The sequence below is a fragment of the Anomaloglossus baeobatrachus genome, chromosome 1 (genome assembly GCF_048569485.1).
Source record: "Anomaloglossus baeobatrachus isolate aAnoBae1 chromosome 1, aAnoBae1.hap1, whole genome shotgun sequence".
NCBI classification, from domain to species: Eukaryota; Metazoa; Chordata; class Amphibia; order Anura; family Aromobatidae; genus Anomaloglossus; species Anomaloglossus baeobatrachus.
Genome location: NC_134353.1, coordinates 98,255,246 through 98,399,424, shown reverse-complemented (window position 1 = coordinate 98,399,424; position 144,179 = coordinate 98,255,246). Strand labels below are relative to the sequence as shown.

The following is a 144,179-nucleotide window of genomic DNA, read 5'->3' as shown; positions in this document are numbered from 1 at the left end:
GAGAATCTCCTGGCTCCCTGTTATGTCATGTTCGGGCTCTGGAAACTAATGACTAGGCCAGGCTGTCACAGGGGTACCGGGTGGTCTTCTATATTTCAGATGTCACAAGATCGCAGCGCATGACTACATGCACACTTGCACAGGTTAATTCTACTAGTTGTGCATATTCTCCTTGGTCCAGTGCTGCATGGGTTAAACTGTTCATTTGGCCTCCTAACTCAGAATGAAAAGTCTTACCTCAGCTGTTCTGATTTTCCCACTCATCTCTGCTATAAATACTTTTTTTCTCAGCTCAGGGTGTTGCCAGTGATAGCTTATTTATACCTAGCATTTGGAGTGGACTTTTGAGCTGTGAATTAAGTCTTTTTTGGAGCTGTAGCCGGAGATTGCTGGTTGGAAGTTTGTGTGGTGCTTTTCCTTCCCTTAATCCCTTTTCAGCTTGCCTCACTTATCCATTCCCTTTAGGGGTGCTTCACACACAGCGAGCTCACTGCCGAGATCGCTGCTGAGTCACGCTTTTTGTGACGCAGCAGTGACCTCATTAGCGATCTCGCTGTGTGTGACACTGAGCAGCGATCTGGCCCCTGCTGCGAGATCGCTGCTCGTTACACACAGCCCTGGTTCGTTTTCTTCAAAGCCGCTCTCCTGCTGTGACACACAGATCGCTGTGTGTGACAGCAAGAGAGCGACAAATGAAGCGAGCAGGGAGCAGGAGCCGGCGTCTGACAGCTGAGGTAAGCTGTATCCAAGATAAACATCGGGTAACCAAGGTGGTTACCCGATATTTACCTTAGTTACCAGCCTCTGCAGCTCTCACGCTGCCTGTGCTGCCGGCTCCGGCTCTCTGCACATGTAGCTGCTGTACACATCGGGTTAATTAACCCGATGTGTACAGCAGCTAGGAGAGCAAGGAGCCAGCGCTAAGCAGTGTGCGCGGCTCCCTGCTCTCTGCACATGTAGCTGCATTACACATCGGGTTAATTAACCCGATGTGTACTGTAGCTAGGAGAGCAAGGAGCCAGCGCTCAGTGTGCGCGGCTCCCTGCTCCCTGCTCACACTGGTAACTAATGTAAACATCGGGTAACCATACCCGATGTTTACCTTAGTTACCAGTCTCCGCAGCTTCCAGACGGCGGCTCCGTGCAAGCGCAGCGTCGCTTGCACGTCGCTGCTGGCTGGGGGCTGTTCACTGGTCGCTGGTGAGATCTGCCTGTTTGACAGCTCACCAGCGACCATGTAGCGATGCAGCAGCGATCCTGACCAGGTCAGATCGCTGGTCGGATCGCTGCTGCATCGCTAAGTGTGAAGGTACCCTTACTCTTTCCTGTAATTTTGTGTGCTTTGTAAGATTGCTATTTCGTTTACCCCTGTTTGTCTTATTTACTCTGTGTCTTTAACCTAGAGCAAGACTAGTGTACCTGCTGGCCTGCACACTAGACAGGGTTATGTTCAGGGAAAGAGGGATAGGAACGTGATTAGCACACAGGGTGAAAAAACACATCTAGGGACGTTAGGGAGCTCAGGGTTGCTTAGGATAAGTGTCAGGTGTTGTCTATCCCTATCCTTCCCTTGTGGCACTATATCCCTTCTAGAGTTGAGCGCGGTTCTAGGTTCGAGGTTCTCCAGTTCCCGGCTCGAGTGATTTTGGGGCCTGTTCTAGATCGAACTAGAACTCGAGCTTTTTGCAAAAGCTCGATAGTTCTAGAAACGTTCGATAATGGTTCTAGCAGCAAAAAAACAGCTAATTCCTAGCTGGCTTTCCGCTGTAATAGTGTAAGTCACTCTGTGACTCACACTATTATGAAATTTCAGTGTATAGTGTGCGTGAACAGCGCCTTCAGATCACTGCTGTTTGTATAATGGCGATCGCCATTTTTTTTTTGTTTTCCTTGTCTCCTTCCCTAAGCGCGCGCGTGTAGTGGCGCGGGCCAGCATGTCAGCCAATCCCAGACACACACACAGCTAAGTGGAATTTTAGCCAGAGAAGCAACGGCATGTGTGATAGGATGTCCATGTCACATGTCCCTGCATTATAAAACCGGACATTTTCCTCCAGCACGCCATTATCTGCCTTCTGCGTCCTTGGTGTCAGACATCACTGGCGCAGCTCCGTCCTAAATCCTATCGCCGATACAGCTGTATGCGCTCCATCCACAGCGCTGGACAGCATAGGGATAGCACTTTCTATAAGTCCTTTTAAGGGCTCGTACCGGCAGGGTCAGAGCCATAGGTGACAGGTCCTGAAAACAGAGACAGCGTCTGTGTAGCTAAGGTCAGGGATTTCGTCGCTGCATTTCCCCATTAGGAGGGAATAGAAAGGCAAGCTTCCTTTCCTCTACCCAGAGCCCCACAATCCTGGCACTGTACCCTCCTGTCCTCTGCACACTCCAACTCATTATAACTAAGCCATTATACTAGCAAACACTCAGTGTACCTAGTGGCATCCTAAACGTGGCTATTGGACTTTTGTCTAGTCCCACTAGTGCAAAGACATTTGCAGCACCTCTACCTGCATTGCACACTCCAACTCATTATAACTAAGCCATTATACTAGCAAACACTCAGTGTACCTAGTGGCATCCTAAACGTGGCTATTGGACTTTTGTCTAGTCCCACTAGTGCAAAGACATTTGCAGCACGTCTGCCTGCATTGCACACTCCAACTCATTATAACTAAGCCATTATACTAGCAAACACTCAGTGTACCTAGTGGCATCCTAAACGTGGCTATTGGACTTTTGTCTAGTCCCACTAGTGCAAAGACATTTGCAGCACGTCTGCCTGCATTGCACACTCCAACTCATTATAACTAAGCCATTATACTAGCAAACACTCAGTGTACCTAGTGGCATCCTAAACGTGGCTATTGGACTTTTGTCTAGTCCCACTAGTGCAAAGATATTTGCAGCACGTCTGCCTGCATTGCACACTCCAACTCATTATAACTAAGCCATTATACTAGCAAACACTCAGTGTACCTAGTGGCATCCTAAACGTGGCTATTGGACTTTTGTCTAGTCCCACTAGTGCAAAGACATTTGCAGCACGTCTGCCTGCATTGCACACTCCAACTCATTATAACTAAGCCATTATACTAGCAAACACTCAGTGTACCTAGTGGCATCCTAAACGTGGCTATTGGACTTTTGTCTAGTCCCACTAGTGCAAAGACATTTGCAGCACGTCTGCCTGCATTGCACACTCCAACTCATTATAACTAAGCCATTATACTAGCAAACACTCAGTGTACCTAGTGGCATCCTAAACGTGGCTATTGGACTTTTGTCTAGTCCCACTAGTGCAAAGATATTTGCAGCACGTCTGCCTGCATTGCACACTCCAACTCATTATAACTAAGCCATTATACTAGCAAACACTCAGTGTACCTAGTGGCATCCTAAACGTGGCTATTGGACTTTTGTCTAGTCCCACTAGTGCAAAGATATTTGCAGCACGTCTGCCTGCATTGCACACTCCAACTTATTATAACTAAGCCATTATACTAGCAAACACTCAGTGTACCTAGTGGCATCCTAAACGTGGCTATTGGACTTTTGTCTAGTCCCACTAGTGCAAAGATATTTGCAGCACGTCTGCCTGCATTGCACACTCCAACTCATAGTTACTAATCCATTATACTAGCAATTTATGCTGCCAGTTTAAGGGCCGTAGTTGCATTGTCAGGGATATTTATTCTTTATTATTCTGCTGTTAATAAAGCTAGACCACCACTGCAATCTACACCACCTCTCAATTTTTACTACCACATTTTCAGTGCACAATCTTGTCGCAATCAACATGAGTGGCAAAATGACAGATGCTGGTGGAAAGGGGAAGAGGCGTGGTGGAAAAGGAAAAAAAGGTTTTGTCCATGGGGAAGGTGGCAAAGCTCCATTATCATCTGCTGAAGATAGACCATCTACCAGCAAAAGTAAGATGTCTACTACTTACCGTGGACAATCCAATGTGCTCCCTTTTTTACGGACACGAACAACAGGAACAAAGGTAGATGATGGCCAAAAAAGGAAAATGCTTGAATGGATCTCAAGTGGTCCAACAAGTGCCCTCTCAGCCACTTCAAGTACCGCATCCAAAAAACAGCAGTCCTCTGAGTTGTCATCCCAATCAAACTTGCTTTCTCCCAGCTCTGAAGTCTCCTTCAGCCCTCCACAGTATGGTGGAACTGAGATGGCTGCGTCTGCAGAGCTGTTCAGTCACACTATAGCCTGGGAATCAGAGGTCTGCTCCCAAGCTACAGTGAGTACAGAACATGAAATGGTCTGCAGTGATGCCCAGAACCTTTGTGACTCTGATTCAGGCCGTGAGGACCAAGTTTCTGAGCATAATGTTGACCCTTTGTCACAAACTGTAACACCTGTGGTTATAGACAATGAGGAACATACTGATGAAGATGAGACGCAGATACCCGATTGGGATGACAACTTAAATATTCGGTCAGGGCAAGAAGAGGCTCGGTCTGAGGGGGAGGGGAGTGCAAACACAACAATTGATGATGAAGTTCTAGATCCCAACTACTGTCAACCCACAGTCAGGCACTCGAGGAGGTCAACAGAGGTGGTGGAGGAGGATGTAACTGATGACGAAGTTACCTTGCGCTTTCCTGGACAGAGTCGGAGTACTGGTAGCACGTCTACAACTGCATCCTCAGCCACCACTCTGCCTCTGAGCACTAGTCGGGGTGGATCAACAGGTCGCATGCCCTCTAAGCCTTGCCTAGCCTGGTCCTTTTTTGACATAGCAAAAGATCGCCCAAATTATGTGATCTGTAAAATTTGTCATGGTTCTATTAGTAGAGGTCAAAACCTCAGCAGTTTGACAACTTCTTCCATGAATCGTCACATGAATAAATATCATATGTCCCGGTTGGAAGCTCACCTTGCTGCAATGCGGCCTAGCGGAGCGAACCATCCACCGCCTGCCCCTTCCAGTGCATCCGCGCGCTCTTCATCTTCTAGGACTGTGGGGACAGCTGTCACACCTGTTTTTCCACGCACAACTTCCACCACTGTAACTGCAACAGGCAGTTTGCTTGGTAGGTCGTCAGGTGGTTTGGAAGGGGAAACAAGTGAGTGTGTACAGCTCTCTCAGACATCGATAGCACCAACGTTGGATGAAGGCAACATCATGTCTCCGCCTGCACTTTCCTCACAAACCTGCATTTTTCCAGGGACACCCTACTCAACACCGTCTACACACAGCAGCCAGATCTCTGTCCCTCAGATGTGGTCAAATAAAAGGCCACTTCCTGCGACCCATGACAAAGCTAAGAGGTTGACTCTATCCCTCTGTAAGCTCTTGGCTACCGAAATGCTGCCTTTCCGCCTAGTGGACACGCAGGATTTTAGAGACCTTATGTCTGTCGCTGTGTCCCAGTACCAGATGCCTAGTCGCCACTACTTCTCTAAGAAAGGTGTGCCCGCGCTACACCAGCATGTCGCACACAACATCACCGCTTCCTTGAGAAACTCTGTGTGTGAACGGGTGCATTTCACCACCGATACTTGGACCAGTAAGCATGGACAGGGACGTTACATGTCGCTGACTGGGCACTGGGTAACTATGGTGATAGATGTTGAAGGGTCTGCTGCACAAGTCTTGCCGTCCCCACGACTTGTGTGTCAATCCTCTGTCTGTCCAGGTTCCGCCACTGCTTCTGCCTCCTCCACCTCATCTGTGTCCTCCACCTCCGCCCCAAGCCTGCCTGGTCAGGCCACCAGTGTTCTCACTGCGCAGAAGGAATCACGCACGCCTCATTACTATGCTGCCAGCAGAGCGCAACAGCATCAGGCGGTCTTTAGCTTGACATGTCTTGGGAATAAGAGTCACACAGCTGAGGAGTTGTGGTCAGCTCTGCGGTCCAAGTTTAATAAATGGTTGTCTCCGCTCAACCTGCAGCCTGGTAAGGCCGTGTGCGACAATGCTGCAAACCTGGGTGCGGCCCTTCACCTGGGCAAGGTGACACACGTGCCTTGTATGGCTCACGTGTTGAACCTTGTTGTCCAGCAATTTTTAACACACTATCCCGGCCTAGATGGCCTTCTGAACAGGGCACGAAAACTGTCTGCTCACTTCCGCCGTTCAAGCGCCGCAGCTGAGCGACTTGCATCACTCCAGAAGTCTTTCGGCCTGCCGGTTCATCGCCTGAAATGCGATGTGGCGACACGCTGGAATTCAACTCTCCACATGTTACAGCGACTGTGGCAGCACCGCCGAGCCCTGGTGCAATACGTCATGACGTATAGCCTGGGCCAACGAGATGCAGAGGTGGGGCAGATCACCCTGATGGAGTGGTCTCAGATCAAGGACCTATGCACCCTTCTGCACAGTTTCGACATGGCGACGAATATGTTTAGCGCTGACAATGCCATTATCAGCATGACAATTCCAGTCATTTACATGCTGGAGCACACGCTAAACACTATTCGGAGTCAGGGGGTGGGACAACAGGAAGGGGAGGAACTACAGGAGGATTCATATGCGCAAAGGACAACAACATCACCAAGGTCCAGACGTTCATCATCACCAATGCGGCAGGCATGGGACCATGGGGGACAGGGATCAACAAGGGCGCATGGTAGCAGGCTAAATGTTGAGGAAGGTGCAGGAGAACATGAAGAAATGGAGGACGAACTGTCCATGGACATGGAAGACTCAGCGGATGAGGGAGACCTTGGTCAAATTTCTGTTGAAAGAGGTTGGGGGGAGATGTCAGAGGAAGAAAGAACGGTTAGCACCTCTATGCCACAAACACAGCGTGGACTTGGTCCGCATGGCTGCGCAAGACACATGACTGCCTTCTTGTTGCACTACCTCCAACATGACCCTCGTATTGTCAAAATTAGAAGTGATGATGACTACTGGATTGCCACACTATTAGATCCCCGGTACAAGTCCAAATTTTGTGACATAATTCCAGCCAAAGAAAGGGACGCACGTATGCAGGAGTATCAGCAGAAGCTGTTACTCGATCTTAGCTCGGCTTTTCCACCAAACAACCGTGCAGGTGCAGGGAGTGATTCTCCCAGTTGTAACTTGCCAAACATGGGACGGTCTCGTCATCTTCAACAGTCTACCCGTACCAGTAGGACCGTATCTGGTGCTGGTAACAGCAATTTTATGGAATCTTTTCATAATTTTTTTAGACCCTCCTTTGCAAGGCCACCAGAGACAACAAATCTGACACATAGTCAACGGCTGGAGAGGATGATGCAGGAGTATCTCCAAATGAACATCGATGCCATGACTTTGCAAATGGAGCCTTGCTCATTTTGGGCTTCAAATCTAGAAAAATGGCCAGAGCTATCCAGTTACGCCTTGGAGATTTTGTCGTGTCCAGCTGCCAGCGTTGTCTCTGAACGTGTCTTCAGTGCTGCTGGGTGTGTGCTGACAGATAAGCGCACGCGTCTGTCCAGTGACAATGTGGACAGACTGACGTTCATCAAAATGAACAAGTCATGGATCCAGAAGGAATTTACTACCCCTGTGTCATCCTGGGGAGAGTAAATGCTTGTGGATTTGGAATGTGCTTGATGCAAATCAAAACATCCTGTTTGCAACTAGGGCACAAGTGCTGCCACTGAAAGGGGTGGGTGTGTGTGGGGCCCAATTTTTTGAAAAAAGGGAGACTCCGCTTGGAGTAACCCTTGCTTACATTGTTTTTTAAAAGGAGCCAAGATGAACAGAGCTGGGATCAGGAAAGACTTTGCTACCTACCCCGGTGTCATCCTGGGGACGGTTAATTATGGCGTATTTTTGAATGTGCTTGATGCAAATCTAGCTGTGAAGTGTACAACTGGGGCACAACTGCTGCCACTGAAGGGGTGGGTGTGTGTGGGGCCCAATTTTTGGAAAAAAGGGAGACTCCGCTTGGAGTAACCCTTGCTTGCTGTGTTTTTTAAAAGGAGCCAAGATGAACAGAGCTGGGATCAGGAAAGACTTTGCTACCTACCCCGGTGTCATCCTGGGGACGGTTAATTATGGCGTATTTTTGAATGTGCTCGATGCAAATCTAGCTGTGAAGTGTAAAACTGGGGCACAACTGCTGCCACTGAAGGGGTGGGTGTGTGTGGGGCCCAATTTTTTTAAAAAAGGGAGACTCCGCTTGGAGTAACCCTTGCTTGCTGTGTTTTTTAAAAGGAGCCAAGATGAACAGAGCTGGGATCAGGAAAGACTTTGCTACCTACCCCGGTGTCATCCTGGGGACGGTTAATTATGGCGTATTTTTGAATGTGCTTGATGCAAATCTAGCTGTGAAGTGTACAACTGGGGCACAACTGCTGCCACTGAAGGGGTGGGTGTGTGTGGGGCCCAATTTTTGGAAAAAAGGGAGACTCCGCTTGGAGTAACCCTTGCTTACATTGTTTTTAAAAATGATCCTAGATGAACAGATCTGGGATCAGGAAAGACTTTGCTACCTAACCCGGGGTCATCCTGGGGACGGTTAATTATGGCGTATTTTTGAATGTGCTTGATGCAAATCTAGCTGTGAAGTGTACAACTGGGGCACAACTGCTGCCACTGAAGGGGTGGGTGTGTGTGGGGCCCAATTTTTTGAAAAAAGGGAGACTCCGCTTGGAGTAACCCTTGCTTGCTGTGTTTTTTAAAAGGAGCCAAGATGAACAGAGCTGGGATCAGGAAAGACTTTGCTACCTACCCCGGTGTCATCCTGGGGACGGTAAATTATGGAGTATTTTTGAATGTGCTTGATGCAAATCTAGCTGTGAAGTGTACAACTGGGGCACAACTGCTGCCACTGAAGGGGTGGGTGTGTGTGGGGCCCAATTTTTGGATAAAAGGGAGACTCCGCTTGGAGTCACCTTGCGGTGTTTTACATGATTTTAGAAGGGCGTGCCATGCCTATATCTGTGTGTCCTCCTCTTTTTCCTTGTCCTGCTCTTTTATTTTCGCATGAGTATATGTCCTTGTCATTTTCCCATGTGTTTGTGTTGTGTTGTGAGTTGTTTGTCACCTTTTAGACACCTTTGAGGGTGTTTTCTAGGTGTTTTTATGTGTTTGTGAATGCCTGCCATTGTTTCCTATGCGGTTCGAGTTCGGTTCGTCGAACGTTCGACGAACTGAACTCGAACGGGACCTCCGTTCGGTGAACCGACCTCGAGCCGAACCGGGACCGGTTCGCTCATCTCTAATCCCTTCTCCTGTTGTCTTGCCTTGTGCCGACCAGCCACCATGGCGGAGCACAACAACTAGGAGCTGCCTTGGAGTGGTAACTGGTACCTATCATCGGACTAGTCCATCCTCACCATCAGAAGTTCTTGTGAAGACAAGGGTAGGCACTTAGTCACGCCTCTCTCAGGTTAAGCCTGGTTATGGGAACAGTGGGTCAACATCCCTTTCAACTTGTATGGTGACACAGGTATACTGTATGGGTGGCTCCATTCAGCAGAGCTCACACTCTCCTGTGCGTTCTGCTGCAGACACAGTTCACCCTGCAGACACAACTCACCCTGGAAACACAACCCCACTTGAATCTGTATGTATGCAGCTGGATGTATATATAAGTAGACACACTGCTCTATATCCTGTGTAATTAATATATACACCATGCTGTATTCCCTCTATAGTATGAATACATTCATATCTCGCTCCCCATCCATCAGTCAGTTAGGGGGAGTATTGGATAATCTTTATTGCTGCGGCTGGTGTTCTGGTGCTTTGTACATTACTTTTATTTCCTCTAACAGTCTTCTGTACAGGAGATGGTTCTTATACCATGTGTAATGCTGAGTAAAAAGTGGCAAGAGTGTAGGAAGAGTGCTCGCTTCCGGCCTAGAACAAAAAATGATGGGAAATGTAGTCAGAAGAGAGCAGAGGATTCTGAGGAGAAAGTGCTGACTGTAATATCAGAGCTGGTGCTAGTGTGACGCCCTGTCAAAATCAGGGTGTCACTGATGACTACGCCCCTTTTCCAGGTGCAGCGCAGGATTCCCTCCTCCTTGACCCTTCAACACAAACCCCACATCCAGGTACACAACATCAGCCAGCAAAGCCAGCCAGCAAAGCCTAGTCACCCACCATCACAATAGGGACATACCAGTGGGCAGGGCCAAGCAGATGGTGACGCCCATCTAGGGGTTCTGAGGTGTGACGGGAGGGGCCAGAGACAGTTGAGTGGAGACAGAGAAGTGAGAGGAGTGTGAAGTGACAGGGTAGTCAGGGGTTGAAGCTCCCGGACTACCAGACTACTGACAAACTGACTAGGTGGCAGTCGGCAGACAGGGCCACAGGCGACGGACATCTGGTCACGGGAGACCTTAAGTGGACCGGGGCAGGGTTGTAGCCCGCCGGTACCGAGAGCAGGAATCCGATCCGGAGGCCGTGCACGACGGGGTACCTGGACCCTAGAGCAAGGACAGCTACACGCACCTTACTAATTGAGCAGCCGGGGACTAGATTTCAGGTCTTGTCCCACAGGAGGCCCAGATAGAGCGAGACGGTAGCCCAACGAGGGGAATAGGGCTTTGCAAGCCAGGCCAGGTAATCACAGATAGGCACAACACCTTTCCCTCACAGCTGGCATCAGCCAACCTTAAAACCCTAGTCTCCCCGCTCAGGGCTAGATGGACACACCAGGGGGCGGAACCAGGCGGTTGGAAGACGCCCACCAAGGAGTCTAGACAGCCTGAGGCGGGAAAACAAGCAGTTCAGTTGAATCTACAGAGAGACGAGTTTGAGAGCGCAAGGAAAGTGGAGGTCAGGCCTGTGTGTCAGGCGTGAAGCAAACTGACAGGTGCCAGGGTAGGAGCCCTGGTGCCTTTGGCTTGGATTCAGACGGCGGTCTCCGTCTGCAGGAGCTGGGAAGATGGCTCGGTTGAACCGAGGTGGACTGGGACAGGGTAGTGGCCCGCCGGTACCGACCCGAGCAACCGACCTGGAAACCGGAGCACACAGGGGGGTACTCAGACCCTGAAGCTAGGTCCAGTAGCGACTGGAACTGGTTAATTAACTGATTGAGGCCAGGACTAGAGGTCCTGTCCCACCCAAAGTCCCGATTGAAGGCAAGAGCCCACCGAGGGGGATAACAGGCCACCGCCAGGGCTCAGAGATCCCACGGGCCAGCGTCTGCGGGCAAGGGCTCCTTAGGCCACACCCAGCCGGGAGCAGACTCCTGAAGTTGCAAGCACAGGCAGTCCACCATCACACAAAAGTGCAGGAGAAAGACAGAGACCACCAGCCGGGTGGGGGACCAGAACACAGCCGGCTGCGGGCACCGACCACCATCACCTTGGTTTACCAGAGACTCGTGTGTTTCCTTCATAGTGAGTACACCAGCACCCTGCGGTCGCCCATCTCCCTACACCAGCGAATCCCAACGGGTCCCGGGGCCACCATCCCTGCCCACGGAGGGGTTAACAACTTGCTGCACAACATCTCCCCCCCGGGTGTCCTGTAACTGTAGTGGTGGTGTCCAAACCCACCACATACCGTGGGTGGCATCACGAACCTAGTACGGCCCAGCCCGTACATATACGTCCTACATCCACCACCCCCAAACCTTTTTCATTCGGAGTGTCCGCGAGATCCCCCGGGTCCGGAGACCCTCGAGCCACCCACCGGAAGGCCCGGACCCGAGCGACGGCAGACTGCCGGCACAGGGCGGCACAGCTGTACCAGGATGTGGGACCCGAATGTACCGCCCCGCGGTCTCAGCTGCGACCGCCGAGCCGCTCGGATCCGTGCTCGTACTGCGGGTGGTGGCTCAAACCTCTCATGGACCCAGGGGTCACGTCGCTCTGCAAGGGAGTTGGCGCAACACGCGGGGATTTGGGTGTTTGATTTGGATTGACAGTTCGTGATGCCACCCACGGGTTGTGGTGATTATGGACACCACCTCTGAGGTGAAGGTACGGGGATCCCGGGAGCGGTGTAATGGAGCAGCTAGGTGTTGACCCCTCCGTGGGTAGGGGGTGTTGGTCCCGGGGCCCGGTAGGCGAGGGCCGGGGTGCAGGGTGAAGTGTTGCGGTGCGGTGCGGTGCCTGATGGCACTGGTGTACTCACTCTGACACAAGACACTGGAATCTCTGGTTAACCAAACAGAGTGATGTACGGGGCCCGCAGCCAGCTGCAGCTTCTTCCAGACTAGGTTGGTGATCTCCACCTTTCTCCTGCACCTCTGTGTAAATGTTTTGACTCCTGTGCCTAGACACCGGTAGTCCGCTCCCTGACTGGTATTTGCCGGAGGAGCCCGTTTGCCTGCAGACGCTGGCCTTTTGGGTCTCTATGCTTTGATGGTGGCGTTACCCTATATGGTTGGGCTGTTGTCTTGTGTGGGATAGGTCCTTGAGTCCAGCCTGTAATCAGTTGATTCGACTCGGCCCTGTCGGTTCAGGGCTTTGTACGGGGTCTGAGTACGCTGCCTGGTGCTCCGGTATCCAGTTGGCTCCCCGGTTTGGCTCCCCGGTTCGGTTCCGGCGGACCACTACCCTGTCCCGGTCCCTTACGGTTCCACCGGTCGTATTCTCGGTCTCCTGCAGGCGGCCACCACCGTCTGCCTCCTTGCCAATGGTGACTGGGCTCTGACCCAGCCACCGGAGTAGTCTATGGCAGGCCTGAGCGCAGGTCTGCCTATGAACTTGTCTGCTCTGCACTTGTACTTGAACTTGACTCTTCCGGAGCCTGAGCTAGACTTCTCTCTGTGTTTTCCCGCCTCCAGGCCTGTGAACTCCTCGGTGGGTGGAGCCAACCACCTGGCTCCGCCCCCCTGGTGTGGACATCAAACCTGGAGGGTGGTGACAAGGGTTTTAGGTTGGCTGGTGTTACCTAACCGGGAGGAGGGTGTGGTGTTGTGTGTGACTACCTGGGACGACCTGGATAGTCCAGGGCGTCACACGAACACACCCGCCGGAGGTCACCGGTCACTGGCGATTTGGTTTACCATCTGGACTCTGTGTGAATTTATTCAGGAACTGGAGTACACCAATACCATCCGGTCCAACCCTGCAGATTGCGCTCCGCAGCACCATCTCACCTGTATTGGGGCCCCGGGACTACACCTCCCCTACCCATGGAGGGGATAACATCCAGCTGCCCCCACTCCATCGGTCCTGGGCATCACCTCCAGCTTGTGTGGCGGTGTCACCAACAATCACCACACACCACGGGTGGCGTCACTGACAAAACATCCCCTATGTATACAACCTCTTTAAGTGATGCTTAAAGTGCACCAATCACCAGGATTTTCCTATATAACCTAAAGCCAGTGCTATACTGACACTATCAGGCCGATTCTATACATACCTTTAGTTGTCAGCTCGGATGTATAGGTTTTTAAACACAAGCAAGTAAAGTTTGTAAAATCAGCAGCTTTTTGAATGACAGCAGCTGATAGCTGGGGTGGGTATTTATAGTTATTCCCTCCACTTATTATTTATGGTAATTCTATTATAGAATCCATTTACTTTGTTACTAAAAGGACCTGAGCTGATGTCAGATCCATGTGACCAGAAGGGGCGGCACCTCAGCCAATATAACTGATACCAGGAAGCAGCATTTTTCTGTTCCCACCCCTTCTGGCTATCCCCACTGCACCTCCAATCTGGTCTGGTCATCTACAATAGTGGTTGTAACCTAGTGGCGGCTTTGATGTCGGCAAGCTGGTACACGTGCCATGCATGACTCAAGTGCGGAACCTAGAATGTTTCTCAAAACATACCAAGGCTTGCTGTACCTACTTGAGAAGGTGCCCATTTCCGCCATTGTACCACTTTTGCTGATCTTACAGCACTGCAAAAGTGCATGAATTTACCAAGTCACCGACTCATGTACGTGTGACGCCCCTGCAGTAACCAGGTGTCACAAAATAAGGTAACAAGGTAACAGTTCGGGTCCTACATGACTGTGCCAGTCATCACACACACACTAGCACACCAGGACATTTACACTCACAACCAGGGTGGGAGACCCCCCCCTAGAGCCAGGTGACAGGGCTGGGCACTGTGAGCTAACAGGCAGCCAACTGGGAAGGGAGGGACCAGACCTGGGGGAGGAGAGAGGGACCTGGGAAGTGTACGTAGACAGTGGGACGAGTTAGTCGGAGAAAGGAAGTGAAAGAGGAAGGAGTTGAGGAGAGAAGTGAGCGGTAGTAAAAGGTAAGGTGTCAAGACAGACAACAGACTCTTGAGACACAAGGAAAATGGCAAAGAATCCACAAAGACCTGAGTAGAAAGATCAGCCACTCAGAGGAGAAAAGTAGCTGGAGAGTGAGAGAGCAAGCTCCAAGGACAGGGGCAACTCCTGTGGGGTGGACATCCAGGGCTCACAGTACTTTGCACGCACGAGGTGCAGATCCCAGAACAGACCAGGAGTTCAAGCCATCTGTTAACTCTGCCAGGCGGGTGGGTTTCCAGGACTCATCTGCCACCACTAATGTCCAAGGAATCAGCAGCAAAGAGGGGACCGGGAAAAATTCCCTTAAATAATCCAAGCTGCCTGCAGTAGGACCCAGACACCAGAAAGACCTAGAAGTGCTGCACGCCAGGGAGGACTGACAAATACACCAGAGTGCATCAGTGGGAGAGTGTCACCAGGTTGGTTGGCACAGCTATAAAGGACATGGGGGCTTCTGGGATCCAGCATGTCCCCAGGGCGCAAATCCAGTAAGTAAAGACAATCAAACTGCACTCCCTCTCTGGACTGACTTATTGCTGCGTGCCTCCACATTAACCCTTTACCTACCCCTGGGGAAAAGTCCAGCTCACGGAGGGCTCCACCCTCCACGCTGCACCCATCCATCATCCCCAAAGGGAACCCGCAGCAGCGGCCTTACCATCCCTGACCGCAAACCGCGAGTGGCGTAGTCGGACTTTTTATTATTTTATTTTTCTTTTCATTTAAAACTGGTCGACTGTGCCCCTGGATCTGGAACCCCTCGAGCCACGGACCATCCGTATCCGAGCAGCTCGGCTACCTCGGGGCGCGACATATGACTTGCCCACGCGGTGGAACTCTACACATCATATGTTGGCAAGGATTAGTGAGCACCAGAGGGCAATAGATGAATACCAGTTTCAACATGCCTGTCAGACTGAGAGTCAGACATCACACATAACAACTGTGGAGTGGGTGTGGATCGCTGAGATTTGTGAAGTGCTTGAGAACTTTGAGTACTGCACCAAGCTCATGAGCGGTGATCAGGCTATTATCAGATTAACCATACTACTGCTGTGTCTGTTGAAATAATCACTACATAATTTCAAAGAGGAAGATTTGAGTGCCCAGCATGTGGCTATGGAGCCAGATTTCCCGATGGGTGATATTACCCAGCGCTAGCCAATATTCTGAGGCAACATTGGCTGATGATGAGGAAGAAGACAAGGAAGAAGACTTGTTTTTCTTTGCTACCGAGAGGACTCCCAATGCTACACAGGGGAATCTCCACCCCAGCTTCATGTCTGTCGAGCATGGATGGGCTAGAGAGGAGGAGGTGGAGGAGGCGAGTCAGCGTGAGAAGAGGATGGGTATTGTTCCTCTTGGTGGGGACACAGAACCTTTGCCTGCTTGTAACTTGGCTCACATGGTACAGTTCATGTGTAAGTGTCTGTGGCAAGACCCTCACGTGATACATATTTTATCCTGGTTGGCCACTTTTCTGGACCCGTGGTACCAGTAGAAATTTCCTTCTCTCCTTTTGGAGTCACCAAAGGGTTGCACAATGGAATCTTTAAAGATGGTCATTGTAGATCAGTTGGTGAAAACATCAGTCTCAGACAACGCTAGCGGCAGTGTTACCGCATCTTTTCAACACCAAGTATTAATGGGGAGAGACACGAACACCAGGTCCAACAGAGGTAGGGGAAAATGTGCGCAAAGTGGGAGATTTTCAATAAACCAGGACATCAGCAAGGGCTATCTGTGCCTGTAACACTGCCAAGAAGTGAGAAGTTGCACAACATGGTCAAGAGGTACTTAAGTGATCATACCTATATCCTTTCCGACTCTTCAGTTCCCTTTAATTATTGGGTGTCAAAGCTGAACACTTGGCCCCACCTCTCATTATATGACTTGGAGGTGCTGGCCTGAACGGCTGCTAGTGTGATGTCAGAGCGTGTTTTCAGTTCTGCTGGGGCAATCATCACTGATAGGCGCTCACGCCTCTCCACAGAAAATGCACGGAGATACTCTGATTAAATTCAACAAGGACGGGGTTTCTTCACAGTTTGTAATCCCTTCAGATGAGAGCAAGCCAAACTAAATTCCCAAAATGTTGATTTTGACTACTGCTGTTAACGTCCACCCCTTGCCATATAAAGCTGTTTCCTTCCTGCATCAACCATGACTCAGCCCATAGGGCTAATTTTTGTAAACAATGCACATTGTGCACTGGACAAACCAGGAGAGTAGTCCTACGAAACTAATATTTGCCATTGGAGACCCTTGCCACGGGTTGTTCCACCCACATGTGACTGAGATAGGGGATAGATATTCGATAGAAATCTGTCAGTCACCATAGCTGGCAAAAAAACATCCCTGGGTTGTCCCACATTGTGACTGAGATAGGGGATACATATTCGATAGCAATTTACAATGACTCTTGATGAACAACTAATGACCCTCTGAAAACTTGAATTGAAGGCCACAACTACTACACTAGTCCTACATAGATAAGGTTTATCATGAGAGGCCCTTGTCATGGTGTCTTCCAGCATCTATGACCTTTTTGGCCTGTAAAATGCAATTTAGGTAAGGTTTGGTAGGTGTTCTTGTGCATCTGTAAAAGTGGCGTAATACTGTGACATTCTTATTCCCAGAAGCCATATGTTAGTCAGAAATGCATGCAGGCATATTCTCCATGCTCTCCTCATTTTCATCACGTTCCCATCCATTTCAGCCTTTTCCTCAGGCCCCCAGACCTCTTTGTTGGGTCCATTAGAAAATTAGTTGCATTTCCCATTGACTTGCATTGTACTCGCTATTCGGAACGAATACACGAATATTACCAAGTACTCATTACAGGTATTGCGATTACGAATATTTTGGTACTTGCTCATCTCTAGCCATGTTATATGTGTCCAGCACATTGAACGAAACAGGCTAGAAGGTATGGCATGTACGGACTGAAGAGCTCAGTTCAGTGGGCCCTAGTGGCATGTTGGAGGAGTATCTTACAGATGTAGTATTAGAAAGCCTTTGCGGGGGGTTTAGGAACTGGTATATGAAGAATTGGGTAGCTCTCCATGAGAGGAAGGCAAAATAACTCATGTTGCAAGCTAATTCAACTTTACTCTAAAAATGGTAGCTGAGCAGTACCCAGCCCATCTTGACCCAGTAATGAGGAAACATCTATTGTCTCCAGGAGCATAGAATAGGTATATTCATCCATGTTCTATATCTGCTGTACTAATAAATTCTTAAGGATCGCATCATTTTGTGGGAGGGCAGTGAAATTTAATTCCAGGAGGTACAACCTATTAACACCCCCTACTACTTATGGATTAAGGGCATTCCATTTTGAAGAATTTATACTTTTTAAAATGAATTTTTTAAATACTTCTATGATTTTCTTTTAGGCTACTGGTACTTAGCAGGTCATCGTGATTGAAATTATCATCATTTTACAGCAGAAGTAAATGTTGTTAATGTGTGCATATCTGTATATTGTGCTATAGGCAAGCAGTACGTATAATCTTTACTGTTCGCGATGGACTTCCTATTTTTTCGTAAAAAAATGGTGGCTGTTAGAATATTTTAGATAAGTTGTCTAGAAAAAAAGAAAATTGTAGTTGTAAACTCTTAAGCACATTTTAGTCTCTAAGGGACTTGCAGTCTCCCCTCAATCGCTAAGTGATGTGCTCATTTCAGCCAACAACCATTTGTCAATCATACATAGAATCAACCGTCAGGTAACACTTGACAGCTTGCACCCTGTTCGGCTTATTCTGTGGTTTCCTTCCCAGTTGGGTATTAATCAGCCCTGCACAAACTCCTCACACACTCTCACCCCACAGATGCCCATGCCGTATGATACCACTGGAACCTTACAGATACCTTGGAGAAAGTCAACTAAGAAAGTCAACTGTTGTCGAAACCTTGGGATACAGTCTGTCATCCTCTTATGTCGGAACAATAAAAGTACCTGATTTCACACTCCAAGTGTTGCATGTTCAGTGCTGAAGGTTGTTTCAGTTGTTTGGTAGTCTCCATTCCTTTTGAGCATTGCAAATCCTGTCCTGAGTGCTAAACCCTTATAACCAGATACACGAACAGCCAGCTCACATTCCTGCCCTCGGCTCTCAAGTTGACGGCCCTGCATTAGGCTGCTTTCACACCTCCGGTTTTTGCTATGCGGTACAATCCGGCACTTTGCAGGAAAAACACAACCGTTTTTTTTTTGCTGCTGATTGCGTTTTTCCTGCATAGACTTTAAATTGTGCCGCATGGCCTTGCGTTCCGTCCGTTTTTTGCCGCATGCGGCAGATTTAGCCGATGCGGTGGCCGGATGGAACGTTGCCTGGCACGTTTTTTTGTGCGGCAAAAAAAAAAACGCATCGCGCCGATGCGGCGCTTTTCCCAATGCATCCCTATGGATGCCGGATGCGGCGCGATGTGGCAAACACCGCATCCGGCCGCCGCATGCGGTTTTTGCCATTGCACATGCTCAGTAGCATGCCGCAAGCAGCAAAAAACGGACGAGCCACATGTAAAAAACCTATGCAAAGGATGCGGTGTTTTCACCGCATCCGTTGCATAGGTTTCACAGCCAGATTGAGCCGCACGGCTCAAACCGGATGTGTGAAAGCAGCCTTAGACTTTCAAGAAGATTTTATCTTATTTAATTATTGGTCAGCCTATCCAAAATTATGAATTCTTGTAAAATACTTGATTACCTTAATTTGTCTCACTCTCACTAAAACATTATACTGCAGAGCTGTTTCAGCTGCCTAGTTAAATCACTATAAAGGCCCCGTTACAAGCTACGATTTATCTGACGATATGACGTCGGGGTCACGGTTTTCGTGACGCACTTCCGTCGTCGTTAGCGACATCGTTGTGTGTGACACCTACGAGCGACTCGGAACGATCGTAAAACTAGCGAAAATCGTTGATCGTTGACACATCGTTCATTTAAAAATATTGTTCGACGTTGCGAACGCAGCAGATATATTGCTACGTTTGACACCCTGCCAACAATGAACAACATCGTTAGTGCGTCCATCATCAGCGACGTGGGCGTGTCGTTACGAGCAATGCTCCACGCCTCCTCCGCTCTGATTGGTGTCACGCCAGGGTGTATGCTATGGACAATTATACGCCTCTGACGATGGCAGGATCGTTGGGAGGAATGCTGTGTGACGGTGTCCACACGACCGCCTTGGTCAAACAATATATCACTGAACGATGTAGCGTTGTTTGTGAGATGGGTACGTGTGACCGCTACAAAATGACCTATGAGCGATCTCGGCAAAACAACGATCTGGGCGTGTCACATCACTAACAAGATCGCTAGCGATATCGTTGCGTGTAAAGCGGCCTTAAGGCCCCATGCGCACACTGCAGTTTTTGATGCGTTTTTGGTGCAGTTTGTGGTGACCTTTTAGTCACCACAAACTGCATGGTTTTCCTTCCCCTGCAGAGTGTATGAGATATCAGATTTGCTGGGTGTACATTGTTGACTTGGACTCCTTGTAGTTGTATTGAGATGACTTTATCACTGACTGTATTGTACTTCAGGACAGTGATGGACAATATTCGGTTGAGAATAAAAACAGCATCTTCTTCGCTTATCATTGCCAGCATAGTAGACCCAATGCTCGTTTGTGTCAAGCCCAGGAGCGTGGAGATGTTTCTATGGATTGACTGGACCACCGAGTGAATGGTGGCGCAGATTACCCGATGCAGCAAGAGCCCGGAGAGAATTTAGACGAGAACAGAAGAAATTTTATTTACAAGGATGGTGAATAAAGCTGAAGATGAGAGGGTCCAAAGTGTCAAGACGCTGAGCACTGCCGGAGGAGCAAACGGAAGGAAACTCCCATGAAGGAATTATCCTAGCACAGCCCCCAGAAGGTCAGGAAGCCGCATGCCAAGGAGACGACTCAATAGTCTGTAATAGTTTGTACTGGACAATGGAATACCGTCTCAGGCCCATTTCACACGTCAGTGAAAAACACAGACGTTTTTCACTGGCGTGTAAAACACGCACATGTCCCTGCGTGTGCCGAAAATCACAGCACACGTGGGTTGTCTAAGTGCAATCCGGGCTCCGTTCTCCGTGGCCCGTGATTGCACTTAGAGATTCACTCACCTGCGCCCGCTCCCGCTGTCCATGGTGCTGATTGCTCCCGCGACGCAGCATCCAGCCGGCGGTGACCCCTGCAGGAGCTGCTTCCAGGTCGGCTGTGTCGCGCATAATGAATATGCACGACAGTAATCAGCCGGCACAGAAGGAGCAGGGAGAATGGGCTGCAGAGGACATCGCTGGACGCCGGGTGAGTTAAAATGTTTTTTATTTTAAAAGCACGTTTTTTTCTGGCACGTGTTTCACGGACCACACCACCGCGTGGTCCGTGGAACATCAGTGATGCCAGAAAAAAATGGACATGTCTCCGTGCAGCAATCACGCACACGCGGGTACGCTGCACGGAGACATGTGCAGTGACAAATCACTGACGTGTGAGCAGACCCATTCATTATAATGGGTCTGTGATTCTGGTACGTTTAAAAAAAAGCACAAACGTACCAGAATCACTGACGTGTGAAAGGGGCCTCAGTCAGAGGAGATAATCCTGAATGCCTTGCACCATCCTGGAGAAACAAATCCAGCAGTAAAAGGAATTCGTGATGCTCTGCACAATCCTGGCGAAGCGGATCCAGTTGTAGAAATCCGGAATGTTCCAGGATGACCTTGTAGCACCCCAGTGGTCATTGGAGCCACAATGGCATTGTTCTCACCAGGGGGGCAATGCTATGCCTGGAAGCAGCGGGGAACTCTCTGTGTCAGGTAACATCACATGCAACACTTCCCAATCCAGGCCAGAAGGGGGAGCTCAAGTCCTATTTGGGGCGAGCTTCCCTGTGTATTCTGGGCTGGGGAGGGGTTAGACACAGGAAGAGGAAGGAAAAACTGTTTGAGAGCTTGCTCTGAGCTTTTCAGGACTGAGCACAGAGATCAGGACACCGGGGTCCTCGACTCTTGGGTACAAACGGCCTAGCAGTAAAACCCGGAGGACAGGAGATTTTACATCCCTTGACCAAACAGAGACTCCCATGGAGAAGCAGTAAATAGAGCCCGGGGCCACGGTAATACAACAAGCAGGCCCCACTTCCGGCTCGCGCTGCCCGCCATAGGGGACCAGGCAGATTGCCAAGAAGACGAGGATGCTGTGAGACGTCAAGCCATAGTGACTCACCCATCAAGCGTATTGAGGAAGGCATACATCACACCCGGCAAAGGGAGATTCCCCAGTGCTTTCCAGCTGACCGGACCACTGTAATTCGGGACATTAACCAGCAACCAGTAAGGGTAAAGGAAACAACCAGTCTGTGTCGTCCAATTACTGTCGGCACCCTCAGTCCTGCACCTCAACGTATACTACCACTCTCATCATCCTCTCCCCGGGGCCCGCTCCATATGTGGGGAGCAGAAACACCTTAGCTGCTACTACCATCAGCCCTGGAGGACAGCGACAGCAGAGGCGGCTAAATCCCTGGCCATGTACCGCAGGTGGGGTCACGATAACTTTCACCTCCAGCTACTACCCCCATCCTCCACCATCCTTCCCTTTTGCTGTACACCTTGGGGCCACGAAACTGGGCAGAGCCACCCATGACATCCCCAGACCAGACATCATCAAGCCTGGCAATAAGTAAAGTTAACCCCTTGCCCCGTGGGTGCTACAACTACAAGGGTTAAGACGGCAATAGTGGAATCCGGAGCAGAAAGTGAAGCCAGGAATGATGGACCAGCTGCTGGAGATTCTGTGGAGACAAAAAAGTAAGTATCTTGCACAGCAGAACAAAGCAAAGTCAGTGAGCACAGAGCACTGCAATAAAGGGCCTGAACCCTAGTAACGTTCTGAAGGAATCACCACGTTGCCCCGACACCACCCATAGGGAAAAGGTTCCTTATAAGCAAGGAGCAATCCTGTAATCAGAATCAACAGAACAAGGAACAGGTGTACTGCTCCTTTAAATCATAGCAGAGTGCAGCATGCACCACCTAAGCGCACTCCCATAGGACCTGCTCAGGGAACGCAGGTTCTGGGAGGAGAAGGAGGTGGAGAAACGCTCAGCACAGCACACAGGGTGAGTGACATGATCATGCCGTGATCTAGCCAGCAGTAGAGGCAGAAATGAGGGTGCGGGGAGATCGTCAATCTCCCTGCCCAGGGGAGACCGACCCCACGACCAAGGGCATGAGAGTTTGACTAGAGATGTCTAGATTGAGTCTATTTTAGCTCGCTAATTCTGTGTAAGTCGAGTCCTGTTCTGTCCATTTCGGCTTTGATGATGTTGAGTTTGCCTTGGTTCATGGTTTGTACATTTCAAGTTCTGAACTTTATGATATCTCTGCAGATTTTGATCTTCCCTTGCGACCAAGCGATATCAGCACTAATGTGGCGCCCTGGACTAGCCAGGTCGTCACAGGTACTACAACATACACCCCCACCCCGAGACAGGCACATCAGCCAGACACAAAATCCTTGTTGCCTCCCTCCAGGGGCTGATGTCCACACCAGGTGGGGTGGAGCAAGGCGGTTGGCCCCACCCACTGAGGAGTTCACAGTCCTGGAGGCGGGAAAAGGAAGTCAGATCAGTCAGTGCAGTGGAGAGAACAGTTAGGAAAGTGAGAGGAGTGAAGTGAGGAGTAAACTGACCGTGTCCGGGTGTGTGGCCCGGGCACTAAGAGCAATGTTGGCAGACGGTGATGGCCGTCTGCAGGAGAGGCAGATCAATGCAGAACCGTAGGACCGGGGATGGGCGGTGGCCCGCCGGTACCGAACCGGGTAGCGAAGTGAAGCCAGCACACACAGGCAGGGCCTGCGGACCGCAACCAGGCTTGGAGCCGCCATTAGAGGTCAAATCCATCAGTGACCGGAACCCCAGGGGTTTCCTAATAGCCAAGACCCGATTGAAGGCAACCGTCCAACCAACAGAAGGAAATACAGCTACCGCCACAGCTAGAGTTCCAAGGGCCAGAGCCTGCGGGCAAAAGGGCTCCTCCGGCACATATATACGCTGGGGAGCGGGTTACCGGTGGGAATCCATCGGGACCGAACATACACAAAGGTGCAAGGAAAGGCAGCCACCACTAACCGTCCGGGAGAGACTACAGCAGCTGGCTGCGGGACCCGTCCATCCAGCTATTTGGTTTACCAGAGACTTTGCGTACCTTTGTGGCTGAGTGAGTACAACCGTGCCATCTGGCACCGCGCTGCGCAGTCCAGGCGACCCTGCACTCATCCAACCCTGCCTCCCCGTCATCTCACCGGGCCCCGGGACCACCAACCCCTACCCACGGAGGGGGAAAACAACATCCCAGCTGCTCCCTGCCATCGCTCCCGGGATCCCCATCACCAGCAGCGGTGGTGCCCAACCTCACCACAACCCGTGGGTGGCATCACGGACCAAATCCCCAAACCAAACTACCCCCTTTCACTCACAGGCCAGGAGCGCCACTCGAGTCCCCGGATCCGGCCCATTGCTCGAGCCACCGAGCCGCCACCGCAGCAGCGCCGGACCCGAGCTTTAGCGAGTGCAGCGCAGCGGCGTCCTTCCCCGCCCGCGACACCAACATATCAAGAGCCCCACACTCACAGCCTAGTTATGGAGTCAGAATAATTTCCCTTTCTGTACTAAGACCAAGTTGTCACCTGTATTGAAATAATGCATGTTTAATGCTCGTGGGTACGAGCAGGAGTGGATCCACTGGGTCACAGCACACAAAATACCTGAGGGGCATGACTATGGCTCACACCAAGTTTTTACCAGTCTTTGATGGTGAAGATCGGCTTTGATGCTCGTAGCCACCAGGTGCCACTTAGGGAGACTCGGTACTGCGACCGCTAACCCCAGGAGTATAGATACTGACAGTATCTAATAAAGCAAATGCAGCCGTGATGACTGATGCAGCAGGCACGGCCAATATGGATAGATGTGGGTTTAGCAGGTACAGCTGGTGTAGATAGGTGCAGCAGAGGGTTGCTGGTACAGCAGGCTCGGCCAATATGGAACAATGCAGCAGGATTAGCCGCTACAGCAGGCTCGGCCGATATGGAATGATGTGTGACGCCCTGGCCTAGCCAGGTGGTCACAGACACAACACCATACACCCCTTTCCCTGGACAGGTCACACCAGTCACACATTAAACCCTTGTTGCCACCCTCCAGGGTTGATGTTCACACCAGGTGGGGCGGAGCCAGGCGGTTGACCTAGCCCACCAAGGAGCTCACAGACCTGGAGGCGGGAAAGACACATGCAGTTAGTCGGTTAGAGAGTCCCATTGTGGACGGTAGAGTGAGAGGAGTGAAACTGTTGGTGTCTAGGTTGGAGTCCAGGCACGTCCAGCAAGGTCGGCAGACAGTGGTGGCAGTCTGCAGGAGTTGGCGAAGGTCAGCAGAACCGTAGGACCGGGGTTGGGCGGTGGCCCGCCGGTACCGAACCGGGGAGCCGATTGGAGCTAAGCACCAGGCAGGGTACTCAGACCCCGACTAGGCTCGAAGCCAACCTTTAGTCAAATTTACTGATTGCGGTCTGAACCTCAGGGGTTCATTCCCAACCAAGTCCCGAGTGAAGGCAAAAGCCCAACCGTTCCGGATAAGTGCCACTGCTAAGGGCCAGAGATCCACAGGGCCAGCGTCTTTGGGCAAAAGGGCTCCTCCGGCACGTACACATCGGGGAGCGGACTACCGGTGCCCAGGCATTGGAGTCAAGATACACAACATGGGTGCAGGGAAACGACAGTCACCATCAACCCATCCAGGGAGAACACCGCAGCCGGCTGCGGATCCGTCCATCCAGCCGTTTGGTTTACCAAAGACTCTGTCCATCTGTGTCTGAGTGAGTACACCTGTGTTGCGCTGCACCGCAACCCTGCACCCTGCCAAAACCCATCCTGCGGAATCCTCCACCCCTCTTATCGGGCCCCGGGACCACCAGCCGCTACCCACAGAGGGGTTAACAGCTAGCTGCTACCCGCCATCGCTCCCAGGAACCCCGTCATCAGCAGCAGTGGTGCCCACCATCACCACAACTCGTGGGTGGCGTCATGAACTCTCCACATCCCGAAGGAAACCCAATTCCCCCTTTCACTCAAGGGCGAGGAGCGCTGCTCGAGCCCCGGGTCCGGCCCGCTCGAGCCACCGAGGAAAAGGCACCAGATCCGAGCGCGATCACCCCGAGCAGCCCCCGCGACGGGGAAGCTGGCCCCCACCCCCGACAGATGCAGTACGAGTGCTGGTACTTTTGAAAAAGAAAGGTGTAACACAGCAGTAGCAAAAAGGTAAGGGACCCAAACAACTTGAAATGCATCTCGAAGATTAGAGCACATTACCCAGGCCCCTCCCATAAGGGGAGGATGCCCTAAATACAAAGCACTCTCTATAGTGCACTGGCCTTTTAAGAATAGGTAAGCAGTAGCGCGCCTTAAATGTGCTCCCAGGAGTCCTGTGCATCGTGCACAGGACCAGGGAGCTAGCTACTGTATTGGATTTTTAATTTTTTATTATTTTTGTTCTTAAAAAAGGGTATAATGTTTTTTCAGTTAGGGAAGAAGACAATTATTCATAAATTGACCTTTGGCATAGTACCCTTAGGATAGACTATTAATGTTTGATTAGTGGGATGTATAGTTTCTAGAATACTCACCAAGCAAAATAATGAAGTGCTACTTCTTTGTGGGTTGTTGTGCCTGGTATTGCAGCTTTTCCCTATATATGCACCTTCGGTGTGCTAAGATAGCGCCCCTGAGAACCTCAGGGCACTACTGGGAACTGCATCTGTGATGCCCTGGCAAAACCAGGTAGTCACAGATAAGCCCCCGCATAACACCATCCCTCACCTAGGTGACATACAGCCGACCTGAAACCCTAGTCACCCCCCCCTTAGGGAAAGATAGGCATACCAGTGGGCGGGACCAGGCGGTTGGACACGCCCACCCAGGGGTCTAGACAGCCCGGGGCAGGAAAACAGTGGAGTTGAGTTTCTGTAGTTCAAGTTGAGAGGAGTGTGGGCTGAAGCTAGGTGTAGCTCCAGCAGAGGAAGCTCAAGTTGAACGGTGCCAGGGACGAAGCCCTGGTGCCTTTGGCTAGGTGGCAGATGGTGGTCTCCATCAGCAGGAGACGGGAAGACGGCACGGCAGATCTGAGGTGGACCGGGACAGGGTTGTAGCCCACTGGTACCAACACGGAGAACTGACCCGGAAACCGTAGCACAGAGGGGGTACTCGGACCCTGAAGCCAGGACCGAAACCAGCGGCCTAGCTAATTAACCAATTGAGGGCAGGATTATAGGTCCTGTCCCACCCAAAGTCCCTAAAAGAAAACAACAGCCCACCGATAGGGATAAGGCCACCGCCAGGGCCCATAGATCCCACGGGCCAGCGTCTGCGGGCACGGCTCCTTAGGCCACAGCCAGCCGGGAGCGGACTCCTGAGTTCCAGACCAGGCAGTCCACCATACACAAAACAAGTGCAGAGGAAAAGGACAGTGACCACCAACCCGGGTGGGGGACCTGAATGCAACTGCCGCGGCAGCCGGCCACCAGCACCTTGGTTTACCAAAAGACTTGTGTGATTCATTTACTGTGAGTAACCAACCGTCCCCCTGCTTGCTCGAGCGCACCGGCCCTTACCGTCGCTATACCCTGCACAAAGACACTGGGCCCCGGGGCAACCATCCCTACCCACGGAGGGGTTAACATCCAGCTGCCACTACATCTCCCCCGGGTGCCCCCCACAACAGCGCGGTGGTGTCCCACCTCACCACACACCGTGGGTGGCGTCACGAACTTAATACGGCCTAGCCCGTACAAAAACGTCCCCCCTTTTTTATTCGGCGTGCCCGCGAGACCCCCGTGTCCGGAGTATCCCTCGAGCCACAGACACACACAGTGGGTCCGGACCAGAGCAGCGGCGGCTGCTTTCACGGGGGCAGCACACATCCTCTTGAGGATGCAGGACCTACTCCATGGGACCTGTAACACCAGTGCCAGCAACAGCAACACACACCTAAAAATCCCAGTTGCCACCCACACCAGGGCTAGTGGGAGGGCCACCCAGTGGGCAGAGTGAACCCAGAGATTAGACAACCTGATGGGAGTGGGGCAGAGCAGTCTGTGAGAGAACAGGAAGGAGTCTGTCAGAATGTAGAGAGGAGAGCAGACGTGCCTCTAGGTGGGTCTGTGTAAAAGTGACTCAGGGGCACGGGAGTCAGATTGTCAGCCAGGGCAAGCGAGTACCTCTGGGCAGGAATCAAGACCCCAGGGGCGGTACGAGGGAGCCCCACTGGAATCTGGGCACGTACGGGGCACAGGGCCCTAGGTCAAGCGCAAGTTTTAGACTGTTTGGCAAATACCTGCATGATGAGGCCTCTCCAGGGGCCTCACTGACCTTTCAGATCTGGGGGACATCAGCAGTAAACTAGGATCAGGGTTCAGACACTTACCTCCCCGCAGGGTCCGCACTGCCAGCCGAACCGCTGTCTCACAGTGGAGGGACACCCAAAGTTCCAAGCTTCGGGGTCTCAACCACACTGAGAGTGCCGGGGACAGAGCAACCGGAGTCACTATCTGGCACTGGCAATACAGGGACCGGAACCAGCAAGCCGAGGGTCCATGTGAGTAGAGACTCTTAAAGTTAACCTGGTGTGGTCTCCATCATTATACACCATACATCTCCCAGGCACATCTCTATCTGCGGAGGGCCTACCACGTTGAGCAGCGGTGGTTCTCCACTCTTAACCGCAACCCGGAGGTGGCGTCACGAACATTAACTCTATTATCCCCTGTACATACCCCCTTTTATTAAGCATCCCCAGGGCACAGGACCGGGCAACGGCCACCTGAAGTGACATTCCCGTTGGCAACCGCCCGGGACCGAGTACCCCCATCCCTGGGCGACACACTAATATTTCGATCTCAGGAAACCATGGTTAAATATTTTGGCAATACAGAGAGAAGCTAAGGGAGCAGTGGCTACCTTTGCTGCATGAGTGCTTAGTCTTACTACTTCTTTGGGCGTTAGATCTACGGCTTAACCCTTGGCTCAAGTATGGTGGCTGTTAGTCACTGCATTGGAGTCTTCAGTAATAATGAGTCATCCTTCATTCCTCTGAGTCATCACTGATCTATTGGCATAAATCTACTCACGAGGAAGTGAAGGCTTCGCCATGCAGAATAGCTGTGGCTTGGCTCCAGTTTAGCATTGCTGCTCTAGGATAAGGATATGATTTGTCCTGCTCAGTCACAGACTACTATCTAGTGCCCTGTTACTGTTTAATTGCTTATTTCTATCTAAAGATATAGAAAGAAAACACAAGAAAATGGTGCTTTCACAGGAAGGAACACTGTATGTTGAATGGGCGTTGGTTGTTTTATACTGTGCGCTCACTTCAAGTACTGTTCTTCAAAGCATGTTTGGTGGTAAAAGATAATTACTGTCAATACTACTTAGATGGTCGCTATACAAATGACTGGGTGGTTAGGATAATAACATATAGACAAAAGTATAGGAGTAAGAAAGTACTGTCACCTACATATAGAAGAAAGGAAGCTGATGATCTTGTACAGGCTCCGGGACTTCTTTTATAGCAGAACATTTACACAAGTGATCATGTAGTAGCGGGCTGCACCCCACTGAGTACATGTACCATGTTTTATAGACTGTTGAATACTATGATATGTATATATTTATACCAATGGCTGCCATCTAGTGGCAAGTCAACTTTAGATTAGATGTTAGATAAAATAGTGTTAAGGTAGTAGAAGGGAGGAGTGACAGATGGCAGGAAAGAGAACAGGAGGGAAGGCTCGAGAGGGGACCAGCAGAGGATAGGGTTCAAGTGTGAGAAGACATGGTCTCAGTGCTAGGGCCAGTCAGGGAACTCTGAGGTAACCTCGAGAGGTCTGGAGCCTACGGCTCATCCCAACGGTCTTAGAGAGTCGCCCAGCTAGAAAGCCGTCAGGGCCCAGAATTGGACAAAGTTGAACAGAGTTAACGGGAAGGAGGCACAGATCCTGGAGCTTGAGGTCAAGATTCAAAACAGTGGGGGACTGGTTGAGGAATAGTACTCTACACTGAGAGGAAGGAAAGTAAGGAAAGCCATGTCTGTCATAACGGTGTGAAGAATAAAAGTGAACGATTTTGGTTGGCTAAGCGAACTCTAGTGTTGCATGTGTTACTAACGGTCTATGACAATGACTGCCAGTGGGGTGGTGGACACCGGCCTGAAGAAACCAGTAAGTGTCATGTACCTCACCCGAAATCACATCCACATACAGAGTCTCCTTGGCCCAGCGCCCCTTCCTTCATTCACACCTCAAACAGGAGCCTTCATGTGGTAATAAACATATATTCTCTCTCTACAGAATAGGTGATAAATTGCTGATCGATGGCGGTCCAGCTGCTAAGACCCTCATCATTCAGCAGACTGAGAAAGTTTTAGCCCTGACTGGAATCTTTTATCCCTGTTACTAAGTGGAGTGGTAGGTCAAAAGCCAACCACAGTGTATTCATTCATCAAGGGGCTGTCAGAAAAAGCCACACACAGTGTAAGCCAGCCCTATAGTGAATGGAGCGATGGTGGAGAAAGAAGTTATCTCGGTCACATCATGTCCTTCTTCAGAAAATTAATAAGATAGATGTTAAATTGACAACTTCCAGAGTTTTTTTTTTATAATTTACTCATTACCTTATTCAAGCCAAATCACCTCTATATCATCCCAATTAGCAGAAAAGATAGTGCTGCATGCTCTGATCACTGATCTGCCTTAGTCATTTTATTTTGTACTAAAACTAGTAATGACTCGGCAACCTTTCAAGAGCTTTCCACTTTGTCTTGGACTTCAGACACTGAATGGACATCAAAGTTGGTCTCCGATTATGTAACTTCTTAGATTCACTACATTCAGAGGGAACATAAATACCACACAAGTTATCATAAGATTGTGCTAATCGGTGACTTTGGGCAGAGAGCACCTTAGACTAAAGGCTACTTTACACACTGCGATATTGGTCCCGATATCGCTAGTGTGGGTACCCACCCCCATCTGTTGCGCGACACGGGCAAATCGCTGCCCGTGCCGCACAACATCGCCCAGAGCCGTCACACATACATACCTGTCCGGCGACGTCGCTGTGACGGGCGAACCGCCTCCTTTCTAAGGGGGCGGTCCGTGCGGCGTCACAGCGACGTCACTGAACCACCGCCCAATAGCAGCGGAGGGGAGGAGCTGAGCGGGACGTAACATCCCGCCCACCTCCTTCCTTCCTCATAGCGGCCGGGAGGCAGGTAAGGGGAGCTTCCTCGTTCCTGCGGCGTCACACGCAGCGATGTGTGCTGCCGCAGGAATGAGGAACTACCTCGTTACTGCTGCAGTAACGAGATTTGAGAATGGACCCCCATGTCGCCGATTAGCGATTTTGCACGTTTTTGCAACGATGCAAAATCGCTTATCGGTGTCACACGCAACGGCATCGCTAATGCGGCCGGATGTGCGTCACGAATTCCGTGACCCCAACGACTCCGCATTAGCGATGTCGCAGCGTGTAAAGCCCGCTTTAAACAAAAGAAATTGGTTGTGCAAAAAGCAACCATACAAGAGTATTATGCCCATTAAAATATTTATTTATTATTCAAAAAGTAAAATCAGATAAAATTCATACATTCAAAGAAAATAAATTGTACATAGTCGCTGCTACAAAGAAACCTAGTGGGATAGCACAGTGCCCACAGTCAGTATATCAGGTAAGTAATAAGTAAACCAGTAGCTGCCTATCATATAAACTGCTAGTGCATTGTGCCTAGCTAATGAATACACACAAAGACAGGCAGAAATTAGAAGTAAAGTCCCTGCTTACCGAACAAGACTGTGCTCTATGTGTCCCCCTCGCCCCAGCGTACGTTTCGGTCTTCTTTGCCAGGGAGCGAGTCAGTTGAACATTGAAAGAAATACAATTAAAAGCTATGGTTCTTTTTGGAGATGTAACAAAAAGTTTCATTAAGGGGACCTAAGCTGAACATTTGGTCCAAGGAAAAGTAGCATATGGATGTCCATGGCCCATTCTCTGAAGTGCCAGACATATCAATATTAGAACATATGTCAGTGTGTCATAAACTGATGTGAATTGGTTGTACTGATCCAGCAAGTACCCAACATAACGTTGTAAGCATGTGGATGTGTGCCACCCCCACGTCAGTAGCCGGGCTGCTCGGATCCAGATCCGCAGTGGCTCGAGGGGTCTCCAGACCCGGGGGGTTGTGTGGACACTCAAATAAAAAGGGGTTGTAATATGTACAGTTGATTGTTGTAGATAGTTTGTGACGCCACCCACGGTGAGTGGTAAAGTGGAGTACCACCGCTGCTGTTGGGGAGCACCCGGGGGCGATGGAATGGCAGCTGGATGTTAACGCCTCCGTGGGTAGGGGTTGGATGCCCAGGGGCTCAGTGTCCAAAATACGGGAGGTGATGGCTGTTGGTGGTGATGCACCGGGCCGGACCAGAGGGTGTTGGTGTACTCATGATTGAATAAATGCACACAAGTCTGCTGGTAAACCAAGGTGTCAGTGGCCGGCTGCCACTTCAGGGTGTATATGGTTCCCACACCCAGCTGATGTCCCTTCCTCCGGCACTTTGTATTTTCCTTCTATTTTAGACGACCTCGTATGGAACGGGGGAAGTCCACTCCTGGTTTGGTATTGGTTAGGAGATGTGCTCACGAAAACTGACCCTTGGGATCTTAGTGGGTTGTTGCGGATACCCTATCCCCCGCGGTGGGCTGCCGTTTCGCTCTATCTGGGCTAACACACTGGAACAACGTCTGGAACCTTGCTCCCGGCCTGGTTAATTAGAGAAGGGGCTTGCAACCGTCTTCTAACTAGGGTCCAGGTACCCCGACTGTGCACGGTTTCCAGACCGGATCTCCGCTGTCGGTACCGGCGGGCTCCAACCCTGTCCCGGTCCACTCTGGGTTTCCCTCCCGTCGCCTTTGGACACCGTCCACTGCTTGCCACCTAGCCAGTAGACCAGGGCCACTACCCTGGCTACACTTCACTAGGCGTAGACTTCAATTCAACTCCGACTGGAACCTCCACTTGAACTGAACTCTCCCTCTGACACCTCAACTTGAACTGCAACTTGAACTTAAACTAGAACTCGACTCAACTGGCTGGTTCCCTCCCCAGATCCTCAAGACCCCTAGGTGGGCACTCCCAATCCGCCTGGTCCCGTCACTGGTGTGTCCTTTCTACCTTGAGGGTAGTGGCTAGGATTTTGTGGCTGATGGAACCTGGTGTTGGATGGTGTTGTGTGGGGTGTGTGTTTTTCTGTGACCACCTGGCGGCTCCAGGGCGTCACAGATGTGATACCTTGTGCTAATGTGGCGCTCTGTGGCTCCAGGCGTCACAGGGTACTGCACCTCACCCGAGGTGCAGTATTCATCTTAGATACAGAGGAGGTCGTCACCGGTAAATAACCAACAACACACTCAAGCAACACATAACACGGGAGCTCTTCCACTGAGACTGGGCTAGGGTAGGTGCTGAGGTGGCCATTATGAGGTATGGGACCTCTTGCCCACTAGTTCAGGAACCCGGGAGGCACCAACAGGGGTAGTTAGGAGCCATCACACTCAGTAGTCAGTCTGTTCCGGTCGCAGCAAGCACCAGGTCGACCTCAGGAGAAGATTAGCAGAGACACGGACAGTTCATAGCCCGTGGTCTAGAGCTGGAAGCTCGACCTGGGTTCTTCGGAAAAAAGGGGGATCCCAGGGTTAGCGGGGAGTGCAGAGGGCACTCGTGACCCGTTCCACGGCCAAGGAGCTGGGGGTGGAGGGAAACCGACGAAAGGAGACACACGAAAGGAAACAACGGCCTCGACCTCCGAAGTATCCAGGATCGGCTGAAGCCCATCACAGCGTAGCTCGGTGCTCCAACGGCGGTGTGCATCCAGTGAGTAAAGAACTTGAACTGCACCCTCTGTGTCGTCCCGTTACTGCTGGTGCTTCCAACATTGAGCCCCTTCGCCATAGGCGACTGCTAGTCCTATCATCCTCCCTGGGGCCAAGCTCTGCCTGTGGAGAGCTGCAACACCCGAGCTTCGTTACAATCTGCCCCAGAAGAGAGAGACCCTCCACAACGGCGGCTCCCATTATAGCCACACAACACAGGTGGCATCACGAACAATTACTCCCATCATACCCATCTTTATTGACACCGCAAGGGTCACGGAACCGGGCAAGGCCACTGCGGCAACCTAGGAGAAGAACCGCGGACCAGTGACGGTTAACCTCAGACCCCGTGGGTGCGCCACTAATAACAAGCAATCAATTTAAATTCCTAGAAAACCCATTTAAAAAGGGTTTAAAGAAGTAACTTTTCTCTCCCCATTGACTCCCCAGGTCCAGCTTTGCCTCTTCTCTGGTATTTGTTGGCAACCTGACGTCACGACTAGTAATAATGATAAGAAGCTTTATTTCTATAGTGCCAACATATTCCGCAGCGCTTTACAATTCAGAAGTTCATATAGAAACAAACATAAGTTACAGTTATAGAAGATACAATAATTAAAGCAAAAATATAGATAACTGCTCGTAAGAGCTTACAATCTACAATGGGGTGATGGGGGTTACACAAGGTTCAAGTGTTTATTTACAATGACGGTCCAGCCATCACCAAAAAATGGGGGGATAGAAAAAAGGCTTCATGAACCAGTCATCAGCCAATCTTTGAAATGTTTTGGGGACAGTGGAGTTTGAAGGAGAATTAATGTTCTGAGATTAGGGAGGGTGATAGGCTACCCTAAAAAGATGTGTTTTAAGGAGCGTCTGAAGCTGTGCAAGTTGTGGATCGTCCTAGTTTCTTGCGGTAGAGCATTAAAGAGGACTGGTGCAGCTCGGGAGAAGTCTTGGAGCTGGGAGTGGGAAGTTCGGATTAGTGTGGATGTTAGTTGAAAGTCGTTTGCAGAGCGTAGAGAACAGGTAGGGTGATAGAGATGAAGGTGGAGAGGTAGGGGGCTGCTACACTGTGAAGGGCTTTATGGGAGAGAATAAGCAAATTAAATTGGATCCTATACTGTATGGGCAGCTAGTGCAATGACTAGCACAGACCGTAAGCGTCCGAATAATGACTAGCCAATTAGGCGACCATGGTTGCAGCATTAAGAATTGACTGGAGAGGAGAATGTCTAGTGAGGGGAGGCAAATTAATAGAGAATTACAGTAATCAAGGCGGGAGTGGATCAGGGCCCTGGTGAGGGTATTTGTTGCTTCCATGGTAAGAAAGGGGTGGATTCCAGATATATTCTTCAGGTGCAGGTGACGAGAGTGGGCGAGAGATTGTATATAGAAGGTGAAGGAAATATTGTTGTCAAGAATAACACCCAGACAGCGATCCTGCGGCCTAGGCGTTATCGTGGTGCTGCATACAGAGAGGGAGATGTCAGGTTAAGAAGGGAGTGTAACTATAGCACATGTGACCGCTGCAAACAATCACTGGGCTCAGTGACTCCTCCAATATAGATGGCATGGGCCGCTAAGCCCAGCGGTTGGTTGTAAATGGTACATCACATAACATTAGACTTTCAATAGCATAAAAATCACATGGAACAAAACCCGTAAAGTAGCATCAAGATTAAGGCCTCATCCATATCCAATGAAAACAGGACCATTTTTCTTTGTTAATTATCAGAATTACCCGCTAGTACAATCCAGCATGGGCCTGTACTGTTAACTCTTCCTTTGCTGCATGACCTAAATTCGATCTGATCTCCCAAAACTAAAATAACATTTGCAACGTGATATTCTTGCCACGGTTTCCCTCCAGCAGTCCCCAGGCAGCTCCGGGTCACTCTGAGTGACAGATCCGTCACGACAACTCTGCACTTGTCCATATAGTCACAACTCTTCAGAGCCTTTGCAAGGTCATCCCTTGATTTGTTCTCATGTTCAACGAAGATCAAGTCTGCTGAAACAGAGCAGGAACCTTTGCTACTTGGGGATTATTTTTAAACTCACCCGAATGAAGTGTTTAATAAATTATTCATTGGAGGGAAGGGAAAAAAACCCAGGCTGCAGCAGAAGTGCTGATGTCAGGAGGCAAGTGCAGTGTAGTATGGTGCAGTCAGAATAAGGAATGCCTGCCAGCCAGCTTCTTCCCAAGCCGCTGTCCTCACTATTTCACAGTGCACACACATACACTCAGCCTGGGGGGTCGGGATGATGGCGCTTAGAATTAAGGAACCCCTGCTCATTTTTATTTTGCTTGGATGTATACAGGACACTGTTCAACTCAAGAAACCGGTGAGATGTCCGTCCACATGCAGCTGCACCAAGGAATCAGTCATTTGTGTCGGTTCTTCCTGGATCCCAAAGACCATCCCCAGCGACATCAGCTCCTTGTAAGTGCAATGTCGGATGCAGAAGTTGTATGAATGAAGAAGGATGTATCCATTCCTAACCAATTTGTAAGAGCTTCTTCTTTTTAAAGGAGAGCTCTACAGTCAGCCTTCAGGTCTTACATCTGTGCCGTCGTATGGTTATTGTGATATTCAGAATGATAGTCGTACATGATGTGCATGCAGAAAAGAAAATGCTTTAGAATTAGGGCAAGTCAGAGAGCCCCAAAGAGCAAGGTCTTCCATACCAGTGTGGCATGTATATAGTGTTTACTCCATGCTTTCCCACCCCATAATTAGTGGTAGGGGGGTTTTGAATGTTAAATTACCTTGGTAGCCTCATTATGCAATCTGGGCGATCCGAAATATCCTTCTTATTAGACATTTATGATAATTCTTCAGACAGTAAAGTGTGAAGCTGATTTTTTCTTTGACTCTCCAACTTCTCATAAAAGTTTTATTCTTAATGTTGCCGGCAGTGCAGTTTATGATGCAGCTTGATTGCAGACCTTTTTTTAGCCTAAAAGATAGAAAAAAAACCCTTCACTTAGCAAATTCGGCCTACGACACTCAGATATGCATTGGAGAATACTTACCTTCCCAAGGCTCTGTTCACACTGATGTTCCACCATTTTTGATTGCAAGAATAATGTAGCATGAATCCGTACTTTTGGCCTCAAGACAATGAAAAAACTCAAAAAAGCCTTTATGGACCTCATTATAAAGTATTAGGATAAACTGGAAACCATTTGATTCAGTTGTTGGATCCGGGACACTGTCATGGCTCCTATTATGACACAAATGTGAACATCGTCCTAAGGCTCCCATACATTTAAGACTAACGTTGGACAATTTCTCCGAAATGTGTATGGGAGCCCTTGGACTATTATTGTCACAGAACACTCTGGCATGTCTGATTTCGGACTGCCGATTTTTGTTTTCTGTAGAGATAAGCCATCACCATAAATGTCTGGCAGGAGCTCTTTCATAGAAAATACATACTGTTAGGCGGTAATAGAAGGGGTTAATGCTGCGCTGCTGTGGTGAAAAGAAAGTCCAAGGATAACTTGATGGTGATTTTATTGTACAACGCGTTTCAGAGATTTCATCTTCTTCATCAGGACTAAATCACAATTTTGTCCAGATGAAAGAGATGGAATCTCCGAAATGCATTGTATAATAAAATCACCATCAAGGTGTCCTTGGATTGTCTTTTCTCAATGGCAGCGGGGCAAGAATAATGCAGCAGGCATTAGTATTTTTGGCCTCAAGACAATGAAAAAACACAAAAGAGTCTTATAGACCCCATTATAAATTATTAGTGTAAACTGGGAACCATTTGATTCAGTTGTTGGATCCGGGACAGTGTCATGACTTTTGTTATGACTGTAAGTGATGACACAAATGTAAACATAGCCTTAAGGCTCCAATTCATGTAAGACTAACATTGGACAACTTCTCCAAAATATGTATGGGAGTCTTTGGATTATTATTGTCACAGAACACTCTGGCATGTTGGATTTCGGACTCCCGATCCTTTTTGTTCTGTAGAGATGTCGCCACCATAAATGTCTGGCAGCAGCTCTTTCATAGAAAATATAGATTGTAAAGTGATAATAGAAGGGGTTAATGCTGCGCTGCTGTGGTGAAAAGAAAGTCCAAGGATACCTCAATGTCGATTTTACTATACCGCGTTTCAGAGATACCATCTCCTTCATCAGGACACAATTGTAACGTGTCCTGAAGAAGGAGAAGGAATCTCCTAAACGCATTGTATAATAAAATCACCATAGAGGTATCCTTGGACTGTCCATGGCAGCGCAGCAGTAACCCCTTCTATTTTCGCTTCACAGTTTGCAGCCACTTGGACCTTTCAAACAAATACAAGTGGTTGTGACTCTCACAATCCCACAAGGGGAGCTTTTTTAAATGTTTCACACCTGTTTTTTTTTTAACCCAGATAAGACCCTATTTGCTATCCTCTGTCTTCCAGTTCGTTTCAGATAGAAAATAAAGGAGCGGAACGAGCTCTTCTGTGTTTGGGCGAGATAGCTTGTTTCGTCTGATAGCCATCTAAAGTATACAGGGACTATAACAGTTTTGTAGGGAATTTTAAATACAGATATAATCAATAGTATATAAGTCTTTATCTCAAAAATATATTACATTTCCACAAAAATTTGTTATTCATTTTTTTGCACACTTAGGCTGTGTTCACACCTGCATTTAGAAACTCCATTTGTCTCTTTGTCCAGGACCAGACACATGAAATGCATTTGAGGTGTGTTTTTCTGTTAAAAAAATAACAATACTTCTGTTTGTGCAACTAATCCATTTTCAACATGAATTCCACTTGGATCTAGAATGGAACCAACAAAACAAAATTCCCGATCTCAGGTGTGAACTCAGCATTTTACATTGATCCATTCTCCTTCATTGCAGCATAATTAAACAGATTTGAACTAGGAAACATACATCCAATAAGGATTGAGTAATGTCAGCCAACCTAGTTGTCAAAAAGATTTTCAAAACCAATAAGAACATGGAAAGACGTTACGTCACACAAAAGATTCCATATTGATGGTCCATGCACATTGCACAGAATGGACCCTATATGGAAACACTCAGTACCATACTCACATCTGAAATCTTAGGCCTCATGCACACTTTGAGTATTAGGTGAGTTTTTTATCTCAGTATTTATAAGTCAAAACGAGGAGTGGAACAATAAGAGGAAAAGTATAATAGAAGCACGGGCACCACTTCTTCCCTTTTAGACCACTCCTGGTTTTGGCTCACAAATACCGAGGTAAAAAACTTACTAAACACTCAACATGTGACCGTGGCCTAACTCTGACATAGATTCTGTTAAAATGAACCTTCAATCATTTGCATTTTTTTTCTTCCTGTTTCTGCAAGATTGATGCATGCCACTCCCAAGGCCCCCTTCACATGTCAGTGAAAAACACACATTTTTTTCACTGATGTGATAAAAGTGCGTATATCCCTCCGTGTGTCGTGATTTTGGCACACGTGTGATCTCCGTGTACTATTCGTGATAATACACGGAGATTAGGACTTATACTCACCTGTCCATGACGCTGCTGTCTGTGGTGCTGATATCTCCCGCTGTCTCCGGCCGCTGCTGTCTCACCGCTGCAGCTCCTTCCAGGTCGGCAGTGCAGTGCATATTCATGAGCATAATTAGCCGGCCTGGAAGCAGAGACTGCAGCGGCTGAAGACAGCATCACTGGAGACTGGTGAGATTTTTATTTTAAATGTACGTGTTTTTTCTGTACGTGTTTCACAGATCACAGCACTGCGTGGTCCGTATGACATCAGAAAAAAATGGGCTTGTCTCTGTGCGGAACACACCGACTCACATATGCGCTGCATGGAAACACGGTCAGTGAGAAATCACTCGTGTGCGCAGATGCATTGATTTTAATGGGTCTGCGTATGTCCGTGATTTTGGTACGTATAAAAACTGTCACATACGTACCAGAATCACTGACGTGTGAAGGGGGCCTAAGACGCCACATTGGAAAATCAGATCTGTAGGCTGCACATATGAACAAAGCCTGACTTTCAGCTCCTGGCTCGTAAAATCCCTGCATCAGAGTGAGATTTTAAGATGTGATGGGCTTGATTTTGGAATTTATAACAATTCACAAAAGCAGTGAAATACCAATGCTGAGCTATAAATCAAGGCCTGTGTAGCATTTCCAAAAAGCAATTCCTGCCAATATGCCAATGCTGCTAGCAAGAGAACATAGCGTGCAATGTGTGAAGATCCTGACTCAGCTCGCAAGTTTATAACCAAACTTTCTCCTGGGGATAGATACAATAAAGAATCGCAAACACAGCCAAACACAATGAGGCGAAATTAAAAATGGCTTTATTATCGCATGGGTACTCGGCATCATGCCTTTTCTTAAGAAAACCTACTTTTATCCTATAAGCAAGTTGCAGTGCCTCTATAATAATGCAGCAAGCTATAATTCATTTTATAAGAGCTGGCCAGTGTCTTATGTCTTATACGTCTCCAGTAAAATCCTTGTCAATCACTATCTCCATAAATGCCACCTTCATTGACTAATAAATGTTAATTAAGGTTTTCCTATAAGATTTTATTGCTGTCCCTTCAGTGTTGGCCCATTATTACTGTCCTTTCAAGTGTTGGCCCATTACTGCTGTCTCTTCAACTGTTGGTCTATAAAGGCCTACCACATGGTGTCCAGATGAGTGTCAACACCAGAGTAACCTAAACAGGAACCTTTCTTTTTTACGTTTTCTATGGTTCGATTTGCTGATTTTTGAAGTTCAGAGATAATTTACTGAATAATAGAGAACAGAGTACGGTATGTGTCCTTCACCACCCTGCACTCACAATGTGGAACCCATCATAAGTTTCCTAATAACTTTGACTGTACATATGTGACGCCCTGGCACCGCCAGGTGGTCACACAAAATAGGCCCCCGCATAACACCTTCCCACACAGGGTTACAAAACCCTAGTTACCGCCCCAGGGTAGGAAAGGCACACCAGTGGGCGGGACCAGGCAGATGGAGAACGCCCACCTAGGGGGTCTGGAGAACCCGAGGCAGGGAAAGCAGTAGTTGAAGAGCAGAGTTGAAAGTTGGAGTTCAATAAGAAAGGAGCGAGACTGGTGGAGTGGAGGAGTTGAAAGGAGAAAGTGAAGTGCGGAGTCAGAAAGGAAAGGCGTCGGGGTTGGAGCCCCGGCGTACTGGCTAGGTGGCAGACGGTGGTCCGTGTCTGTCAGGAGACGGGAAGACTGCTGCTGGAGATCCGAGGTGGACTGGGATGGGGTTGGAGCCCGCCGGTACTGACACCGGAGAACCGATCCGGAAACCGTGCACAGAGGGGGTACTTGGACCCTGAAGCCAGGACCGGAACCAACGGCCTAGCTAATTAACCAATTGAGGGCAGGATTTTAGGTCCTGTCCCAACCGAAGTCCCAAAAGCAGACAACAGCCCACCGTGGGGGATAGGGCATCCGCCAGGGCCCGGTAGTTCCCAAGGGCCAGCGGCAGTGGGCACGGCTCCCAACCAAAGTACCGGGAGCGGACTCCCGTGTTTCACACCGGGAAGTCCACCACACCAAAAACACAGTGCAGAGGAAAGTGACACAGACCATCAGCCCGGGTGTGGGACCAGAATACACCCAACCACGGTGGCCGGCCACCAGCACCTTGGTTTACCATTGGACTTGTGTGATTCATTCAATCGTGAGTAAACTAACATCCCAACATCCCCCGGTCTGACCGGGCGCGCCAGCCCCTGCAATCACCACCCTCAGCACAGAGACACTGGGCCCCGGGGCATCCATCCCTACCCACGGAGGGGTTAACATCCAGCTGCCACCCCATCGCCCCCGGGAGACGCACAACAGCAGCGGTGGTGCCACACTTCACCACACACCGTGGGTGGCGTCACAGACTGTTTACGGCAAATCCCATACAAATACGTCCCCTGTTATTTGAAGTGTCCGCGCGACCCCCGGGTCCGGTAGAATCCCATGAGCCACACTACGGATCCGGATCCGAGCAGCCCGGCTGCTGGCACGGGGGCGGCACACCTCCTGTATACAGCATGCGTCTGTTACTTTTTTTTTTTTTCAGGCATTGTATAATGGTATTATTATTATTCTCCACCTAAGCTGTGCCGCCCCTGCATCACCAGCCGGTCTGCTCGGATCCGGATCCGCGGTGGCTCGAAGGATCTCCGGACCCGGGGTCGGGGTCGTGCGACCACTTGGATAAAAAGGGCGAGTATTTACAGGGGATGATGTGGAAAGTTCGTGACGCCACCCATGGTGTGTGGTAAGGTGGAGTACCACCATTCCAGTTGGGAGTACCCGGTGGCGATGGTGTGGGCATCCAGGTGTTTAACCCCTCCACGGGTAGGGGAAATGCCCCGGGACTCGATGAGGGTGATGGGGAGGTGCCGTTGGGACGGTAAGAGTCACTTGTGTACTGTACTCACTCAGTCCAATAACGCTGACACCGACAACTGTGGTAAACCAAAGTTCTTGACACCGCTGCCGCTGGGAGGGAGCACGCCTGGATCCCGTGCCCATTGGTGTTGCCTGTTAGTCTGTGACCTTTGCCTTGGCACCTTGTCTTCTAGTTGGTCCCTTTAGTGTGAAACTAATCGGGTCCCGCTCCCCAGTAAGGCTAACTGGGGGAGCTTGCTCTCAGGGTTCACGCATTTTCTGAACCGTGTATTGGGAAAGTCCTATCCCCCTCGTTGCGCTAGTACCCCGATTTTGGAGCGGTGGAGAACGGATCTTGAAGGCTCCGTCCTCGTCGGGTAAATTGCCAGGATGCCTGAAGCTACTTCCTGACCTACGGTCCACGTACCTCGCCGTGCCCTGGTCCCTGTTTGGTGATGGCACAAGGCCATCGGCTGTCCTCCTCGACAGTCCGTGCCCCTTGTCACGATCCCCTGCGACCGGGGTTCAGCTCCTACCAGGCCCAGACCAACGTCTGCCACCTAGTAGTTCCAAGTAGCCCAGCTCCGGACCTCCTCTCACTTTGAGAGCTACTTCTGTTCTACTCCTGACACTACTGACCCCCCCCCCCCTTAACCAACCCCCCAAGTGGGTGACCCTATTCCACTCAGGCAGTCCACTGGTGTGTCTGGTGGGGGTGGTGCAGAGTGTTCCTAGGATTTTGATTAGCTTTTTCTTGGCAACACCAAAAATCAGGGACCCGTAACCAAGGAGGAGGTGGATATTGTACAGAAGGGCAGATTGGACAATACCCTGTGACGACCTGATAGGCCAGGACGTCACAAAGCAAACGTGAAAACGTAACTAATGTCAAGAGAGAGTGTAAGGGCTAGGACACACTGCGAGCAAACCATCATATAAAATATCACATTCCACTTGGACCCATGTTACTCTATGGAGCCGTTCCCATCTGTGATTATTTTCTCAGCCCTAATCGGACTGAGAAAACAGTCGCATCATGCTGCATATGGAATCCGATCTGTTTTCATTCGCACCAATACAAGTGAATGGGAATGGGTGCGAGTGAAACATTGCACTGCACTCGGATGACACCGGATTGCAGTGCGATAATTGCATCAGCTGGCAATGGAGGAGATAGGGAGATTAATCCCTCCCTCTCCTCCGCAGAGCCTTCTCCTCTGCAGCTGTGATCTGATCGCAGGATCGGATCACAGGCATGACACTCAGCCTACACTTGCAGCACAGTGGGAGCTGAGGGTTGCATCCGATGCATTCACATCAGATGCCATATGCTCGTGTGGCCCCAGCCTAACAAAGGTAGCAGGCCTGTAATTACTGTCTACATTCTTAGGCCATGTGCCCACGAGAGAAAGTTACTGCGCAATTTGCTGTGGAAAACGTGCGTATTTTCTAGATTTTCCAGATAAATCCGCGGGTTTACACAAGTACAGACACTCCCCATGTTATCCTATGGGATTTGGGGAGTGCTGTATCAATGCTGCGGTATTTGCGGCTGCAAATTTCCCGCAGCCGCACGTACTGCATGTCCATTATTCATGTGGAATTATCTGCTGAATTCCCGCTCCTCCACTATGGAGATATGTAGCGCCCCTGAGATTGGTCGCTACAGGGTATATCATTATATCCTTCCCTGGCAGGTCAAGATGTTAATCTAGTAAGTTCTACACACACCTCACACCACCATACAGCAGGGAGAAGCAGTCACTAGGAAAGGGTTAACAATGTTTTACAGACACAGGAAGTGACTCAGCCAGTTCTTAGCAGACCCAGGTTGCCATAGCAACTTGCAAAAGTGGGGGCTTGAGCAGTTAGGAGTAGAAAACAGTTTCACTTTACCTCAGAATAAGTTGGACAGAGCAGACGCACAGTGGTGCAGCTTCCTGAAGGGGAGGCTGTCAGGCCTTCAGGGAGGCAGAACAGAGCTGTCTGGATGTAACACCGAATAGACAGCTCCACCAAGCTGGGGGCCAGTAACATCTAGAGAGACGAGACCCGACACCTGTAATTGTGGACTAATAGGGAGCAGTCGCCAGAGAGACGGGACTGGGCACAAGAGAGGTTCAGGGCCCTAGTTAGCGTGGCCGAGGTGCGGCAGCAGAGAAGGAGCCTGAGAGAGGGGGACAGAGGTCCGAACCACGAGAGGCCCAGGCTGCCGACCGTGCAGACCGAGACCGGGGAAGAGTACAGAGTTGTGCATGGAGGAGAAAGGCCACAGATTATCAAACCGGATCCAGCCTCTGACCTGCCCGGGAAGCGACCGGAGTCTCTGATGGCGAGGATCAGCACCCGAGGTGTGATACCACCTGAGCCAGTAAATAAAGTGACTGAAACCCGCACCTGGTGATTCTGAGTAACTGCCGCCGCCCTGCGTTCCGGCGTTCCTGTGGACTGCCGCCCCTGTTCTCACCAACCTCCCGGGGTACCCCGCTCCGCCCATGGGGAGCGATACCATCCCGGCTGCCCCGGAGAGAGACTGTGCAGCGGTGGCTAGTTCCTGGCCGCATACCGCGGCTGGCGCTGCGAAGTATCCCCATTCCCCATCCAGTACTGCCCCTGGGAGAGGAATAGTCGCAGAAAGGTTCGGCGGCGGAGGAGGCCGAGACCCCAGCAACACTTCCCAGGGGCCCGTCACCCTCCTTCCATCCCCATCTGTATTGGACACTTGTCCGTTTGCTGTTCTTATTTAACATGTAGCCGACGGGGTCACGAATCCGGGTCAGGCCAGTCACAGCTACCCCAAGGAACCACTGGCCCGGTGATGAGTACCCTAAGGCCCCGTGGACGCTACAGATACAGGGCAGGAATTCTGCACAAAATCCACACTGTTTCCGCAGGTTTACCGCAACAATTCCACAGAAATACCGCAGCAATGGATAGCTATGGATTCCGGGGAGTTGCTGTGTGAACCTGCGGAAATACCTGCAGAAAAGTCCGCAGGTACAATCTTCCGTGGGCACATGGCCTTAGATGTCATACACAAGAATGTGTTACGGCTCGGTCTCGTATGGAGCTATAATAATCTATAATAAGTCATTTGTAGAGGTGCATTAGATCCTAACGTAGCTCCTTATGCCCCTGATTACATTGTTTTTTTTATGTTGAATCTGTACAAAACTGACAAAAAAAAACCAAAACAAAATAAGTTGTGGCGTCCATGCTGTATGGGGTGCAGTCTGATGGAGCTTTCTCCTATACATGAATTGCTTGTATGGTAGCATACCTCTCAAATATGGCATCTGATGAAGCACAGTGTTGTAGGGGTTGCCAACGTAGTTTGAAAAATGATAAAGGTGATGGCAGCTGCTGAGAGCGCGAAGTAACTGAAGAGTAGGAAATGCTAAGGAAACTGATGTGGAAGTAAAAGACTTAATAGACAATTGTTACAGTCGTAGGGAGTGTTCGGCATACTGTGGCTATGGATCTCGTCATTCTAAAAACAAGAAGGGCAATATAAAACTACTCCCACTAAAACGCTTGCACCCCTGCAGGGTGTATGGGAAAAATTACCTGTGACAGCAGGACAAAAGCAAAGAGTACTGATAGCATTGCAGTAGGCTGTAGAAATGGCCAACCTGGAGGAAGAAGTAGCTGAAATCTGTGGAGATGTCCAGCGTAAGGCCAGAGTCACACTTGCAAGAGACTCACGCGAGTCTTGCATCGCATCACCTGGCACAGGCGCACGCTCTGCTGACAGGAGCATGTATTTCTATGCAGCTGAGATGCTCCTTTCCCGAGAGTGAGAGTCCGTGCTGTGTGATGCGATGCAAGACTCGCGTGAGTCTCTTGCAAGTGTAACTCTGGCCTAAGAGAGAGAGCGGTCTTGAATAGGGAACTAAGCCATTAGAGAATAAAAAGACAATCTAAAAATCCTGTGAGACACATCGGAGGCCAGTAATTTTGAGTAGCTGCAGTGTACCCTAACGAGCAATGTCAATATCAAGAGCCTTCCATTGTGAATGTGCCTAAGTGACTTTTATGCCTGCCAATACAGTGCCACTATGTTCTTTTAATGTTGTGTGTAAGTAGTTAACAGGACTTTGTCACTTAAGTTGCTGTGGTCCCATTAGATCGAGTTGTGCTGAAACTGTATAAAGTGATCCCCCATTACTATACGAAGGATGGTTGGAGTCCTGTAGAAGGGTTACTTTGTACATACTGCCTTGTCAGTGATGTAAGTTGACGTTTTTGGGTCCCAATGAGGAATCTCCAACTATCATGGGTCTTTAATATTATTGTTTTTCTTCTATGGGCCAAAAAGACCTTCTGACCCTGTCTAAGCTCCCGGGTCTGGGTGCGACTGCAAACCTTGCAGAGCTCAAAGTGTGTCTTGACCAGGTTTGGTTGAATGTGGCATTCTCTGTGGTAGTAGTCTGGAGTAGGGGTGGTCAGGAGTCCACCTGAAAGTTGCTGACCATGGGGAGCGGGGCGGTAGTCGCGGGAGAGGGATTCCCCCTGGTATGCGCTCCAGGTCCACTTCACAGAAAAAGTGGTGTGGTCCTGGCTGGGTGTGTGGATAGGTGCAGTGCTATTCATACCTTTCAGGAGGTCACATGATAACACTGTTATGGGCAGGCTAGGGCCAGGTTGTGGAGGCAACGAAGACGGAGATTGATAATTCTCTTTGATCAATAGTTCTTTACTATATAGTCTCTGGTTGACAATTATACACAAGACATAGCGAGTACACTTCTTATAGGACATTTCTCTTAGGGTGTGTGCCCACGATCAGTGTTGGCAGCCTTTTGGATACAGTGTGTTTTTGCTGCGTACAAAACGCTGCGTTGTATAATACGAGAATAGTAGATGTGATTTCTAGAAATCTCCTGCCCACTGTGCGTGTACGACCCACCTCAAAAACTGACCTGTGGTGCGGCTTTCTGAGCCTCAAACATGTCAATTCTTTGCTGCAGAGTCGCAAGCGCTCTCCGTGGGGAGAACACAAGTGAGACACCGCAGTGCCCTGAACCCTGATCATGGGTACAAGCAGCTGCGGTCTCCTGCGGAGGAGACTCGAGGCCCCGCAGTTCGTGTCCCGCCACATCTAGGACTCAGCAGGTCCTTATCATGGGTACGTACCCTTACACAGAGCACTGACAGACACATATCCTCCAAGTTCACGTCAGCTGTTATTATCATGGATGTTCCCAGACCTTCTGCCACCCCCCAACTTAGCATAACAGAACGGCACGAGAAGGTCATGCTTTACCACCTGCAGTTCTAGGTCCTCCCAGCCACAGGACGTAACAACGCTCTCAGATCAGCTGCACAAGACTGCAGGACTCATGTCCCAAGCCGTTCCAGCCTGTTACATTTCAGCTGTTATCAATCCAGGGCCTGATACTTTCTAGACTCTACCTACAAGGGCCACATTCGACTTCTTTACCTGTCTCAGGTTTAGTTTACCATTTTGGGTTACAACTATCCTCCGTGTGTCTGTTCATTCTCCCACACTATTCTTGTTCAGTCTCAACGTTGCAGTCTACACATGTCACCCACAGAGTGCGACCAAAACATGACTAGACAGTCTGTTCGTCCATCCTACTCACTAGCCGTAGCCTATCTGAGATCACTCATCTCCTCAGCTTTAGCTCCGCCCCCACAGGCTCTTCCCAACTGTCCACTCACTGGCTGTTGCCAGACAGATTTCACCTTTCACCTACATTACCTCGCACTGCTCTGTACTGCACTTATATATATATATATATATATATATATATATATATATATATTTTACTATTATTTTATTTATTTTGCTTTAAAGGGAACCTGTCACCAGATTTGTCCCTTATGGGCTGCGGCCACCACCAGTGAGCACTTATATGCAGCATTCTAGAATATAGTATATAAGAGCCCAGGCCGCTGTGTATAACGTAAAAAACACCTTTATAATACTCACCTAGGGGTGGTCTGGTCCGATGGGTGTCGGTCCCTCGAAAACCCATCCCAGCAAAGTCTATGAGAATCCTGAAGTGTGCTGTGCCCTCGTTGCAGATTTTTTCCTTGCAGATTTTGGTGCAAAAAAAAAAACTGCACCAAACAATTGACATGTCAATTGTTTCTGTGTTTTTCTCAGCATTTTCCAAAAACTCAATGTATAAAAAAACCACACAAAAATTGCAAAAAAAGTGCTTTTTTTCTGCAGCGTTTTACCTGCAAAGAGATGCAGTTTTAGGTGCAGAAAATCTGCACCTAAATCTGCAATGTGGGAACATGCCCTTAGGGCTCGGTTCCACTTGTGTTTTGCACGGACAAGTGCAATCTGATAAAACATCGGATTGCTCTCACTCTACTGCAAAATTATGGGGAAGTGTCCATCTGCGTTTGATTTCTTATGCTATATCGGCATATTGGCAGCGAGTCTCGGCTCACACACCCCCATACAAGTCTATGGGTGCGTGTGAAACATCGGACTGCACTCACATGTCATCAGAGACAGGCCACGGAGGAGATGGGGAGAAAGTGCTCCCTCCCTCTTCTCTATGGCTGTGATACAATTGCAAGGTCGCATCACAGTCGCATGACCCTCGGCTGACGATCGCTGCAGAGGTTCATTAGCATATCGCTGCTGATGCGCTCACATCGGAAGCTATGCGCAAATGGAACCGTACCGTTACACAGATTTCTGGATTCATAACTTCATTATTTGCTTTTTTCTTTACATTTTAGTGAATAGCAGCCAATATTCTGATACGTTAGTGGTACAGAGGTTTATAATCTCTTTATTCTCTATTACATGCTATAGTCAATCATTTTTTGACTCTTGTTTCCCTTCATTCTTGCAGGAGTTTGGTCAATGGGACGTTTTCTGAGATCAAGGACAGAATGTTTTCTCATCTGCCCTCCCTACAGCTGCTGTGAGTACGGCCCTCCATAACAAAACCTCGACTGTAGCCCCTTTCATTGCTGTTGGTACAGGGTATCATTGCCATGCTGAACACATCACCGCTAACAGTGCTACTCACTGCTCCAATGTGTTTTCCCTTTTACCAAACATCTAGAAAATGTAGTAGGATCTCTGCGAGAATTGTGCTTCTTTGTACATGCACACAGAAGATATCCACTGCTCTCTATATTATTGATTGGAAGGGATCAAAAAAACTGCACTCCTCTCTATAAAACCACAGTGATGTCTCTAAGGGAGCACAGCATGAAACCTTTGCGGTTACTACAATTAACTGCTTTATTAAAAATATATACGATTATATAAAAAGTCTTAAAAAATTAATATTGAATTTTATTACAGTGCGCAAAACATTAAATTATGCAGATATTTAAACATAAATATATATTTTATATATATATATATATATTTATATACACATATATATATACATATATATACAGTATATATAGGTATATATATATATACATATATATATATATATGTATATATATATATATATATATATATATATATATATATATATATATATATATATATATACACACACACCCAGTATATATACATATATATATATATATATATATATACACACACGCACAGACACACACACACACACACACACACACATATATATATATATATATATATGAGTGTGTGTGTCTGTGTGTGTGTGTATATATATATATATATATATATATATATATATATATTTATATATATGTATACGGTGTGTGTGTATATATATATATATATATATATATATATATATATATATATATCTACTTATATAGAGAGATATTATGTATGTATATATATATATATATATATATACTGTATATATCTCAGAATTTACATCAGCAGCCAACACGTGAGAACTATGTTTCTTTTTCTTGTTGAGATTTTGTAGCCAAGCCTGAATATTGGTAGGGGCTGATTTGCTATACATGTAGGTGCAACCTTCGTTGTCAGACCACTCCTTTAGGCTATGTGCGCACTAGAGCAAAATACCCGCGGATTTACCCGCGGATTTGCCGCGGAAATTTCTTGAGAAATGTCTGCAATCTTTGTGCAGACATTTCCCATGAAATTCTATGAGAAAAAAAAAAAGCTGTGCGCACTGGTGCGGATTTTTCTCAAGAAAGTTTCTTGAGAAAAGTTTCTCGAGAAAGTTTCTTGAGAAAATGAACATGTCCATTAAATCCGCAGGTATCCCGCGGATTTCTGCAGTACAGACTGCAAAAATCCGCAGGGAACCACCCGTGGGAAAATCGCGGCAAATCCGCGGTAAATCCGCGGCTAATCCGCGGCTAATCCGCGGCAAATCCGCATGCGGTTTTGCCGCGGATTTTTTCCGGAGGTCAGCAAATCTTCACTCCCAGAAGTTTCTCGAGAAGATTTTCTCGAGAAACTTCACATCTCTAGTGCGCACATAGCCTTAATCACTGTTGTAAATCTGATTTCTGGGATGTTAATTATAATTTCAATTAAAGGGAATCTGTCAAGTTTTTGCTACCACATCTGAGAGCAGTATGATGTAGCGGCAGAGACCCTGATTCCAGCAACGTGGCACTTACTTTGCTGCTTTCTATAGTTTTGATAAAATCGATGTTTTAGCGGCTGTAGTTCTATCAGTTCTCTGAAAGCTGAGCTCTGTATAACTCCGCCCTCATCACTAATTGTCAGCTTTCTGCCTATGCACAGCGCACACAGAAACCAGCCAATCAGTGGTGGCGGCATGGATGGACTACATAGCAGTAGGTTTACTAGTCCTCTAAACTGAGTGCATAATTATTAGGAAATTTGTATTTTTTATTTTATTATCAACTATAGTGCTATTGATCAGTCCAAAAGGTTTTGAAACCTGAATATTTAAGAAAGTAAAAGTTAGTTTTTTTCTTTTTTAGGAGAATATCTACATCTGAAGAATTATTTGAGCAACTATTAGTGTAGAATTAATATAGAAATAAATGAAAAATGTTAATTTTCCCATCTCAATTGTTTATTTTGATCTGTTAAAGTGAGAATAATATCCAAATAACTCAAAATATACGAAAATAAATTTACATTTTCAAAAGAATAAAATATCAGTGACCAATATAGCTGCCCTTCTTTTCAATACCAGTCATGATCCTCCATTCATGGAGTAAATGGAATCTGTCACCAGGTTTTTCCCCTATAAGCTGCGGCCACCACCAGTGTGCTCTTATATACAGCATACTAGAATACTGTATATAAGAGCCCAGGCCGTTCTGTAGAACATAAAAACAGCTTTTATTATACTCACCAAGTCAGTCTTATGGGCATCGCTGGTCTTGGTCCAGCACCTCCTATCATCTTGTGATCGCCATCCTCCTTCTTGGTTGATGTGGATGGCACATCCTACGTCATCCACACAGAGTCCGCCATTGTCCTCCGGCACATGCGCACTTCTCTCTGCCCTATTTTGGACAGACCAAAGTACTGTAATGCGCAGGAGTGGGGAAAGGTCAAAGAACGCATGCACACTACAATACTGTAATCTGACCTTAGCAGGGCAGAGAAAAGTGCATATGTGCAGGAGCGCAATTGCGGCAAGCGATCGCAAGAAGAGAGGAGGTGCCGGACCGAGACGAGCGATGCCCATCAGAGCCGACTGTCCCACAGGTGAGTATAATAAAAGATGTTTTTTTACTTTACATAGATGTTTTTCGTCTGTCTCTCTGCATTATGAGACTAGTGACACATTCAGGACGAGAGTCATTTCCATGCTAGACTCTCAATATTATTTGGATTTCCTTTCCTTCGGCAGTCATAGGATTAATGTCAGTTTTCTTTCCAGCAGCTTCTGAATCCTGGTCAGGTGTTTCTGGTTTGGGACTAATCCTGGTCCCCTCATATACCCTCTGCTGCTAGCAGAGGGTGCCAGTTATTCTTTGCCATTTGGATCCTGGCCCTGGAGGTGGAAGGAGCTGCTCTAACCCTCTGTTGAAGTTCCTGTGGTGAATGCAGTCTTGGTGCTGACTGCAGCAGTTTATCGTTGTGTTTCCCCCTGTCTGTCTTCCTTCCCTGGCGTGTTGTTTTAGTGCAGTGGTGGGGCTAGTGTCCCTTACCTGCCCACTCACTAGCCAGGACTATTGTAGGGTCACTCAAAGCTTCAACTTCCTGTTCAGCAACAAGTGAGGAACCTGTAGGGACTGGCTAGGAGTGCAGGGTACAGCGGCAGGTAAATGGAGGAGGTGTCCATCTTCTCTCTAAGTAGTATCAGGGCCCACCATTGTTAAGGTGTCCCTGGTGAACCTCTTGTTTGTCGTGGTGTTACCCTTGTTAAGTTCTGTGTTTGGCCTCATGCCGGACTTTCCCTCAGTCTGCGTCGTGACAACAGAACGGCCCGGGCAGTTATATACAGTACTCTAGTACTCACTGGTGGTGTTCGCAGCTTATAAGGGAAAAGCCTGGTGACAGGTTACCTTTAATCTGTTGATCAACTTTTTGAGCAGCACCAACCAAAACCTTGCAGACGGTGTTCAGAGAGGTAACTTTTCTCCTTCACCCTAGATTTCCCATTTAAGAAGGGTCAAAAGTTCTCAATAAGGGTTTACGTCAGGGGAGGATGGATCTATGTCATTATTTTTTATCTTTAAGGCCTTTACTGGCAGCCAAGCAGTGGTGAGTAGACTTCTATGCCAGTGGTGGAGAATTGGCCTCCATAAAAATCATGTTTTTTGTGAAAGACTTTTTCCTCTACCACTGCCTGAAGAAAGTGTCTTATAAAAACTGGCAGTAGGTTTGGGAGTTGATTTTAAGTCAATCGTCAACCCAAAAGGTCCAACTAACTAACTTTTAATAATAGCAGCCCATAGCAGTAGACACTTCTACCTTGTTTGTGTCTGAGGTCCCTGCCCGTTACTGATCCAGCCTAGGGCCTATCCATTTGGTCCGTCAAGTGTCATCCTCAAGATGCAGACGTTTTCCTATACCATTGCTTTGACCAAGTGAAAATGAAGTCTATAACTTGGCTGTAAATGTCCAATATATTGTGACGCCCTGGGCAAGCCAGGGGTCACAGGTCACAACATCACATGCACCCCACATTCCCGGCAGGTACACCTAGGCTAACCTAAAATCCTTGTTGCTTTCCTCCAGGGGCTGATGTCCACACCAGGGGGTGGGCCAGGCGGTTGGCTCCGCCCACCGAGGAGTTCACAGCCCTGGAGGCGGGAAAACCAGGCAGATCAGAGAGAGTTGAGCTCAGGCAGATCTTGAGTGAGAAGCAAGTTAAGCTAGGGAAGTAGAAGGAAGTGGTAAAGGAGGACAGTAAGAGTGGCGACAGAAAAGGAACAGTTAAGAAAGCCTGAAGTTGGTCCGGGTGTGTGCCCCGGACTGAGACAGCAAGGTCAGCAGACGGCGGTGATAGTCTGCAGGGGGACTGCTTGGAGGTTGCTGGAAGGACCGCGGACGGGTGGTGACCCGGCGGTACTGGAGCGGTATACGAAGAACAGTCAGCACCAGGGCAGGGGCCTTTCGGATCCCGGTAAGGCTAGGAGTCGCCATAATTTGCCAAATCCGTCAGTGAAGGGGACCTCTGTCTCCTAACAACCAAGTCCCAATTGAAGGCAACAGTCCGACCGTGAAGGGGAGACACCGCCACCGCCAAGGCACCAGTTTCCCAGGGCCAGCGCCTGCGGGCAAAGTAGGGCTCCTTCGGCCCAGATTGAAGCCGAGGAGTGGGTAACCGGTGGGAACCCATCGCTACCAAAAAGACGTTACATAGGTGCAGGGAAGAGACCGTCACCGCTAACTGCAGGGAACATCAGCACCGTAACCGTCCGAGGGACCCGTCCAACCAGCCGTTTGTTTACCGAGAACTGTGTCGTGTTTACTGGCTGAGTGAGTACCTCCGTGCCGTGTGGCACAGCGCTGTCCCTGCGCCCCTGCACCTCCGCAGGCCCCATACCTGCCTGTCCACCATACCAACCCCATCACTGGGTCCCGGGACCACCAAAACCCCTACCCACGGAGGGGCAAACCAACAACTGGCTGCTCCATACCATCACTCCCGGGCTCCCCAGAAAGAGCAGCGGTGGTGTCCACTTAATCACCACAACCGTGGGTGGCATCACGGACAATAAACTATCCCAAAACCCAATCCCCTTTCACTCACGGGCGAGGAGCGCCGCTCGAGTCCCCGGGATCCGGCCCATCGCTCGAGCTACCGAGCAGCAGCAGCAGGCCGCAGCAGCCGCAGCGGCAGCCGGACCCGAGCAGTGGGAGAGCGCGGCGTCCCCTCCTCCGCCCGCGACAACTTGGCGTCACGAACAGGATCTTACCGCTCTGCCGTTGGGTAGAGGTGCGCCTTGTGACCGCCGGAGGTATCTGGCCGGAAAATTTCAGAAGTCGCCATCTTTGGCGCGAAAAGTTCCCGCTCGAGCGTCTTCTCGAGTAGTGGAGGCACGAAGGCCAAAACCCTGCCCCGATAGAGGAGGGGCCGGAAAAAGGCTAAGGGGGACGAAATGGCGACTGGTCGCATGTAGCCGCGGCTATAAAAGCAGGGACGCCAGGACTCTGCAGACATCTTGTTCCTGGGAGAGGCCGCCAGCAACATGTTCATGCCGTCCCGCAGCACCGTAGCCCCCGCGCCTGGAACCGCGGCGTGGGTGGAGATCCGGACCGCGCAGCTCTACCAGAGGCTGCAGGTCAAGATGCAGCTCCTCATAGAGGAGTGGGAGACCGACATGGCGGATGTCATAGCGACTGTGCGGAGACGCGAGGAGGAAGCGGAGGAAGGGAGGGTGAGTGACCCACGCCCCGATGCCCTTGAAGGGCCGGTCATCGCGGCTGCGGGACCCGGTCCAAACCCTCTCCCCCTGCTGCCTCCCTCGCCACCCGTCTCGGAAGCCGTGACCCCGCCATTAGGCCCACTACCACCGTCACCGGTAGCGATACCCAGCATGCCCGCCCAGGCGGGCCGACCTGCAGCCGGAGCCCGTAGTCGACCGGAGGTGCTGCCCTGGAAAGCCCCAAAAATCGAACCGGAGGCGTCTTCCGAGAAGTCCCCCGAGCCGGAGCTGATAACCCGTTCCGTGCCGAAGGCCCAACCGCGGAAAGCCCCTGTGCCCATCCCCCACACCTTGGCTAAGGTTGCGCCGGGTTGCCGCTGCAAGGCGGCGCCGAAGGCCAAGACACCGCGGGACCAGCCGCTCAGATCCCTGACAGTGGGCAGCGTTCAGAATGTCCCGCGGGGCCCGACCCGTGCGCCGGAGCTCGCAGCAGCGCCGTACTGGGACAGGGAGCCGGTACCGTTGGGCCCGGAGATCGGTGAGAGGGAGAGGAAGAAAGCGGAGCTGGTGGCCCGTGCAATCAGAGAAAAGGAGAGTCTGAGACAAGCGACTTTCCGTGTCCGGGGCCCGCTGTATGAGGGACAGGTGAGGCGGTTTGATGTCCGCCGGGTCTTTGGGTTTATTTATGAACCGGGCCTGGAGGCTGAAGTGTTTATAGCCCGGCGGGATGTGAATGCCCACCTGCCCGAGGAGCACCCCGGTCGTAACTTGATGCCGGACGACATAGTGCAGTACACCCGGCACTGTGGAGAGAGGGGGTGGTTTGCCCTAGATGCGAAGTTGAGGGGCAGCCAAGAGTCCCGTGTAAGTGCTGGGCCTCCTCCCCCAGAAGAAGTCGAGGACTCTGAGTAGGGCAGCGGAACCCCGTTGTCCAGTCCCCGTTGGGACCACCAGTCTGGTTGTTTAAAAAGTTGAAAATGAAGAATTGATTACCGAACAGTCACCTGATTGCACCGTGATTTGCAACCGGCCGTTGCCGGCACCGTTGTCCCCGTGGGGACCCCTTAGTTGCATAGAGAACTTTCTATGGACAAGCCCGTGAACTTGCAGGGCAACCACAGACGCTAGTGGCTTGTAAATAAGTTGTTTTACCGTTACCGTTTCCGCATTTACCGCCTCCGGAGAGGCAGGTTGGAGGGAGGGCCCACAGCAGAGCAGGCTGGGGCCCAGCCACCACAGGAACCGGTGGCTACCCTCTGGAGGGGAAGGACAGATCCCGCTCGGGTAACTGGTTCAGGACTGGGGTCAAGGGGTGGTGCCTGGGTTTTAGGGGCAGCATCAGGGCCAGGTTACTTGGGTGGGAGAGAGCGGAGACCGTAACCGTTAACCGTTTAAAACCGTAACGTTTAAGAAATGAACCTCCCGATGGGGGATGATGTTTTCCTACTTGTATATATGTTACCATTTTTCTTATCTTTTCAGAAAAACAAAAGGAAAATAAAACCGGTGTTGGACGGGCAGCCCGAGGACGGTCTGCGTTTTGCTAAGGGGGAATGTGACGCCCTGGGCAAGCCAGGGGTCACAGGTCACAACATCACATGCACCCCACATTCCCGGCAGGTACACCTAGGCTAACCTAAAATCCTTGTTGCCTTCCTCCAGGGGCTGATGTCCACACCAGGGGGTGGGCCAGGCAATTGGCTCCGCCCACCGAGGAGTTCACAGCCCTGGAGGCGGGAAAACCAGGCAGATCAGAGAGAGTTGAGCTCAGGCAGTGCTTGAGTGAGAAGCAAGTTAAGCTAGGGAAGTAGAAGGAAGTGGTAAAGGAGGACAGTAAGAGTGGCGACAGAAAAGGAACAGTTAAGAAAGCCTGAAGTTGGTCCGGGTGTGTGCCCCGGACTGAGACAGCAAGGTCAGCAGATGGCGGTGATAGTCTGCAGGGGGACTGCTTGGAGGTTGCTGGAAGGACCGCGGACGGGTGGTGACCCGGCGGTACCGGAGCGGTATACGAAGAACAGTCAGCACCAGGGCAGGGGCCTTTCGGATCCCGGTAAGGCTAGGAGTCGCCATAATTTGCCAAATCCGTCAGTGAAGGGGACCTCTGTCTCCTAACAACCAAGTCCCGATTGAAGGCAACAGTCCGACCGTGAAGGGGAGACACCGCCACCGCCAAGGCACCAGTTTCCCAGGGCCAGCGCCTGCGGGCAAAGTAGGGCTCCTTCGGCCCAGATTGAAGCCGAGGAGTGGGTAACCGGTGGGAACCCATCGCTACCAAAAAGACGTTACATAGGTGCAGGGAAGAGACCGTCACCGCTAACTGCAGGGAACATCAGCACCGTAACCGTCCGAGGGACCCGTCCAACCAGCCGTTTGTTTACCGAGAACTGTGTCGTGTTTACTGGCTGAGTGAGTACCTCCGTGCCGTGCGGCACAGCGCTGTCCCTGCGCCCCTGCACCTCCGCAGGCCCCATACCCGCCTGTCCACCATACCAACCCCATCACTGGGTCCCGGGACCACCAAAACCCCTACCCACGGAGGGGCAAACCAACAACTGGCTGCTCCGTACCATCACTCCCGGGCTCCCCAGAAAGAGCAGCGGTGGTGTCCACTTAATCACCACAACCATGGGTGGCGTTACGGACAATAAACTATCCCAAAACCCAATCCCCTTTCACTCACGGGCGAGGAGCGCCGCTCGAGTCCCCGGGATCCGGCCCATCGCTCGAGCCACCGAGCAGCAGCAGCAGCAGGCCACAGCAGCCGCAGCAGCAGCCGGACCCGAGCAGTGGGAGAGCGCGGCGTCCCCTCCTCCGCCCGCGACAATATGAGCTACACATAGTCATTCCCCAATAACATACACTACTTATCTATTAATAATCCTAAACGGTAGATGTAAAAAAATCTCTCCTATAAAGAGCAGTATTTTTGCTCTAATTATTTCTTTATAACCCTAATTCCTCCCTGTTAATGGTGTTTTTACATTGTTATACATTAGACGCTTTTCAGACGTGGCATTTGCAGGAATCAGCAGTTATTATTTAATATACCTCCTTGCAGAATAGGAGAAAAGCTCCGTATTATACCCAGAGTGGACCTCATTAATCAAAGCTAAATCAACACTTGGAAACTGTACGTGTGCGCTAAATGCTTTCTTCATGCAAAGTACATAGCTGGGATTTATAATGAATTAGGGGCGAGGGGATTACCATTTTTTATATTCTCAGCTATTTCTTATACATATTGTACTCTTGAAGGAGTTAAGCTTAAGACAGAATCTTATTAACGTGAATTGTATAAAACGAGCTGCTAATATTCTCTTATAAGTATGTACATTTTCAAAGAGGTTCTTAAAACTGTGAAATAAAGTAATCGCAGAGGAAGAGGTTTTCTGAACATACCGTCAGTAATCCCGCTGAAGAACATGCCAGTACATCGCTCTCCGGCTTGACAAGACTGCATGTGCTGTGCAAAAGATGGTATTCAGCTAGACTATGTTGTATAGCTTCTGTATTTAAAGGGAACCTGTCACCAGATTTGGTAACTATAAGCTGCGGCCACCACCACGGGGCTCTTATATACAGCATTCTAACATGCTGTATATAAGAGCCCAGGCCGCTGTGTAGAAAGTAAAAATGACTTTATAATACTCACCTAAACAGTTGGTACAGTGCAGATGGGTCAGATGGGTGTCTCCGTTCTCTGGGTGCGGCGCCTCTTCTTTCGGCCATCTTTGTCCGCCTTCTTCTGAAGCCGGAGTGCATGACGCATCCTACGTCATGCACACATGCCAGCATTGAGGTCCTGCGCAGGCACACTTTGATCTGCCCTGAGCAGGGCAGATCAAAGTATTATAGTGCACCTGCGCAGCAACTCAATGCAGGTGAGTGTGCATGACGTAGGACGCGTCATGTGTGCCGCCCCCGTGCCAGCAGCCGAGCTGCTCGGATCCGGATTCGCAGTGGCTTGAGGGGTCTCCGGACCCGGGGGTCGTGCGGACACTCAAATAAAAAAGGGGCGATGTATGTGCAGGGGATTTGTTGTAGATACTTCGTGACGCCACCCACGGTGTGTGGTAAGGTGGAGTACCACCGCTGCTATTGGGGAGCACCCGGGGGCGATGGAATGGCAACTGGATGTTAACCCCTCCGTGGGTAGGGGTGAATGCCCCGGGGCTCAGTGTAATGGATTGGGAGTAACGGGTGTAGTCCACGGCTTGGACCAGGTGGTGCAGGAGTACTCACGATATAAGGCATTAACTGACACAAGTCCAGGAATTAACCAAATTGCTGGTAACTGGTGCCCTCGGATGCTGTGAGGACGGGCCCCTCACCCAGGGGTGTAATACAGGTGCTTTTCTCCTGCCTGTTGTCTGTGTCTGCTTCGTGCATGAGTCCGGACCGGGTCCCGACAGTCAGCACCGGCGGGCCACTACCCTGTCCTGGTCCACTTCGGTTCCCCACAAGCGGCTGGCCTTTTCCTGAGGCCCTTACTGCCAGTCTCCCCAAGCTCCACACCAGAGCTCCTTCCAGACTCCACACCTCCTGCAAACTGCTCACTGCAAAAACTGGAAACTCCCTATATAGTTTCCTCCCAGGCACTTCAGACCTCTCGGCTCCGCCCACTGGTGTTATGTGTAACTGTTTTGGAAACTCCCCAAGGGAGAGTGAGATCTGCACCAAAAAGATGGATGCAGGCCTCTGTGACACCCTGGTTTTGCCAGGGTGTCACACATGCACCACAGCTTCAGAAGAAGGAGGATTCGGCAACTAAATAAAAAAAAAAGAAAAACCTGTGGAATGTAGGCGCACTATACTTACCGAATCTCCTGCACAGCTGTAAAACTGCTTCTGGGCCGCTGACACTACTTCCGAGGCCGCTCATTATTCTTCATGTATATGCGCTGCTTCCCCCGCCCACCGACAGTCGCTAAGTCTCTGTAGTAGCAGTGAGATAGCACCCCAACTCTCAGTGGCAGTGTGTCTGACTGCTTTCAATCCCAGACCCTGTGTGTGCCTCTCTATTGGTGTAAAAATAAATAAATAAAAAAATTGGCATAGCGTCCCTCCATATTATGATACCCAGCACAGATAAAGTATACAGCTTTAGGCTGCAGCCCCAAGACAGGTGCTTATCTCAGCTGTGTATCAAAATAAGAGGGACCGCATACAGCTTTTTTTCAATTATTTCTATAAATGATTTAAACAAAACAATGCGCGGCCCTTCAATTTTGATACCCAGGCATGATAAAGCCGACAGCTGGAGGGTGATATTCTCAGGCTGGGGTTTTATCTGGCTTATCCTGATTGCCGTGGTGGGGTGGCAGTTCGGGTAATAAGGAGTTAATGACAACTCACAACTGCCTCAAAGCCCTAGATTGGTAATGGGAGGCGTCTATGAGACACCCCTATTACTAATCTGTAAGTGAAAAGAAATAAACACAAACATAAAAAAAATCTTTATTTGAAATAAAATGCAAAAAAAACACCCTCTTTCTCCAAATTATTAACTCCAAACACCCAGTTCCGACATAATCCACATGAGGTCCCACAATGATTTCAGCTCTGTTATGTTACTGAAGTGACAGGGTGTGGGCACAGAACATGTCCGCATGCTGTGGCTTCAGGCAGAAAATAACTGAGCCACAGCAATGAGCGGTAACGTCACTAAGTTTATTTGCAGAGGTTCCTCTACTTGTAACTGCAGACCTCAGGTAACCTCATTAAACTCAGTGACCTCATTGAGGTCACTGAGTTCACAAACCTGCATCTCCTAGCAGAACACTGCAGGGGGGGGGGGTTTGCCAAGAGATGCAGATTTGTGGTGACATTTTAACACCATATTCCTGCACCCAATCTACACTGCATGGTAAAAAAAAAATTACATCAAAACTGCATCCTAACATTAACCCCTTATTACCCGGACTATCACTGCACCAGGGCATTCTGGATGAGCTGGGTAAACTTCTGGGATTGTTGCATCTTATGGATTCGACAATTCTGGTTGCAGGCTACTATTTTTAGGCTGGGGGGGCAATAACCATGGGTCTCCCCAGCCTGAGAATACCAGCCTCCAGCTGTTGACTTTATCATGGCTGGGGGGAACCACACGTCAAAATTGGGGGGGGGGACTACAAACCATTTTTTAAAATGATTTTTTTAAATAATTTAAAAAAAAGCCGCATACATTCCCTCTTATTTTGATACACAGCCAAGATTTGGAGGCTGCAGCCTGTAGCCCTATGCTTTTTCTGTGTTGGTTATCATAATATGGTGGGACCCTATGTCAATTTTTTTTTTATTTATTTATTTTTACACTAATATAGACACACACAAAGTGACTCTAATTGAAAGCAGTCAGATATGCTGTCACACAGGGTGGGGACGCTATCTAACTGCAACCAATCAGAGACCCCAGGACTGCCGGTGGGCAGGGGAAGCAGTGCATATGCATGAAGGATAATGAGCAGCTCCAGAAATAGCGTTACAGCCTTGCAGAAGACTCGGTAAGTATAACGCTCTTGCTCTAATCCTCCTATTCTTTTTACTAACATTTTAAAGCGTCGGATTCTGGCCCCCATAGACTTATATTTCGACCTGGCAAATATCCAGGATCAATTCCAGACTGGAACCGGGTTTTTTAAAAAATCCGGTTGGACCCGCCAATCCCGTATATCTGTGTGTCTGCTCATCACTAATAGAAAGTCATAAAGTGGCTTAAAGAAGTGACCTGACCATTCTTAAGGCAGCTCCCACTTGGAAGTGCCACCATCTTATATATGAAATAAAAAAAAAGCCGGTAAAAACTTTGGAGGGGAGCATTTATCTTTGATCAGGACATCAATCGAGTCCTGGTGGGCGTGAATTCAGGCAAAGCAACTAGACTGTTAACTAACGATATATATCGCCGGGGTCACGGATTCCGTGATGCACATCTGGCATCGTTAGCGACGGCGTTGCGTGTGACAGCAAGGAACGACCGTTAACGATGGAAAATGCTCACCTTATTGTCCATCGTTGACACGTCGTTCATTTTTAAAAAATCGTTGATTGTAGAGGATGCAGTTTGTTCGTCGTTCCCATGGCAGCACACATCGCTATGTGTGACACCTCGGGAACGTCGAACTGCAGCTTACCTGCGGCCGCCGGCAATGCGGAAGGAAGGTGGTGGGCGGCATGTTACGGCCGCTCATCTCCGCCCCTCCGCTTCTATTGGGTGGCTGCTTAGTGACGCCGCTGTGATGCCGCACGAACCGCCTCCTTAGAAAGGAGGCAGTTCGCTGGCAACAGCGACGTCGCTAGGCAGGTAAGTACGTGTGATGGCTCCGAATTACTTTGTGTCCATGGGCAGCGATTTGCCGTGACGCACAAACGACGGGGCGGGTGCTTTCACCAGCAATATCGCTAGTGATATCGCTGCGTGTAACACCCCCTTTACTCAATCAGATGCTTCCCTTCCGGACTAGATGCTAGACTGTTACACAGACTGGGAGACCACTTCAAAAGTTGTGTTTTTTCAAACAGCGGGATCAGATTGGTGTTACACACAGATATTGGAGATGCTGGGAATAAACCTAATATAGGGCCCGGGTTGGTGTACGAATTCAAAACATTGGGACTTTAAAGCCAATTGCAATAAGTTTATTTCATAAAGATTGTGCAAAGATGTTCATAGATTTTAACATCTGTTTCTTGTTACGTACCATGACCTCACTATCCATCTTGCTCTACTAAATCTCAAGAGTTGGGTCATGCATACACGTACAAGAAAAGGTATTCTTAGGCGGGCTTTGCACACTACGACATCGCAGGTGCGATGTCGGTGGGGTCAAATTGAAGGTGACGCACATCCGGCATCGCATGCGACATCGCAGTGTGTAAAGCCTAGATGATACGATTAACGAGCGCAAAAGCGTCGTAATCGTATCATCGGTGCAGCGTCGGCGTAATCCATAATTACGCTGACGCGACGGTCCGATGTTGTTCCTCGCTCCCGCGGCAGCACACATTGCTGTGTGTGAAGTCGCAGGAGCGAGGAACATCTCCTACCGGCGTCACCGCGGCTTCCGTAGGATATGCAGAAGGAAGGAGGTGGGCGGGATGTTTACATCCTGCTCATCTCCGCCCCTCCGCTCCTATTGACCGCCTGCCGTGTGACGTCGCTATGACGCCGCACAACCCGCCCCCTTAGGAAGGAGGCGGGTCGCCGGCCAGAGCGACGGTCGCAGGGCAGGTGAGTGCATGTAAAGCTGGCGTAGCGATAATGTTCGCTACGCCAGCTATCACACGATATCGTACCTGCGACGGGGGCGGGGACTATCGCGTGCGACATCGCAGCATCGGCTTGCGATGTCGCAACGTGCAAAGCCGCCCTTAGTCCCCTTTTGGATGAGGCTTATGAACAGGGCTTCTTGTTGCAACAAAAATATGTCTCCAAATTGTGGATTGGGATGACCCAGACCATCAAGAGATATGAGTTGGATTTGACCTATTGCCAGTAGCGTAAGTTTGTGAAGTTTGTGGGTTCCAATGCAAAATCTCCAACAGGGCCCCAACTATCATGGGTCTTTAATAGTAATAGTGTTTTCATATGGGCTAAAGGGACCTTTTGAGTTCCCATAGGTTCCAGGCCCCATGAGCAATAGCAACTACCATAACTACTCCTCTGGCTATGGCTTTCCCCTCTCCTCTATGCCACACTCACCAAGAGCTTTGTATTTGGATGAGGGGAAGTTCCTTTTTTTCCTATGGGTTTATTAAGTATATTTCTCTAGAAACTGTAATTTCTGAAAACATTTACGTTTAACAATGTAGAATAAATTGTGTCTATTAAATGCATACACAAGTTATATAGATGAGTTGGTAAAAAAAAAATAATAACTAGAAAATATTATAAAATGCAACTTTTCGTAAACTTTAAAATGCTACCTGACCTATTCTAAAATGTCTTTTGCTTATGAAATGTATGCCTGATTTTCTTTTCCTCATATGCTTTTAAAAATGCTTTAACTTTGCATGTATTGATGTTAGCTTTTTGAACAATTATTATTGCTATTATTAATATTTTTATTATCATTATTATTATTATACTTTTGGTTTGCTTTTTTTCCATTTTTTATTTTAATAATCTTTAAGGACTCAAATGCCAGTGCTGATCTTGGGAACCACATGACCACTATACACAATATATACAAAAAAAATGGCCCCCTTGGCGTACCAGTGTGTTGAGTTAACATTTTATAACAGACAACAAAAACACATAAGGACATGTCACTTTCTCAAAAAATTAAGTTAAATACCTCTAATCCCTGAGCTTTTCTGATTCTGCTGCCCTTTTCATTCACATTTTTCTCTTTTGAAGTGCAATATGTGAAATCTCTGCTTCTAGTCCAAGTCTTGTCTTGGGGCTTGCACTTTTACTCCTCTCTCACAGACACTGCTAATCACAGCTAAGCGTCTGATCTAGCAGTTTCAGATGCTGCCATCCTATGATTGGTAGCATCTGGTTGGGAAGGTTGAAAGCACATGTCCCCAGAGATACGCCAATTTGGTCTATATGTGGACATTTCACATGTTGTTCTCCAAAAGCAATAGATGTAAATATCTCCATAAGGCTGGTTTCAGACGTCCGTGCTTCTGGTACGTGTAACGTTCATTTTTAACACGGATGCCACACTGCCACACGTACCCATGTTATAATCTGGAGCTACGCACACGTCCATGTTTTCACTTGGACCGTGTGACTAGGCGTGGCCACGCACGTACACACGGAGACATGTCTGTTTTTTCTCCGGCATCACGGGTGTCACATGGATTGCACAATCATGTTATCCGTGTGACATATACTGGAGAAAACACATCACTTAAAAATAAAAAGATTTTCTATATTCACCTGTCTCCAGCTCTGCTTTCTCCTGCAACTGACCCCCACTAATTATGCTCATTGAATATTCACTGCACCTCGGACCTGGAAGTTGGAGTCGGGGACAGCATTGCTGGGACAGTGCCGGGGACAGCATTGCTGGGGGCAAGTGAGTATTCAGCAAGCAGTGTGTGTGCAGTGACTCCAGGAGGTCATCCGAGTTCCCAATGAACTCTGATGAACCCGTGAAGTCACCATCGTGACACCTGCTATAGCGCGGGTGCCGTGGGGGTGTCATCAGGAGGTTATCAGAGTTCATTGGGAACTCTGAAGACCTCCTGGACGTCACTGCACAGACACACACACTGTTAGCTGGATACTCACCTGTCACCGGTGATGCTGTGACACATGTATGACCATACCCATGCGTGTGTCTTGTACCTGATTAAATACAGACGTCTGAAATCAGCCTAATGGTGCAAAGCAGAGCAAAATAAAAAAAAAACAGCAAAATCGGGGGAGATCAAGGATTTCTACAAGATATTTAGCTCAATTTGGAATTAAACAAGTTTTAAGAATTCTTACACCAATTAAATATATACTGCTTATATAATCTTTATAGGGGCCAAGTCGCCTATATGACTTTGTAATTAGTTTGTGTTTTGGGGGTGACAAACTACTAAACATTTTGAAGACCCCATTTAAAATTCAGATGCCTGGTTTTATCAGAAAAGCGAGGCTGTGAAGTTTTCGGCTAAACAGCTTCCTGACGCATTAGTGTTGAGTCCTCCTGAAGCCAGCGCCGGTTGACTCAGCAGTGAATGGCAGAATATTGCACTCCTCAGTGCTGTGTAAGAGCAGTCAATACATTCTGCTTGACTAATTCTGAGCTCCATAAAGTCTGGTTCGCCTCTAACCTGCTGTCTTCATTTTCAGCTTGCTGAATTCTAACTCATTTACTGTCATTCGAGACGATGCCTTTGCTGGTCTCTTTCACCTTGAATACCTGTAAGTGCTTCACTTAATGTCATATTTTTTTATTCTGTTTTTCATCCTTTGGCATGTGCAATTGTGTAAAGAAAAGTATTCATATGAATTTATTACCCACCTAAAGGTGCTGCAAACACAAATACTCAACGCTTTCAATCAGTTCGTTTCATGTTCACTTTATTTTTATTTGAAGTGCAATATTTTTGACCTTGAAATTAAGCCCTACCCCATATAATTAAGCCCTGCCTACATAATGGATGGGAGCTACACGTAGCCTACTGGTGAGGTGGCTGTTAGTAATTAGTATTCATTGTTGTAATGCTCACCGCTGGTGAGGGCAGCGAGCGGAAGTGAACCCAATGGACCACAGGGGGAAACCAGACTTACTTTTAGTAGGAGGAGCTTAACTAAGGGGCCGCCGCAAGGCACAGTGCTCACACATCCGGTTTGAACACTGCGGCTCAATCCGGCTGTGAAACCTATGCAACGGATGCGGCGAAAACACCGCATCCTTTGCATAAGTTTTTATATGCGGCCCGTCCGTTTTTTTCCGGTTGCGGCACGCTACTAAGTATGCGCAGTGGAAGAAACCGCATGCAGGTGCCGGAGGCGGTTTTTGCCGCATCGCGCCGCATCCGGCGTCCATAGGCATGCAATGAAAAATGCGCAGCATCGGCCGGATGCGAAACGATGCAGTTTTTTTGCCGGAGCAAAAAACATGCCAGGGAACGTTCCATCCTGCCGCCGCATCAGCTAAATCTGCCGCATGCGGCAAAATACGGACGGCACGCAAGCCGATGCGGCGCCAATGCAAGTCAATGCTGGAAAAAAGGAAACTGGAGGCAAAAAAAACGGTTTTGTTTTTTCAGCAGAGCGCCGGATTGTGCCGCACTGCTACAACCGGATGTGTGAAAGCAGCCTAAGAAAGCAGGACATGTAGAACAGACACAACCGGGCAGATCAAGAGGCACAGTGTGGATGGTGAACAACAAGACAGTGAGAGGCAGGAAAAGAACTTCTGACTCGGGACATCAGACTCAGGTGCAACCAAAACGGCTCAGACAGCCAGGACAACAGGTGCAGACGGGTATGGACACAGGTGCAGGATACAGACTGGTACCAGGGATCAGAAAGGACAGAACTGATTGCATGCAGGACTGGTGCTGGAGGCTTGCAGACCAGAGCAGAGAGGCTGGACCGATACACAGGTTGTAGGATAGAACCCTAAAGACTGGCTCTGGCCCCTCTCATCAGGGGAGGGAGCCTTAAATACCTGATGCATCCCAGCAATAGGCTGGGGACACCTTAGCAAGGTGCGCATGTGTGACCCTCCTGGACTATTCAGGTCTTCATAGAGTACTGCACAAACTGCCCTCCCCGTGCAGTATTCAACCTCCCATGGTTCTGGGTCTCTATCCTGCAGTACTGCCTCCATCAGCATTCACAAATCCTAGATACATCTTGCACCATACCTGTCAGGCACACCAGTGGGCTGCTTAAGCAGGAATAGGGCCGCCCACCTAAGGCTCAGGCAGAGGAGGTGGGAGGTGTCAGTGGAGTCGAGTGGTAGCCCTCGAGCTGTGAGGAGCTCTGAGGAAGCTGGGAGTAGTGGTCTGGACCTAGAGGAGTCGGACCCCCGGTCACAGGGGATTGAGGCTAGGTGCCTAGAACCCATCAAGGAGGAAGGTCAGCAGCCTGGTCCTATCACCGGTCCGGGACCGATGGCACGGCGGGGTACATGGACCTTAGATCGGGGAGAAGCTTCAGGTGACCCGGCAATTAACCTGCGAAGGACAGGGCCTTTATGGAGTTTTCCCACGAAGCTCAGAGATCGGGGGCACTAGCGCAACGAGTGGGATAGGGCTTTCCTAACAAGTGGCCCACTCCTGAGAGCAGGCTCCCTCACTTAGCCACAGTGGGGAATGGGGCCCAGAAAGCTCCAAGCTACCGGGCCACAACGGACAATCTAAATTGAACCACGATTACCAACAGCATTGCAATGGCACCAGAACAGGAGGTGAGTATATGGTCTTTTATTGTAACTGGGTGAAACAAGTGGAATCAGAAGACGTTGTCCTAGTAGTGGACAGCCCCTTAAAGATATAATCTTTTAGTCTATACCGGCTGCCAACCACACAATGAACAAGCAAAGCACTCATTTATTGGGTAAAATGATCTTCTGCTCAAAACATCATTGTTCCCGACAGTGCAAGTCCTGTGCAAACATGACTCTACCTGCTGAAAAGTAGGGCAGCCCATGTTTTCTGAGTGATCTATTACAGATTTGTGACGCCCTGGACACCCCAGGGGTCATAGGTCACTACACCACACACCCCCCCACACTAGGTAGGTAACACCCGTCAACCACAAAGACCTGATTGCCTCCCTCAGTGTTGGACAGGCACACCAGGTGGGTGGAGTCAGGCAGAAAGACACGCCCACCGAGGAGTCTGCTGGCCTGAGGCAGGAAAACAGTAAACAGTTCAGTACAGTACAGTTGGGGAGCAGTAGAGTGAAGTGCAGTTCTGCGCGGGGCCTGGGTTGGAGCCTAGAACCCCCCAAACAGTCAGGCAGGCAGACGGCAGGGGCTGCCTGCAGGAGACCGGGAACATGACCGGTGGAACCGTAGGGACCGGGACAGGGTTGGAACCCGCCGGAACCGAACCGGGGAGCCAACAGTATAGCGGAGCACCAGGATGGGTACTCAGACCCTGACTAGGCCGTAGGCCACCACCATAGTCAAATTCACTGATTGAGGATCTGGACCTCCCGGGGTTCTTTCCCACCAAAGTCCCGATTGAAGGCAACACCCCAACCCGACCGGATAGTAGCCACCGTCAGAGGCCAGAGATCCAAGGGCTAGCGCCTGCGGGCAAAGGAGCTCCTTCGACACACCCGCCGGGGAGCAGACCACCTGTGCTTAGGCACCGTGGTCCATTTACACTTAGGTGCAGGAGAAAGGTGGACTCGGCCAACCCATCTAGTGGACTGCAGCCGGCTATCACCACGTTTGGTTTACCAGTGACTCTGTGTGACTTAATCGTGAGTACAACAGTGCCATCCGGCACCGCGCCGCACCGCAGCACTGCGCCCTGCACCAGCTCCCCGCAACTGGGCCCCGGGACACACTGCAGCTACCCACGGAGGGGTTAACACCAAAGCTGTGCCCTGACACCGCTCCCGGGAGTCCCTCACCTCTACCACAGCGATGGTGTCCACCATCACCACGACCCGTGGGTGGCGTCACGAGCAATCACCCCGACACCCGAAATCCCCGCATCCCCTGCGTGTAGCGCCAGCCTCCCTTACAGAGCAAAGTGACCCCCGGGTCCGTGAGAGGCTCGAACCACCGACCGCAGAATGAGCACGGATCCGAGCGGCTCGGCGGTCGCAGCCGAGGCCGCGGGGCGGTACAGATCCACTGCAGATCGCTCGGCATGCATTATTTACTGCGGTCTGTCTGCGTAAACAGGAGTCAGCAGTTGGTTAGTACCCCCAGTTAACCATATATTCCTTCTCTTCTACAGTGCAGATACAGAATAAATACTTGCATCCAGTGACCGCTGACATCTTGTCTGATTACATCCTATTTCTTTGTTTCTTCTCCATTTTGTCAAACCTTCAAGGTGATGTCCTAACGCCATGGCATGGTTATTGCAGAGTTTGACCACACTGATCACCACGCTCCTAAAAATAAAAAGAGGACTCTACATGAACCCCACCATTCAAAATATAAACTGATAATAAGCCATCACTGTGCCCCTATTAACTATAATTAGCCACCTTATCCTCACACAATAAAAATATAAATTAATTAGCCTCTGTACTCTTTCCCCTAATTCACTATCCTGTCCCGAATTCCCCACCACTGTGCTCCTCTCACTCCCCAATTCATTGAAATTACATGTTCTCCCCAAATAATCATATAATGTCCTCTCTCCCACAATCCTATCCCCCATTCATTATGTAATGTCTTCTCTTTCACTCTCCCACACTTGATTCTATAATGTCCTGTCTCCCACTCTTCCAGCCCCCAATTTATTATGTAATGTCCTCTCTTCCACACCCAATTCATCATGTAATTGTTAGGCTCGCCGGGCAAGCAGGGATTTTAGTGGACCCACTGGGCCGCAACACACAGAAAACCCAGAGGAATCTGACTGACCCGAACCTGGTTTTCTACGGAGCTCCTGATAGTGAAGGTGTTACGCTGCAGATAGGATCTGGGTACCACTCCGGAAGACTGTGTTGCGTTAGCTGGCTCCAGGGATATGGGAGCAATAGTCTCTGGTATAGAGTTGAAGTAGCAACTGGTGTACAGGTTCCGTCCAGGATGGATTGTTTGACGAGAGGATGGATAGATGGCAGCAGCTGATGTAGAGGTTCCATCCTGGATGGATACCAGCAGCTGAAGCCAATACCTCGTAGCAGCAGGTATCGTGGAAGGCAGCCGATATGATGGCTCACAGCAGCAGGTAGTGGGAGTGGGACTTTGCAATACAGAAAGGTATAAGCAGTATGTCTAGCACAGCGGAACAGCAACAGCAGCACAGGGCTAGGGGACCTGACAACTAGCAATGACTAAACTCATTGCTCAGGCATCTAGCATGGAGCTAGGGTGCCTTAAGTACCTACAGCCTCCCAGCTGACCTGGGAGCACTTTTAGGTTAGGAGGGCACTGGCCCTTTAAAAAAAGGGGCGTAGCCGCGGACACGCACTACGGGAGAGACTGGAGCTCTACAAGGTGCACAGATGCTCCGGGAGGTCGCAGCATGATGTGGGGACAGAACCCCCACAGCAGGATGCCCAGATAGGGGAGAATGCTGGTATCCTCGCTGGGGGAGGGGAGCAGGAGAATGCGAGGACGCCAGCCTGGGAGTTACATTAATGTCCTCTCTTTCACTCTCCTACCCCTAAATCATTATCTAATGTCCTCCCTCCTCTCCCACCCTCACAACCCAGATTCATGTAATATCCTCTCGCCGACCCGCACCCCAAATTCACATAATATCCTCTCGCCGACCCCCACCTCAAATTCATGTAATATCCTCTCGCAGACCCCCACCCCAAATGCATGTAATAACCTCTCGCCAAACCCCACCCCAAATGCATGTAATATCCTCTCGCCGACCCCCACCCCAAATTCATGTAACATCTTCTCCCCCTCCCCAAATTTATGTAATATCCTTTCGCCAAACCCCACCCCAAATTCAATTTGTTATGTCCTCTCTCCCACCCCAGTTGTTTGTTTTTTTTAAATAGAAATGTTTTTGTGTTTACAGCTCCTTTAAAATACAGTATTGTAAAAGTCGGTTTTTTTTTACTGGATTTTTCTGTCTTTTGGGTAGACCGCTGCTTCTTACTGCAGAGACCAAAATGAACACTGAACCAAAGCTTCACAAAACATCTCCACTTCAGTTGAGTTCACCCTGGGAGCTGATTCTAAACCAACTCTTCTGCTCCAGTCTGCCCAAGAGGGAGCAAAATTCTGAAAATATATATTTTTTTTCTGTTTCTAATTTTATTTTATTTTTTGCTATACAAAGTGTGTTGCCAGAAATGCAAAGCAAATGTTATCAGAAATTAAATAATAGGCCTCTTTAACACACACAAAATTAAAATGCCACCCGAAAGCTGATGTGTACATATGTAATAAACTAGCCATTATTACTGTTATTATCATTTAATTATTAGAAGTGAAGCTAATGTTAGCATATCGTATGTAATCCATTTTTGATCGTCCCTTCTCTCGCCTTATTTGTTAGGGTCTTAAGAAATAAAACAATATCAAAGGGTTATTCTGAATATACTAAGTTATTCCATGTCTATAGAGTAGAGTAAAACGTTCTTGCTGGAGGACTGACTACTGAGACCGCCATTGATCCTGAGAATGGTCTACCGCAGTGCCAAAGTCAATGAATTGAAAGGAGGTGAAGCATGTGCACCTGCGCTCCATTCAAGATGGTGCTCTACAGAGGCAGATCCTGACTTCTCAGGATAGCGGAGGGTCCGAGAAATCTAGCTAGCTCTATTCTAACTTATCTTGGGAATAACCTTTTAAAGTGAATCTGTCAGCAGGTTTTTGCTATGTAAGCTGAAGACAGTATTCTGCAAGGGTTAACACAGAAAATTCAGGAATGTCTGTCTTGTCAAGGTCCGATCTACTGTTTATTTGCTTTGATTGTGTAAGCAGCAGGACTTATCATTACTGCAATGTCACTCACAGGGAAGTCTGACACGCCCCCTCCTCTGATAGGCACCTTACTATCAATGAACAATCTCTATAGAGAGCCTAGTGCAGACGGGGAACTCTCTTAGCTCTGCTGCAGTGCTAAAAATAAAAATTCTGATTGTGTTAGAACGGCTGCACCCAGTAATCTAAGTGATACATCAATGAATTCAGAGTCTCTCGGCCTACATCATACTACTCTCAGGTAAGGTGGCAAAAATCTGCTGACAGGTTCCCTTTAAAAGTGTTCTTTAATTGCAAACAACCCCTTTACTTGATGCCTCTTGGGTTTACTTTCTAAGGGTGGCTTTACACGCTACGATATCGCTAAAGCGATCTCGTTGGGGTCACGGAATTTGTGACGCACATCCGGCCGCTTTAGCGATGTCGTTGTGTGTGACACCTATGAGCGATTTTGAATAGTCGCAAAAACATTCAAAATCGCTAATCGGTGACATGCCCCCCTCTTCCCAATTATCGTTGCTGCTGAAGGTACGATGTTGTTTGTTGTTCCTGCGGCAGCACACATCACTACGTGTGACACCGCAGGAACGAGGAACCTCTCCTTACCTGCGTCCCGCCAGCAATGAGGAAGGAAGGAGGTGGGCGGGATGTTCGTCCCGCTCATCTCCGCCCCTCCGCTTTGATTGGGCGGCCGCTCAGTGACGTCGCTGTGACACCGAACGAACCGCCCCCTTAGAAAGGAGATGGTTCGCCGGTCACAGCGACGTCGCTAGGCAGGTATGTGTGTGCGACACTGCCGTAGCGATAATGTTCGCTACGGCAGTGATCACCACATATCGGCCGTACGATGGGGGTGGGTGCTATCACGCTCGACATCGCAGCGTGTAAAGTCCGCTTAAGACACTCTTCCCCCAATCATATTGTTTGGTCACATGTCCGAATAAAAGTTGTGATAAAGTATTTAAAGATAACTAGTAGAATGTTAGAAACATATAACTGACAAAAAAAACAACAAAAAAAAAAACATTACTTAACATGGAAAAGAAAAGTATTCCAAAATGAAGAAATCGCTTCTGAAAATGCATTAAAACAAGAATCAAGCCTTCCCTTTGGTGACTGTTGAAGAATGCAGCAAGGAGATCACCTTTTATATATGCGGGTCTAGCAGAGAAGCAAGCTTGTGTCTGATCTGCTTGTGGCAAAAAAAAATATCAGCAGAGTTTTATAGGTACTCGACTCTTTACAATGCCATTATAAAAGCTGTCTTGGAGCAAACCTTGCACTCATGTATCCCTCACATGACTGGACATATACGCTTTCAGCAGAAGTAACAGTGAAGATTTCCATTGAATGACAACCAGTAGAAACCTTGTACCCAGTGACTAGGTGATAACTTTTAATCTTGCTAGAATCTCATCAGGTGGATTAAAATATAAGAAGTGTCATACGTTGATGCCTTATTGTGTTTAAAAATCTAACAGTCTTGGCAGAAACATTTGTTTCAATGCTGCAGCCAGTGATTGGCTGCAGCGATTTCATGCTCTTCCAGTCAAAAGACTCAGCATGAAAAGTAGAAATAGGGGATCAAAAATAAATGGAGTACGCCTCATTTTTTTTAATTATTAAACCAAAAAATTAGATGGACACCCCCTTTATGCAACTCAGAAAAAAATTAAAGGTCCAGAAATGAAAGCATTGCTTGAGAGGTCTGTGCATTTGCGCAGGACTATGTGGGTCGGGTCTTGGGTTCATTTTCCTCCCCTGAGTGCTTGTTGGCCTCTATGTACATTTCTTCCCCCATCACTGTCATCACACTTATGGCTGGCACGTGCACAGTAGAATCTAGAAATATTTCATGAACTCTTCAATAAAATGGTGTTAGGGGTACTTTGCACACTACGACATCGCAAGCGGATGGTAGCGATGCCGAGCGCGATAGTCCCCGCCCCCGTCGCAGCTGCGATATCTTGTGATAGCTGCCGTAGCGAACATTATCACTACTGCAGCGTCACATGCACTTACCTGCCCTGCGACCCGCCTCCTTCCTAAGGGGGCGGGTCGTGCGGCGTCACAGCGACGTCACACAGCAGGCGACCAATAGAAGCAGGGGGCGGAGATGAACGGGACGTAAACATCCCGCCCACCTCCTTCCTTCCTCATTGCAGCCGGGACGCAGGTAAGGCGATGTTCCTAGCTCCTGCAGCTTCACACACAGCGATGTGTGCTGCCGCAGGAACGGGGAACAACATCGTAACATCGGTCCTTCCGAAATTATGGAAATGACCGACGCTACACCGATCATACGATTTCGACGCTTTTGCGCTCGTTAATCGTAGTAAAAAGGATTCACATACTCCAATTTCCACATCGACGCTGGATGTGCGTCACTTTCGATTTGACCCCACCGACATCGCACCAGCGATATCGTAGTGTGCAAAGTACTCCTTAGACTCAGTGCCTGCGCATACCGCTATCTTCGGCGCCATCTTAGTGAATGTGCCACCCTCAGCACAAGCATCCAAAAAATCAAAAGCAGGAGGACAGCGTCTTCAATAAGATGGCACTAGAGATAGTCAGTACCTGCGCATACTGCTAACGCCATTTTATTGAAGAGTTCATGAAATATTTCTAGATTCTATGACGCAAGAGCCAGCCATAAGTATAATGACAGTGATTGGGGGAAGAAAGTTACTTAGAGGCCAAAAAAGCACACAGGGAAGGAATGTTATTATGGATGATCTAATACCACAAATATCCGACTTCGCGAATATTTGCCGAATAGGTTGCCACTATTCAACTATTCGCGAATATTCAATGCTCAATGTAAGTCTATGGGAAACCCGAATAACAATTATTCGGGCTTCCCGTAGACCTACATTGCACATCGAATATACGCATAGCGGCGACCTATTCGTTAGATATTCGCGAAGTCGGATATTTATGGTATTCGATCATCCCTAAATATTAACCCAAATCCCTGCCCCGATACACAGGCCACTCATCCAATGCTTTCATTTCTGGACCTTTGATAATGTTTGTTTATCTTCAGACACCATAAGACAATAATCCAGCACTAGGGAAAAAAAGGCTTCATCATAAATTAAAAATGTTACTTCTATTGGATCCCATATTAAAATCTATAGACAGATATATTAAAATTCTAGGAGACCTGACATGTTTCGATTCTAACAAAATTTGATCCCTACTCATAGGTTCTATATCTTCAGTGTTGGAAAGATAAAATATTTTAAAAAATGTGAGGGGTGTACTTACTTTTTTAATGTATTGTATCACCCTTGTGCATATTGTATATCACCAATTTAGATGACGCTACTTGGGTGCACTTTTGGGCACAAAGACCTTCTTTCTCACATGTCCATCCATTATGCTATTGTATAGGAAAGATTTAGAATTGCCCAAAAAAATCCTTCCAGTTCTTCATAGTCTTCAAATGGGTCATTAAAGTGGCTTAAAGGGAATGGTCAGGGGACATATGCTGCTCCAATAATGGGCAGGATCTGCACTTGAAGATAACTATGACGAAACACTGCTATGTTTTAGGGAATATAAAAAAAGCAAAAAAGAGGAATAAATATCATTACTTACAGATAGAACTGCAGCTGGATATTGCCCGTGCCAAAAGAATACTACTCTACCAGGATACAGCTAAACCCCCACTAAGTGGAGGTGTCGCGGGCGGAGGAGGAGACACTGCGCTCTCCCACTGCTCGGGTCCGGCTGCTGCTGCCGCTGCTCTGTGGTGGCTCGAGCGGTGGGCCGGATCCCGGGGACTCGAGCGGCGTTCCTCGCCCGTGAGTGAAAAGGGGTGTTTGATTGGATGGTGGGGATTGGATTATTGTCCGTGACGCCACCCACGGTTGTGGTGAAGTTAGTGACACCACCGCTGCTCTGGACGGGGATCCCGGGAGCGGTGACAGGGAGCAGCTTTGATGTTAGTTCTCCCCTCCGTGGGTAGGGGGTTGGTTGTACCGGGGCCTGGTGATGGACGACAGGCGAGTTACAGGGCCTGGTGAGGTGCAGGGTCTGGTGAGGTGCAGGGTCGCGGGGGCAGCGCTGTACCGCATGGCACAGTGGTACTCACTCAGCCAATGATGAGGACACAGTTCTCGGTAAAACACACGGCTGGATGGACGGGTCCCACAGACGGCTGCGGTGTTGTTTCTCCCGGCAGGTTGATGGTGACTGCCTTTCCCTGAACCTGTATACGGTAGATGGTTCCAATGGGTTCCCACCGGTAACCCGCTCCCCAGCTTGGATATGGGCTGGAGGAGCCCCTTCTGCCCGCAGGCTCTGGCCCTGGGAAACGGTTGCCTTGGCGGTGGCGGTGTCTCCCTCTCTTGGTTGGACTGTTGCCTTCTGTCGGGACTTGGCTGCTGGGAAACCCAGGAGGTTCCCTTCACTAACGAATTCGGCAAATTCACGGCGACTCCTAGCCTTGCCGGGGTCCGTAAGCCCCTGCCAGATGGTGTTGGCTTCTCTTTGCGTACCGGTCCGGTACCGCCGGGCCACCGCCTGTCCACGGTCCTTACGGTAGACTCCGATAGGCCACTCCTGCAGACGGTCACCACTGTCTGCCAACCTTGCTGTACCGCCCGGGCCACACACCCGGACGCTGTCAGTTAGTTGCTCCACTACCACTCTCCTTCCTCTCACTTCCACCTCCAAAACTAATCTGTCTGTTTTTCCCGCCTCCAGGACTGCGAACTCCTCGGTGGGCAGGACAACCGCCTGGCCCACCCCCCTGGTGTGAACATCAGCCCCTGGAGGAAGGCAACAAGGGTTTTGTGTCTGACTTCGGTGTGCCTGACCGGGAGTGTGGGGTGTGTGGGTGTTGTGCTCTGTGGCCCCTGGCTTGTCCAGGGCGCCACAGAGGCATCACAGGTGCAGAAGGAGCAAATCACACACACACTTCCATGGAATGGAGAGGGGCGAATGCTAGATGATAAAACTGGACACTAGTGGCTTGCATAGAGCGTTGTTCACACATGCAGATAACACAGTCACAAACCCGCAGCCTATTAGGTGACGCCCATACTATTAGATCAGGCGGGCTGTAGGTTGTAGGCTTTCTGTGTTATGGGCATAATGTTAACAAAAAAAACTCATATTTTTTTGTAGAGGATTCAGCCAGGCCCCTTTCTGTTGGGCCTTACATTTTAGGGTATGTTCACACATCAGGTTTTTGCTGTGTGGCACAATCCGGCGCTTTGCGGGGAAAAACGCATCCGTTTTTTTTTTTGCCGCCGGGTGCGGTTTTTCCTCATAGACTTTTATTAGTGCTGACTTGTGCCGCATGTACTTGCTTTTGATCCGGTTTGCCGCACGCGGCAAAATCGTCCCTCCGGCGCCCGCACAGAACGCAGAGAGGAACTTTTTTTGCCAGCGGTAAAAAACTGCATAGCGCCAGGTGCGGCGCTGTGCGGCATGGTGCATAATGAAAGTCTATGCGCGCCGGATATGGTGGCATGCATCAAACGCCGGAAGCATGTACCGTATCCGTTTTTTACTTATGAGCATGCCCATAAGTGATATAAATTCATTGCTTGTCAGAAAATCAGTCACTCACTCACTCTCAAACGCTCTCACTCACTGACTCACTCACTCCCTCACTGACTCACTGAGTCATTCACTCACTCTCACCCACTCACCGATCACCGGTGAGGCGCTGCACGGCTGTCACACTGCTGGCGGCTTCTCCTGATTTGAAAATGCCGGCCGCCCATTATTCAATCTCGTATTCACTGCTTCCCCCGCCCACCGGCGCCTATGATTGGTTGCAGTCAGACATGCCCCCACGCTGAGTGACAGATGTCTCACTGCAACCAATCACAGCCGCCGGTGGGCGGGTCTATATCGTGCAGTACAATAAATAAATAATTAAAAAAAACAGGCGTGCGATCCCCCCCAATTTTGATACCAGCCAAGATAAAGCCACATGGCTGAAGGCTGGTATTCTCAGGATGGGGAGCCCTCCAGCCTAAAAATATCAACCAGCAGCTGCCCGGAATTGCCGCATCCATTAGATGTGACGGTCCCGGGACTCTACCCGGCTCATCCCGAATTGCCCTGGTGCGGTGGCAATCGGGGTAATAAGGGGTTAATCATGGCAGGCGTCTGAGACACCCCCAATGATTAACCTGTAAGTGAAAGTAAATACACATACACCCAAAAAAATACTTTATTTGAAATAAAAGACAAAAAAACACCCTCTTTCACTATTTTATTAAAATCCCCAAATACCCCTGCAGATCCGACGTAATCCACAGAGGTCCCACGACGATTTCAGCTGTGCTACATGAAGCTGACAGGAGCAGCAGTAGAACACCGCCGCTCTCTATCAGATCCACGCAGCACTGAAGTGAATCGAGCTGTCAGCGGTGACGTCACTGAGGTAATGCCGGGGCGTGTGCGGTGATGATGCGTGCGGTAGTGCCTGCGTGTGTAGTGATGATGCGTGCGGTAGTGCAAGGGTGTGTGGAGATGATGCGTGTGGTAGTGCCGGGGTGTGTGCAGTGATGATGCATGCGGTAGTGCCGGGGCGTGTGCGGTGATGATGCGTGCTGTAGTGCCTGCGTGTGCGGTGATGATGCGTGCAGTAGTGCCTGCGTGTGAGGTGATGATGCGTGCCGTAGTGCAAGGGTGTGCGGAGATGATGCGTGTGGTAGTGCCGGGGTGTGTGCAGTGATGATGCATGCGGTAGTGCCGGGGCGTGTGCGGTGATGATGCGTGCTGTAGTGCCTGCGTGTGCGGTGATGATGCGTGCAGTAGTGCCTGCGTGTGAGGTGATGATGCGTGCCGTAGTGCAAGGGTGTGTGGTGATGATGCGTGTGGTAGTGCCGGGGTGTGTGCAGTGATGATGCATGCGGTAGTGCCGGGGCGTGTGCGGTGATGATGCGTGCTGTAGTGCCTGCGTGTGCGGTGATGATGCGTGCAGTAGTGCCTGCGTGTGAGGTGATGGTGGGGGCGGTAGTGCCGGTGTTTGTGCAGCGATGGTGGGGGTGGTAGTGCTGGTGTTTGTGCAGTGATGATGGGGGCGGTAGTGCCAGTGTTTGTGCAGTGATGATAGGGTCTCTCTCTCTCTCAGCATAAAAAAAAAAAACAAAAAACAACGGATCCATTTTTTTACCGGATCCGTCGCATCAGTTTTTACAGAATCTGAGACGGATCCGTTGCATCAGACACAAACCGGATTGTGCCTGATTGGAAAAAACGGATGTGTGAACTTAGCCTTAGGCGGGCTTTGCACGCTGCAACATCGGTAACAATGTGTTACCGATGCTGCAGCGATAGTCCCGCCCCCGTCTCACGTGCAATATCTAGTGAAAGCTGCCGTAGCGATTATTATCGCTACGGCAGTTTCACACGCACATACCTGCCGTGCGACGTCCCTCTGGCCGGCGACCCGCCTCCTTCCTAAGGGGGCGGGTCGTGCGGCGTCACAGCGACGTCACACGGCAGACGGCCAATTGAAGTGGAGGGGCGGAGATGAGCAGGATGTAAACATCCCGCCCACCTCCGTCCTTCTCATTGCAGCCGGCGGCAGGTAAGGTGAAGTTCCTCGCTCCTGCGGCTTCATACACAGCGATGTGTGCTGCCGCAGGAACGAGGAACAACATCGCACCTGTCGCTGCACCGGCATTATGGAAATGTCGGAGGCTGCAGCGATGATACAATAACGACGCTTTTGCGCTCGTTCATCGTATCAAAAAGGTTTTACACGTTGCGATATCGACTGCGACGCCGGATGTGCGTCACTTTCGATTTGACCCCATCGACATCGCACGTGCAATGTCGCAACGTGCAAAGCCGCCCTTAGAGTTTCTGTCCCTGCATGATACACAGATGGGATACGGCTTTGCATCCCGCCTGATCTAATAGTATGGGTGTCACCTAATAGGCTGCGGGCTGGTGACTGAGCATCTGCATGTGTGAACAGCGCTCTATGCAAGCCGTCAGTATGCAGTTATAGCATCCAGCAATCGCCCCCTCCATTTTGGAAGTGTGTGGGTGATTTGCTCCTCCTGCACCTGTGATGCCTCCACTTAGTGGGGGTTTAGCTGTATCCTGCTGGAGTAGTAGTAGTCTTTTGGCCTGGGCAATATACAGCTCCAGTTCCATCTTTGCTGTATGTTTCAGGGAATAGCAGAGCAATAGGCAGACTCCTCATCGGGGGGGACCTTGATTGCTTCATATCCCCTTTTTCTGATTGATGGACAGATCACAGACATAGGTAATGTAGCTGACATGATCTAGAAGTTCAAAAAAAGTTTTTATGACCTTCTACGTCATGTCTGCTTCCATTAATTTACCTTTACTGCTTTATTCATATGCTTATACTTTATTGATTGATAGCAATATGCCTATATGGGATTTACCACTTATCTCACTGCCTTTCTTAGGTTTTTGTGGGGGTGTTTTCAATGTTTTTTTCTTTTTTATTGTGTACAATTCTGTTTTTTGTTTGTTTTATTTATTAAAATGTATACCTTTGCACATATTTCCGATCTAGTACATTTGCTTTTGCTTTAGAAGTGATCTTTAGGCATTTCTTATTGTTTTGGTACTCTTGAGATGCTTTCTATATTTTGGAATGTAATATGGGTCTTTTTGTGCAGATCTGGTTATTCTGGGTAATTAGAGAGCCTGTCTCTGATTCAGACGGCACGTGACTCAGGCACTCCAGAACTTAACGGGTTACTCTAAGGTTTTGAACTAATCCTCCGTTCATAGTATTATTATTATTATTATATTTATTATTATTGCCCCATTTATTCCATGGTGCTTTACACGTGAAAAGGGGTACACATCATAGGCATAAGTGCAATAATCATAAACAATACAAGGCACAGACAGGTACAGGAGGAAAGACGACCCGGCCCAAGAGGGTTCACAGTCTATAGGGGATGTTTGAGGATACAGTAGGGGAGGGTAAAGCGGGTTGTGCGGCTCTATGGTGGACTGAGAGTTACTGCAGGTTGTAGGCTTGTCGGAAGAAGTGTGTCTTCAGATTCCATAGGATAGAGGTTAACTTCCTGATGTTTGGAGTCTTGACCATTGGGACCCCCACAAATTGAGAGAAGCGGGGCTCCCTGTGTGATTGCAGTAGTGCTTGATCATGCTTACTGCCGCTCCATTCTCTGACAATCCCATTAAGAGTGCGCATGATCGATCACTCCTTCATTCACATGGACCAATTCTCGGGATTGGTAAGTGATCCCTACATCAGAAACCCAGCCATCGACAAATGGATAACCTATCCAATAAATAGGTGAAACTTCCAAACTTGAAAGCTCCTTTCCTATCTGTTGCCTCTCGAATTATTTGGTGGGAGTGTGATATTACCATATGACTCATATTACTGATGAGAGAAGTATACATTGTATGCACCTGCTCGATGATATTGTCTTTCTTCTTAGGTTTATTGAAGGAAATAAAATCGAGACTATTTCCAGACATGCATTCCGCGGCCTCCGTGACCTGACCCATCTGTAAGTCCAGGGATCTGCTTTGTATTCTCCTTAGGTTTGTTCACTTTGTCCGTGTGCATTTATTTCAGCAGTGGAGACTCATGCTCAATTACTTGTCCCTTTTTCTAGATCCTTGGCCAATAACCAGATCAAGACTCTGCCAAGAGACATCTTTAGTGATTTGGATTCTCTTATTGAGCTGTAAGTGTCTTACATTCCTCTTGATTGTCTCTTATTCCTTGTCTTTCACTGTTTATTCTTGTTTGCATGGGCATTTACCTGGCTGATTGAAGAAGCTGTGCCACTGCTAGTTTGTTTGACTCTTCTTTATATGGTTGGCACCCGTGATTTCTATAGAAGATGGACAGCATGTAACTTACCCCAAAATCAGCTATTTGTTTTAACCCTGCACGAGGAAATAGCCAGGAATAAGTTTGGTTTGAGATGTAAAAGTTAGTTTTAGTTTTTATTTTTTTTTGTTTGTTAGGACAATGTCATTTTATGTAGGGAATTACCCAATGAATTAGTGTTTGGTCATTGGAATTGCATAAATCTAAGAAAACTAGGCCAAAACTTCATTGGTGTTCAGGTCTACATGCTTCACCACTCCACTTTAACCTTTGTCCGGCTGAATAGGTACAATTGTAACTATTCCGTTTTAAAATTGCAATACATTTTTTTTTCCAAAAGCCGTACAGGGATGAAATTTTGTGACATCTCTGCAGTTTTGGTCCAGATTATATTGGCCAAATTTCAATAAAATATATCCACCCCCTTCCGAGATAAGAGGTCGCTGTTAACGTTGTAAAATTATGAAGCCTGACGAAGGTTAAATGGTCTATGTTCTCCCCAGTGGGTCTCAGGTTATTTCCGCTCTCTGAAAAAGCTCTTTTCTCTTTTAATGTAGTGGGGTAGCACCCTATCCTTTACAGTTTCTATTTCATCCACTTCGATAAAGTGCACTTGACCTGCATATCTAAGGTGAACTTCTCCCTTTAATGTGAACCCATCAGTTGATTCATGTTGCCCAAACCACATTTTATAGTTAAAAGATCCATCCGGGAACGATAGGGAGAATTGAACCAGTCCGCTTTCTGGCCCTCCCAGCCGGCTTCTCCCAGTGGCGCTACAGTTGATTGACAAACCTCTCGCCTCTCATATAGCGAGAAACCTGCCAATAACCTCTAGCAACGCTGGGAAAAACCAGCCGAGTGCAGAGCCAGAGGAGTCTCATCTCCAGTCACAACGTTTTTTTTACTTCTGCATCAACATACCTGTATGAGACCTTATTTTTTTCACAATGTACAGTATTTTACAAGGCCACCATTAAATTTTCAATGTATAAGTAGATCAATTGATAAAAATCATTGCTATTTAAGTAAAATTTATCTGACATGTTAAATATTTGTGCATTAAGACAAGTGTACCGTGGCACGGAGAGTTAGTCGCAAGCAAGGTGTTGTTCTCACAGGAAAGATGGTGTGGTCCTAGGTGTAGGGACTTGTGCCTTGAGGGAGATGCGCCTGGCTTGCCAGGACCAGATATTAACAAGCACAGATGGAGACTGCCAGTTTTTAAAACACAGTCTTTTAGTTATATGTAACTTGACAAACAAAGTACAAAGGAGATAGTGGGTACACATTTTCTCGAACGTTTCTTGCTTAATACGAAGCATCACCACCAATGGTCCATCCAATCCTGGTTGTTTTACCACCACCCAGCTCAACATCACACCCATGATAGTCATTCCATCTTTTTCTGGGATTCCGCATCCAGTTCTCCTTGCTAAGGTGATAGGTTTCCGCTATGGCCGAAATCTAGCCTCACATTACTGACGCTTTTGGAACGTCTCACCAGGGTTCCCTTTTCGTTTCATGTACTATGTGACCAGACTGTTCACCTTCTGTAGTTGTAGACTGTCTGAGGCCTTGATGCTGAGTGTCCTGTATGATGAACGGACTACCCCAATTGTTAGTTCTCCTGGTCACCACGCTGACCTAACTACGTTGGATACTTTGTTTGCCTTCACGCTATCTTTGGCTTCAGGATCAACTGACATCCGGCATAGCCTGCTATCAGATCAGGGTTTAAATAGGCAGAGAGTTAGCAATGGAAACGCCCATAGCTCACGCCACCTGGTCTCTGACCAAACCATTCCTGGCCACAAGAAGGAGCCTCACAGCAGCCAAAGCATAACTGACATTCACAACACCCACGTCATGCAGCCTTCCTGAGATCAGAATCACGTTTGCTCTAGCTGCAAACTAATCACTGTGAATTTCTGGAAGGAAACTGTAACAGAGTGTCCCTCCCCCGCCTGTGCTCATGTTGTAATAGTCTGTCTCTCCTTGAGTGTCCTGTATGTACTACTGGTGGGGGATTGTTTGTTCTTCTCAGCATGGGACTTCTCCAGTCCACAACTTGGTAAACAGAACAGAGCCAGGAGTCTAAAGTCCATTCATGTATCAAGTGTCCAGGCGGAGTTGGACTCTTCTGCCCATCTTAGGGGCTGATCCCAGGAGAGAAGCACAATGAGCCCCATGTTAGTTCAGTTAGTTAGATCTCAGCTGAAGAAGGACTAGGATCTATTGCTGAGGCTGGATCCTAGAGCCTGTGTATGGACTCTCACAGACTGGAGATCAGTGGCCACGTGGGATTGCGTTTTGTTGTTCACCCTGACTCAAGGAACTCATAATGACCAATGCCATATTTTCCCTGGCATCGGAATACCGGGAGGTGCCCCTGGATCTTTTGTTTTGTTGTGGACTCCTTGCAGACTTTAAGGATTTATATTTGTTTGGTGCTTTATCTTTGTGGTTCCAATAAAGCCCTTTGGATTGTTCCTTGGCCTGGTGTTCCTTACTGCTCTGCCGCATACCCCGTCACAGAAACCTGTTTCATTCCCTGAATGCTAACCCCTCCCCTAAGTGCTAGTCCCATCATTAACTCTGTCTGCCCCTACAGTCTGTAGCTGAGCAGATTTTACCTTTTACCTAATTGACCGTTTACGAGACTTGATCTTTTAACTTTTACCTATACACACACATTATAATGCTTTGTATTATCGCATTCTACATAACACTGCTATGCCTTACATTATACAGGAACATTTCACATTAAATTATCAACATGGCTACAATTTACATATTATACATTCCTATCTAATATTACTAACACTTATCTCTATCATGTATTACATTACATAGCATTGACGTGATTAGTTTCTTCAGGGTGGAAACATGACCAGAGGTCCACCTTCTTACACAAGCACCATAGACTCCACCTCCTTACACAAGCACCATAGACTCCACCTCCTTACATAAGCACTATAGACTCTACCTCCTTACACAAGCATCATAGACACCACCTCCTTAGACAAGCACCATAGACTCCACCTCCTTACACAAGCACCATAGACTCCACCTCCTTACACAAACACTATAGACTCCACCTCCTTACACAAGCACTATAGAGTCCACCTCCTTACACAAGCACCATAGACTCCACCTTCTTGCACAATGGACTCCACCACCTTACACATGCACTATAGACTCCACCACCTTACACAAGCACCATAGACTCCACCTCCTTACACAAGCAACATAGACACCACCTCCTTACACAAGCACCATACACTCCACCTCCTTACACAAGCAACATAGACACCCCCTCCTTACACAAGCACCATAGACTCCACCTCCTTACACAAGCACTATAGACTCTACCTCCTTACACAAGCACCATAGATTTTACCTCCTTACACAAGCACTATAGACTCTACCTCCTTACACAAGCACTATAGACTCTACCTCCTTACACAAGCACCATAGACACCACCTCCTTAGACAAGCACCATAGACTCCACCTCTTTACACAAGCACCATAGACTCTACCTCCTTACACAAGCACTATAGACTCTACCTCCTTACACAAGCACCATAGACACCACCTCCTTAGACAAGCACCATAGACTCCACCTCCTTACACAAGCACCATAGACTCCACCTCCTTACACAAGCACCATAGACTCCACCTCCTTACACAAGCACTATAGACTCCACCTCCTTAGACAAGCACTATAGACTCCACCTCCTTAGACAAGCACTATAGACTCCACCTCCTTACACAAGAACCTTGACCACATGTGAAGGAACCTCTTGCATCACAATTTCAGCAAAGTATAATAAAAGTATCATTCATATCCTATAAAACATGCTCCATTCCACACCCTCGTTTTTTGGAGACAAACTTTGGTCATCTTTGTAGATCTTTTACTTTTTGACCAGTGCGTTGTCCAAATTTTGCAGGCATAATATGAACTGACGTAACTGTATTGAATATTATTAACACTGGAGTTTTTATCATTATTATTATTATTATTATTATGCCATTTTCACTCTTAGTATGCTCACATTCGCGTTTTTGCAGCTTTTTTTTATCTACGTGGAAAACAGGTGTGGGCAGGAAAAACAATGCATACGTTATATACCTTTTTTCATGCTTTTTTTATATCCCTTTTTAGTTCTGCTTTCATTGTTGCTTTGGTTGAGTTTTTTAGGCATACTTTTGAATGGGTAAAAATGCTGATAGAATTTACAATCTGCAGATGGGAAAAACCCTTAAAAGCACACAGAAAGGAACGAAGCATGAAGATGACATTTTGGAAATTTCATCATTTTTGCACAATAAAAAAACCCCCATAAAAACCACCATAAATGCTCAAAGTGTTATCTATTTTCTGTTTGGTCGGCCACACAAATGTCTATGATATGTTGTTTTGTTGCGGTCCGGTTGCAGACCTTTATTCTGGTTGCTCTACTGTAATACATTTACTTTACTGCTTTCTAGTATAATACATTTGATTGTTAATAATTCATGAGCCTAAACATCTTTTCCTCCTTGTAAATATGGAAGGAACCCACAGAGACCCTTCATATAACTACATGTCACACTCTCACGTCTTATCTTCTTTACTATGGCGATATTTTTTGAATGCTGTGATATATTTTATAGATGTAATGGCCTAGTGCTCCTACTAATGTACTTTTAATGTTCTCCTTCCTGCATGCTGACAATGTTGCTTACAGTCAGTTCAGCTCTTCTCCGCTTTGTAGGGGGTCCCCGGTTTACAATCATACCACAAAGCACCAGGGACCTGAAGATAAATCTATACCAGGTCTCCCCCCAATTTCCACATGATGTTTATGATACTGATGTATATTGTGTTGCAGAGGGGGGTTTAATTCAGAGCCCCGCTACATCCCCAATATCCCCCCCACTAAGGTCTATATGGAAAAATGTATTTATAAGGCAATATTTGCTATCTAGAGCATTGTTTCTCTGTGTTTCATAGACAATCTCTGCCTAAAGGCTACTTTACACACTGCGATATCGGTCCCGATATCACTAGTGTGGTTACCCGCCCCCATCTGTTGCGCGACACGGGCATATCGCTGCCCGTGCCGCACAACATCGCCCAGACCCGTCACACATACTTACCTGCCCGGTGACGTCGCTGTTACCGGTGAATCGCCTCCTTTCTAAGGGGGCGGTCCGTGCGGCGTTACAGCGACGTCACTGAGCGGCCGCCCAATAGAAGCGGAGGGGCGGAGCTGAGCGGGACGTAACATCCCGCCCACCTCCTTCCTTCCACATAGTGGCCGGGAGGCAGGTAAGGAGAGCTTCCTCGTTCCTGCGGTGTCACACATAGCGATGTGTGCTGCCGCAGGAGCGACGAACTACATCGTTACTGCTGCAGTAACGATAATCGAGAATGGACCCCCATGTCACCGATGAGTGATTTTGCACGTTTTTGCAACGATGCAAAATCGCTCATCGGTGTCACATGCAGCAACATTGCTAATGCGGCCGGATGTGCATCACAAATTCCGTGACCCCAACGACTCCGCATTAGCGATGTCACAGCATGTAAAGCCCCCTTTAGAATCTTAAGGTTATCATTATATACTTTGCTGCCCATTACTTCTTGACACCACAGTCATTTGTAAAAGAATTTTTTTATCCGCCTTTCAAGAGTCATTCTTTTTTCATGTTTCTGGTAAAGGGGTTGTCTCAGGTTCTTAAATAGGTAAAAGTTCTTGTAAAAAGAAGTAACTTTGCAATCTACCTCTTATTAAAAATCTTCTCCATTGTTAAAGAGGTGGTTCAACCCTTTTCATTACCAGGCACATCAATATTATGTTGAAAAACAAGGTTTCGCTCAAATACATTGTGATGCCAATAGGGCCTGTGAGCGGCGCTATTGTGGTCTGTTCACCCCCTTCGCATGACCCCCGGGCTCCGTGACCTCTGACGTCCGGTGTTGTCACATCAACTTCCTGCTTACCTGACATCACTGCGGCCGGCCCCAGTCTCCGTGAGACACTGGATTGTGGTCAGCGTTTTACCGATCATCACAGCCCAGATTCGCTCCTGATTGCGGTGTTCTGCAGTGAAGGAGGCGGGAGCAGGGAGATGCTGGGCTGTGACGCTAAGCTGTGATGAGTGGTGAAATGCCGCCCACAGCCCAGTCACTCAGGAAGACTGCGGCGCACCTCAGTTGAAGTGACATCAGCAGACATCAGAGGCCCTGGAGCACGGGGGTCACATGAAGGGGATGAGTGGACCGCAATAGCGCTGCTCACAGGGTGTATTGGCAACACAAAGTATTTGATAGAACCCTTGTTTCTCAACATAATATCGATGTGGCCAGTAAGGAAAAGGGTTCAACCACCCCTTTAACACTAGAAGTCCCAGAGAGGGGTCATTTAACATTTCTACCATTAGAACCCTATGAAGCTCGAAATTTCTGGGACTTCTAGTGTTAAGAACGGTGGCATTTTTGATTGTGTAGTTTATTGCTCAATGTCTAGGTCATCAGCCAACACTAGAGTCTATTGGAGGTGGTCGGATTCCTAGGCAAAGAGATTGTGTTTGCAAGCTGTCAACTAGCAAGTGCTGCTCTGAAGCTGACCAAATTGGTGGATCTAGCAGATCTGGCCAAATTCAGTGTTGCTGTGCTCCTCCGATATTGCAGAGGCAAAGCCCAGTTCAGACTGGTGGAGTGACCATGTCACTAGCCTCAAATTTCAATCTCCAGGAAGAATCCTTTAGTGCAATTGCACATATGTCGGTTGTGAGGTCCAGATATATAACTAGAGCTGAGGAGCTGAGCTCACTCCATGCGTGGAAGATGCATAGATGGTATGTGCCTCAAATAGCAGTGACCGGAGCTTGAGCCAATCGCTGCTGTTTACCATTTAGATGCTGCAATCTCTGACAATAGCATTTAGGTATAATTATCGCCAGAGCATGCAATGTAATCACCTGGTATAAATGTGTTATCATGGCAACCAGGACCTGATGAAGGCATGTCTGCCATCTTGCTACTCTTGTAAATCTTAGCTGCCTTAACTCCAGACACTGACTCGAAAGCCCAGCATGATAGTTCTTTGAGACATTATAGCTTTGTAGTCAGCGGGAGCCAAGTTGTCACGGGTGACAGACAGCCCTGTGATGTCCACCAATAAAAGGTCACTGCATTTGGCTGCAAAAATCCTCCCTGACTTTCTATTATTCCTGCTGTTAGTATTCAGTGTACTACGTATCTCCTCTGCTGGGTTTTCATACTTTTTCCTTTAAGGCTGGTTTCACATTTGCGTTATTTTGATGGAAACAGAATCCAGCACAGATGCAGTACAGTTCATTTATTTACAGAGGAAGCGCGACACCATGCGGTTATGTGCTTCATACTCAACCGCATGTGTCCACATGGTGTCGCGCTTCCTCTGTAAATATATGAACTGTACTGCATTTGTACTGGATTCTGTTTCCATCAAAACGACGCAAATGTGAAACCGGCCTAATGCGGGCGTCACACGATACAATCTATCATGCGATCGCACGAGCGATCGTACCCGCCCCCGTCTTTTGTGCGTCACGGGCAATTAGTTGCCCGTGGCACACAAAGTCGTTACACCCCCGTCAAACGCACTTACCTGCTGAGCGACGTCGCTGTGGGCAGCGAACATCCACTTCCTGAAGGGGGTGGGACGTTCGGCGTCACAGTGACGTCACACAGTGGCCGGCCAATATAAGCGAAGGGGCAGAGATGAGCGGGACATAAACATCCCGCCCACCTCCTTCCTTCCGCATAGCCAGCGGGACACAGGTAAGCTGTGTTCATAGTTCCCGGGGTGTCACATGGAGCGATGTGTGCTACCCCGGGTACAATGAATAAATGGCGCAGAGAAGAAGAAACGACTTTTTGAAAATGAACGACGTGTCATCGAGCAACTATAAGGTGAGTATTTTTGGTCGTTCACCGTCGCTCGTAGCTGTCACATGCTACGATATATCAAATGATGTCGGATGTGCGTCACTTACGACGTGACCCCGCCAACATATCGCACGATATATCGTCTCGTGTGATGCCCGCATAAGACCCCTCTTTCCTTCAGCTGCTGACCATCTGTATTTCCCCTTAGGTTTAAATACTCTCATATTCCCTTTTTGTGCTGGTGATATTCAGTTCTTTCAAAAGCTCTGGATGCAAGCAGGCAGCTTGCACTCATCTGTAGGATCGTTGCTGCTCTTTGCTGAACTTCTTCCTGAGACATATAGAGATAAGTTCATCATACTTTTTCCCCGTGTGTGTCCTCCTTGTGTGATCTTTAATGTTTAGTGGGGTTGATGAAGAGCTCATCCCACCTGTTCCCTATTTAGGGTCCAGCACTAGAGTCATTCTAGGGTCAGGTATCTGGCTCGGCGCATATCTTCCCCATTCCTAGACACAGGGTTTCCTTCCCTTTCACCGTTCGCTTGGTACTTCCCCATACCTAGTGTGACACTAGTACTCAAATCACTGGTTGATCTTTTATAACATGTCATGCCAATTATGGAGTTGAGATGTCAGTAACCTCATTTCTAGTGACGTCGCTGTGGCCGGCGAACCGCCTCCTTTCTAAAGGGACGGTTTGTTCGGCGTCACAGCGGCGTGACTAAATGGCCGCCCAATAGAAGCGGAGGGTCGGAGATGAGCGGGTCGAACATCTTGCCCACCTCCTTCCTTTCTCATTGCGGGCGGCCGCAGGTACGGTGATGTTCCTCGTTCCTGCGGTGTCACACATAGCGATGTGTGCTGCCGCAGGAACGACGAACAACCTGCGTCCTGCAACAGCAACGATAATCGGGATAGGAACGACGTGTCAACGATCAACGATTAGGTGAGCAATTTTGATCGTTAACGGTCGTTCCTGCTTTTCACACGCAACAATGTCACTAACGAGGGCGGATGTGCGTCACGAATTCCGTGATCCCAACGACATCTTGTTAGCGATGTCGTTGCGTGTAAAGCGGCCTTAAGGCACAAGGATCCGTTGCATTGTTTAGCGCATTTTTCAGTCCCTTTAGGTGTCTTCAGCATGGGATCAGAATTTTTTTGTTTTCCAACAAAAGTCAATGTAAAGAGTCACACGTAAGGTGACCTCTCCATTCGTGGCACTGTACAACGGGCTACATTCTCATGATAGATCCCGATCCACCCACTAGGACAAGCACCTATCTGACACTTATGGCAATAACCCTTTAGATACCTTGCATATTTTCTATAATGGAGGTTATATTTCTCTATAGAAAGAAATGTTTGGTTTCTAATGAAACAAAGAAACTAATTAATGTGATAAATTCTCTTAAGATGAAAGGAAATCAGCGCATTGTCAACTCAGCCTTCTTCTCACATGTGATACATTCAATAGATGCTATTGTCCTATACATCAAATGTTATGCAGGATGTGCAGCAGCTGCTCTCAGGTTCCTTGATGTGGGTCATTTATGTTGGAACCAGAAGCCTAAGTAGACAGGCAAAGGGTAGACAGATGAGTGGTGTGAGTAAATCATGTGTTTGCAAAATATATGGTAGTTTAGTTTTTGTGCTTAATGCATTTATTACCAGCGATGAGCTAAATTAACACATGAAATGAGAATTTTATGGACCCTATGGACAATCCCGTACGGTACTGGCTCAGAAATGACGTGGTGGGTTGTACTTCAATAAATGAAAAATGTACTCAATACCTTATACTGTCTTATCTAAGCAAATTTTTAAAAACTGTCCACTGTCTCTTATCCTGTACACTGCAGTCCCCCTGCCTTCTGCTTGCTAAAGCCACTACAGGAAGTGAAAAATTTGTCAACCACAAGGAGGAGGCAGAGGACCTCAGGTGAAGAATAAATCTCCTGAGTCACACCGCTTTAGGTTATTTTCACACTGCAATAACTATGTATATTTCCTGTATTGTTATGGCAAAGCTTCCAGCACATGGTTTACAGATCCTTAGGCACTATTAACCACCATATTCCAGAGTTAGTTGTACATGCGTTGCATTGCTGAATGCTACAGGTGTGCATTAAAATACATCCACTGGTGTTTCTTTTGTAGTATTGGCTTCTTCCTGGAAGAGTGGCCCTTCAACCCATGTTGATATACTACTTGTTTCACTGTGGATAATGACACAATCTTACCAGCTTCCACTAGCATCCTCACAAGGTCTATTGATTTTTTTCTTGGGTTGATATGCACATGTCTGACCAAAGCACGTTCATCTCTGGTACACCGAACCCATCCCTTCCTGAGCGGTATGATGGCTGGACATTCCCATCTTGCTTGTACTTGTATATTATTGTTTGTTCAGATGAACAAGGCACTTTCAGGTGTCTGGAAATTATACCCAAGGATGAACCAGACTTGTGCAAGTCCACAATTCTCTTCCTGAGATCTTGGCTGATTTCTTTTGATTTTCCCATGATGCTACACAAAGACGCAGTGTGTTTCAGGTGTGCAGTAAATACATCCATAGGTGTGTCTCTAATTAACGCGATGTTGCAAATAAACCTATCAGAAGCTTCCAAAGACATGACATCATCATATGGGCTGTCCCATATTGTTTAAAGGCATAGTACTCTAAAGCGGGCTTTACACACAACGACATCGCAAACATGATGTCGTTGGGGTCACGGAATTCATGACGCACATCCGGCCTCGTTAGCGACGTCGTTGCATGTGAAACGTGCGAACAACCATTAACGATCAAATTTACTCACCTAATCATTAATCGTTGACATGTCGTTCTAATCCCAATTATTGTTGCTTTTGCAGGACGCAAGTTGTTCGTCGTTTATGCGGCAGCACACATTGCTATGTGTGACAGCGCAGGAACGAGGAACATCATCGTACCTGCGGTCGCCCGCAATGAGGAAGGAAGGAGGTGGGCGGGATGTTCCGCCCACTCATCTCCGCCCCTCCGCTTCTATTGGGCGGCCGCTTAGTGACGCCGCTGTGACGCCGAACGAACCACCGCCTTAAAGGAGAGATTGTTCAGCGGCCACAGCGACGTCTGTGAAGAGGTAATTGCGTGTGACGCTGCCGTAGCGATATTTTTCGCTGCGGCAGAGATCACCCCGTGACGCGCCACCGACGTGGGCGGGTGCTATCGCCCGCGACATTGCTAGCGATGTCGCAGCGTGTAAAGCCCGCTTAAGTGTATATACATTTTTAACTTTGCAGAAAGTTATAAAAATGCCATAAAACATTCTCTCTGTCTCATTATTCTGGTAAATAATTTTGGTTCCTAATTTACCGAAACAGGAAAGGTTTATTCTGACTTCATGATAGATAGTGAGACAAACATGCATATATGTATTTTTAGATAGTGTATGTAAACTTCTTGTTTCAACTTTAAATAGGGGTTTCTTTAATTTTGATTCTCTAAACTTAGGATAGGCAAACAATATAAGATTGGTGATGGTCGGTGAGTGGTTGTATATCTTGAAGTAACTATTGTATAAAAAAAAAACCTCCAAAAAATGTATGGAACTCGTTGCATTCTACAGTATAACATTTTTGCGTCCATATCTTTGTGTTGTAGGGACTTACGAGGCAATAGGTTCGAGTGTGACTGTAAAGCTAAGTGGCTCTTTTCATGGCTGAAGATGACAAACTCCACCGTGTCGGACGTGCATTGTACTGGGCCATCTGAGTACCAAGGGAAGAAGCTGAATGAAATAACGAGCTTCGATACTGACTGCATAACAACTGGTATGTTCTCACCTTAATGAGGTTATTAGAATGATAAATGTAGGTCGTGAAATCCAGAGATAATTTGCATTTTTCTGTTATGTGGTGATTTTCTGCAGACACAATGCCTTTTCCCATCCATAATATGCAATCATTTTATTTAGTACGGAAGTTAAAATGTCAACTCCATTAAGGTTTTCCAATTGGTGCTGATCTGGATTCTTATCCATAAGGGGCAGTATTTATAGTAAATATTTGTACAGTACATTATAAATATTTGTCTTGGTGAAAATATTTATATGTTTTATTTATTTTACTTTTTTATAGCACTATTATATTTCACAGCACTTTTACATATATTATCATGGCTCTCTACTTCACCTCTATCTACCATGTGAAGATACAACTTTAAGGTCATTGTGATGCTCACCGCAGGAGATGGTAAAGCGGCGAGCAGGAGTGGACCCACTAGACCACAGGGGAACCTCAGGCTTACCTTTAGTGGGAGGGGCTTGACCAAGAGCCCACCGCGAGTCAGACGCCAGGTACCACTCACAAAGCAGTGACCGGGACTGTGGCACATGACTCCTTGGACAGGAACGTACATGGAGACAAGTGGACACAGTCACGAGTGCAGCAAGGACCTCTGGGATAGCTGATGCTGGAGACATAGCTGGGGTGGACAGACACCGGGAGACAGGAAATGGCACAGAGGACAAGGGGACCTGACAACTAGCTGGCTAGGGCACAGAACCACTAACTAACTGAACACGTTGATCAGGCACCTGCCCTAGTGGGAGAGTGCTTTAAAGGGAATCTGTCACCAGGTTTTTTACTCCTCCATCTGAGAGCAGCATAATATAGAGACAGAAACCCTGATTCCAGTGATATGTCACTTACTGAGCTTTTTGCTGTCATTTTGATAAAATCAATGTTTTCTCTGCTGCAGAACTAGTATAGCACCCGGGAATATGGTGCCCTGGGCCCTATTTGTAATGGGGTTATTTACCGGGGAGATTATGATAATGTTCACTTGTGACTCCACTTGCGGTGTTGCGGCTAAGTGTAGGGAGCCACCGCTGCAGAATGTCTCTACTGGAGCTGATGGTATTGGCAGCTAGTATCGTATAGTCCCTCCACAAGTAGGGTTTTGCCCTAGTGGGTGTTTGGTGCAGTGAGTGTTGGAAAAAGGTAGCCCACACAGATATTCAGTGCAGCTGGTTTACTCACTTTCTGCAGAAGATGTTAACTGGTTGAACGAGGCCGACTGGTTTCGCCTCCAGGTCCCCTTTGTCCCAGTGCCAGTCTGGTTCTCTGGTACCTTCTTCCCCTGCACCTGTCTCTGGTAACTGGGTCCCCGTGGTATAGAACAACTGGGGGTCCCCGTTCTGTGGTTTGTCCAGTTCTGTCCACCTGACTGTAGCGTAAACCCTGTGGGGTTGGAGTCTCTGGACCTGTCCCTGGCTCTAACCCTTTGCTACTGAGTCTTCGGATTCATTAGGGTCAGCAAGATGGTCCCCTTGCTGTGCAGGTGTTAACAGGTCGGCTTGAAGCTCTTTCCTGTCGTAGGGTCCTGTACCTCGTCGGTGCGTATTTCCGGGAGTATTCCACCGGCAACTACTTCTCCTGGGTACCAGGTCACCATTAACCCGAGTCAGGATGTCACTTTGGTTCCAGCTTCACACTTCTGCGGTCTGACACTTTAGGCAGTCACTTCAGTCTCCTGTCTTCCCGACTACTCTCCACAGTCTGCCCCTTCCACCTGGTCAACTAGTGGACTGGATTGGCTCCACCTCTAGGCGGCCATCCATTGGTCCCACCCTAGCTTGGTATCATTGTATGGGGGATTGTTGGGGAAAACTGGGATTACCTGGCTTCTTAGTGGTACCGGCACTGGGGTCTGGGTCCCTAAGGGGGTAGACCACGCATCCTTGTGGGGATGCATAACCTAGTATCATCCTGATGGTCTTAGGGGCACTACACTAGCAGTTATACAGAGCTAATGAACATGCTGGACTACCTGGCAGCAGGCCGAGTAGTCCTCTGATGATAATCTACTTCTGATTAAACAGTGATTTTATCAAAACTACACTGAGCAGCCGAGTAAGTGAAACATCACTGGAATCAGGATCTCTGCCCCTACGTTATGCAGCTCTCAGATTAGGTGGCAAAAACCTGGTGACAGATTCCCTTTAAGTACCCAGTGCTTCTCAGCGATAAGCTAAGAGGCACCTCCAGGAAATGGCGTTCTGGCACTTTAAGGGAAGGACAGCGATACGCACGCATGTCCTAGGAACACTCCTTGAGGACCTGTACCGCATGCACAAGTCCCAGGAGAGGGAAGCAGAAAGTATCCATGTGGAGGAGTGCGGGGTAGAGTGGTGAGAGCTGGCCGCAGCGGTGAGTAAGCTCGCTTTCCTGTGGTGAGGGGAGCTGTGGGATGCCAGCGCTACACTCACATTCACTTACAATGGCTATGCACCATTGCGAAGTATCACATGTAACACCAATCACTTCTATCATCCAACACTCCTATTATCAAGTCAATCAAAGTACATTACCACTAGAGATGAGCGAACCGGTCGCGGTTCGGCTCGAGGTTGGTTCGCCGAACGGACCTCCCGTTCGAGTTCGGTTCGTCGAACGTTCGACGAACCGAACTCGAACTGCATAGGAAACAATGGCAGGCAATCACAAACACAGAAAAACACCTAGAAAACACCCTCAAAGGTGTCCAAAAGGTCACAAACAACTCACAACACATGGGAAAGTGACAAGGACATATACTCATGCGAAAACAAAAGAGCTGGACAAGGAAAAAGAGGAGGACACACAGATATATGAGTATATGCAAGGAAACATCGATTCCATTAATGTGCAACTTGAGCCCTGCTCATTCTTGGCTTCCAATCTTGATAAATTGCCTGAGCTCGCCACGTACGTCTTGGGGATCTTGTCGTGTCCTGCAGCCAGCGTTCTCTCGGAACCTGTCTTCAGTGCTGCTGTGGGTCTGCTGGCAGATAAGCACACGTGTCTGTCCACTGACAATGTGGACATGGCTCTCAGAGGACTTTTCTTCCCCTGGGTCAGCCAGGGGACGGGAAAGGCACGCGTATTTTTGAGAGTGCTTCATGCAAAGCATCTTTTTCTTTTTCAAAAGGGAGCTCAACCGATGCCAGTCAAGTGGGGTGTGTGTGGCCCAGTGAGTGGCAACCAGGGAGACTGTGGTTGGAGTCCCCTCGCTGTGTCTCTAAAAGAACCAAGATGAACAAGTCATGGCTCTCAGAGGACTTTTCTTCCCCTGGGTCAGCCAGGGGACGGGAAAGGCACGCGTATTTTTGAGAGTGCTTCATGCAAAGCATCTTTTTCTTTTTCAAAAGGGAGCTCAACCGATGCCAGTCAAGTGGGGTGTGTGTGGCCCAGTGAGTGGAAACGAGGGAGACTGTGGTTGGAGTCACCTCGCTGTGTCTCTAAAAGAACCAAGATGAACAAGTCATGGCTCTCAGAGGACTTTTCTTCCCCTGGGTCAGCCAGGGGACGGGAAAGGCACGCGTATTTTTGAGAGTGCTTCATGCAAAGCATCTTTTTCTTTTTCAAAAGGGAGCTCAACCGATGCCAGTCAAGTGGGGTGTGTGTGGCCCAGTGAGTGGAAACGAGGGAGACTGTGGTTGGAGTCCCCTCGCTGTGTCTCTAAAAGAACCAAGATGAACAAGTCATGGCTCTCAGAGGACTTTTCTTCCCCTGGGTCAGCCAGGGGACGGGAAAGGCACGCGTATTTTTGAGAGTGCTTCATGCAAAGCATCTTTTTCTTTTTCAAAAGGGAGCTCAACCGATGCCAGTCAAGTGGGGTGTGTGTGGCCCAGTGAGTGGCAACGAGGGAGACTGTGGTTGGAGTCCCCTCGCTGTGTCTCTAAAAGAACCAAGATGAACAAGTCATGGCTCTCAGAGGACTTTTCTTCCCCTGGGTCAGCCAGGGGACGGGAAAGGCACGCGTATTTTTGAGAGTGCTTCATGCAAAGCATCTTTTTCTTTTTCAAAAGGGAGCTCAACCGATGCCAGTCAAGTGGGGTGTGTGTGGCCCAGTGAGTGGAAACGAGGGAGACTGTGGTTGGAGTCCCCTCGCTGTGTCTCTAAAAGAACCAAGATGAACAAGTCATGGCTCTCAGAGGACTTTTCTTCCCCTGGGTCAGCCAGGGGACGGGAAAGGCACGCGTATTTTTGAGAGTGCTTCATGCAAAGTATCTTTTTCTTTTTCAAAAGGGGGCTCAACCGATGCCAGTCAAGTGGGGTGTGTGTGGCCCAGTTAGTGGCAACGAAGGAGACTGTGGTTGGAGTCCCCTCGCTGTGTTTCTAAAAGACCCAAAATGAACAAATGATGGCTCTCAGAGGACTTTTCTTCCCCTGGGTCAGCCAGGGGACGGGAAAGGCACGCGTATTTTTGAGAGTGCTTCATGCAAAGCATCTTTTTCTTTTTCAAAAGGGAGCTCAACCGATGCCAGTCAAGTGGGGTGTGTGTGGCCCAGTGAGTGGCAACCAGGGAGACTGTGGTTGGAGTCCCCTCGCTGTGTCTCTAAAAGAACCAAGATGAACAAGTCATGGCTCTCAGAGGACTTTTCTTCCCCTGGGTCAGCCAGGGGACGGGAAAGGCACGCGTATTTTTGAGAGTGCTTCATGCAAAGCATCTTTTTCTTTTTCAAAAGGGAGCTCAACCGATGCCAGTCAAGTGGGGTGTGTGTGGCCCAGTGAGTGGCAACCAGGGAGACTGTGGTTGGAGTCCCCTCGCTGTGTCTCTAAAAGAACCAAGATGAACAAGTCATGGCTCTCAGAGGACTTTTCTTCCCCTGGGTCAGCCAGGGGACGGGAAAGGCACGCGTATTTTTGAGAGTGCTTCATGCAAAGCATCTTTTTCTTTTTCAAAAGGGAGCTCAACCGATGCCAGTCAAGTGGGATGTGTGTGGCCCAGTGAGTGGCAACGAAGGAGACTGTGGTTGGAGTCCCCTCGCTGTGTTTCTAAAAGACCCAAAATGAACAAATCATGGCTCTCAGAGGACTTTTCTTCCCCTGGGTCAGCCAGGGGACGGGAAAGGCACGCGTATTTTTGAGAGTGCTTCATGCAAAGCATCTTTTTCTTTTTCAAAAGGGGGCTCAACCGATGCCAGTCAAGTGGGGTGTGTGTGGCCCAGTTAGTGGAAACGAGGGAGACTGTGGTTGGAGTCCCCTCGCTGTGTCTCTAAAAGAACCAAGATGAACAAGTCATGGCTCTCAGAGGACTTTTCTTCCCCTGGGTCAGCCAGGGGACGGGAAAGGCACGCGTATTTTTGAGAGTGCTTCATGCAAAGCATCTTTTTCTTTTTCAAAAGGGGGCTCAACCGATGCCAGTCAAGTGGGGTGTGTGTGGCCCAGTTAGTGGCAACGAAGGAGACTGTGGTTGGAGTCCCCTCGCTGTGTTTCTAAAAGACCCAAAATGAACAAATCATGGCTCTCAGAGGACTTTTCTTCCCCTGGGTCAGCCAGGGGACGGGAAAGGCACGCGTATTTTTGAGAGTGCTTCATGCAAAGCATCTTTTTCTTTTTCAAAAGGGAGCTCAACCGATGCCAGTCAAGTGGGGTGTGTGTGGCCCAGTGAGTGGCAACGAGGGAGACTGTGGTTGGAGTCCCCTCGCTGTGTTTCTAAAAGACCCAAAATGAACAAATCATGGCTCTCAGAGGACTTTTCTTCCCCTGGGTCAGCCAGGGGACGGGAAAGGCACGCGTATTTTTGAGAGTGCTTCATGCAAAGCATCTTTTTCTTTTTCAAAAGGGGGCTCAACCGATGCCAGTCAAGTGGGGTGTGTGTGGCCCAGTTAGTGGAAACGAGGGAGACTGTGGTTGGAGTCCCCTCGCTGTGTCTCTAAAAGAACCAAGATGAACAAGTCATGGCTCTCAGAGGACTTTTCTTCCCCTGGGTCAGCCAGGGGACGGGAAAGGCACGCGTATTTTTGAGAGTGCTTCATGCAAAGCATCTTTTTCTTTTTCAAAAGGGGGCTCAACCGATGCCAGTCAAGTGGGGTGTGTGTGGCCCAGTTAGTGGCAACGAAGGAGACTGTGGTTGGAGTCCCCTCGCTGTGTTTCTAAAAGACCCAAAATGAACAAATCATGGCTCTCAGAGGACTTTTCTTCCCCTGGGTCAGCCAGGGGACGGGAAAGGCACGCGTATTTTTGAGAGTGCTTCATGCAAAGCATCTTTTTCTTTTTCAAAAGGGAGCTCAACCGATGCCAGTCAAGTGGGGTGTGTGTGGCCCAGTGAGTGGCAACCAGGGAGACTGTGGTTGGAGTCCCCTCGCTGTGTCTCTAAAAGAACCAAGATGAACAAGTCATGGCTCTCAGAGGACTTTTCTTCCCCTGGGTCAGCCAGGGGACGGGAAAGGCACGCGTATTTTTGAGAGTGCTTCATGCAAAGCATCTTTTTCTTTTTCAAAAGGGAGCTCAACCGATGCCAGTCAAGTGGGGTGTGTGTGGCCCAGTGAGTGGAAACGAGGGAGACTGTGGTTGGAGTCCCCTCGCTGTGTCTCTAAAAGAACCAAGATGAACAAGTCATGGCTCTCAGAGGACTTTTCTTCCCCTGGGTCAGCCAGGGGACGGGAAAGGCACGCGTATTTTTGAGAGTGCTTCATGCAAAGCATCTTTTTCTTTTTCAAAAGGGAGCTCAACCGATGCCAGTCAAGTGGGGTGTGTGTGGCCCAGTGAGTGGAAACGAGGGAGACTGTGGTTGGAGTCCCCTCGCTGTGTCTCTAAAAGAACCAAGATGAACAAGTCATGGCTCTCAGAGGACTTTTCTTCCCCTGGGTCAGCCAGGGGACGGGAAAGGCACGCGTATTTTTGAGAGTGCTTCATGCAAAGCATCTTTTTCTTTTTCAAAAGGGAGCTCAACCGATGCCAGTCAAGTGGGGTGTGTGTGGCCCAGTGAGTGGCAACCAGGGAGACTGTGGTTGGAGTCCCCTCGCTGTGTCTCTAAAAGAACCAAGATGAACAAGTCATGGCTCTCAGAGGACTTTTCTTCCCCTGGGTCAGCCAGGGGACGGGAAAGGCACGCGTATTTTTGAGAGTGCTTCATGCAAAGCATCTTTTTCTTTTTCAAAAGGGAGCTCAACCGATGCCAGTCAAGTGGGGTGTGTGTGGCCCAGTGAGTGGCAACGAGGGAGACTGTGGTTGGAGTCCCCTCGCTGTGTCTCTAAAAGAACCAAGATGAACAAGTCATGGCTCTCAGAGGACTTTTCTTCCCCTGGGTCAGCAAGGGGACGGGAAAGGCACGCGTATTTTTGAGAGTGCTTCATGCAAAGCATCTTTTTCTTTTTCAAAAGGGAGCTCAACCGATGCCAGTCAAGTGGGGTGTGTGTGGCCCAGTGAGTGGCAACCAGGGAGACTGTGGTTGGAGTCCCCTCGCTGTGTCTCTAAAAGAACCAAGATGAACAAGTCATGGCTCTCAGAGGACTTTTCTTCCCCTGGGTCAGCCAGGGGACGGGAAAGGCACGCGTATTTTTGAGAGTGCTTCATGCAAAGCATCTTTTTCTTTTTCAAAAGGGAGCTCAACCGATGCCAGTCAAGTGGGGTGTGTGTGGCCCAGTGAGTGGAAACGAGGGAGACTGTGGTTGGAGTCCCCTCGCTGTGTCTCTAAAAGAACCAAGATGAACAAGTCATGGCTCTCAGAGGACTTTTCTTCCCCTGGGTCAGCCAGGGGACGGGAAAGGCACGCGTATTTTTGAGAGTGCTTCATGCAAAGCATCTTTTTCTTTTTCAAAAGGGAGCTCAACCGATGCCAGTCAAGTGGGGTGTGTGTGGCCCAGTGAGTGGAAACGAGGGAGACTGTGGTTGGAGTCCCCTCGCTGTGTCTCTAAAAGAACCAAGATGAACAAGTCATGGCTCTCAGAGGACTTTTCTTCCCCTGGGTCAGCCAGGGGACGGGAAAGGCACGCGTATTTTTGAGAGTGCTTCATGCAAAGCATCTTTTTCTTTTTCAAAAGGGAGCTCAACCGATGCCAGTCAAGTGGGGTGTGTGTGGCCCAGTGAGTGGCAACCAGGGAGACTGTGGTTGGAGTCCCCTCGCTGTGTCTCTAAAAGAACCAAGATGAACAAGTCATGGCTCTCAGAGGACTTTTCTTCCCCTGGGTCAGCCAGGGGACGGGAAAGGCACGCGTATTTTTGAGAGTGCTTCATGCAAAGCATCTTTTTCTTTTTCAAAAGGGGGCTCAACCGATGCCAGTCAAGTGGGGTGTGTGTGGCCCAGTTAGTGGCAACGAAGGAGACTGTGGTTGGAGTCCCCTCGCTGTGTTTCTAAAAGACCCAAAATGAACAAATCATGGCTCTCAGAGGACTTTTCTTCCCCTGGGTCAGCCAGGGGACGGGAAAGGCACGCGTATTTTTGAGAGTGCTTCATGCAAAGCATCTTTTTCTTTTTCAAAAGGGAGCTCAACCGATGCCAGTCAAGTGGGGTGTGTGTGGCCCAGTGAGTGGCAACGAAGGAGACTGTGGTTGGAGTCCCCTCGCTGTGTTTCTAAAAGACCCAAAATGAACAAATCATGGCTCTCAGAGGACTTTTCTTCCCCTGGGTCAGCCAGGGGACGGGAAAGGCACGCGTATTTTTGAGAGTGCTTCATGCAAAGCATCTTTTTCTTTTTCAAAAGGGGGCTCAACCGATGCCAGTCAAGTGGGGTGTGTGTGGCCCAGTTAGTGGAAACGAGGGAGACTGTGGTTGGAGTCCCCTCGCTGTGTCTCTAAAAGAACCAAGATGAACAAGTCATGGCTCTCAGAGGACTTTTCTTCCCCTGGGTCAGCCAGGGGACGGGAAAGGCACGCGTATTTTTGAGAGTGCTTCATGCAAAGCATCTTTTTCTTTTTCAAAAGGGAGCTCAACCGATGCCAGTCAAGTGGGGTGTGTGTGGCCCAGTGAGTGGCAACGAGGGAGACTGTGGTTGGAGTCCCCTCGCTGTGTCTCTAAAAGAACCAAGATGAACAAGTCATGGCTCTCAGAGGACTTTTCTTCCCCTGGGTCAGCCAGGGGACGGGAAAGGCACGCGTATTTTTGAGAGTGCTTCATGCAAAGCATCTTTTTCTTTTTCAAAAGGGAGCTCAACCGATGCCAGTCAAGTGGGGTGTGTGTGGCCCAGTGAGTGGAAACGAGGGAGACTGTGGTTGGAGTCCCCTCGCTGTGTCTCTAAAAGAACCAAGATGAACAAGTCATGGCTCTCAGAGGACTTTTCTTCCCCTGGGTCAGCCAGGGGACGGGAAAGGCACGCGTATTTTTGAGAGTGCTTCATGCAAAGTATCTTTTTCTTTTTCAAAAGGGGGCTCAACCGATGCCAGTCAAGTGGGGTGTGTGTGGCCCAGTTAGTGGCAACGAAGGAGACTGTGGTTGGAGTCCCCTCGCTGTGTTTCTAAAAGACCCAAAATGAACAAATGATGGCTCTCAGAGGACTTTTCTTCCCCTGGGTCAGCCAGGGGACGGGAAAGGCACGCGTATTTTTGAGAGTGCTTCATGCAAAGCATCTTTTTCTTTTTCAAAAGGGAGCTCAACCGATGCCAGTCAAGTGGGGTGTGTGTGGCCCAGTGAGTGGCAACCAGGGAGACTGTGGTTGGAGTCCCCTCGCTGTGTCTCTAAAAGAACCAAGATGAACAAGTCATGGCTCTCAGAGGACTTTTCTTCCCCTGGGTCAGCCAGGGGACGGGAAAGGCACGCGTATTTTTGAGAGTGCTTCATGCAAAGCATCTTTTTCTTTTTCAAAAGGGAGCTCAACCGATGCCAGTCAAGTGGGGTGTGTGTGGCCCAGTGAGTGGCAACCAGGGAGACTGTGGTTGGAGTCCCCTCGCTGTGTCTCTAAAAGAACCAAGATGAACAAGTCATGGCTCTCAGAGGACTTTTCTTCCCCTGGGTCAGCCAGGGGACGGGAAAGGCACGCGTATTTTTGAGAGTGCTTCATGCAAAGCATCTTTTTCTTTTTCAAAAGGGAGCTCAACCGATGCCAGTCAAGTGGGATGTGTGTGGCCCAGTGAGTGGCAACGAAGGAGACTGTGGTTGGAGTCCCCTCGCTGTGTTTCTAAAAGACCCAAAATGAACAAATCATGGCTCTCAGAGGACTTTTCTTCCCCTGGGTCAGCCAGGGGACGGGAAAGGCACGCGTATTTTTGAGAGTGCTTCATGCAAAGCATCTTTTTCTTTTTCAAAAGGGGGCTCAACCGATGCCAGTCAAGTGGGGTGTGTGTGGCCCAGTTAGTGGAAACGAGGGAGACTGTGGTTGGAGTCCCCTCGCTGTGTCTCTAAAAGAACCAAGATGAACAAGTCATGGCTCTCAGAGGACTTTTCTTCCCCTGGGTCAGCCAGGGGACGGGAAAGGCACGCGTATTTTTGAGAGTGCTTCATGCAAAGCATCTTTTTCTTTTTCAAAAGGGGGCTCAACCGATGCCAGTCAAGTGGGGTGTGTGTGGCCCAGTTAGTGGCAACGAAGGAGACTGTGGTTGGAGTCCCCTCGCTGTGTTTCTAAAAGACCCAAAATGAACAAATCATGGCTCTCAGAGGACTTTTCTTCCCCTGGGTCAGCCAGGGGACGGGAAAGGCACGCGTATTTTTGAGAGTGCTTCATGCAAAGCATCTTTTTCTTTTTCAAAAGGGAGCTCAACCGATGCCAGTCAAGTGGGGTGTGTGTGGCCCAGTGAGTGGCAACGAGGGAGACTGTGGTTGGAGTCCCCTCGCTGTGTTTCTAAAAGACCCAAAATGAACAAATCATGGCTCTCAGAGGACTTTTCTTCCCCTGGGTCAGCCAGGGGACGGGAAAGGCACGCGTATTTTTGAGAGTGCTTCATGCAAAGCATCTTTTTCTTTTTCAAAAGGGGGCTCAACCGATGCCAGTCAAGTGGGGTGTGTGTGGCCCAGTTAGTGGAAACGAGGGAGACTGTGGTTGGAGTCCCCTCGCTGTGTCTCTAAAAGAACCAAGATGAACAAGTCATGGCTCTCAGAGGACTTTTCTTCCCCTGGGTCAGCCAGGGGACGGGAAAGGCACGCGTATTTTTGAGAGTGCTTCATGCAAAGCATCTTTTTCTTTTTCAAAAGGGGGCTCAACCGATGCCAGTCAAGTGGGGTGTGTGTGGCCCAGTTAGTGGCAACGAAGGAGACTGTGGTTGGAGTCCCCTCGCTGTGTTTCTAAAAGACCCAAAATGAACAAATCATGGCTCTCAGAGGACTTTTCTTCCCCTGGGTCAGCCAGGGGACGGGAAAGGCACGCGTATTTTTGAGAGTGCTTCATGCAAAGCATCTTTTTCTTTTTCAAAAGGGAGCTCAACCGATGCCAGTCAAGTGGGGTGTGTGTGGCCCAGTGAGTGGCAACCAGGGAGACTGTGGTTGGAGTCCCCTCGCTGTGTCTCTAAAAGAACCAAGATGAACAAGTCATGGCTCTCAGAGGACTTTTCTTCCCCTGGGTCAGCCAGGGGACGGGAAAGGCACGCGTATTTTTGAGAGTGCTTCATGCAAAGCATCTTTTTCTTTTTCAAAAGGGAGCTCAACCGATGCCAGTCAAGTGGGGTGTGTGTGGCCCAGTGAGTGGAAACGAGGGAGACTGTGGTTGGAGTCCCCTCGCTGTGTCTCTAAAAGAACCAAGATGAACAAGTCATGGCTCTCAGAGGACTTTTCTTCCCCTGGGTCAGCCAGGGGACGGGAAAGGCACGCGTATTTTTGAGAGTGCTTCATGCAAAGCATCTTTTTCTTTTTCAAAAGGGAGCTCAACCGATGCCAGTCAAGTGGGGTGTGTGTGGCCCAGTGAGTGGAAACGAGGGAGACTGTGGTTGGAGTCCCCTCGCTGTGTCTCTAAAAGAACCAAGATGAACAAGTCATGGCTCTCAGAGGACTTTTCTTCCCCTGGGTCAGCCAGGGGACGGGAAAGGCACGCGTATTTTTGAGAGTGCTTCATGCAAAGCATCTTTTTCTTTTTCAAAAGGGAGCTCAACCGATGCCAGTCAAGTGGGGTGTGTGTGGCCCAGTGAGTGGCAACCAGGGAGACTGTGGTTGGAGTCCCCTCGCTGTGTCTCTAAAAGAACCAAGATGAACAAGTCATGGCTCTCAGAGGACTTTTCTTCCCCTGGGTCAGCCAGGGGACGGGAAAGGCACGCGTATTTTTGAGAGTGCTTCATGCAAAGCATCTTTTTCTTTTTCAAAAGGGAGCTCAACCGATGCCAGTCAAGTGGGGTGTGTGTGGCCCAGTGAGTGGCAACGAGGGAGACTGTGGTTGGAGTCCCCTCGCTGTGTCTCTAAAAGAACCAAGATGAACAAGTCATGGCTCTCAGAGGACTTTTCTTCCCCTGGGTCAGCAAGGGGACGGGAAAGGCACGCGTATTTTTGAGAGTGCTTCATGCAAAGCATCTTTTTCTTTTTCAAAAGGGAGCTCAACCGATGCCAGTCAAGTGGGGTGTGTGTGGCCCAGTGAGTGGCAACCAGGGAGACTGTGGTTGGAGTCCCCTCGCTGTGTCTCTAAAAGAACCAAGATGAACAAGTCATGGCTCTCAGAGGACTTTTCTTCCCCTGGGTCAGCCAGGGGACGGGAAAGGCACGCGTATTTTTGAGAGTGCTTCATGCAAAGCATCTTTTTCTTTTTCAAAAGGGAGCTCAACCGATGCCAGTCAAGTGGGGTGTGTGTGGCCCAGTGAGTGGAAACGAGGGAGACTGTGGTTGGAGTCCCCTCGCTGTGTCTCTAAAAGAACCAAGATGAACAAGTCATGGCTCTCAGAGGACTTTTCTTCCCCTGGGTCAGCCAGGGGACGGGAAAGGCACGCGTATTTTTGAGAGTGCTTCATGCAAAGCATCTTTTTCTTTTTCAAAAGGGAGCTCAACCGATGCCAGTCAAGTGGGGTGTGTGTGGCCCAGTGAGTGGAAACGAGGGAGACTGTGGTTGGAGTCCCCTCGCTGTGTCTCTAAAAGAACCAAGATGAACAAGTCATGGCTCTCAGAGGACTTTTCTTCCCCTGGGTCAGCCAGGGGACGGGAAAGGCACGCGTATTTTTGAGAGTGCTTCATGCAAAGCATCTTTTTCTTTTTCAAAAGGGAGCTCAACCGATGCCAGTCAAGTGGGGTGTGTGTGGCCCAGTGAGTGGCAACCAGGGAGACTGTGGTTGGAGTCCCCTCGCTGTGTCTCTAAAAGAACCAAGATGAACAAGTCATGGCTCTCAGAGGACTTTTCTTCCCCTGGGTCAGCCAGGGGACGGGAAAGGCACGCGTATTTTTGAGAGTGCTTCATGCAAAGCATCTTTTTCTTTTTCAAAAGGGGGCTCAACCGATGCCAGTCAAGTGGGGTGTGTGTGGCCCAGTTAGTGGCAACGAAGGAGACTGTGGTTGGAGTCCCCTCGCTGTGTTTCTAAAAGACCCAAAATGAACAAATCATGGCTCTCAGAGGACTTTTCTTCCCCTGGGTCAGCCAGGGGACGGGAAAGGCACGCGTATTTTTGAGAGTGCTTCATGCAAAGCATCTTTTTCTTTTTCAAAAGGGAGCTCAACCGATGCCAGTCAAGTGGGGTGTGTGTGGCCCAGTGAGTGGCAACGAAGGAGACTGTGGTTGGAGTCCCCTCGCTGTGTTTCTAAAAGACCCAAAATGAACAAATCATGGCTCTCAGAGGACTTTTCTTCCCCTGGGTCAGCCAGGGGACGGGAAAGGCACGCGTATTTTTGAGAGTGCTTCATGCAAAGCATCTTTTTCTTTTTCAAAAGGGGGCTCAACCGATGCCAGTCAAGTGGGGTGTGTGTGGCCCAGTTAGTGGAAACGAGGGAGACTGTGGTTGGAGTCCCCTCGCTGTGTCTCTAAAAGAACCAAGATGAACAAGTCATGGCTCTCAGAGGACTTTTCTTCCCCTGGTTCAGCCAGGGGACGGGAAAGGCACGCGTATTTTTGAGAGTGCTTCATGCAAAGCATCTTTTTCTTTTTCAAAAGTGGGCTCAACCGATGCCAGTCAAGTGGGGTGTGTGTGGCCCAGTTAGTGGCAACGAAGGAGACTGTGGTTGGAGTCCCCTCGCTGTGTTTCTAAAAGACCCAAAATGAACAAATCATGGCTCTCAGAGGACTTTTCTTCCCCTGGGTCAGCCAGGGGACGGGAAAGGCACGCGTATTTTTGAGAGTGCTTCATGCAAAGCATCTTTTTCTTTTTCAAAAGGGAGCTCAACCGATGCCAGTCAAGTGGGGTGTGTGTGGCCCAGTGAGTGGCAACCAGGGAGACTGTGGTTGGAGTCCCCTCGCTGTGTCTCTAAAAGAACCAAGATGAACAAGTCATGGCTCTCAGAGGACTTTTCTTCCCCTGGGTCAGCCAGGGGACGGGAAAGGCACGCGTATTTTTGAGAGTGCTTCATGCAAAGCATCTTTTTCTTTTTCAAAAGGGAGCTCAACCGATGCCAGTCAAGTGGGGTGTGTGTGGCCCAGTGAGTGGAAACGAGGGAGACTGTGGTTGGAGTCCCCTCGCTGTGTCTCTAAAAGAACCAAGATGAACAAGTCATGGCTCTCAGAGGACTTTTCTTCCCCTGGGTCAGCCAGGGGACGGGAAAGGCACGCGTATTTTTGAGAGTGCTTCATGCAAAGCATCTTTTTCTTTTTCAAAAGGGAGCTCAACCGATGCCAGTCAAGTGGGGTGTGTGTGGCCCAGTGAGTGGAAACGAGGGAGACTGTGGTTGGAGTCCCCTCGCTGTGTCTCTAAAAGAACCAAGATGAACAAGTCATGGCTCTCAGAGGACTTTTCTTCCCCTGGGTCAGCCAGGGGACGGGAAAGGCACGCGTATTTTTGAGAGTGCTTCATGCAAAGCATCTTTTTCTTTTTCAAAAGGGAGCTCAACCGATGCCAGTCAAGTGGGGTGTGTGTGGCCCAGTGAGTGGCAACCAGGGAGACTGTGGTTGGAGTCCCCTCGCTGTGTCTCTAAAAGAACCAAGATGAACAAGTCATGGCTCTCAGAGGACTTTTCTTCCCCTGGGTCAGCCAGGGGACGGGAAAGGCACGCGTATTTTTGAGAGTGCTTCATGCAAAGCATCTTTTTCTTTTTCAAAAGGGAGCTCAACCGATGCCAGTCAAGTGGGGTGTGTGTGGCCCAGTGAGTGGCAACGAGGGAGACTGTGGTTGGAGTCCCCTCGCTGTGTCTCTAAAAGAACCAAGATGAACAAGTCATGGCTCTCAGAGGACTTTTCTTCCCCTGGGTCAGCAAGGGGACGGGAAAGGCACGCGTATTTTTGAGAGTGCTTCATGCAAAGCATCTTTTTCTTTTTCAAAAGGGAGCTCAACCGATGCCAGTCAAGTGGGGTGTGTGTGGCCCAGTGAGTGGAAACGAGGGAGACTGTGGTTGGAGTCCCCTCGCTGTGTCTCTAAAAGAACCAAGATGAACAAGTCATGGCTCTCAGAGGACTTTTCTTCCCCTGGGTCAGCCAGGGGACGGGAAAGGCACGCGTATTTTTGAGAGTGCTTCATGCAAAGCATCTTTTTCTTTTTCAAAAGGGAGCTCAACCGATGCCAGTCAAGTGGGGTGTGTGTGGCCCAGTGAGTGGAAACGAGGGAGACTGTGGTTGGAGTCCCCTCGCTGTGTCTCTAAAAGAACCAAGATGAACAAGTCATGGCTCTCAGAGGACTTTTCTTCCCCTGGGTCAGCCAGGGGACGGGAAAGGCACGCGTATTTTTGAGAGTGCTTCATGCAAAGCATCTTTTTCTTTTTCAAAAGGGGGCTCAACCGATGCCAGTCAAGTGGGGTGTGTGTGGCCCAGTTAGTGGCAACGAAGGAGACTGTGGTTGGAGTCCCCTCGCTGTGTTTCTAAAAGACCCAAAATGAACAAATCATGGCTCTCAGAGGACTTTTCTTCCCCTGGGTCAGCCAGGGGACGGGAAAGGCACGCGTATTTTTGAGAGTGCTTCATGCAAAGCATCTTTTTCTTTTTCAAAAGGGAGCTCAACCGATGCCAGTCAAGTGGGGTGTGTGTGGCCCAGTGAGTGGCAACGAAGGAGACTGTGGTTGGAGTCCCCTCGCTGTGTTTCTAAAAGACCCAAAATGAACAAATCATGGCTCTCAGAGGACTTTTCTTCCCCTGGGTCAGCCAGGGGACGGGAAAGGCACGCGTATTTTTGAGAGTGCTTCATGCAAAGCATCTTTTTCTTTTTCAAAAGGGGGCTCAACCGATGCCAGTCAAGTGGGGTGTGTGTGGCCCAGTTAGTGGAAACGAGGGAGACTGTGGTTGGAGTCCCCTCGCTGTGTCTCTAAAAGAACCAAGATGAACAAGTCATGGCTCTCAGAGGACTTTTCTTCCCCTGGGTCAGCCAGGGGACGGGAAAGGCACGCGTATTTTTGAGAGTGCTTCATGCAAAGCATCTTTTTCTTTTTCAAAAGGGGGCTCAACCGATGCCAGTCAAGTGGGGTGTGTGTGGCCCAGTTAGTGGCAACGAAGGAGACTGTGGTTGGAGTCCCCTCGCTGTGTTTCTAAAAGACCCAAAATGAACAAATCATGGCTCTCAGAGGACTTTTCTTCCCCTGGGTCAGCCAGGGGACGGGAAAGGCACGCGTATTTTTGAGTGTGCTTCATGCAAAGCATCTTTTTCTTTTTCAAAAGGGAGCTCAACCGATGCCAGTCAAGTGGGGTGTGTGTGGCCCAGTGAGTGGCAACCAGGGAGACTGTGGTTGGAGTCCCCTCGCTGTGTCTCTAAAAGAACCAAGATGAACAAGTCATGGCTCTCAGAGGACTTTTCTTCCCCTGGGTCAGCCAGGGGACGGGAAAGGCACGCGTATTTTTGAGAGTGCTTCATGCAAAGCATCTTTTTCTTTTTCAAAAGGGAGCTCAACCGATGCCAGTCAAGTGGGGTGTGTGTGGCCCAGTGAGTGGAAACGAGGGAGACTGTGGTTGGAGTCCCCTCGCTGTGTCTCTAAAAGAACCAAGATGAACAAGTCATGGCTCTCAGAGGACTTTTCTTCCCCTGGGTCAGCCAGGGGACGGGAAAGGCACGCGTATTTTTGAGAGTGCTTCATGCAAAGCATCTTTTTCTTTTTCAAAAGGGAGCTCAACCGATGCCAGTCAAGTGGGGTGTGTGTGGCCCAGTGAGTGGAAACGAGGGAGACTGTGGTTGGAGTCCCCTCGCTGTGTCTCTAAAAGAACCAAGATGAACAAGTCATGGCTCTCAGAGGACTTTTCTTCCCCTGGGTCAGCCAGGGGACGGGAAAGGCACGCGTATTTTTGAGAGTGCTTCATGCAAAGCATCTTTTTCTTTTTCAAAAGGGAGCTCAACCGATGCCAGTCAAGTGGGGTGTGTGTGGCCCAGTGAGTGGCAACCAGGGAGACTGTGGTTGGAGTCCCCTCGCTGTGTCTCTAAAAGAACCAAGATGAACAAATCATGGCTCTCAGAGGACTTTTCTTCCCCTGGGTCAGCCAGGGGACGGGAAAGGCACGCGTATTTTTGAGAGTGCTTCATGCAAAGCATCTTTTTCTTTTTCAAAAGGGAGCTCAACCGATGCCAGTCAAGTGGGGTGTGTGTGGCCCAGTGAGTGGCAACGAGGGAGACTGTGGTTGGAGTCCCCTCGCTGTGTCTCTAAAAGAACCAAGATGAACAAGTCATGGCTCTCAGAGGACTTTTCTTCCCCTGGGTCAGCAAGGGGACGGGAAAGGCACGCGTATTTTTGAGAGTGCTTCATGCAAAGCATCTTTTTCTTTTTCAAAAGGGAGCTCAACCGATGCCAGTCAAGTGGGGTGTGTGTGGCCCAGTGAGTGGCAACCAGGGAGACTGTGGTTGGAGTCCCCTCGCTGTGTCTCTAAAAGAACCAAGATGAACAAGTCATGGCTCTCAGAGGACTTTTCTTCCCCTGGGTCAGCCAGGGGACGGGAAAGGCACGCGTATTTTTGAGAGTGCTTCATGCAAAGCATCTTTTTCTTTTTCAAAAGGGAGCTCAACCGATGCCAGTCAAGTGGGGTGTGTGTGGCCCAGTGAGTGGAAACGAGGGAGACTGTGGTTGGAGTCCCCTCGCTGTGTCTCTAAAAGAACCAAGATGAACAAGTCATGGCTCTCAGAGGACTTTTCTTCCCCTGGGTCAGCCAGGGGACGGGAAAGGCACGCGTATTTTTGAGAGTGCTTCATGCAAAGCATCTTTTTCTTTTTCAAAAGGGAGCTCAACCGATGCCAGTCAAGTGGGGTGTGTGTGGCCCAGTGAGTGGCAACCAGGGAGACTGTGGTTGGAGTCCCCTCGCTGTGTCTCTAAAAGAACCAAGATGAACAAGTCATGGCTCTCAGAGGACTTTTCTTCCCCTGGGTCAGCCAGGGGACGGGAAAGGCACGCGTATTTTTGAGAGTGCTTCATGCAAAGCATCTTTTTCTTTTTCAAAAGGGGGCTCAACCGATGCCAGTCAAGTGGGGTGTGTGTGGCCCAGTTAGTGGCAACGAAGGAGACTGTGGTTGGAGTCCCCTCGCTGTGTTTCTAAAAGACCCAAAATGAACAAATCATGGCTCTCAGAGGACTTTTCTTCCCCTGGGTCAGCCAGGGGACGGGAAAGGCACGCGTATTTTTGAGAGTGCTTCATGCAAAGCATCTTTTTCTTTTTCAAAAGGGAGCTCAACCGATGCCAGTCAAGTGGGGTGTGTGTGGCCCAGTGAGTGGCAACGAAGGAGACTGTGGTTGGAGTCCCCTCGCTGTGTTTCTAAAAGACCCAAAATGAACAAATCATGGCTCTCAGAGGACTTTTCTTCCCCTGGGTCAGCCAGGGGACGGGAAAGGCACGCGTATTTTTGAGAGTGCTTCATGCAAAGCATCTTTTTCTTTTTCAAAAGGGGGCTCAACCGATGCCAGTCAAGTGGGGTGTGTGTGGCCCAGTTAGTGGAAACGAGGGAGACTGTGGTTGGAGTCCCCTCGCTGTGTCTCTAAAAGAACCAAGATGAACAAGTCATGGCTCTCAGAGGACTTTTCTTCCCCTGGGTCAGCCAGGGGACGGGAAAGGCACGCGTATTTTTGAGAGTGCTTCATGCAAAGCATCTTTTTCTTTTTCAAAAGGGGGCTCAACCGATGCCAGTCAAGTGGGGTGTGTGTGGCCCAGTTAGTGGCAACGAAGGAGACTGTGGTTGGAGTCCCCTCGCTGTGTTTCTAAAAGACCCAAAATGAACAAATCATGGCTCTCAGAGGACTTTTCTTCCCCTGGGTCAGCCAGGGGACGGGAAAGGCACGCGTATTTTTGAGAGTGCTTCATGCAAAGCATCTTTTTCTTTTTCAAAAGGGAGCTCAACCGATGCCAGTCAAGTGGGGTGTGTGTGGCCCAGTGAGTGGCAACCAGGGAGACTGTGGTTGGAGTCCCCTCGCTGTGTCTCTAAAAGAACCAAGATGAACAAGTCATGGCTCTCAGAGGACTTTTCTTCCCCTGGGTCAGCCAGGGGACGGGAAAGGCACGCGTATTTTTGAGAGTGCTTCATGCAAAGCATCTTTTTCTTTTTCAAAAGGGAGCTCAACCGATGCCAGTCAAGTGGGGTGTGTGTGGCCCAGTGAGTGGAAACGAGGGAGACTGTGGTTGGAGTCCCCTCGCTGTGTCTCTAAAAGAACCAAGATGAACAAGTCATGGCTCTCAGAGGACTTTTCTTCCCCTGGGTCAGCCAGGGGACGGGAAAGGCACGCGTATTTTTGAGAGTGCTTCATGCAAAGCATCTTTTTCTTTTTCAAAAGGGAGCTCAACCGATGCCAGTCAAGTGGGGTGTGTGTGGCCCAGTGAGTGGAAACGAGGGAGACTGTGGTTGGAGTCCCCTCGCTGTGTCTCTAAAAGAACCAAGATGAACAAGTCATGGCTCTCAGAGGACTTTTCTTCCCCTGGGTCAGCCAGGGGACGGGAAAGGCACGCGTATTTTTGAGAGTGCTTCATGCAAAGCATCTTTTTCTTTTTCAAAAGGGAGCTCAACCGATGCCAGTCAAGTGGGGTGTGTGTGGCCCAGTGAGTGGCAACCAGGGAGACTGTGGTTGGAGTCCCCTCGCTGTGTCTCTAAAAGAACCAAGATGAACAAGTCATGGCTCTCAGAGGACTTTTCTTCCCCTGGGTCAGCCAGGGGACGGGAAAGGCACGCGTATTTTTGAGAGTGCTTCATGCAAAGCATCTTTTTCTTTTTCAAAAGGGAGCTCAACCGATGCCAGTCAAGTGGGGTGTGTGTGGCCCAGTGAGTGGCAACGAGGGAGACTGTGGTTGGAGTCCCCTCGCTGTGTCTCTAAAAGAACCAAGATGAACAAGTCATGGCTCTCAGAGGACTTTTCTTCCCCTGGGTCAGCAAGGGGACGGGAAAGGCACGCGTATTTTTGAGAGTGCTTCATGCAAAGCATCTTTTTCTTTTTCAAAAGGGAGCTCAACCGATGCCAGTCAAGTGGGGTGTGTGTGGCCCAGTGAGTGGCAACCAGGGAGACTGTGGTTGGAGTCCCCTCGCTGTGTCTCTAAAAGAACCAAGATGAACAAGTCATGGCTCTCAGAGGACTTTTCTTCCCCTGGGTCAGCCAGGGGACGGGAAAGGCACGCGTATTTTTGAGAGTGCTTCATGCAAAGCATCTTTTTCTTTTTCAAAAGGGAGCTCAACCGATGCCAGTCAAGTGGGGTGTGTGTGGCCCAGTGAGTGGAAACGAGGGAGACTGTGGTTGGAGTCCCCTCGCTGTGTCTCTAAAAGAACCAAGATGAACAAGTCATGGCTCTCAGAGGACTTTTCTTCCCCTGGGTCAGCCAGGGGACGGGAAAGGCACGCGTATTTTTGAGAGTGCTTCATGCAAAGCATCTTTTTCTTTTTCAAAAGGGAGCTCAACCGATGCCAGTCAAGTGGGGTGTGTGTGGCCCAGTGAGTGGAAACGAGGGAGACTGTGGTTGGAGTCCCCTCGCTGTGTCTCTAAAAGAACCAAGATGAACAAGTCATGGCTCTCAGAGGACTTTTCTTCCCCTGGGTCAGCCAGGGGACGGGAAAGGCACGCGTATTTTTGAGAGTGCTTCATGCAAAGCATCTTTTTCTTTTTCAAAAGGGAGCTCAACCGATGCCAGTCAAGTGGGGTGTGTGTGGCCCAGTGAGTGGCAACCAGGGAGACTGTGGTTGGAGTCCCCTCGCTGTGTCTCTAAAAGAACCAAGATGAACAAGTCATGGCTCTCAGAGGACTTTTCTTCCCCTGGGTCAGCCAGGGGACGGGAAAGGCACGCGTATTTTTGAGAGTGCTTCATGCAAAGCATCTTTTTCTTTTTCAAAAGGGAGCTCAACCGATGCCAGTCAAGTGGGGTGTGTGTGGCCCAGTGAGTGGCAACGAAGGAGACTGTGGTTGGAGTCCCCTCGCTGTGTTTCTAAAAGACCCAAAATGAACAAATCATGGCTCTCAGAGGACTTTTCTTCCCCTGGGTCAGCCAGGGGACGGGAAAGGCACGCGTATTTTTGAGAGTGCTTCATGCAAAGCATCTTTTTCTTTTTCAAAAGGGGGCTCAACCGATGCCAGTCAAGTGGGGTGTGTGTGGCCCAGTTAGTGGAAACGAGGGAGACTGTGGTTGGAGTCCCCTCGCTGTGTCTCTAAAAGAACCAAGATGAACAAGTCATGGCTCTCAGAGGACTTTTCTTCCCCTGGGTCAGCCAGGGGACGGGAAAGGCACGCGTATTTTTGAGAGTGCTTCATGCAAAGCATCTTTTTCTTTTTCAAAAGGGAGCTCAACCGATGCCAGTCAAGTGGGGTGTGTGTGGCCCAGTGAGTGGAAACGAGGGAGACTGTGGTTGGAGTCCCCTCGCTGTGTCTCTAAAAGAACCAAGATGAACAAGTCATGGCTCTCAGAGGACTTTTCTTCCCCTGGGTCAGCCAGGGGACGGGAAAGGCACGCGTATTTTTGAGAGTGCTTCATGCAAAGCATCTTTTTCTTTTTCAAAAGGGGGCTCAACCGATGCCAGTCAAGTGGGGTGTGTGTGGCCCAGTTAGTGGAAACGAGGGAGACTGTGGTTGGAGTCCCCTCGCTGTGTCTCTAAAAGAACCAAGATGAACAAGTCATGGCTCTCAGAGGACTTTTCTTCCCCTGGGTCAGCCAGGGGACGGGAAAGGCACGCGTATTTTTGAGAGTGCTTCATGCAAAGCATCTTTTTCTTTTTCAAAAGGGAGTTCAACCGATGCCAGTCAAGTGGGGTGTGTGTGGCCCAGTGAGTGGAAACGAGGGAGACTGTGGTTGGAGTCCCCTCGCTGTGTTATACATGCTTTTAGAAGGGCATGACATGGCTTGGAGGTTGACTTTCATAAAATGCAAACTGTTGGCTACCAAAATGCTGCCTTTCCAACAACTGTGGTTATAGGCAATGAGGAACATACTGATGAAGATGAGACGCAGATACCCGATTGGGATGACAACTTAAATATTCGGTCAGGGCAAGAAGAGGCTCGGTCTGAGGGGGAGGGGAGTTCAAACACAACAATTGATGATGAAGTTCTAGATCCCACCTACTGTCAACCCCCAGTCAGGCACTCGAGGAGGTCAACAGAGGCGGTGGAGGAGGATGCAACCGACGACGAAATTACCTTGCGCCTTCCTGGACAGAGTCGGAGCACTGGTAGCACGTCTACAACTGCATCCTCAGCCACCACTCTGCCTATGAGCATTATTCGGGGTGCATCAACAGGTCGCATGGCCTCTAAGCCTTGCCTAGCCTGTTCCTTTTTTGACATAGAAAAAGATCGCCCAAATCATGTGATATGTAAAATTTGTCATGATTCTCTTAGTAGAGGTCAAAACCTCAGCAGTTTGACAACTTCTTCCATGAATCGTCACATGAATAAATATCATAGGTCCCGGTGGGAAGCTCACTGTGCTGCAATGCGGCCTAGCGGAGCGAACCATCCACCGCCCGCCCCTTCCAGTGCATCCGCGCGCTCTTCATCTTCTAGGACTGTGGGGACAGCTGTCACACCTGTTTTTCCACGCAAAACTTCCACCACTGTAACCGCAACAGGCAGTTTGCTTGGTAGGTCGTCAGTTGGTTTGGAAGGGGAAACAAGTGAGTGTGTACAGCTCTCTCAGACATCGATAGCACCTACGTTGGATGAAGGCAACATCATGTCTCCGCCTGCACTTTCCTCACAAACCTGCATTTTTCCAGGGACACCCTACTCAACACCGTCTACACACAGCAGCCAGATCTCTGTCCCTCAGATGTGGTCAAATAAAAGGCCACTTCCTCCGACCCATGACAAAGCTAAGAGGTTGACTCTATCCCTCTGTAAGCTGTTGGCTACCGAAATGCTGCCTTTCCGCCTAGTGGACACACAGGATTTTAGAGACCTTATGTCTGTCGCTGTGCCCCAGTACCAGATGCCTAGTCGCCACTACTTCTCTAAGAAAGGTGTGCCCGCGCTACACCAGCATGTCGCACACAACATCACCGCTTCCTTGAGAAACTCTGTGTGTGAACGGGTGCATTTCACCACCGATACTTGGACCAGTAAGCATGGACAGGGACGTTACATGTCGCTGACTGGGCACTGGGTAACTATGTTGATAGATGGTGAAGGGTCTGCTGCACAAGTCTTGCCGTCCCCACGACTTGTGTGTCAATCCTCTGTCTGTCCAAGTTCCGCCACTGCTTCTGCATCCTCCACCTCATCTGGGTCCTCCACCTCCGCCCCAAGCCTGCCTGGTCAGGCCACCAGCGTTCTCACTGCGCAGAAGGAATCACGCACCCCTCATTACTATGCTGGCAGCAGAGCGCAACGGCATCAGGCGGTCTTTAGCTTGACATGTCTTGGGAATAAGAGTCACACAGCTGAGGAGTTGTGGTCAGCTCTGCGGTCCGAGTTTAATAAATGGTTGTCTCCACTCAACCTGCAGCCTGGTAAGGCCGTGTGCGACAATGCTGCAAACCTGGGTGCGGCCCTTCGCCTGGGCAAGGTGACACACATGCCTTGTATGGCTCACGTGTTGAACCTTGTTGTCCAGCAATTTTTAACACACTATCCCGGCCTAGATGGCCTTCTGACCAGGGCACGTAAACTGTCTGCAGTGCTCCCCTCCGCCGTTCAACCGCCGCAGCTGAGCGACTTGCATCGCTCCAGAAGTCTTTCGGCCTGCCGGTTCATCGCCTGAAATGCGATGTGGCGACACGCTGGAATTCAACTCTCCACATGTTACAGCGACTGTGGCAGCACCGGCGAGCCCTGGTGCAATACGTCATGATGTATAGCCTGGGCCAACGAGATGCAGAAGTGGGGCAGATCACCCTGATGGAGTGATCTCAGATCAAGGACCTATGCACCGTTCTGCACAGTTTCGACATGGCGACGAATATGTTTAGCGCTGACAATGCCATTATCAGCATGACGATTACAGTCATTTACATGCTGGAGCACACGCTAAACACTATTCGGAGTCAGGGGGTGGGACAACAGGAAGGGGAGGAACTACAGGAGGATTCATATGCGCAAGACACAACAACATCACCAAGGTCCAGACGTTCATCATCACCAACGCGGCAGGCATGGGACCATGGGGGACAGGGATCAACAAGGGCGCATGGTAGCAGGCGAGATGTTGAGGAAGGTGCAGGAGGACATGAAGATATGGAGGACGAACTGTCCATGGACATGGAAGACTCAGCGGATGAGGGAGACCTTGGTCAAAATTCAGTTGAAAGAGGTTGGGGGGAGATGTCAGAGGAAGAAAGAACGGTTAGCACCTCTATGCCACAAACACAGCGTGGACTTGGTCCGCATGGCTGCGCAAGACACATGAGTGCCTTCTTGTTGCACTACCTCCAACATGACCCTCGGATTGTCAAAATTAGAAGTGATGATGACTACTGGCTTGCCACACTATTAGATCCCCGGGACAAGTCCAAATTTTGTGACATAATTCCACCCATAGATAGGGACGCACGTATGCTGGAGTATCAGCATAAGCTGTTACTCGATCTTAGCTCGGCTTTTACACCAAACAACCGTGCAGGTGAAGGGAGTGATTCTCCCAGTTGTAACTTGACAAACATGGGACGGCATCGTCATCTTCAACAGTCTACCCGTACCAGTAGGACCGTATCTGGTGCTGGTAACAGCAATTTTATGGAATATTTTCATAATTTTTTTAGACCCTCCTTTGCAAGGCCACCAGAGACAACAAGTCTGACACATAGTCAACGGATGGAGAGGATGATACAGGAGTATCTCCAAATGAACATCGATGCAATGACTTTGCAAATGGAGCCTTGCTCCTTTTGGGCTTCAAATCTAGAAAAATTGACAGAGCTCTCCAGTTACGCCTTGGAGATTTTGTCGTGTGCAGCTGCCAGCGTTGTCTCTGAACGTGTCTTCTTCAGTGCTGCTGGGTGTGTGCTGACAGATAAGCGCACGCGTCTGTCCAGTGACAATGTGGACACACTGACGTTCATCAAAATGAACAAGTCATGGATCCAGAAGGAATTTACTACCCCTGTGTCATCCTGGGGAGAGTAAATGCTTGTGGATTTGGAATGTGCTTGATGCAAATCAAAACATCCTGTTTGCAACTAGGGCACAAGTGCTGCCACTGATGGGGTGTCTGTGTGCCCAATGTTGGGAAAAAAGGTAGACTCCGCTTGGAGTAACCCTTGCTTGATGTGTTTTTTAAAAATGATACAAGATGAACAGATCTGAAGGCAAGATGAAGGCAACATCATGTCTCCGCCTGCACTTTTCTCACAAACCTGCATTTTTCCAGGGACACCCTACTCAACACCGTCTACAGACAGCAGCCAGATCTCTTTCCCTCAGATGTGGTCAAATAAAAGGCCACTTACTGCGACCCATGACAAAGCTAAGTGGTTGACTCTATCCCTCTGTAAGCTGTTGGCTACCGAAATGCTGCCTTTACGCGTAGTGGACACACAGGATTTTACAGACCTTATGTCTGTCGCTGTGCCCCAGTACCACATGCCCAATCACCACTGCTTCTCCAAGAAAAGCATGCCCGCGCTACACCAGCATGTCGCACACAACATCACCACTTCCTTGAGAAAATCTGTGTGCGACAGGGTGCATTTCAACACAGATACTTGGACCAGTAAGCATAGACAGGGTCATTACATGTCACTGACTGGGCACTGGCAAACTATGGTGAGAGATGGAGAAGGGTCTGCTGTACAAGTCTTGCCGTCCCCACGAGTTGTTTCAATCCTTGTTCTGTATGTAGAAGTTAATACACTGCTTCTGCCTCTTCAACCTCGTGTGGGTCCTCTACCTTGGCGCAAACCCTGTGTGGTCAGGCCACCCTTCCTTGCAACTGCGCACAAGGACTACCACACACCTCCTTACTATGCTGGCAGCAGAGCTCAATGCCATCAGGCGGTCAAAGCTTTACTTTGAAATGTATGGGAAATGTGAGTCACACCGCTATTACAGAGAATAGTAGTCAGGCAGGGTCAAAACATTAATTGAGGAACAGGAACAGAATGGGACGGCCAGGAAAGAATCAGAAAACAAGCAGAGTTGAAATGCGTATCGGCCAACAAGGTACATAAACAGCAAGCAGGAAAAGTAGTCAGGTAACAAGCACACAAAATCATAAAACTGAACTGGGGGTAAAATTAACCAGAGGTTCATAGCTATGTCTGGCAGTGGTCTGCAGACAGGATGGGCATAAAAAAGGGTGTGGTGTCTTCCCATTGGTTGTAGCTGAATGATGGTATTTCATCTGTGAGATACCCACCAGCTACATTCAGCCAGAGATTCTGCATCTGTCAAGGTAATGCAGCCCAGTGGGTGAGCATAACCTGCGTCCACCTGCGCCGCTGGCATCGACTACTCTCACATCATCAGCACTATTCATGAAAGGAACACGTTGTCACCTGGCAACCGGAGTACAAATTGACGGAGCGGACTACGTTGGTGACTTAACAGCCGTGTGCGGCAATGATGCAAACCTGGCTGCGGGCCATCCTCAGGGCAATGTGACACACGTGCCTTTTAGGGCTCACGTGTTGAACCGAATTCGCCAGCAATTTTTAAAACACCATCACGGCCTACATGGCCTTGTGCAGTGGGCACGCTCGCTATGTGCTCACTTCCATCGTGCGCACACAGCAGCTCAACAACTTTCATCACTCCGGAAGTCTTAGGGTCTGGCAGTTAAACGCCGTAAATGCGATGTTTCGACACGCAGGAATTGGAATCTGCACATGTTGCAGCGTGTGTGGCAGCACCGCAGAGCCCTGCTGAAATACGGTAAGACATATAGCCTGGGATAACTTGATCCAGAGGTGGTGCAGATCACGCTGCTGGAGTGGTGTCAGATCAAGGACCTATGCACCCTGCTACACAGTTTTGAAATGTCGACGAAGATGTTTAGCACTGGCAATGTCATTCTCAGCGTGACAATTCTGGTCATCTACATGATGGAGCACACTGTAATTATTATTCTGAGTCAGGTGTTGGGACAAGAGGAAGGGGAGGAAGTACAGGAGGAGTCATATGCGGAAGGGATAACAAGATCTACGAGGTCCAGATGGTCAGCGGCACCTATGCGGCATTCATGGTGAGGGAGAGGGATTAACAAGGGCGCATAGTATCAGCAAAAAGTGTTGATGAAAGTGCAGGAGCCCATGAAGAAATGGAGGACGAACTGGCGATGGGCATGGAAGACTCAGCAGATGAGTGAGAGCTTGCTCACATTTCGGTTGTGCGAGGTTGTGGGTAGAGGGCAGAGGAAGGATGCACGATTCTCACCTCTCTGCCACCAACACACCAAGGACTTGGTCCTCCTGGATGCACAAGACACATGAGCGCCTTCTTGCTGCACTACCTACATGACCCTCGGATTGTATGAATTTGAAGTAATCCTGAATACTGGGTTGCCACACTGTTAGATCCCCGGTACAAGACAAAATTTGGCGAACTAATTCCTGCCATAGAAATAGACGCACGTATACAGGAGTATCTGCAGAATGTGGTACGCAATCTTAGATCTACTTGTCCACTAAACACCAGTGCTGCACAGAGTGAATCTCAACGCTTTGTCATGGATAGGAGGAAATGGTCTTTTACTTGTCCACATCGGAGGGACCGAGGGATGGCTGCTGTGCTGAGATGGCGTTGAGTACGGTGTCCCTGCACAGTTGCACTTTTGGTCATATCCCAAAATGAGTTGAAAAAGGACAGATGCTGTTGGAAAGGGGAACAGGTGTGTTGGAAAGGGGAAAAAAGTTTTGGTCCGTGGATTTGGTGGTTAAGCAACTGTAACATTTGCTGAAGAAACAACATCTGTTACAGTGGGACTGGCAGATTTGGATAAAGTGGTATATAATCTGTGACCGCTATATAACGAAAATTAATAAGAAAAGAAAGAGAAAGGTATATATCCCCATCAGCAGTCAGTGTCCACCGTGCTCCCAGTTGGAAAAGGAGAGGTTGGCAACTTGAAGGTTTGGTGGAGGATACAGAGCTGTGTGGCTATGAAACTAATAGTAGCCTGAACCGAGTTAGACGCCATTCGGATCTGGAGACTGTGAGCCCTGTTAGCGTCACAGGGTCCACATGCCCACCCAGCCCAGGAACTCCCTGTTAACAACACAGGGGCCATTGAGTACGCTGACCGTGTGCGTAGGGGCCACACCTGTGGACAGCAGGCGCATCAGCAGCAGCAGGCCTGTTAATGCCACTGGGCTGCACAAGCAGGACTGTTAGGACAGGAGCTGGTCTTAACCGTTCTGCGTTACCAACTGTGGTGGTGGCCTGCATCCACCACCCGATCCCTGCCTACCTCTGGCCTAAAGCCGCAATGGGTTCAACACATGGAGGTGTGCTCTTTCGGAGCATAATAGAAGACTGCGCACCTCCTTGTTGGCTCCAGCCCCTTTTATAACCTGGGTCCGCCCCAAACCAGGGTGAACCACAATGCACCTCCTGGAGACAAAAGTAGAGTGACACGTCATGAGTGGCATAACTAGCGTCCTATTTGGAAACGCAACTTCAATGATGACCTCATGGCTGCCATGACCCAAACACCTCACCAGTCATCGTCTGAGCATCAATAATGCGGTGACAAGTCATAGGTGTGGGCCTCTGCAAGCCATTTGGGAGGACACCTGATGCCCTGTGGTCTATATGGGACCCCCACATCAGGGCCAGGGCCAAAGAGTTCATTACCGGACCTAGTCTCTGATGCAGGAAGTGCCTGAGCATGCTCAGTAGCATGAAATACAGTCTCTGAAAAAAGACTATCAGCTTTAGCATGGTGTCTATGCCCAAAACAGGACTTAGACCCGGCACGGAATGCAAGCACCTGTGCAAAGAGGCTTTTCACACTTAGTGTGGGAGCATGCGCTGTATCCCGAAATGAAAACTTAGCGTCAGGAATGGCACAGTCAGGCTGAGCATACTCACTAGGCGAAACACTGTAATTATGCTGCAGCTGGGGTACATCGGCACACGCATGCGCACTAGCTGCCTCTCCACACTTAGACGTGGAGGGGAAATTTGTCTTGGAGATGCTGTCTATGAACAGAAGGAAAAGCTAAAGGAAGCCTGACTTTCTATCCCTCCGAATTATGAAATGCAGCAATGAATTCCATGAGTTTGCTATAACATTAGCGTAGCAAAATGTGCATGAGGGTGTGATGTAGAGGTGCTAGAAATAGCTTGTCACCAGTGGGGCACTAATGGAATACAACAGCCAGTTCTATGATGCCACAAAATGGCAGTATTTTGTGCTATCATTATAGCTTATTAAAAACAGAGCACGAGGTTGTCATGCAGAGGTGCTGCACATAGATTTGCAGTAGTGTGAATTGACAAAAGTACAATAGCCACGTTTAGGATACAACTAGGTACAGTGAGTGTTTGCTAGTAAAATTGCTTAGTTTAAAAAAGTTGTAGTGTGCAATGCAGGCAGACGTGCTATGCAAATGTCTTTGCACTAGTGGGACTATAGCAAAGTCCAATAGCCACGTATAGGATGCCACTAGGTACACTGAGTGTGTGCTAGTATAATGGCTTCGTTATAATTTGTTGGAGTGTGCAACGCAGGCAGATGCGCTCTGCAAATGTCTTGGCACTAGTGGGACTATAGCAAAGTCCAATAGCCACGTATAGGATGCCACTAGGTACACTGTGTGTTTGCTAGTATAATGGATGAGTTTAAAAAAGATAGAGTGTGCAATGCAGGCAGACGTGCTGCAAATAACGTTCCAATACTGTGAATTGACAAAAGTACAATAGCCACGTTTAGGATACAACTAGGTACAGTGAGTGTTTGCTAGTATAATGGCTTCGTTATAATTAGTTGGAGTGTGCAACGCAGGCAGATGCGCTCTGCAAATGTCTTGGCACTAGTGGGACTATAGCAAAGTCCAATAGCCACGTATAGGATGCCACTAGGTACACTGACTGTTTGGTAGTATGATGGCTGAGTTTAAAAAAGTTAGAGTGTGCAATGCAGGCAGACGTGCTGCAAATAACGTTCCAATACTGTGAATTGACAAAAGTACAATAGCCACGTTTAGGATGCCACTAGGTACACTGACTGTTTGCTAGTATAATGGCTGAGTTTAAAAAAGTTAGAGTGTGCAATGCAGGCAGACGTGCTGCAAATAACGTTCCAATACTGTGAATTGACAAAAGTACAATAGCCACGTTTAGGATGCCACTAGGTACACTGACTGTTTGGTAGTATAATGGCTGAGTTTAAAAAAGTTAGAGTGTGCAATGCAGGCAGACGTGCTGCAAATAACGTTCCAATACTGTGAATTGACAAAAGTACAATAGCCACGTTTAGGATACAACTAGGTACAGTGAGTGTTTGCTAGTATAATGGCTGAGTTTAAAAAAGTTAGAGTGTGCAATGCAGGCAGACGTGCTGCAAATAACGTTCCAATACTGTGAATTGACAAAAGTACAATAGCCACGTTTAGGATGCCACTAGGTACACTGACTGTTTGCTAGTATAATGGCTGAGTTTAAAAAACTTGGAGTGTGCAATGCAGGCAGATGTGCTCTGCAAATGTCTTGGCACTAGTGGGACTATAGCAAAGTCCAATAGCCACGTATAGGATGCCACTAGGTACACTGAGTGTGTGCTAGTATAATGGCTTCGTTATAATTAGTTGGAGTGTGCAACGCAGGCAGATGCGCTCTGCAAATGTCTTGGCACTAGTGGGACTATAGCAAAGTCCAATAGCCACGTATAGGATGCCACTAGGTACACTGAGTGTTTGCTAGTATAATGGCTTCGTTATAATTAGTTGGAGTGTGCAACGCAGGCAGATGCGCTCTGCAAATGTCTTGGCCCTAGTGGGACTATAGCAAAGTCCAATAGCCACGTATAGGATGCCACTAGGTACACTGAGTGTTTGCTAGTATAATGGCTTAGTTATAATGAGTTGGAGTGTGCAACGCAGGCAGATGCGCTCTGCAAATGTCTTGGCACTAGTGGGACTATAGCAAAGTCCAATAGCCACGTATAGGATGCCACTAGGTACACTGAGTGTTTGCTAGTATAATGGCTTCGTTATAATTAGTTGGAGTGTGCAACGCAGGCAGATGCGCTCTGCAAATGTCTTGGCCCTAGTGGGACTATAGCAAAGTCCAATAGCCACGTATAGGATGCCACTAGGTACACTGAGTGTTTGCTAGTATAATGGCTTAGTTATAATGAGTTGGAGTGTGCAACGCAGGCAGATGCGCTCTGCAAATGTCTTGGCACTAGTGGGACTATAGCAAAGTCCAATAGCCACGTATAGGATGCCACTAGGTACACTGAGTGTTTGCTAGTATAATGGCTTAGTTATAATGAGTTGGAGTGTGCAACGCAGGCAGATGCGCTCTGCAAATGTCTTGGCACTAGTGGGACTATAGCAAAGTCCAATAGCCACGTATAGGATGCCACTAGGTACACTGAGTGTTTGCTAGTATAATGGCTTCGTTATAATTAGTTGGAGTGTGCAACGCAGGCAGATGCGCTCTGCAAATGTCTTGGCACTAGTGGGACTATAGCAAAGTCCAATAGCCACGTATAGGATGCCACTAGGTACACTGAGTGTTTGCTAGTATAATGGCTGAGTTTAAAAAACTTGGAGTGTGCAATGCAGGCAGATGTGCTCTGCTAATGTCTTTGCACTAGTGGGACTATAGCAAAGTCCAATAGCCACGTATAGGATGCCACTAGGTACACTGAGTGTTTGCTAGTAAAATTGCTTAGTTTAAAAAACTTGGAGTGTGCAATGCAGGCAGATGTGCTCTGCAAATGTCTTTGCACTAGTGGGACTATAGCAAAGTCCAATAGCCACAGATAGGATGCCACTAGGTACACTGAGTGTTTGCTAGTATAATGGCTTACTTAGAATGAGTTGGAGTGTGCAGAGGACAAGAGGGTACAGTGGCAGGATTGTGGGGCTCTGGGTAGAGGAATGGAAGCCTGCCTTTCTATTCCCTCCTAATGGTGAAATGCAGGGAGGAAATCCCTGACCTGGGCTACACAGACGCTGTTGCTGTTTTCAGGACCTGTCACCTATGGCTCTCTGACCCTGCCGGTACGAGCCCTTAAAAGGACTGCTAGAATGTGCTCTCCCTAAGCTGTCTAACGCTGTGTATGCAGCGCATACAGCTGTATCGGCGATAGGACAAAGGACGGAACTGCGACAGTGATGTCTGACACCAAAGACGCAGAAGGCAGATAATGGCGATCGTGAAGAAAATGTCCGGTTTTATAATGCAGGGACATGTGACATGCAGATCCTATCACACATGCCGTTGCTTCTCTGGCTCAAAGTCCACTTAGCTGTGTGTGTGTCTGGGATTGGCTGACATGCTGGCCCGCCCCACAAGACGCGCGCGCTTAGGGAAGGAAGACAAGAAAAAAAAAAAAAAAAATGGCGATCGCCATTATACATACAGCAGTGATCTGAAGGCGCTGTTCACGCACACTATACACTGAAATGTGATAATAGTTTGATTCACAGAGTGACTTACACTATTACAGCAGAAACCAAGCTATGATTTAGCTGTTTTTTGGCTGCTAGAACCGTTCTCGAACGTTTCTAGAACTATCGAGCTTTTGCAAAAAGCTCGAGTTCTAGTTCGATCTAGAACATGCCCCAAAATCACTCGAGCCTAGAACTGGAGAACCACGAACCACGAACCGCGCTCAACTCTAATTACCACTGCTCCAATGCCAAGGAGCAAACACCTTCATGGTTAAAAAAGACATTAGAAGTTCCTGGGCCACTGTAAGGCAAGATGGGGGCAAAATGTAGAACAATTAAATATTTAGTAAAATCAAATTTTGTATTCTAGTCCTTTTACCATTTAATTTTTAGATATTTTTTGTAAAATTGATTGTTTATGATTATAACAGACTGTTATTTACGCAGTGAATAAATTTAAGACACACCACATGAGTGGTTGCATTTCTGAAGGGATGATTATCTTTTTTTAAAAAACATCCCTTTAAAGGGAATCTGTCAGCAGGTTTTTGCTATGTAATCTGAAGACAGCATGCTGCAAGGGTTAACACAGAGAATTCAGGGATGCCCGTCTTGTTAAAGTCTAATCTGTTATGTATTTGCTATGTTTGTATAAGCAGCAGGACTTTTCATTGCTCGGACTAAAATGTCAGGCAGAGGTCAGTGCAGCATTTCTCCTCCTGTGATTGACACCCTCACTGTCAATGTACAATCTCTATAGAGAGCCTGGTGTGGGCGGGGGCAGCTCTCTCAGCTCTGCTACATTGCTAAATCTGAAAATTCTGATTGTTTCAGAATGGCTGCACCCAGTAATCTAAGGGGTACTTTGCACACTACGATATTGCAGGTGCGATGTTGGTGGGGTCATGTCGAAAGTGACGCACTTCCTGCGTCGCTCTCGACATCATAGTGTGTAAAGCCTAGATACGATTAACGAGTGGAAAATCGTCGTAATCGTATCATCATTGTAGCGTCGACGAAAACCATAATTACCTTGCTGTGACGGTCCGATGTTGTTCCTCGTTCCTGTGGCAGCACACATCGCTGTGTGTGAAGTCGCAGGAGCGAGGAACATTTCCTACCTGCTTCACCGCGGCTCCTGTCGGCTATGTGGAAGGACGTAGGTGGGCGGGATGTTTACGTCCCGCTCATCTCCGCCCCTCCGCTTCTATTTGCTGCCTGCCGTGTGACGTCGCTATGACGCCGCACGACCCGCCCCCTTAATAAGGAGGTCGGGTCGCCGGCCAGAGCGACGTCGCAGGGCAAGGTGAGTGCATATGAAGCTGGCGTAGCGATAATTTTCGCTACGCCAGCTATCACCACGTATCGCAGCTGCGACAGGAGCGGGGACTATCGCACTCGGCATCGCAGCATCGCCTTGCGATGTCGCAACGTGCAAAGCCCGCCTAAGTGATACATTATTGGATTCAGGATCTTTGTCTACATCATACTACTCTCAGAAGATGGGCAGATTCCCTTTAATACTATCTATTAATACATTTTCTCTTTAGTTATAGAGCAAAAACTCATACTCCACCAAAACTACATAAACTAATACTTTTTTTATTTCAGTAAATCTCCCTGGCTTTATTAAAGAGGAGCTGATGCCAGCTCAATAGTATCTAGGTTTTTCCCCTTATTTTATCCTCGCAATTTCCCTGAGTATTCTGCTTTTTTTTGTTTTTCAAAATCCAGCATACAGTTTCAGAGATATTGGTCTTTTCATTCAGTGCTAATTTTTTTGGTCTTTGCCAAGGGGGTGTGGCTCACAGGAATTTCTACGGGCATATCTTTAGATTGCTTTGCATAATTATGTTGTGAACTTCTGTCACGGCGCAGACTAAGGGCTAAGCCACACGGCGAGAAAATCGGTGCGAGTGGAGTGCGATAAAACATCGCATTCCCCTCGGACCAATTCTAGCCTGTGTGTGAGCACACATGAGCGATTATTTTCTCAGCCCTAATCGGACTGAGAAAACAATCGCAGCATGCTGCGATTGTAATCCGAGACTCTTTCTCTCGCAGCCATTCAAGTGAATGGGGCGAGAGAAAAATCGCACTGCACTCGCGGTACACCGGTGTACTGCTAGTGCAGTGCGAGAATGGCTATAGCCGACTATGCAGGAGAGAGGGAGAGAAATCCCTCCCTCCCCTCCTGAGTGCCGGCCCGCCCCCCGCAGCTGAGGTCTGCTCGCACGAACGGACCTCAGTTGCAAAGACACAGGCATGACACTCGGCTCTGCTGTACTGCCAGCACGAGCCGAGTCTCATGCAAGTGGATCGCAGTAGTGCCCGTGTGGCCCCAGCCTTAGGGTTACACTATGACAAACAAGGGGTATGCCGGAGACAGTTTAACAAAATAGGGCCCTAGGACCAGTAAGAGGGAAGATGGACACCTACTCCACTTACCTGCCGCTGTACTCTGCATTCCTAGCCAGTCCTTATACAGATTTCACACCTGTCGCCAACCAGGAACATGAAGCCCTGAAAAGACCCTACAATAGTCCCTGGCTAGTGAGAGGGCAGGTGAAGGACGCTAGCCTCACCACTGCACTGATTCAACACAACAGGGGTGGAAGACAGACAGGGGGGGGAACACAACAACAGATTGCTGCAGTCAGACCCAAGACTGCAACCTACATAGCAACTTGCAGAGAGGGCTCTGCCAGCTCATTCTACCTCCCTGCCAAGCATCTAAATGGCAAAGAGAATAACTGGCACCCTCTGCTGGTAGCAGAGGGTATATAAAGGGACTGGGAGTGCTCCCAAACCGGAAACACCTGAGCTGGCTTGCTAGCAAGAAATACTGAAATTAACCCTACAACTGCCAAAAGAAAGGAAACACATTTAATATTGAGAGTCAAGAATAGAAATGACTGTCAAGTCCAGGATCTGTCACAAATCTCATAATGCAGAGAGACGACCGTAACAGCTATGCCTCCTTGATAAAAACCATAAAAATAAGCATTAAATAAAAAGACCATGTCTCTGGAACTCTGTGGTGGATTTTATAAAAGAAAAAAGCAGTGGGGAGAAGATGAGACTAAGAACTGGACACTTTACCTGTTGACAGGTCCTCTTTAAGACTTGAATGCTGTCTCACATTTTGTATCTTTGACAAAAATCAACCTTAGGCTGGACTCATACGAACGTATGAAAAAACCGCCTCATTCTCGTTTGCAAGAGTAGGACGACTTTTTATCACTTGTCATTCATGTGCTGTCAGTGTGCTGTCAGTGTGCGCTCAGTGTGCTGTCAGTGTGCTGTCAGTGTGCGCTCAGTGTGCTGTCCATGCGCAATCCGTTTTTTTTTCCTCAGCAGCTATTAGTCATTTGCAGTCATGTACAGGAGCATTTACAGTATTCTCTCCTACATGATATTATTGTATTTAGAAAAACGGATGTCACTAGGATGGGTGTGCCGTCCAAGTAATATCCGTTTTTTTCCTCGCACCCATTGATTTTGTATTGGCAAGTCTCGGATGTATTCTGGATCAAATCGCAGCATGTTGAGACTTTTCTTACATCCAGAATCTGGATGCGAGAAAAGCTGACCAACTGCTCTCCCTCATTGACTAATGCGGGCTTTACATGTTACGATCTATCGTGCGATTGCACGAGCGATCGCACCCGCCCCCGTCGTTTGTGTGTCACGGCCAAATTGCTGCCTGTGTCGCACAAAGTCGTTAAACCGCCGTCACACGTACTTAGCTGATGAGTGACCTCGCGGTGGGCGGCAAACATACCCTTACTGAAGGGGGAGGGACGTTTGGCGTCACAGCAACATCACACAGCCACCGGCCGATAGAAGCGGAGGGGCGGAGATGAGCGGAATGTAAACATCCCGCCCACCTACTTCCTTCTGCATAGCCGCGGGATGCAGGTAAGCTGTGTTCATCATTCCCGGGGTGTCACACGGAGCAATGTGTGCTACCCCGGGTACGCTGAACAACCGGCGCCATGTTAAATAAACAATTTTTTAAAACATAGCGGCGAGTACACGACTCACGATTTGTGAGCGATTCTGCGTCGCTCGGAGGTGTCACACGAAACGACGTCGTGAACGATGCCGGATGTGCGTCACGAAAACCTGTGACCTCGACGATGCATCGCACGATAGATCGTCTCGTGTAAAGCCCGCATAATATTGGTCCGAGTGCAATGCAAGATTTTCTCCTATTGCACTCGTCCGTTTTTTTTGCTCATGTGAGTGTGCCCTTAAGGTGTTTTAAGTCTGAGCAATAAATCTTAAGCTGCCTGCACCCACATTTGCCCACATTTATTTGGAAAAAAGAAAGAATAACAGACAAATGATGGATGAATAGTTGGCATTGCAATGACTTATTTTCCCAATCAATGTACTATTCTAAAAATTCACTAATAAACCAACAACAGGTGTTTATTCTGGGTCTTGAATTAAAGAAAAAAAAATTTCATGTCATTAATTTACAGATTTTGTCGTTCATCAAATTTTGCCATATGAATCAGTTTCAGTCGATACCTTCCAATATAAGAATGATGTCTTTGTGGCGATAGCACAACCAAGCATGGAAAACTGTATGGTGCTGGAGTGGGATCACATTGAAATGAACTTTCGAAGTTATGACAACATTACAGGTACAGGAATAATAGATATTTCAATTTTACAAAAAATTGTGTTTAAATTCTAATCTGAAATGTAATTGTTTCTCTAAAATTGTTAGTTTTTGCCTGGTTGATATAAAAAAGAATGGATCGTTGACCTACCGCGTGGTCATGACAGATTATTACAAGCAATCCCCTTGATTCAGTTAGGTTACCCACTCAAGTAAATGCCTGTGCAACGCTCACGGCCGGTGTAGGGGCAGTGAGTGGGATTAGTGGACCTACTGGACCACAGGGGGACCTGGGCTTACCTTTTAGTGGGAGGGGCTTAACTAATCGCCTACCACGAGGCGGACGCCAGGGCACTGACCGGGACTGTGGCAGCTGACCCCCAGGACAAGTGACAGACTCAGGTATAGGCGGAATGACTGAGGCAGGCTGGACAGGCAGCTACAGACAGGAATGGTGGGCACAGTAGAAGACGGGTTTTCCAAGCCGCGCTATTGACCAGATCGGACCGATGATAGAATTGATGTTCCTTTATTTTCATGCACAGGTCAACGCATCAAAATAAAGAAACATTAATTCTATCATCGGTCCGATCTGGTCAATAGCGCGGCTTGGAAAACCGGTCTTCTACTGTTCTGTTATCTGCCATACTTGGGGCTGCAGCTTTTGACCTGACTGTACATGCGTTTATAGGAGTTGTGACTGGACAACTTCTATAGGTGAGTGTGATTTTTATTTTTTACTCCTTCCTTATTGGGGTAAGACCCTATTTGCGCTCTTGTCCATAGTTTTTTCATATTGATAGGATTGGTGGGCACGGCAGGGATAGATAGCTGTGGAAAGGCAGACTCAGATACAGTGACGTACACAGGAATAACAGAACCTGATAACTAGCTAGACAGACAGGACACTGACTAACTGGGAACGTTGCACAGGGCCCTCCCCTACTGGGAGGGTGCCTTAAATACATAGTGTCTCTCAGCCAAATGCTGAGAGGCATTTCCAGGAAATAGCACACCGACCCTTTAAGATGAGGGCTGGTGTGCATGCGCGTGTCTTAGGTGCACTCCTGTGAACCCTGTGCGGCATGTACAGGACCCGTGAGAAGAGGAAAGCAGCAGGGAAGGTTGCACGTGGCAGTAGGGAGAATGGGACCTGGCCGGGCAGTGAGTAAGTTGGCGTCCCTGCATAGATGTCGGTGCTACAGCCTGTTGGGACCGAATTGCGTAGTTCGATAGCATGGTTTGGACTTGATCTTTTTCCTGAGAGCACACATCCAGTCATCTCTCATATGTATTAGATTGCCAAAAATTGTGGGAACGAGACATTTAAGAAGAAAATTAATATTCATAATGTTCCCAATTACATTATATATACAGGGTGGTCCAAAAGTAGGTGGACAGTATGTGTAATAGGGTTATCAAACATGGTGTAAAGTGAAACTGACTCAGTTGCCCTTAGCAACCAATCAGATTCCACTTTTCATTCTTCACAGACTCTTTGGAAAATGAAAGTTGGAATCTGATTGGTTGCTAAGGGCAACTGAGTCAGATTCACTTATGCTTGATAACCCTATTACACATACTGTCCACCTACTTTTGGACCACCCTGTATATATATGTTTTTTGTTGTTTTTTTTTAAACTTCTCATCAAAATAAATGAATAAATTGCAAACTGTAAAGTTGGAATGTTTTTGTGCATAAACATGTTGTAACCTAATTTTCTTTATTTGCAGGCCAGTCCATTGTCGGATGCAAAGCCATACTCATTGATGATCAAATATTCATGGTGGTGGCCCAACTCTTTGGTGGCTCTCACATCTACAAGTATGATGAAAGCTGGGCCAAATTCACCAAGTTCCAAGACATTGAAGTCTCACGTATTTCTAAGCCAAATGACATTGAGCTATTCCAGATTGAAGGGGAAAACTTTTTTGTGATTGCTGACAGCTCAAAGGCAGGTCTGACCACTGTGTATAAGTGGAATGGCAAAGGCTTCTACTCCTACCAATCCCTTCATGAATGGTTTCGCGACACTGATGCAGAATTCATCGAAATTGATGAAAAGCCTCATCTTGTATTATCCAGCCGATCTCAAGTACCTCTTATCTTACAGTGGAACAAAAGCTCCAAGAAATTTACCCCTTTGAGTGACATCCCAAACATGGAGGATGTCTTGGCTGTCAAGAGCTACAAAATGAAAGATGAACTCTACATTTCATTGACCAGGTTTATTGGAGACTCCAAAATCATGAAATGGAGTAGCAAGCAGTTTATTGAGATCCAGGCACTACCATCCCGCGGAGCAATGGCGTTGCAACCCTTCATCTTTAAGGATAGATATTACCTAGCGCTGGGCAGTGATTATACGTTTTCACAAATATACCAGTGGGATCCAGAAAAGAAGCTTTTTGAGAAGTTCAAGGAGATCTACATTCAAGCTCCTCGATCTTTCACCGCAGTGTCAACTGATCGACGGGATTTTATTTTTGCCTCCAGTTTTAAAGGAAATACACAGATTTTCGAACACGTCATAGTTGACCTGAGCTTGTAAGGACACAAATAAGGACACAGACTCGATATCTCCTGAAGAAATACAGGGAACTTTGTTATGTCCCAGGAGACTTTGCATCTGAGCATCAGCGTCTGTTCGGCATTATGTTCACATGTATATTTTGGGTAATTTGCATGACTTTACTCATTTATCAATTTTAATAATTTTCAACACTTTTTGTAACAGATACTGAACATCTATAACATAACACTAGACTTTTTTTTGAAAAATGTCAAATGAAGCTGGCCGGTAGAGTAAATCACAGCTGGAAGGCCGGTTGGGAATGGTAAAGGCTCGACATCTGGGGAACCTATGTAGCCTGTCTATACTGAAGAAATACAATATAGAGATTGTTCAACAGTCCTACCCTTAAACTCTTTCTACAATTGTTGTTTATATCCTGTAACAACCATATTTTGTATATACATACTACACTATTATGTCATAGTCATCTGATCACATAAAATGTACTGCACCTTTAAATGCTTGTTTTATACAATACATATTATCTATAGATAAGAGGGTGAACATAAGAAGAGGAACAAAGCTGAATCTAGTGCCACCTAGTCAAGGTTCATACACTATAAGGCCGCTTTCACATTGTGTTTTCACCTACGTTCACTGGTCCCGTTGGGGCATCCGTCCGAACCCCATCCCGCAAAACATTTTTTGGACGTATACACCGACAGAGCCATTGACTATAATAGAGCAGACGTAGTCAGTGTACGCTCTGTCTTGCACCATTTTCAGTCATATACGTTTTCTGCAGGTGGACACCCGATTGTAGTCTACAGTCCCTGACAGAAGTTCTGTTGCTTATCCATGTTATGTAAATAAAAGCTTATAACCTGACTTTAAATTCATCCATTGGTTTCATAAATTACTCTTTTGGAAGCTGAAACCCTCCTAAATTTGGTTTAGGTTATGAAAATAAAGTTGCTGCAAAGCTGAAATATTGATCATTTAATGAACACAGAAAGGTCAGATTTTGGCAAGACAAACGTTTTGTCACCTTGTCATATAATGCACCAATCCTAGTTTACATCCTCACCTTTGCTCATTAAATGATCGGTTAATTAGTGGGTGTGTATAAAAAGAGACCCAGCACCCCAGACCTTCACTTGAACTGCAACTTGACCTCTGATTACATGCTAAAAATCCACCCTGCGACCAAATCCTTGATTGTCAAGAGGCTGGAGAACAGATCCACTGCAGAGGTGGCTGGCACCTTTAATGTGTCTCAGCGTCAAGTGCAAAGAATTAAAAAAAGATTTGAAAAGACTGGAGATGTTTTTGACAAGCCCAGGTCCGGCAGACCCCACAAGACAACTGCTCAGGAGGAACGTTTGTTGGTAAGAAAATCCAAAGCCAGCCCCTCTTCCACTGCAGCAGAGCTCCAACAGACCTGGTCACCTCAAGTCCCTGTGTCAACTAGAACAGTTTGTAGGATTCTGTCTCGAAATGTCCATCATGGTCGAATCAGTGCTCAGAAGCCAGCACTAAACAAAAGGCAATTAAAAAACAGTGTGGCATTTGCCAAGTCCCACAGCCTGCTAAACAGATGGACGCCGGAAAAGTGGAAGAAGGTGGATTTTTCTGATGAATCTTCAGTTGAATTACACCACAGCCACCACAAATATTGTAGGAGACCTACTGGAGCCCATATGGATACAGAAAACAGTTAAGTTTGGTGGTGGAAAGATCATGGTCTGGGGTTACATTCAGTATGGGGGTGTGCAAAACATTTGCAAGGTGGAAGGCAATATTACTAGCCTAAAATATCAAGAAGTATTAGCTACCACTCATAAAAAGAGTCAAATTCTGCAGCAGGATGGTGCTCCATCTCATACATCCATCTCTATAACAAAGTTCCTCCTGGCAAAGAAGATCAAGGTGCTCAAGGACTGGTCAGCCCAGTCACCAGACATGAACATCATTGAGCATGTTTGGGGTAGGATGAAAGAGGAAGCTTGGAAGACAAAACCAAAGAATCTAGATGAACTCTGGGAGGAATGTAAGACTGCATTCTTTGCTATTCCTGATGACTTCGTCAATAAATTGTATGAATCATTGTTTAACCGCATGGATGCAGTCCTTCAAGCTCATGGAAGTCACACAAAATATTAAATATGGCTCTAATAGCACCATAACTTCATTCACCAATGTTATGCAACATATCTTTGTATTAGAAGTTAATTATTTGTTTGAATTTCACATTACTTTCTGTGGGCGACAAAACTTTTGTCTTGCCAAAATCTGACCCTTCTGTGTTCATTAAATGATCAATATTTCAGCTTTGCAGCAACTTTATTTTCATAACCTAAACCAAATTTGGGAGGGTTTCAGCTTTCAAAAGAGTAATTTATGAAACCAATGGATGAATTTAAAGTCAGTTATAAGCTTTTATTTACATAACATGGATAAGCGACAGAACTTCTGTCAGGAAATGTACTACGTGGTTCGGACAGATGCTCTGACGGGACCAGTGAATGTAGTTGAAAATGCTATGTGAAAGCGGCCTTAGTGGTACTTCGCACGCTGCGACATCGATACTGCGATATTGTCGAGGTCAAATCGAAAGTGATGCACATCCGGCGCCGGTAACGACGTCGCAATGTGTAAAGCCTAGATGCGCCGATAAATTATCGCAAAAGCGTCGTAAATCGGTGATCTGTGTAGCGTCGGTCATTTTCATAATGTCGCACCAATAGGAGATACGATGTTGTTCCTCGTTCCTGCGGCAGCACACATCGCTGTGTGTGACGCCGCAGGAGCGAGGAACATCTCCTTACCTTCCTCCACCGACTATGCGGAAGGAAGGAGGTGGGCGGGATGTTTACGTCCCACTCATCTCCGCCCCTCCGCTTCTATTGACCGCCTGCCGTGTGACGTCGCTGTGATGCCGTACGACCCGCCCCCTTAGGAAGGAGGCGGATCGCCGGCCAGAGTGACGTCGCAGGGTAGGTAAGTGCGTGTGAAGCTGCCATAGCGATAATGTTCGCTACGGCAGCTATCACAAGATATCGCATGTGCGACGGGGGCGGGTACTATCGCGCTCGGCATTGCTAGCCGATGCTAGCGATGTCGCAGCATGCAAAGTACCCCTAAGTCAGAAGTGCACAACATGTGGCCAAGAGACCATATTCAGTCCCCAATGCATCCCCCAATCATCTGGACGCAGGAATGCACTGGAATATCCATAACCATTGAAGGGGAGATCCACGTGCATGCATGGTCTCCTCCTTCCTGGAGTGCTGATTGGGAGCCTTATTTTTCCCGATATGTGGGAATCCTATATGTTTATGGTAGACACTTATGGAGTGCCATAGATGTCTTAGATCGTAATACCTCTTTAGGATTGGTTCAGTATCACAATGTGACACTAATACCAGGAATAGTTTTGTGCATTCCTTTGATTGGTTGCTCCGTACATCTACATTTTTTGGCAGCGGATTGTAGGGAGGAGATTATGATAGAAAAAGGAGTTTTTGCTATTTTTCATATCTTTCTGGTTCCTTATCACTTTTGCTTGTACAAATATTTTTCACCTATTTCCATAAAAAGGTTGCAGCTTTTCAGTAATTTGCATTCCGTCTGATTTTATTAAGTTATCAGCCATTTTTCTCTGCTGCCAGCGAGTGGTCGTAGCTCCCCTAATGCCATACGTCTGCCTGCACGTCTACATACTGTACTTATCAATATCTTCCTCCTGTATATCCTGACTTATACCAGTGTTATTTGGGCACTAAATGATAGTATTACTCGGATTCTGTTACTTCAAGACTGGCATTATTATTTAGATACTGTATATTTTATATAGTTGTCACTTTTAGGTGAACACTATAGCAATATTTTTTTTAGTTATGCATTATAGTATCATTTTCTATGGTATTCATTAGTAGATACCGTTTTGGAGAACTGTACAGCAACTTTTTTTGAGGTGTACAATATATGGCATTGTTTAGGTGTAGTGCATGGCGGCATTGTTTAGGTGTAGTGTATTGTTTATGCTGCCACTGTTACAATATTTAGTAAGGTAGCACTTTTATATTAACACCTTTTAAAGGAAATCTGTCAGCAGATTTTTGCTATGTAATCTGAAGACAGCATGCTGCAAGGGTTAAGACAGAATTCAGGGATGCCTGTCTTGTCAAGATTTGATCTGTGGTCTATTTGCCATGTTTGTTTAAGCAGAAGGGCTTCTCATTGCTTTTACAATGTCATTTTCAGCGTAAAAAAACTGGGGAAAACGGGTTTTATGCCGCGCTAAGAGACCACAAGCATAAATATAATAATTTGTTCTTTTATTTAGGTCATTCCAACGCGTTTCGGAGACTCATCTGCCTCAGGGAAAAGATTCTTTTCCCTGAAGAAGGAGGCAAATGAGTCTCCGAAACGCGTTGGAATGACCTAAATAAAAGAACAAATTATTATATTTATGTTTGTGGTCTCTTAGCGCGGCATAAAACCCGTTTTCCCCAGTTTTTTTACGCTGAAAATTTGCTCTGTAACGGGGCCGCTGCTGAACCACCTAAGCGCTCATCCACATCTGCAAAGGGGTTGTGACTGGCACAACCCTGCCAGGTGAGTGCATTGCCTTTTTCTTGTTTCACCCTGTAAACCGGGTAAGACCCTATTGCGCCTTTTTCTCTCCTATCACAGCATTTTACAATGTCATAGCAGGGCAGTCCTGCCACACCTCACTGTGAATGTACAATCTCTACAGAGAACTTGGTGTGGGCGGGGGGAGCTCTCTCAGCTCTGCTACATGACTAAATCTAAAAATTCTGATTATGTCAGAACGGCTGCACTCAGTAATCTAAGTAATACATAATTGGAATCAGGATCTCTGCTGACACATTCACTTTAAGTTAAAAATATATTTTGCATGCGTTAGTTGATACCTTTAGTTAAAGGAAATCTGTCACTAGGTTTGTCCCCTATAAGCTGTAGCCACCACCAGTGAGCTCTTATATACAGCATTTTAGAATACTGTATATACATTAAGAGTTCAGGCCGCACTGTACAACATAAAAAAGACGATCAGGTCTGGTGGGTGTCAGTGTCACCTCTATTCCTTCCATTGCCATTCTCCTTTACAGTCCTACATCATCCATACACAGAGAGGCCTCCATTGTGTTCCTGCGCATGCGCATTGTGATCTGCCTTGCTGAGGACAGAGCAAAGTACTGTAATGTGCAGTCACGGAGAAAAGTCAAAGACCGTACACGCATGCACACTATAATACTTTGATCTGCCCTCAGCAGGTAAGATCCCAGCGCGCCTGCGCAGGAGCACAATGATGGCCTCTGTGTGGAGGAAATAGGACACATCATCCACACGGAGCTATGAAGGAGGATGGGGATGGAAGGAAAAAAGGAGGCACCCGAGTGAGACCAGCGACACCCATCGGACTAGACTGCCCCCCTAAGTGAGTATAATAAAGGTGTTTTTCACATTATACAGAGCGACCTGGGCTCTTATATACAGCATTTTAGAAGTCTGTATGTAAGAGCTCACTGGTGGCGGCCACAGGTCATGAGGGAAAATCCTAGAGACTAGTTCCCTCTAATGCAATTTAACTTAATTTCAATCTGTTCAATCTGCAATCATTCCTTTATTCATTTTCAGCCCCCCCTTTCCTGCAGATTGCAGCATGATCCAAGTTTCAGATCTGTTTCATGTGAGAGTGTCTCTCCCAGTAATATAGGCTGGATGCATGCATTCATTAGCTCTTATATAAGCACAGCTTCTATCCTGCATTTATTTCCTCTTGATGTGCTTCTCTGCAGCCCGTTTTGTCCAAATTATTTACCAAAATCTCCAAAAACCTGTGTGCAACAACATTCTCATCAAAGGTGCAGTACAGCTACAAGCTTTTGCCTGACTTTGTTAAAAAAAAAAAAAAAGACATTATATACAGGTGATATGATTTTCATAGTTATTATGATTCACAACTTAACTGAGTGCACTATGCAAAAATATCACCCCATTTTGAGAATTAGTAGAATTCTACAGTTTTTATGGATGTAAACATGCACTAATGTAAAGTAACTGTAGTTTATATTGAAAAAAAGTTTAATACAATTAATAGAATCCCTTTAAGAATGTATATACTGTATATCTTTTGGTACATTAATATGTTTTTAATGCTATGCTGTTAGGAACTTGTGCATTGATACAAATAAAGTCATTTCAATCTATTTTACCTTTCTTGCTTCATTGATAACACAAAGGTAATTGCCCAAAATGGACGTGTCATTGGTGAAGTTTTTTTTAATTCATAAATTTCTTCTATATAATATTACAAGAACCACAATAATATCAAAATAATTATCATTCCATATTTCTTCACCTCACGCTAACCTTAAGGAGGGGGAAAGAAGTGAAACAAGGGGGCAATAATAAAAGTTCAACCAGCAATTCATCCAAAATTTCCGAATAGCGGTCTAATCTTAAAGGGGTTGTCACATCAAAGACATGTATTGCCTAATCATGGGATAGGCCATAAATGTTTGATAAACATAGGTTCCAGCTCTATACCTACAGTTGAAACCAGAAGTTTACATAAAAAAAAAGACACATCTGCAGGTTTTTCTCACTACCTGACATGAAATCAGAATAAACCTTTCTGTTTTAGATCAATGAGGGAAAAAGAATATTTTAAGGCATTTTTATTACTTTCTGCAAAGTCAAGAGTTTACATACACTAAGGGGTACTTTGCACACTACGACATCGCAAGCCGATGCTGCGATGCTGAGCGCGATAGTCCCCGCCCCCGTCGCACATACGATAGATATCTTGTGATAATGTTCGCTATGGCAGCTATCGCTACGGCAGCTTCACATGCACTTACCTGCCCTGCGACGTCACTCTGGCCGGCGACCTGCCTCCTTCCTAAGGGGGAGGGTCGTGCGGCGTCATAGCGACGTCACACAGCAGGCGGCCAATAGGAGCGAAGGGGCGGAGATGAGCGGGACGTAACATCCCGCCCACCTCCTTCCTTCCACATAGCCGGCCGGGACGCAGGTAAGGAGATGTTCCTCGCTCCTGTGGCTTCATACACAGCGATGTGTGCTGCTGCAGGAACGAGGAACAACATCGTACCCTTGCTGCTGTGAAATTATGGAAATGTCGGACCCTACACTGATCATACGATAATGACGCTTTTGCGCTCGTTAATCGTATGTAAACATACTGCGATGTTGACAGCGACGCCTGATGTGCGTCACTTTCGATTTGACCCCACCGACATCGCACCTGCGATATCGTAGTGTGCAAAGTACCCCTAAGAGTATAAGAGTAATATCCCTTTAAACACTATGGGACAACTCATATGAAGATGTCATGTCTTTGGAAGCTTCTGATAGGTTTATTGGCAACATCTGAGTTAATTAGAGACACACCTGTGGATGTATTTTAATGCACACCTGAAACACACTGCTTCTTTCTGTAGCATCATGGGAAAGAAATCAGCCTGGATATCAAGCGTAAATAATGGTAATTTTAGAGTGCCATTGGTAACTTCCCTCTTCCTTTAAAGTGAACCTGTCAGGTGCAATATGCACCCAGACCCACGAGCAGTTCTGGGTGCATATTGCTAATCCCTGCCTAACCGTCCCTGTATACACCAGCATAGATAAAGAGATCTTTAGAAAAAGTATTTCTAAAGATTTTTTACCTTATGCTAATGAGCGCGGGGACTAGTCCCAAGGGCGTTATATCCCCCGACTAGTCCGCCCTCTTAGCATAGTAGCACACCCACAGAGACATACTAAAATGCTATTTAATGGAGCGTCACGTACTTGGGTTTGCTGTGACCACGCTTCTAAATGCTGGGCACTTCGGATCATGCACAGTAGACTTCTCTGAAGCTGGGACGCGTACACCCGGCTTCATACTGCGCATGACCGGAAGTGCCCGGCATACAGAAGCATGGTCACAGCGAACACAGGTACGCACAGCACCGCTGGTCATACTGCATTGAATAACATGTTAGTACACCCCTGTGAGTGTGCTAACATGCTAAGAGGACGGACTAGTCAGGGGATGTAACGCCCTTGGGACTAGTCCTTATGCTCATTAGCATAAGATAAAAGACCTTTTGAAATACTTTTTCGAAAGATCTCTTTAGCTATTCTACTAGATACAAGGCAAGGATTAGCAATTAGCAACTGCTCGTGGTTCTGGGTGCATATTGCACCTGACAGGCTCCCTTTAAGTGGATTCTGATGAAATACACTTTAAAGTAATAACCTTTTAAATCAAAAAGATGCAAAAATGTTTTAGGAAAACTTCCAGAATTCTTCCAAACCAGTTCAAAAAAAGAAAAATTCCTCCAAAATTCCAATAAAGCAGAAGCTTTATTTTAATGTGGTTTCTTCTGGGGAAAAACTCCAGATTTTTGAAGGCCTTAAGTGTCCATTGAGTACAGCGCTGGAGAACATCTCAGCATGGATTGGTAACATCCGGGAATATTTTTTCTGCATTTTTGCTTTATTTTGCTCCATTTTCAACAAAGATAACTTTGCTGTCCTAGTGCTCTTGCTAAATAACGAGGATCATCCCGGATATTTCGGCGACCTGAGGCACAGTTTTCCCTATCTAAACCGATGCACATGATCTATGTCTTTTGCCTAGACATCCTGCTACATTTCTTTTGTGACTTCTTTTCAGATTTATCATAGTTTTCTATTTCTGGAAAAATCGCGAATGATTTTAGTACTATAACAGTAATCACAGCGTATTGGTAGAAAAAGAAAATTAGTTTTTAACAACTTGACGGATAAGGCTAGCCGCGTCTTCACAGGTTATTATTACTCATTATTGGGGCAATGCTTATCCATAAGATCGGAGGCATAACTTGCAGGAATCATGTCCAGTTTACGGCTTTTACATGATTATGGCGGATTACAGGTTTGCAATGCAGATATACCGGACACAGGCTGATAACAAGTGGTGTAACAGGTTTGTCACATATGGCTGGTGCACACCCCTCCCTTGCAGGGTTTGTTAATGCTGACGTAGAGCAAATAGTGCAGGCAACGTGGATCAGGCTCAGGAAGCTGCAGCTTATGGATGACTGCTGTACTGTACATTGGCCTGGCAGAACTGCAGAATGTTACGGCAGCCTAATGCACTGCCAGCCATGAATAATAACCATACCGAGAGTGACTGGCAAGGACTAGTCAGCGAGGTGAGTCCATTAGCATATGTAACCCCTGCGGAGAATGCCAGAAAATTAATATTGAATAATACTCTTTCACATATGGTATTCTACTCCCGTTACACATGTGACACTCACATGTATTACGCTGTTTAATTATTTGGGCTTTTATTGCTCATATATCATTATCATCCAAGGTATGTGACTTATGCAGTTGTATGGGGTGAATCAGCCGATCCTACAGAAAGAGTCGCGATCAATGGCTTGTGAACCGAAAAATTGAGAATCTTCAAAGTATTTGTATAGCAGTAATATTGTATAGCACTGTTATTCAATCACTTTACATATGGCATTATTTGGTCACTATATATTGGTGTTATTTCAGCACTCTGTGGTGACACTATTATGCAGCACCAATGTAGCGCCAACGTCACTGTAGGGACGACGACTTGCTCACCGTCACCGCTGGGTTGCATCCTCCCCTGCAGCTCCGTGGCCACATATTTGCTCATCTGCCTCCCTCCCCCCCAGGGCCTGTGCACAAGGCACAGTCTCTCTGGGAATGCGTCTAGTACACGTGCGTGTGTGATGCCCTGACAAAACCAGGTAGTCACACATAGGCCCCCGCACAACACCTTCCCTCACAGGGTTACACACAGCCGACCTGAAACCCTAGTCACCCCCCTCAGGGAATGATAGACACACCAGTGGGCGGGACCAGGCGGTTAGGAAACGCCCACCTAGGGGTCCAGAGAGCCCGGGGTGGGAAAAAACAAAAGTTTGGTTAGAGAATTCAAGTTGAGAGGAGTGAAGGCTGGGGCTAGGTGTAGCTCCAGCAGGAGGAGAAGCTCAAGTTGAACGGTGCCAGGGTCGGAGCCCTGGTACCTTGGCTAGGTGGCAGACGGTGATCTCTGTCAGCAGGAGACGGGAAGAGGGCTTGGCAGATCCGAGGTGGATCGGGGCAGGGTTGTAGCCCGCCGGTACCGACACCGGAGAACTGACCCGGAAACCGTGCACAGAGGGGGTACTCGGACCCAGAAGCCAGGATCGGAACCAATGGCCTAGCTAATCAACCGATTGAGGGCAGGATTATAGCTCCTGTCCCAACCAAAGTCCCAAAAGCAGACAACCACCCACAGAGAGGGATAGGGCAGCTGGCATGGCTCCTCAGGTACACAACTAGCTGGGAGCGGACTCCTGAGTTCTAGACCAGGCAGTCCACAATACACAAAAACAGTGCAGAGGAAAGGACAGCGACCACCAGCCCGGGCGGGGGACCAGAATACAACCGGCCGCGGCGGACGGCCATCAGCACCTTGGTTTACCAAAAGACTCGTGTGATTCATTAACTTGTGAGTAACCAAACATCCCCTCGCACGTCCGGGCGTGCAGGCCCCTGCCATTGCCATACCCTGCACAGAGACACTGGGTCCCGGGGCAACCATCCCTACCCACGGAGGGGTTAACATCCAGCTGCCACTACATCTCCCCCGGGTGTCCCACAACAGCAGCGGTGGTGTCCCACTTCACCACACACCGTGGGTGGCGTCATGAACTGAATACGGCCAAGCCCGTACAACTACATCCCCCTTTTCATTCGGCGTGTCCGCGTGACCCCCGGGTCCGGAGGATCCGTCGAGCCATACACATACAGCGGGTTCGGATCCGAGCAGCGGCGGCTGCTGGCACGGGGGTGGCACAAGTGCACACCGGCCCTCTTCTTAATGGGTTGGCACCCTGTTTCCATGTATTTAAGGTACCCTCCCATTAGGGGAGGTGCCTGTGCAACACCTTTAGTTAGCAAGTCAGTCTTAAATCTGCTAACTAGATGTCAGGTTCCCGTGCTCCTTTTCCATTATTCCTGTGTCCATCACCTGTCCCTGCCATGCCCACCACACCTGTCCATACTCGCCTGCCTGTCTGCCTCAGCCTTCCCACCTGTACCAGCCTGAACCTGTGTCTATACCTGAGTCCTTTCCTGCCCTGGGGGTCAGCTGCCACAGTCCTGGTCACTGCCTGGTACCTGGCATCCACCGCGTGTTAACCACCTTGGTGCCTCTACACCGGCCATGAGCATTACAACTAATAATAAAACGCTGCAATGTATAT

General features: G+C 48.3%; 2 protein-coding genes across 3 annotated transcripts in view; both read left to right on the top strand.

Annotated features, from left to right (window-relative positions):
* The first annotated feature begins 35,137 nt into the window (after positions 1-35,137).
* Positions 35,138-133,773, top strand: LGI2 (leucine rich repeat LGI family member 2). Of its 2 annotated transcripts, XM_075346938.1 has the most exons (8): positions 35,139-35,585; positions 48,382-48,453; positions 65,055-65,126; positions 80,739-80,810; positions 80,919-80,990; positions 92,714-92,883; positions 130,209-130,373; positions 132,086-133,773. In XM_075346938.1, the coding sequence occupies exons 1-8, from the start codon at positions 35,404-35,406 to the stop codon at positions 132,901-132,903; spliced, it is 1,623 nt and encodes a 540-aa protein (XP_075203053.1). In that variant the 5' UTR covers positions 35,139-35,403; the 3' UTR covers positions 132,904-133,773. The 2 variants fall into 2 exon arrangements, with proteins under 2 accessions (XP_075203054.1, XP_075203053.1); XM_075346939.1 differs by lacking the exon at positions 65,055-65,126 and having other exon boundaries at positions 35,138-35,585.
* Positions 133,774-141,995: 8,222 nt separating this feature from the next.
* CCDC149 (coiled-coil domain containing 149) overlaps positions 141,996-144,179 on the top strand; it is a 129,646-nt gene continuing 127,462 nt past the window's right edge. The window contains exon 1 of the mRNA XM_075346936.1: positions 141,996-142,100. Within this exon, the coding sequence (XP_075203051.1) occupies positions 142,023-142,100 (78 nt within the window). The 5' untranslated portion in view covers positions 141,996-142,022. The remainder of the gene's footprint in view (positions 142,101-144,179) is intronic.

Excerpts from the sequence above, each read along its gene's own strand:
- LGI2 (XM_075346938.1), top strand. The coding sequence starts at position 35,404 with ATGATGGCGCTTAGAATTAAGGAACCCCTGCTCATTTTTATTTTGCTT. Across the intron at positions 48,454-65,054 it reads CTGCCCTCCCTACAGCTGCT|CTTGCTGAATTCTAACTCAT; the intron begins GTGAGTACGGCC and ends CTTCATTTTCAG. Across the intron at positions 80,811-80,918 it reads CTCCGTGACCTGACCCATCT|ATCCTTGGCCAATAACCAGA; the intron begins GTAAGTCCAGGG and ends CCCTTTTTCTAG.